This window comes from Trematomus bernacchii, unplaced genomic scaffold (assembly GCF_902827165.1).
Source record: "Trematomus bernacchii unplaced genomic scaffold, fTreBer1.1, whole genome shotgun sequence".
NCBI lineage: Eukaryota > Metazoa > Chordata > Actinopteri > Perciformes > Nototheniidae > Trematomus > Trematomus bernacchii.
In genome coordinates, this window is record NW_022988098.1 from 7829407 (window position 1) to 7973585 (window position 144179).

A 144179-nucleotide genomic window follows, 5' to 3' on the forward strand; every position below is an offset into this window, starting at 1 on the left:
AGGCGTTCGCCATAGACAAGCAGAGACTTCTTTTTGTAAACTTTTGAAAGACGTTCTTTTTGATGCCACACAAAGGGGGGGATGTGCATGTGACAGAGTCGTGTCTCCCAGTCCCGCTCCAGTTTCAGTAGTCACACCCGAGAGATGTGTGTGAGTCCCACTGATTCAGATCGTGATGCGTTTCATATCAACGGTGTAAACAGAAACCTTGTCTGTGTGAAAGACAAAATTCCCTTTGTAAGCACTATTTATTGTCTGCACAATACAGGTTTTCAATTTCTAACAAACTCTCCGTCTTGTGTGGTGAATATTTGTGGGATTATGGTGTTTTTTAAAACTTTTTAAAAGGGATGTACTGTTGAAACTGCCTTTATTGACAGCATCTTTCCCATTCAAAATGCTATTCAACTATTTGCCTATAGGGTCTCTTCACATATTAAAACATTTGGGAAACATCTTTAAAACTACAGTCCTTATATTATCCATACACTTTATTGCCTTTAAATAACCCGTCTGCTTTACAGCTCTCTACCTGAGGCTGGTGCTGTGTTCACATTAACACTAGAACCGCCAGAGGTCGCTGTATACCAATTTTTAACAACTGAGGGTGCTACATAACACACTTTCAGGAAAAGTCACGGACTGGGAGACTTGAATATTTTATTGAAAAAAAGTTACATGCAATCAAAAAACAGCTGCGGGTAAAATTGACCCGTTGGTGGTTCTAGTGTTAAAATCATGACGGGGGGAAAAAGTAATTTACCAAAAAACAACCCATCGGAAATTAGCAAAACTTATTTTGATGTGATCTTAAAGCCGTACAAAAATCAGCAACGCCTCAAACCAAGTGGGCTCTTGTTGAGGGGAAAAGGCACGTATTAAATATACAAAAGACAAATTGGTGATAATCGGCATGAGAAACCATGATTTAAACAAACAGTTTTAATAATCAGCCGCATATAGTGATCAATTTGACCTGGATAGATAAGATCTGTGAAGCGGTTTCCACTCTTTAATCAAAAGCACGATGATTTTCAGTGTTTGTGAGCATACATTTGGGAATCTGGAGAAACTACTGTACCAACCCACAAACTGTGAAATAAGATGACAGTTCTGGTTTCTTTTGGGACTGCAGGTCTGAAAACATGCAATTCAACAAGCCATTCAGATTTGGATCACTTTCCTACGTCACATATAGGCTTTTTAGAATATACCGCCCTCTATTGGAGTATCTCCCCCAAACGTCTTGAAAACTACGTTGTGTCTTATTTCTCTTGGCAGCCGATCAAAGCAAACTTGGATTTTTTGTAAGGAGTGGCTTGAAAAAATTACATTAAAACGAAGCATTTCAGACAGATGGGGAATACAGGTATATTCAGACATACAGTTTGAGACGAATAAAGTGTTTTTTCAACATTAAAGCTTGTGAAAATATTCTAGTAGGAACCTCATATACAAGTATGAACCAGAAAATCATTATAGTATGTCACCTTTAATATCATGGCAAAACAGAAACGTGTGATATTTAAAAAAAAAAAAATCATTATTAGGGTGATACTTGCCGACTACACATCATAAAAAGGTCATAATCCCTTCAGATTTATCCTATCATATGTCATACTTAAGCAAGCGGATGACACAGTTGTGATTATTACTTTGTTGCATGACATTAAGCAGCAATTAGGTTATTGACCTGCTGTGTATTTCTCTCTGACAAATGAGAACAGGCATCCTTTGTTGAGCATTAAGCAGGTTAGTTAGGTTAAATCAACTCATGAAAAGAGAGTCAACCTGACAGCATTTGTCCAATTTGCAATGAGATCTTAAAAGCTGCAGTGGAGGAAGAAAAAGGAAAGAAACAATAAATGGATCTGACTCACTGTTGTGTCACATCCACATCATTAAAAAGCCTATTTCAAAAGATAGAAACCTTTTACCTGATATTAAATATGGGAAAAAAAGGACTTACAACCCTGGCATGGTGACATCTCCATCAGGCACGTTCAGATGTTCAGATTTCTTTCCTGACATCAACATGTGAGTCACTGGCTCCATGGAGGAACAGATGGGGGCTCCAGTTAAAATGACACTTTGGTCCAGGACCGCTCGCTGTCAGGAGTAAAGAAGACGAGCAGCTACTGGTCCAGAGAAATGGCGGATAATAAACCTGTGGAGCAGCTTGGGAGAAACCAGGGAGACTCCTGAGGGTAATCCTGACTTCCGGGTGTCCCTTAGCTGGTGTGGGCCAACGGAAAACACACACACACACACACACACACACACACACACACACACACACACACACAACATATGTTGAGGATATTTTGCCAACTGTACGCGTGATGGTTTTCTGGTTCAAATTTAGCCTTAGCCAAATGTAGCCTTTGGATTATACATGGCGTCACATCATCAATCAACAACTTCAATTATGGGATATAGGAGCAATCCCATCGACCAATGGATTCTTGTTCTCTGTCCTTTAAGATGGACTTGAATTCCCTCATAGTGATACAAATATATAGTATAAAATCCTCCAAAAACAAAACCAGCTCCAGAAGAATGGGGTCAAGCCATGTTCATCATAGCAGAGAATACAGTTACTACAAAGTTCATGTTGAATGCAGGTCGTTCAGCCTTCTCTATGTGTGAGAAAAAGGTTTTGCTACCTTGAGCAAATTCGAACACACACGCACGATTAACATATGTTCAGGAGATTTTGCCAACTGTACGCGTGATGGTTTTCTGGTTCAAATGTAGCCTTTGGATTATACATGGCGTCACACTTTGGATCATTGGCTTTTTTTCCATATATTCCTGCACTGAAGTTTAAATAGGTTGCTTTCAACTAACCTAATACAGTTATGTAAAATCTGTTGACATAATACATTTCATTAAAGTCAATGCTTCAGTTTTTTTTTAGAAAATATTCTAGTAGGAACCTCATATACAAGTATGAACCAGAAAATCATTATAGTATGTCACCTTTAATATCATGGCAAAACAGAAACATGTGATATTAAAAAAAAAAATCATTATTAGGGTGATACTTGCCGACTACACATCATAAAAAGGTCATAATCCCTTCAGATTTATCCTATCATATGTCATACTTAAGCAAGCGGATGACACAGTTGTGATTATTACTTTGTTGCATGACATTAAGCAGCAATTAGGTTATTGACCTGCTGTGTATTTCTCTCTGACAAATGAGAACAGGCATCCTTTGTTGGGCATTAAGCAGGTTAGTTAGGTTAAATCAACTCATGAAAAGAAAGTCAACCTGACAGCATTTGTCCAATTTGCAATGAGATCTTAAAAGCTGCAGTGGAGGAAGAAAAAGGAAAGAAACAATCAATGGATCTGACTCACTGTTGTGTCACATCCACATCATTAAAAAGCCTATTTCAAAAGATAGAAACCTTTTACCTGATATTAAATATGGGAAAAAAAGGACTTACAACCCTGGCATGGTGACATCTCCATCAGGCACGTTCAGATGTTCAGATTTCTTTCCTGACATCAACATGTGAGTCACTGGCTCCATGGAGGAACAGATGGGGGCTCCAGTTAAAATGACGCTTTGGTCCAGGACCGCTCGCTGTCAGGAGTAAAGAAGACGAGCAGCTACTGGTCCAGAGAAATGGCGGATAATAAACCTGTGGAGCAGCTTGGGAGAAACCAGGGAGACTCCTGAGGGATATCCTGACTTCCGGGTGTCCCTTAGCTGGTGTGGGCCAACGGTAAACACACACACACACACACACACACACACACACACACACACACACACACACACACACACACACACACACACACACACACAACATATGTTGAGGATATTTTGCCAACTGTACGCGTGATGGTTTTCTGGTTCAAATTTAGCCTTAGCCAAATGTAGCCTTTGGATTATACATGGCGACACATCATCAATCAACGACTTCAATTATGGGATATAAGAGCAATCACATCGACCAATGGATTCTTGTTCTCTGTCCTTTAAGATGGACTTGAATTCCCTCATAGTGATACAAATATATAGTATAAAATCCTACTCCAAAAACAAAACCAGCTCCAGAAGAATGGGGTCAAGCCATGTTCATCATAGCAGAGAATACAGTTACTACAAAGTTCATGTTGAATGCAGGTCGTTCAGCCTTCTCTATGTGTGAGAAAAAGGTTTTGCTACCTTGAGCAAATTCGGACACACACGCACGATTAACATATGTTCAGGAGATTTTGCCAACTGTACGCGTGATGGTTTTCTGGTTCAAATGTAGCCTTTGGATTATACATGGCGTCACACTTTGGATCATTGGCTTTTTTTCCATATATTCCTGCACTGAAGTTTAAATAGGTTGCTTTCAACTAACCTAATACAGTTATGTAAAATCTGTTGACATAATACATTTCATTAAAGTCAATGCTTCAGTTTTTTTTTTAGAAAATATTCTAGTAGGAACCTCATATACAAGTATGAATGCTTTAACATTTTTCCAATTACTATATTTGTATTTCGGTAGTAGTAGTAAGTCATTTTATATATTTATATATATTCGATTGATTGTGATGGAAAAGGTTTCTGCAAGGTTTCACCAAATTAAATCTTAAGATGTTTTTAATGCCACATAAAAAGCTTTTATTATGTTTGTATGATGAAGGAAAAAAAACATCTCTTTTTTTTACAGCACTAATGCTAGTGTGCTACAATAACTTGTAATGCTATTATCAATTAAATTGATGTGACCTTGACCAAGAGTGATGTGACATGAAGGGAAATATCATTATGATATCACTCATGAACTTCAGGCAAACTGAACAAATATTACACGGTTATTTTATTCCACAACACATAGGCCACGATCGTGTTTTAAAAAAGGCCCTATTCTGCTTTTTGGGGTTTTCCATTTCCTGTAGTGTGTTCTATAGGTTTTAGTGCATGTAAATGGTCTGCAAAGGCTCAAATCCCTGTGTTCCCTCCACAGGGAGTTACTTCAGGAACATAGTAACATCACCATGTGACACTCGCGCTTCTATTGGACCATTGTACATATAGGCTAATCTCTAGGCAGTTGACCAATCACAACAGAGCCGGCCAGCTAACCAATCAGAGCAGACTGGGCTCTGGTTTCAGACAGAGGGTGAAAAGAGGTGCTGCAGCACAGGCTGTATGAGAAAAATAAAGAGCTTTTTGAACATTAAAGCAATGAGACATGTCCCAGGAGAGACACATAATACAAATATGATCCTGAGAATTAGCAGAATATGTCCTCTTTAAACATGTAGCTTGTGATCATAATAATGATGCATCATTTTTTATATTTCAATCCAGGCCAGTCCCCCGAGCAAACGGCAGCCTCAGCATCATGTGGGCTCTTAATATGGAGGCCTGTTATGTAACTACCGGCAAGTAGCTGGAGATGAAAGCCCCAAATAAAGGCAGAGCGCTGCAGGCATGAGAATGGGTGTGTGAGCCAACAACACACTGACATGACAGCCATCTCCGTTAGTGAGGAACATCCTAACAAACGAGATCTGTACCAGAGCGATGACACACAGTCAGCCCGGCACAAAGAGGGGATGTTTGTCCACTGTCACAGGTTCAGGACAAACAATGGACAAAGGACACGTCGACAGTTCTTGTTGTGGCTGTGACCAGGAAGAGAGTTACATGTAATGGGATTATGTCATTTAAAAAACGGTATTCCCTTACAGATACTGAAACAAAAGACGTTACCATATTATTGTTATGTTTCTGAAATTTGAAGCATATAGTGCAGGGATGTCAAACTCAATTTCATCTCGGGCCACATTAGCATTATGGTTGCACTCAAAGGGCCGGTTGTAACTATATAAAGTATATAATATATATATAAAATAATGTATTATATTACATTATTGCCTCTGAATTTGATTATTATTGGATAAGATAATAACTTAGTAATTAACTACGTCTGAAAGCAGAAGTCCAGTGCAAATAATTGCAAGTCTCTTCAGTGCGCATGCCACAAAACGAGATGCGTTGTGGGACATGTAGTTTATGGGCAACCTGCTTCTGTAAAGCGGCATTTAACCGTATAATAAACGTATTATATTCTTTGCAAGCTCTTGCGGGGCCACATCAAATGAAGTCACGGGCCAGATTTGGGCCTTGAGTTTGACACCCCTGATATAGTGTTTATTGCAGATTGTATTTCTTCTCTGTAAGCTGTACTGTTCTGTATGCTAATACTTTAAGTGTGAATCTATACTTCTGCTGCCTGAATCTGCTTTATGGTTTTCATATGAGCAAAGGATGTGGACTCCAATCATTGTGACTCAAGTCGAGTTACTGTAGGAACTTATATTTGAGCAGTACTGCCATCTGGTGCATCAAAATTGAACACTATACCATTACAATAAAGCCACATTATGTATCTTCTTTAGTTTCTGTCAATGTTACAAAATAAAAGCCAATAGAATTAAATAGCCATTATGCATAATTTAAATCTTACAACTCATTGGTCTGATAAGCATATAGCTTCATTTAGATACATACGTGTTTATTTCAAACATTTCAACAATGTTCAACCTCTGTGCTTGCCTTTTCACAGATTATTTTTAAGAGTCTCGTCATGCTCAGTAATGTTTTGGCTGTTCAGAAAGCTGCGATCATGTTTAAAGCATGCCATCCAGCTGCGGCATGCTACTGGAAGAATGTCCTCCCGTGAGCCAAACACTGCTGCCTGCCAAAAAGTCAAAAGGAATCTGGCCTCTCATGTCAGTGGAAACTTTTTTGGTGAAAGGTCAGAGCTGTCGGGGATCTGAGGGAGCGGGTCGCAGTGTAACAGAGGAGCAAACACTGTAATCCTCCAAAAACAAAACCAGCTCCAGAAGAATGGGGTCAAGCCATGTTCATCATAGCAGAGAATACAGTTACTACAAAGCTCATGTTTTTTCTATGTATGAAAAAATTGGTTTTGTCACCTGGAGAACATTTGCTATTCAGATACAACAATAGTAACACTGTCTATTATTAAATTGGGTCACCAGAAGCGCAGAGTGAGCAGATTCTCAAAGGTGGCAGAGATTTAATCTGAATAAAAGCCCAGAAGGAGAAAATAAATACTTTCATTTTTATAAAGGGGTTAGCTCGGCTCCGGCTGGAGATTTTCAAATGTAATCAGAAAGCCAGCGTTATAAACCAAAAGGGTGTTGCTTTTGAGCTACATTTTGGGAACTTGTGCAACATTGTGGTTCCCTTTCATAATGATGTTAGAATTTCTTTATTTTTCCTGTAAATGAATGGTTTAATAATTAAATCTTTGATGATTATAAAAGAGTTAATTTCTCTAAATATTACCCAGTCCCCAGTTTAGTGGTATTTTTTGCCTATAGTGGAAGTGCTAAATGCATGACTTGTTGGCACACCCCTATGGCTGAAGTACAAACATGTAGTGAAGCTGACAAGTTTTTATATTTCACTTTATGAACACCAATGTATTATATCAAACTTCAATAATCTATAAGATGCAGATTTGTAATTAAGAATAGCATTTACTTGATCGTAAAACCACTGTTAACTTTCTTGTAGATGCATTTAAAAAAAAAAAAAGTAAAATACCAAGCCTTAAGTAATTACTTTTAGAAGTATATTAAAATGTCACCTAATGACCCTCTGCAACTACTATTGTCAATTAAAGTTGATCATGGATAGAACATTGTACTAAATCCTTGGCTAAAGTAAACACAATACTTTATTACAAGTATTATGCAACAGGTCAGTGTATTATTATTATTATTATACAATATAAGATGTAAGCATAATTGAAGCTGTGTTATACATTAGGTTGTTACGCACTTACTGTAGTTACATTGTTGTTTAAACTGACGATACATGTTAATCTGAAATGTAATCACAGTTGTTCACTGATAATGTAGAGAAAGTACAATATATGCCTCTGAAATATAGTGAAATAAAAATACATTATAAAGTGGAAAAGTACTGAAAAGCTGTATTACATTTTCAAAATTACATTTCACCTCTGCTTGTTATAAGTAAAGGGAAACGTAGTTACTGTAAAGTTGTTTTGCTTGTTCGCTCCCCCATAGTATTTATGTGCAGGTGTAACAGCACCACCATGTGGATGTTCAGGTGAAATGCAGCATGCTGTCTTCACACTCCCTCGGCACAGTCACGTTGTAACTGTGGCAGGACAGTTTGTAATTATGTCCATTGTTATTGTCCCAATGATTACGTCCTTTAACACGGTAGCAGATGGCAAATTCTAACATGGCTCCTGGCTGCAAAATAAAGGGTGGGACAGGCAGACGAAATCTGAAGATATCGTTTTCTGGAGCTTTGTGTTTCTCATGGTTCCCGCTTGACACCCAGGATGCCGTTGTGTCTGTGTGTGTTCTCCAGTTGGTGAAAGAGTATTGCACTGTGACTTCCTTCTCATAAGCTAAATTAATTACTTGTATAGTGCCTGTTATCCCCTGCTCTGAACATGAAACCTGCTCCAGACACACACTCTGAGAGCAAAGACGGTTATAAAAGTCAGCGTGAGTCCTCATATCTTCAGGGAAACAAGGTTTGAAGTAAGGCAGAGAAAGCTCTAATGACTTCCCGAAAGCCAGCTCTGAGCTCATCAGTAGTCTGAACATGACATGTTGGGGTATCAGGGGCTCCTCTTGAACTTTGAAGACTTTAACATCCTCTAACTCAAGGCCCAAAGAGTCAACAAAGCGTACCTGCAAGCTTCGAAGTTCCTTTTTCCTTTCTGCAGAGGAAGGAAGAGACTGAGCTCGTCTCCTCATGATGGTCTTGGTTGGAGGATCACCTGCCGAGCTTTGCTTTAAATTGAGTTCCTTCACTGACGGAGGTCTTGGACCTGGAGGGCGAATCCGAACCGGGGCTTTGGGAGAAGGCTTGGGATCGTAAATGTCCCGAAGACGAATCGTGACATTTCTCTTGGCGCATATGTCGTTGGAGCCACTGGTGAATTGGGACTGGATCCTACTCTTATCACCAGAACTGGGCATTTTCATCAAATTGAACATCCCTTGAGCAAACAAAGAAGTCAATGTAAAACTATATCATACGCTTTTCAAACAGAACATGCAAAAATAATTCTACAATCACCAGTTTTCTAGACAAAACTGCAATAATTTGACACTAACAACAGTCAAACGTTTTAAAATATTAAACAATTTAATCATTTCTGCATGCAAAATGTGTCAAAATGCACCAAACCTGTTACCTCGTTCAGCAGAGACTTCTTGTGTTGTGTTGTGTTGTTCAGCCTGCCTCTTGCATTGACCTTGTTCACAGTCCGAAAGCCAAGTTGTTAAGAACCCAACTGCCAGCAGATGACGGACAGCTTGCCTCTGCCAGCAAATGCCAGCAACACTCCATAGGAAACCAAACACACAAACACGAGAGTAAACAAAAATGAAGCTATTGCAAACCACAGACAGCAGATAATGTAGTTAGAAGACTTAATAAACAACTGAACCTTGTCTACGAAGCCATCAGGGACTAAACTTGTTCTGAACAACAAACGGTGATCTATGGCAGCCCCTCTTTGAACTCAGCCTTTGACATATAACATGAGACCTTAACTGGGGCTAGGAGGTGTAGAGTGAATATTTATAGCTTGTGTCTCTGTTCTTCTTTATACTGTAGTTACCTTCACCCCAAACCAAGTGTCAGACTAGCTAATGTGCCAAGAAATAAAAACAACTACCTCTATAAAATGAGGATAGGTGTTTTAATATCATGTCACTGTATGGTAATGTTTAAGTGTTTTGCATGAAATTGTATCGTTGATATAATTGGAGATGTACCACTTTGTCTCATTGGCTTCTAGGAATGAAATACACATGTTTTAAATGGTGTATTTGAAAATGTTGATATTGACTAAGGACTCAAATGAAAGAGGTCACTTATTGTGAGATAGGCTACTGAGATGAAAATAATGCATCACATTTGACACAAATACTTTTTAATTTATCTAGTCCAAAATGTGGACTGTATGGCCAAAAATAATAAGGATATTGTGAAGAAAATAAGAAACCAATGCTATTAGTAATTTAATCATTGTGTGTTTTGTCTCTTTTCAGCAAATTAATCACACTCAAAATAGTGTATAGAGATGGCGAAAGAGACAATAACCAAATTGTACACGAGCATACAAAAAGAACAATTCAACTAATATACAGTAGGCAGGCAACCAGATGAAGTGAAAAACAAATAAATAACAGGCCTCAACATCTGCCATCAAAGATGGTATTTTACATCCACACGCATTCAATGTAATACTTTTTAAATATCACACAAATGTAACTCGCAACTCTACTAACTTTGTATTTCAAAATAACTTCTCATTGTGACATAGTATATCATAATTTAAATTAATGTTACTTTATATTTTGTCCACGAAAAAAAATTGTATTGCCCATCACCAAATCACAAAGTTAGCATCTGTTAGCTAGTGCAACATTTCATGTCATTTCCCTGGTGCATTGTTAAAGGTCGAAAAATAAACTGGATTACTGAGGTGGTAGAGGTGAGTAAGAATGGCTTTATACAACTTCACAACTACGCCCTCTATCTTCTGTTAAAATAATCATTTTAAAGCTATGTTTTGGCAGTACTAAAGAGCACCTATTAGCTAACGTTAGCACTAAGCTAGTTACAACAGAGCAAGTGTGTTTAGCTACTTGTCTTGCTTGTTAAGAGTTTCTAAGTAATCAGAGGTGATGAAGAAGAGTGGATAAGAATGACATTATACAACTTCACAACTACAACTTTTATCTTCTCCTGAAATAATCGTTTTTTAAAGCTAATGTTTTACTAATACCAAAGCATTCCTATTAGCTAACGTTAGCGCTAAGCTAATTAGCCCACAACTGTGCACGTGTGTTCAGTTACTACTTGTCATTGCTTTATTTGGTTGTTTAAGTGTATTACAAGTGGTGAAGGACTGCAAACTTAGGCTGTAGAAATTCCTCTTTTATTAAGCTTTCTATGTCAGTGTGTTTTTTTTTTTAATATAGTTTTTTGAACTGCTAATAACGACTTAAAAAGTGCATTTCGTTTAACAAGGATCTTTCACAACTTAAACATACTTTCTTCTATCTTTAAGAGTTTATTTTCTACTGTAGAAACAGCAACATGTAAACCCTGTGTCCTAAAAAAGAATGATGTTATGTACAACTCTATTCTCTATTTGGGTACGAGGGACACAAATGTTATCCCAGATTACAGTCACAGTTTTAAACAAGCAGTTATCGTTGTATATTGAAACAAGAAAACTAAATGGTTATGGAGATCATGGTTTGTCTTTCAAATAATACAGATGTCATGTTATGCAGGTTACATACGTACATATAAAATAAATTGGTGCTAAGTAGGCTATTGGTTTGCCCAGGTACCCAGATGTCCTGTGTTTGTTTGTCCCACCCATCAATGACCTCCTCCGTAGTTGAATTTCCTCTGAATAAGATTTGAAATCTACAGTATTTGTTTAGCAGATCAAAAACAAATCTTATCTGGGAGAAAATACATTTCCCTGAAAACCTGATTGACAATGTATTTTTGTCATATGGGAACGTAATTTAGGAGATTTATGGAAAGGTCCTTAGAAGAGGACCCTCTCCCCGAAGGTCTTGTTCTCAGGTAACTAAAACAACATTTCTGAGTTACAGGTAAGTACACAAATGAAAATACAGCCCAGTTATGAATATTACATTTCAACTCTTAATTCTGATTAACAAAGTTGTATACAGTAGCTCGTCGGAAATAAGTCCTGAATTCATATCAGTGATCAACAGAGATGATAGTATTTGTCTTTGACCCAGGAAACAGATAGACGAGGACAGGGCAGTGTGACAGAAAGAAAGACAAACAGTAATAGGCACTTCTAGTTGGCAGCAGTCTGCTTTGAACGACAACAGAAAGTTGGCATCAGAGCAGAAATGGATGTAAGCAGCTCTAGTTGTCCTGACAGGATGGAGGAGGAGAAGCTGCACAGTTCCTCCAGAGAGTCGACCAGGCTCATATGTCTCCAGGTGTTTCCTGTCTACCTGTTGGCTGGACTGGGCATGGTGATGGCCGGCCTGCTGCTGGACAGGGTGCAGGTCAGTGACACCAAAACTCGCTGAATACAGATCTGCAGGACTGATTCAATTATTTTATTCCGTTGTTAATCCTGGTTTATTGGCGAAATTTTAGGCAAGGCAAGTTTATTTATATAGCACCTTTCAACACAAGGCAATTCAAAGTGCTTTACAAAAATGAAAGACATTATAAAATGGCATTTAAAAACACTCATTTAAAAGCAAAGATAATAAAACATGAATAACACAAGTACATGAATAAAAGTTACAGTGCAGTGTAAAATATGAATATATCAATTAAAAGCAGCGGCAAAAAGAAAAGCCTTCAGCCTGGATTTAAAAGTAGTAAGAGTTGCAGCCGACCTGCAGGTTCCTGGGAGTTTGTTCCAGATATTTGGAGCATAATGAACTTCTCCATGTTTAGTTCTGACTCTGGAGACAGAAAGCAGACCAGAAGACCTGAGAGATCTGGATGGTTCATAATTTAGCAGTAGATACCTGGAAAAGTAACCATATCTTTCCATCGATGTATTCCTCTCTCCATGTGTCTCTGAGGTGAATAGATTGGGCTGGTGGAGGATTGGGTTTAAGGGTCACTTTGACCTAACAGGTTTTTAAAAGTGACCCTGCCCCATGGGAACAAACACATTTATAAGGTTTAGATACACATGAATTTACAGGTTAGTTTAGGCTTAGTATGCAACCACCACTATGTCTGTGTAGCCTACTGTGTTTATTTACAGCAGCAGCCAAAGAGTTGGTTCAGAATTACTTTGACAGAAGCTGTCGGGATAAATCTAAATAAAAGGTGACGTTATGTAAAAAAGGGGACATTATAGAGCAAGGCATTTAGAAATTATCTGATTTACTATTAATACAATAAGATGAAATAGTACTTTGCTGTAAATTGCTACAGGAATGAGTCCTACAACCGAAAAAGTCATATATTTTACACAATTTATTATTTTATTTAGATTAAGATTTCACTTTTTGTTTATTAGTATAAGTACTAAGACAACGAAATGTAGTTTACATTCAACCAGAAGTGCAAAACAGTAGTAAAGTGCATAGTGATGTTAAGTATAAGTTTAGTAAATATATACACACACAATTTATTATTTTATCATTACTTACTTCTTTAATATTGAAGACTGCATTATGCACTGATGAAAAATTAGGTTCACAATTAAACAAGTTAAATCCAATCTTTTTTTGTATATATCTAATTGACTTCTCACTGCTGCATTGAATCATCACTTATATTCAGGTGTGTTGACAAAAGCTCTAGCTACTGTAGTTGAGCCGAGGCCAATGCAGTCATGACATGAAAGGCCAGGAAAGGTTCGATAATAAAACAAAGTTATTAGCACTGCAGAGCCCACATTACTGCCTGCCTGTCATCACCTCTCAATCTGTTTCTTTAGCTGTTTTTTTTTTACTGCCAGTTCTCTTTAAAAGGTGACAGCAGGTGCTCTTAAAGAAGAGGAAAGAATCCTCTCAATTTATGTGTTCAAACACCATAAACCCCCATTTGCCCCTCAGTCTTTTAGCAGCTGTTGCTTCACAATTTAAATTACAGCCAGAGGGCAGGAGGGGGAGCTGCAGAGAGTGCAGCACTCTATCCAAGTCATGTCTCAAGGACACTTTTCAGCTGAGTCACTGTCCTTGTGTGTGTGTGTGTGTGTGTGTGTGTGTGTGTGTGTGTGTGTGTGTGTGTGTGTGTGTGTGTGTGTGTGTGTGTGTGTGTGTGTGTGTGTGTGTGTGTGTGTGTGTGTGTGTGTGTGTGTGTGTGTGTGTGTGTGTGTGTGTGTGTGTGTGTGTGTGTGTGTGTGTGTGTATAAGGACATGTTCCTACTATACATTCTGTACAGGTTTATGTGAACAAAGGGGTCAAAAACTAGAACAAAGTGTCAGTACTTCATGTGTATGTGTCTGCCTTTTATAAACCTTAATAAGAGTACAGGTGTTAAGGGGTATTGGTTTTCTTTGCAGATATTGGAATATGACAAAAACAGACAAATGACATAATGAACTCGGATGAAAGTAAGTGGTAGCGTGTGTCTTTCCTCCCTCCAATCCCAGAGGAAACACTGTGTCCTTTGCAGCAGCATCGCCACGTTTTAATGACAGGTACGACACCTGCTGCTGCTCAGTGCGTCACCCCCATTTAGTGGCGGACATTGAGAGGAGGAGCTTTCGAAGAGGAGGGAGAGTGAAACTGCAGTAAGCTCTGAAGTGATCTCACCAGGAGAAAAGAGGAAAAACTGAATCACCAGCATCATCCATCACAGAGCGCCGTCACGACTCATCTGGAAATCAGAGGGAACCGTCCATCATCACAGAGTCCCTTACCACAATCTTGGAAGGACATCCTCTGATCAAAATGAGGAACGAGCTTCAGAGCCCTCAACACCAAGAGCATTACCACAGTGGCGAGGAGAAAGAGAAGATGGCATGGAGAGAAAAGGAGGACAATGATTGGCAGCACAGCAGGGCTGAGAAGAAGCTTCTGGCCTTCTGGATGTCCTTATCCCACAGGACCTGGAAACTCCTCAGACCCCGAGAGAGAGCCGGCTTCCAGAGATCCACCTCGGCCGCCCGGCTGCTGAAGAGCGAGGCATGAAGAGGGGGATAAGTGTGTGTGTGTGTGTGTGTGTGTGTGTGTGTGTGTGTGTGTGTGGCTGTAGTGTGTGTGTGTGTCTGTATGTGTGTGTGGAGGTCTGTCAGTAGCAGAGTGTCAGAAGAGGCCTCACAAACCTGCTGTCAAGTGGACCCATGTGTGTGAGTGTCTTAATGTGTGTGTGTTTTATTTGAAGTGGATGAAAGCAGCTTCCTCTGATTAGTCCACCATTTCGAAAATCAGTGCTGGAGTGACATCTGAAGGGCAAAACAAGCCGGTTGTGTTTTCATATAAAACTTCTGCAAGGAAACATCGGCTGTGACTCAAAAAAAAAGAAGAAAAATCTACTTCTCCGTCTTGTCAGCGTTGCCACTTTCCAGGACCCCTAATTCTAGGCACAGAAAAGTTGTACTTCCTTACTATAGACTACAAAATAGGCAGTGATGGGGTAATGGGGTCCAGCCATGGTGGTGACCCATCTCTCTCTGGAGCTGCGTTTCCAGGGGAAGAAGCTGAGGGGCTTCAGGTGTAAACTGACCCGCTCTGCACACGGTTTACTGTCCGAGAGCTCATGGAGCATCGCAGCCCAGATCCTGCTGCCCTACCTGGTGTCCGGGCTGGGTATGGTGGCCGCCGGGATAGTCATGGATGGAGTGCAAGTAAGGAGAAAAAAGTGTGGCAAAGTGCATGAGAACTAACTGTACGGATTGTACTGGTATAAGGCATCGTTTTTTTTGTTTTTTGTGCTAAGGTTTGATATGATTTGAAACACCTACTATCTTATGATTTAATGTAATGACTTATACTGTATCTGTGCAGACACCTCTTACCTCGTGTAAACACCTCAGACAGATCAAATGATATAAGAGATATTAGGAAGTAGTTATTGAATCAATCAGAACTGCTTAAAACTGCTGCTTGGGAGTGTTAAGCCTTTTGGATCATGTGAACATTTATGATAGGGACTTTTTTAATATAATATAAAAAGTATGTGTCTCAAACCCCCTGTTTTTCCCTCGATAGCATTAATATTCAAGACTAAATAGGCAACAATTAAGAGTAAAACACTTGCCTTTTTATACATTTTGCATCACCTACTTCAAACCAGTAAAAAAGCTACTGAAAAATTCTGTGTTCATGTTTAATCACATTGCTACGGGTTTGAAAATGATTGACAAAATAGTTTGTCTTGGAAGGTTCATTGTGGTGTGTGTCACCAGCAAAACTGTATTGTACTAGAAACATTGATTCAGGTTTAAAGAATATATTAAAGAATATTTCTTCAGCTTAGTTTCACTGTGACGTATTTAAACAAGCTCATATGGAACAGGAAGTGCACTAAAAGTCCCCGGTGGTGTCTTTCAGCACTGGGAGGTGTTCAGGGAGATCTCCGAGGTGTTTATCTTGGTGCCGGCGCTGGTCGGGCTGAAGGGGAATCTGGAGATGACATTGGCATCCAGACTGTCAACAGCAGTGAGAGGAAAAACACTCACACACACGAACAGAACACACACCGGCACGCAGGAGGAGATGATAACAACGGTTTCAAATGCAAAACTAAACTATCATATTCAATACATGCACATTTCGTCATTTTGCATTTTAGTTTTGAAACAAAGAGAGTCCTTGTTGATTTAATGACATTGACTTCCCGTAAGATAATGTTGTTTTCTTACTTAATTTAATTGCCGGTTTTTATTCCAATCTTTTCAAATGTATTTGGTCGCTGTTCAAAACACTTGAATAACGTTGTGAATAAAAAAAAACGACTTGGTTATGTCGAGGCAACAAAGCAACTTGGCTATGTTTAGGAAAACATTGTGATTGGTTTGAAATGATTACGTTTGTTACGTCAATTAAGTTACGTATGTAAGTTAAATAGTCGATGTACAGTAGATAAGTCAACAGTTGACTTTCAGTTTCACATGAGATGTGGCATTTGACCCACCCCTTCTAATAGACAATTATTTGACAAGCGTCCTCCTATTAAATCTCTAATTCTGACAGCAGGCATTTGACCTCGGGGTTTGGTCAGCATAGTATATAGAGATAAGATGGCGCCTGTTTTCTACGGATCTCCATTGGCAGCGTTAAGAGATGACCCCCTTCTTACTTCTGAATATGCATAAAGCAAGATAGTAAACCTTCAGATAACGATGGGACTAAACATGCCATGAGTCAGAGGCCTTTGTCGAGCCTGCTTCTCTGCAAGAAACATAACTGGTTAAGTTTTGCTGATGGAACGTTGCATTACCGGCTTTCTCTTGGTAAAAAGAGCAGTTCAGGAGACTTCATAGTTTGTTCGAGCAGATGCTGTGTCACTAAATGCTAGAGAAAGAAGCAGGTAGTGCCTAAAACGAGACATATTTTGGATATGTCTCCATTAAGTCTAAGAAGGAACATTTCCTTTCTCTGTCTGTAACTTCCAATAAGTCTTCAGTGTCTTTACTCATTGTGCTTCCAATTCTTTGCTCCAATAATTTCATCTCACCTTCCTTATCTCACTCTTAATAATATGTCACCTGTCTTTCAGAGCGCTTACTGTCAGAGTCTAATATTGCTGGCTTTGAAATTTAACAAAAGGGAAAGGAAAATGAGTCACTGTCAAAATGACGTAGACATGTTACGCAAAATGTCCTTGAGAAGGGGCGTGCTATTTACAATAAACACCTTCCCAAAAGATTAAAAAAGTGATGTAACTTCCGCATCTATAGGTAATATTTCATCCTCAGCGAGAAACCCCCCGATCACATCCTCAGTGATAATTGCGATTTACACTCTCGACCAATCAGGGCATTTGTCAGGGTAATTGTGCTATGATGTTGAAGTAGTGAGAGTTAAATGTGCAAGGTGAACTTGTGATTACGTGAACATGTTTGTATCCGCAGGCGAACACAGGGCAGCTGGACGAGGCTGAGCAGCAGTGGAGGATGGTGCTCTGTAACCTGGCTCTCATTCAGGTGACACACACACACACACACGCACACGCACACGCACACGCACACGCACACACACACTCACACACACACACACTCTCCATCTCCATAATCACACACTACATCACTCTGCTGGCTTCTAGACAATTCAATTTAATTCAGGAAGGTTTGCCGGTGCGATAACATCGTCCTCGAACTTCACTTTGCCTCTCAGACAATTACACTCAGGATAAGAGATTGTTTTCCAAATGGAGATATCAAAGTTCAAAGGGGTTTATTGTCATATGCAGAGCTACAGTGTAGTTATGAAACATAAATATATAAGACATAAAACAAATAAAAAAACTATAAAAATAGTGCAAGAAGAAACAGAGTAGAAATAAAAAGAGAATGATGCAAGACTATTGTGCAGGTAATGCAGGAATGTAAATTGAAATGCTGTACTGCTATAGTTCAATCAGGAGAGACGGTTTTGATGTAAGAATACATATTTATTGCGCAGATGCACAAATGAATGCAATGGTAATTTTGGCGATTAGGCCCCGTTGTGCAGGAAGTATCATTCGGGAGGGTAGAACCGATCCGATGAAACCCCCCTGGGGTCTAGACACTGGTGGTGGTGAATGGATAGTTGGGTCGGTCTGAAGAGGAGGGGTTTAGCTTGACCCTGGATTCAGAGGGACAGGAGATGAAAAGGGGGTGGAGGAGGGTTGCGCCGATTCACCTGGAATGAGAGCTGTCAGAGGGGAGAGCAGATTTAAAAGGTTTGACGGAGCGCTATGATAGGCTCTTGGGAATAGAGCGAAGTGATTGGTTAAGCTGAAGAGTGACGCCCCCGGTCACTTATTGAGAGGAGAGAGAGTAATAACATGGGAATAGAAATACATGAATGAGTAGAGACGGTCTTCCTGGTTGAACTTGCGCTGAGCTTCATTTCAATCAGGAGAGACGGTTTTGATGTAATAATACATATTTATTGCGCAGATGCACAAATGAATGCAATGGTAATTTTTTGGCGATTAGGCCCTGTTGTGCAGGAAGTATCATTCGGGAGGGTAGAACCGATCCGATGAAACCCCCCAAAACGAAATAGTATTATGGAATGAAATGTACGGGTTTCTTACCATATGGGCTGGATGCAGAGATCTATGGGATATGATGAGAGTTATACAGGAGGAGAGAAGAAGAGTTTATTGAATAGCATATCATTAAGAGTGGAGTTACTCTAAAGGAACGGACCTTCAGCTTGTTAGAGCCGAACGATGACACATGAATTAGAGCCTGGCTCGACACCGAGCCAGGCCCTGGTCGAGGATAAAGCATGAAGGGACACATGAATGTATAAAATGGCTGAGATGCATGGAATGCACATGGGGTTTTAGCAGGGGAAGGAGACTCGGAATATATATCGGGCTTAGAGTGAGTGCATGGAATGCACATGGGGTCTTAGCAGGGGAAGGAGACTCGGAATATATATCGGGCTTAGCGTAAGTGCATGGAATGCACATGGGGTTTTAGCAGGGGAAGGAGACTCGGAATATATATTGGGCTTAGACTAAGTGCATGGAATGCACATGGGGTTTTAGCAGGGGAAGGAGACTCGGAATATATATTGGGCTTAGACTAAGTGCATGGAATGCACATGGGGTTTTAGCAGGGGAAGGAGACTCGGAATATATATTGGGCTTGGAGTGCATGGAATGCCATGGGGTTTTAGCAGGGGATGGTGAAATGAATATTAATCGGCTATGAGTGCATGAAATGCAAGGGAGTTAAACATGAGATGGGCTGGGGCGTAGGCCTACTATGATGCATGGATGATCTGGTCATATCCTGACTTGACACAAGCCCAGACCCTTCCGGTCGAATGCATGAATGACACATGGGTTTAGCATGAGAATGAGACAATGATGAGTATACAGAATTGAAATGCACATGGTTGTTAGCATGGGTAATGAGACATGGAATGTTATGCGTATTTATGTACAGACAGTGACATGATGAGTGATATGCCGATATGCTATAAAGACCACCACCAGTTATATGCATATTTACCCCGAGTTAAGGCTTGAGAGATTATTGGATTGCCAGCACGGAGCTGATGTCCGGGCGAGTGAAGGAGGTGTAGGCAGCGTAATGCACGTGAGCCGTTAGCTTGAGTACGGTGATGCATGGATATCGTATCCCGGCTTATAAACAAGCCTGAGACGCAGACCCTTCCTGGGTCAGATGCATGAAATGCGCATGAGCATGAACAGTGACTTTGAATGAAGTGCAAACGCACGGCGTGAATATGACATTGCACTTAGGTAATTAATTAAACATGACCTGTGAACTAGGTTTGAGAAAAAAATGCTAAGAGGCAACAGAGCATGATAAAACAGAAGCAGAAAATCATAGAGAGGACAATGAAAGTGGACACAAAATAACGAATGATGGGAAGCACTATGGTGATAGCTGATTGTTGGGATTTGAATATGATAATTGACACCACCACCAGTTATATGCAGATCTTACCAGAAGTAAGCTTGAGAGATCTTTGATAGCCGACGCTGAGCTTTTGAATAGGGAGGTGAGTAGCTGCACCTACCCTAGAAGGACTGCCCCGATGTTTGGGGAGAATTCAATTTTTATAATGCTTGCTTAAGTGATGATGGACAGTTTTTCGATATCATCTGAAATGAGAATGATGGAGGGAGAGCTAGTGGTAGAAACCAGACGAGGTATGATTATGAATGTATAAGGCAATAGGTGGAAAACTGTGCGTGCCGCTATGGCGGTTGATCTCGTGCCGGAAAGAGTCGCTAGTGAGTGGGCCCGGGACCTGCGACTCGCTCACCCTGCAGATAATCCCCCCAAAACAAAGGATGTGCCGTGCACATCCTAAAGAGTCGGGGAAATGCACGATCGTTGTAAGGACGGCGGACGCCACGTCCAGAAGATGGGAGATGATGGCGTGCCAATGATTATCCGCATGGCGATATACAGTTGCCCGGTGAGGGAGAGCAACTGCCGTTGGTGATGATTTGCTGTAATACAGCTTGACGTTATTGTGGATGCACGGCAGTTTTTCGGTTAAGAGAACGTTTCATTACTATGAAGCTCGGTGTGATACCTAGGACTCCGGGTGTGTGACTGAGCGTATAGTTCCTCTTTGATTTAGGAACGCCGTGCTCCTGAAGGAGTCTCTTCTTCTTTCTTCTTTCTCTCTTCTTTCCAGTTGAGCGGTGTTACGATGTTATGTAATGTTGTATTATTTGAACCTAGATGGCGTAAAGGGCAACGCATGAGGGGATCTCCCTGAGCAGTGGGTGATTTGGACTGAGAAGAGCAACTATTAATATTACTTACCCATGTAGCCGGTGCACGCGTTGTGTTTTTTTTTTTTTTTTTACTTTACTCCCATCTGAGGCTGAAGGAGTTCCACTGGGATGGATGAGTTGGAACGTTAAGAGCGACGTTAATATCTGCTTTGGAGGGCCAGCCTTGGCCTGCACGCTAATTATTTGATTGCATAATCATCCGTGCGTGGAAAGAGGAAGCATTGTACCGTTGTCATATCAGCTCCCAACCGTAGTCGAGGAAAAGGGGGGTGACTCTCTGCAAGCAGAGCAAAACATCTTTGGTTCAACAGGTGAGCTCTTCCGTTTAGAATGTAAGGTTATACTGCAGATTAATTAACTAAATGTTGATTTACCAGTTTATATTCCCTCAGTGATACGGTACTTATGTGCAAGTGGTTGATATAGTGCCTTAGACTTGAATTTATATATATATAAATATATATATATATATATATATATATATTTAAAGCATATGATTGTAATTTGATATGCAGCAATACTTTATTTTCAAAAGAAGGGGGATGTAACATCTTGGTGTGAATAGAAGATCTTTGACGTAGATGACGTAAATTGATGTTGCGAGTTCACACAAGTGAAATAACATGGACACGCTGATGAGCAGTAGGCAGAAGGGGGCGAGAGCCCGGAGCTGTGCAGTGAAACTGCTAGCCGCTAATGACGGCAACTTGTTGTCCGGTGCGAACTACTAGCCGGGAGGAGATGTAGCTGCTATCGGATGTAGGCCTAAGCCCTACGGGAGGGGCTGTGATGGTTGAAACCAGAGATGGGGTGAAGCTTCGCATGCGATGATTTGAGCGGCCCTGATGCCGGTGATGCCCGGAGACTGAAGGCCTGCGCCGTCAATTGTTTGCATGAAGTAAGCCAGAGATGCGGGGTGTTGATCGAGCTATTACCCGGGGGCGGCTGCTATGGTGAGCGTTGGAGCGAGCCGGGAAGATTTTCCATTAAGCCAGAGGAGCTTCCGTGGAGCCCGACTTCCTTGTCCTTTTTCCTCCCGCATCCGGGTTTGCGGGTAGCCAGCTGGAGCCGCTGACTCGAACTGGGGAACGCCACCTGTAGCTTGATCTGCGAGCCTGCGGAGCTGGTGAAGAGATAGGCCTGGAGCTGAAATAATGCCTTGCTGCTGTAGTTTGGAAAGGAGGAGATCTGCCTCTGCTGCAGGTGAGCGGCAGCTTGAGGAAGTTGCGTAGGGACTCAGGCAGTGTGTCGGGCCCGGATCAAGATCCTGCTGGAAGCTGGTCGTGGTCTGAGTACTCGGACGTCTTGAGAATCATAAACCATGAAGTACGAGGTTAGTTTGGCGATTGCTGTCTGTGTGTTGCGCCGATTCACCTGGAATGAGAGCTGTCAGAGGGGAGAGCAGATTTAAAAGGTTTGACGGAGCGCTATGATAGGCTCTTGGGAATAGAGCGAAGTGATTGGTTAAGCTGAAGAGTGACGCCCCCGGTCACTTATTGAGAGGAGAGAGAGTAATAACATGGGAATAGAAATACATGAATGAGTAGAGACGGTCTTCCTGGTTGAACTTGCGCTGAGCTTCATTTCAATCAGGAGAGACGGTTTTGATGTAATAATACATATTTATTGCGCAGATGCACAAATGAATGCAATGGTAATTTTTTGGCGATTAGGCCCTGTTGTGCAGGAAGTATCATTCGGGAGGGTAGAACCGATCCGATGAAACCCCCCAAAACGAAATAGTATTATGGAATGAAATGTACGGGTTTCTTACCATATGGGCTGGATGCAGAGATCTATGGGATATGATGAGAGTTATACAGGAGGAGAGAAGAAGAGTTTATTGAATAGCATATCATTAAGAGTGGAGTTACTCTAAAGGAACGGACCTTCAGCTTGTTAGAGCCGAACGATGACACATGAATTAGAGCCTGGCTCGACACCGAGCCAGGCCCTGGTCGAGGATAAAGCATGAAGGGACACATGAATGTATAAAATGGCTGAGATGCATGGAATGCACATGGGGTTTTAGCAGGGGAAGGAGACTCGGAATATATATCGGGCTTAGAGTGAGTGCATGGAATGCACATGGGGTCTTAGCAGGGGAAGGAGACTCGGAATATATATCGGGCTTAGCGTAAGTGCATGGAATGCACATGGGGTTTTAGCAGGGGAAGGAGACTCGGAATATATATTGGGCTTAGACTAAGTGCATGGAATGCACATGGCGTTTTAGCAGGGGAAGGAGACTCGGAATATATATCGGGCTTAGCGTAAGTGCATGGAATGCACATGGGGTTTTAGCAGGGGAAGGAGACTCGGAATATATATTGGGTTTAGACTAAGTGCATGGAATGCACATGGGGTTTTAGCAGGGGAAGGAGACTCGGAATATATATTGGGCTTGGAGTGCATGGAATGCCATGGGGTTTTAGCAGGGGATGGTGAAATGAATATTAATCGGCTATGAGTGCATGAAATGCAAGGGAGTTAAACATGAGATGGGCTGGGGCGTAGGCCTACTATGATGCATGGATGATCTGGTCATATCCTGACTTGACACAAGCCCAGACCCTTCCGGTCGAATGCATGAATGACACATGGGTTTAGCATGAGAATGAGACAATGATGAGTATACAGAATTGAAATGCACATGGTTGTTAGCATGGGTAATGAGACATGGAATGTTATGCGTATTTATGTACAGACAGTGACATGATGAGTGATATGCCGATATGCTATAAAAGACCACCACCAGTTATATGCATATTTACCCGAGTTAAGGCTTGAGAGATTATTGGATTGCCAGCACGGAGCTGATGTCCGGGCGAGTGAAGGAGGTGTAGGCAGCGTAATGCACGTGAGCCGTTAGCTTGAGTACGGTGATGCATGGATATCGTATCCCGGCTTATAAACAAGCCTGAGACGCAGACCCTTCCTGGGTCAGATGCATGAAATGCGCATGAGCATGAACAGTGACTTTGAATGAAGTGCAAACGCACGGCGTGAATATGACATTGCACTTAGGTAATTAATTAAACATGACCTGTGAACTAGGTTTGAGAAAAAAATGCTAAGAGGCAACAGAGCATGATAAAACAGAAGCAGAAAATCATAGAGAGGACAATGAAAGTGGACACAAAATAACGAATGATGGGAAGCACTATGGTGATAGCTGATTGTTGGGATTTGAATATGATAATTGACACCACCACCAGTTATATGCAGATCTTACCAGAAGTAAGCTTGAGAGATCTTTGATAGCCGACGCTGAGCTTTTGAATAGGGAGGTGAGTAGCTGCACCTACCCTAGAAGGACTGCCCCGATGTTTGGGGAGAATTCAATTTTTATAATGCTTGCTTAAGTGATGATGGACAGTTTTTCGATATCATCTGAAATGAGAATGATGGAGGGAGAGCTAGTGGTAGAAACCAGACGAGGTATGATTATGAATGTATAAGGCAATAGGTGGAAAACTGTGCGTGCCGCTATGGCGGTTGATCTCGTGCCGGAAAGAGTCGCTAGTGAGTGGGCCCGGGACCTGCGACTCGCTCACCCTGCAGATAATCCCCCCAAAACAAAGGATGTGCCGTGCACATCCTAAAGAGTCGGGGAAATGCACGATCGTTGTAAGGACGGCGGACGCCACGTCCAGAAGATGGGAGATGATGGCGTGCCAATGATTATCCGCATGGCGATATACAGTTGCCCGGTGAGGGAGAGCAACTGCCGTTGGTGATGATTTGCTGTAATACAGCTTGACGTTATTGTGGATGCACGGCAGTTTTTCGGTTAAGAGAACGTTTCATTACTATGAAGCTCGGTGTGATACCTAGGACTCCGGGTGTGTGACTGAGCGTATAGTTCCTCTTTGATTTAGGAACGCCGTGCTCCTGAAGGAGTCTCTTCTTCTTTCTTCTTTCTCTCTTCTTTCCAGTTGAGCGGTGTTACGATGTTATGTAATGTTGTATTATTTGAACCTAGATGGCGTAAAGGGCAACGCATGAGGGGATCTCCCTGAGCAGTGGGTGATTTGGACTGAGAAGAGCAACTATTAATATTACTTACCCATGTAGCCGGTGCACGCGTTGTGTTTTTTTTTTTTTTTTTTACTTTACTCCCATCTGAGGCTGAAGGAGTTCCACTGGGATGGATGAGTTGGAACGTTAAGAGCGACGTTAATATCTGCTTTGGAGGGCCAGCCTTGGCCTGCACGCTAATTATTTGATTGCATAATCATCCGTGCGTGGAAAGAGGAAGCATTGTACCGTTGTCATATCAGCTCCCAACCGTAGTCGAGGAAAAGGGGGTGACTCTCTGCAAGCAGAGCAAAACATCTTTGGTTCAACAGGTGAGCTCTTCCGTTTAGAATGTAAGGTTATACTGCAGATTAATTAACTAAATGTTGATTTACCAGTTTATATTCCCTCAGTGATACGGTACTTATGTGCAAGTGGTTGATATAGTGCCTTAGACTTGAATTTATATATATATAAATATATATATATATATATATATATATATTTAAAGCATATGATTGTAATTTGATATGCAGCAATACTTTATTTTCAAAAGAAGGGGGATGTAACATCTTGGTGTGAATAGAAGATCTTTGACGTAGATGACGTAAATTGATGTTGCGAGTTCACACAAGTGAAATAACATGGACACGCTGATGAGCAGTAGGCAGAAGGGGGCGAGAGCCCGGAGCTGTGCAGTGAAACTGCTAGCCGCTAATGACGGCAACTTGTTGTCCGGTGCGAACTACTAGCCGGGAGGAGATGTAGCTGCTATCGGATGTAGGCCTAAGCCCTACGGGAGGGGCTGTGATGGTTGAAACCAGAGATGGGGTGAAGCTTCGCATGCGATGATTTGAGCGGCCCTGATGCCGGTGATGCCCGGAGACTGAAGGCCTGCGCCGTCAATTGTTTGCATGAAGTAAGCCAGAGATGCGGGGTGTTGATCGAGCTATTACCCGGGGGCGGCTGCTATGGTGAGCGTTGGAGCGAGCCGGGAAGATTTTCCATTAAGCCAGAGGAGCTTCCGTGGAGCCCGACTTCCTTGTCCTTTTTCCTCCCGCATCCGGGTTTGCGGGTAGCCAGCTGGAGCCGCTGACTCGAACTGGGGAACGCCACCTGTAGCTTGATCTGCGAGCCTGCGGAGCTGGTGAAGAGATAGGCCTGGAGCTGAAATAATGCCTTGCTGCTGTAGTTTGGAAAGGAGGAGATCTGCCTCTGCTGCAGGTGAGCGGCAGCTTGAGGAAGTTGCGTAGGGACTCAGGCAGTGTGTCGGGCCCGGATCAAGATCCTGCTGGAAGCTGGTCGTGGTCTGAGTACTCGGACGTCTTGAGAATCATAAACCATGAAGTACGAGGTTAGTTTGGCGATTGCTGTCTGTGTGTTGCGCCGATTCACCTGGAATGAGAGCTGTCAGAGGGGAGAGCAGATTTAAAAGGTTTGACGGAGCGCTATGATAGGCTCTTGGGAATAGAGCGAAGTGATTGGTTAAGCTGAAGAGTGACGCCCCCGGTCACTTATTGAGAGGAGAGAGAGTAATAACATGGGAATAGAAATACATGAATGAGTAGAGACGGTCTTCCTGGTTGAACTTGCGCTGAGCTTCATTACTGCTAACTGCTTGTTGTATAATAGATAGGCCTAATTATAAAACGGACAAGTCAAATCAAGCAATCTGTTTGGTTCTTAGCCGTGATATACTGAGCGTATACCACGGGTATTAGTTACTTTTCACAACAAATCAGTATCCCTCCGCATCTGAGAAAAACTGTATACAGTTGGGCTTTGCTCTTCAAACTGGGACAAGAAAACAGCGAAGAAGTAACGGGGCAGAAACCCTCCTTTTTACGCAGCGGTCCAGACATAGACATCAGACGGCAAAAAATATTCAGTGTGCAGTTCCTTTGGCATTAGGGCAGGGATACTTTCCAAGAATTGACATAATGAATTGTGCTACTTTTAAAGCAAGCAACGATGTTTTCAAATCTGTAATCAAAAAGGTCCGCAAAAACGCTATCGACCAATCAGATTGTGTCAAGGAGTGAACTCTGAGGCATGAACTCAAATGCACGACTCAAACTCAGACTCAGGAGAGGTTCAAAATAAAGACTTTACTGGAATTTACACAGTAACAAAACAGGGAAAACAATAACTCTCTTTCGAAGAAAAACAATGACAATAACTTTGAAGCTTAGAGATACGTAACACGTCTGTGGAGTACGCTTGCTCAAAGTCCTGAATGAGGAAACGAACCGACAATGGACAGGAGGGAACTAGCAGAATATATACACAGGGTAAATGGGAACAGGTGGAAACAATCAGGGCGGGGAAAACAATCACAGACGCAGGAGACAGATAGGGGCGGGGAGCGTGGAGGTCTGAAATGAGAGGGAGAATTACTATTCACATAAACATAAAGCACAGGACAGAAGGACATGACAAAACTAACATAAAGAATAAACTTTTACAATAAGTTTCTTCGACATGACAGTACCCCCCCTTCTAGGGACGGCTCCTGACGGCCCAGGCTCCTCCGAGTTGAGGCGGTCAAAATCCTCAATGAGGCTCTTATCGATGATGAAACGGGAAGGAATCCATGACCGCTCCTCAGGGCCGTAACCCTTCCAGTCAACAAGGAGCTGTCGCCCTCTACCCCGTTTCCTTGCAGCCAAGAGTGTCTTGACTGTATAGACTGGACCTCCATCGATCATCCTGGGAGGTGGGGGGGGTTTGGCGGTGGGAACCATGGTGCTCTCCTTCAGGGGTTTCAATTTCCCCACATGGAAGGTGGGATGTACCTTCATGGACCTGGGAAGCCGTAGTCTCACTGAAACCGGGTTGATGACCTTGGTGATGGGAAAAGGACCCACAAACCGGGGAGCCAACTTGCGGGAGAGTAAGTGGAGGGGAAGGTCCCGCGTAGAAAGCCAGACTTTTTGGCCTGGCTGGTATACAGGAGCTGGTCGGCGTCTTCGGTCTGCTGCTCGTTTTACCAGCTTAGAATTTCTGCAGAGGATTTTTCTTGCCGCAGCCCACACGCGATGACAACGCCTGACCATAGCGTGGGCAGACGGAACCGTGACCTCTTTCTCCGTGGCTGAGAACAGTGGCGGCTGGTACCCATAAACACAATGAAACGGGGACAATCCCGTGGCAGATGTGGGAAGGATGTTGTGCGCATACTCCACCCAGGTGAGGTGCTCGCTCCAGGAGGATGGATTCTGGGACACCAGGCAGCGCAAGCAAGTCTCCAGTTCCTGATTCAGGCGCTCTGTCTGGCCGTTTGACTCCGGGTGGTATCCAGACGAGAGACTGACCGTGGCACCGATGAGTCTGCAGAACTCCTTCCAGAAACGAGACACAAACTGGGGCCCCCGATCGGAGACAATATCCTTAGGGAAACCATGCAGACGAAAAACATTATGCATCATGACCTCAGCCATTTCCTTAGCTGAGGGCAATTTGGGCAGAGCAATGAAATGTGTCATTTTGGAAAAACGATCCACTACCGTGAGAACTGTGGTGTTACCTCTAGAGAGGGGCAGGCCTGTGACGAAGTCCATAGAAATCTCTGACCAGGGTCTGTTGGGAATAGGAAGTGGTTGTAACAAACCCATCCGCGCCCTGGAAGAGGTCTTATTGCGAGCGCAGACAGGGCACGCCTCCACATACTCCTTCACCTCCTTCTCCATGGATGTCCACCAGAAACGTTGTTTAGCAATGAACATGGTTCTCTTGACTCCGGGGTGACAGGTGAGTAGCGACGTGTGAGCCCAGTGGATCACCTGTGGTCGCTCGGCTTCCTGAACGAATAGCCGGTTAGGCGGGCAACCCCTGGGTGCAGGAGCTCCCCCGTTGGCTCGTATCACCTCCTTCTCCACTTGCCAAGTCAGTGCTCCTACCACACGGTTTAACGGAATGATGGGTTCCGGCTCCTTGACTGAAGGCACAGGGTCAAACAGACGGGACAGAGCGTCAGGCTTGACATTCTGAGACCCCGGCCTGTAAGAGAGAACAAAGTCAAACCGGTTAAAAAACAAAGTCCACCTGGCCTGGCGGGAGTTCAGTCTTTTGGCCTTCTTTATATATTCCAGATTTTTGTGATCAGTCCAGACCACAAAAGGATGCTCGGCTCCCTCCAACCAATGCCTCCACTCTTCCAACGCTAGCTTCACAGCCAGCAACTCACGGTTTCCCACATCGTAATTCCTCTCTGCCGGGGAGAGCTTCCTGGACAGGAAAGCGCAGGGGTGAAGCTTATTGTCCTTCTGTTGGCGCTGGGAGAGTACCGCTCCCACCCCCTCGTTGGAGGCATCCACTTCCACCACAAACTGGCGAGTGGGATCCGGCAGAGTAAGTATGGGAGCAGAGGTGAACATCTTCTTGAGTCGAGAAAAAGCCTCCTCAGCCTGAGGAGACCACACAAAAGGCACCTGGGGGGACATGAGGACATGAAGAGGGGCTGCAATAGAACTGAAGCTCCGCACAAAACGCCTGTAAAAATTAGCAAAGCCTAAAAACTGTTGCACTTTCTTACGAGAGTCAGGGGTGGGCCAGCAGGCTACTGCGCTAACCTTCGCTGGGTCCATCCTAACCTGACCTGGGGAAATGATAAAGCCCAAAAAAGTGACTGTCTTGACATGAAACTCGCACTTTTCGGCTTTAACAAACAACATATTTAGGAGCAGTTTCTGTAGAACCTGGCGGACATGTTGTTTGTGGGTGTCACGGTCAGGGGAGTAGATCAGAATGTCATCCAGATAGACAAAAACGAACCGGTTCAGAAACTCCCTCAACACATCGTTGATCATAGCCTGGAAAACTGCAGGAGCGTTTGACAGTCCAAACGGCATGACAAGGTATTCATAGTGGCCTGAAGGAGTGTTAAACCCCGTCTTCCATTCATCGCCCTCCCTGATCCTGACCAAATGGTAAGCGTTACGCAGGTCTAACTTGGTGAAAACCTTGGCATCCTGAAGCTGCTCGAAAGCGGACGAGATGAGAGGAAGGGGGTACCGGTTTTTAACCGTAATGTCATTGAGAGGTGAGTAGTCAATACAAGGCCTAAGAGACCCATCCTTTTTGCCAACAAAAAAAAAACCTGCACCTGCTGGGGATGAGGAAGGACGAATAAGCCCTGTTTTGAGAGAGGCATCAATGTAATCCTTCATGGCCTCTTTCTCCGGTCCTGAAATTGCATAAAGTCGACCCTTAGGAATGGGAGACCCAGCAATCAAGTCAATAGCACAGTCATAGGGGCGGTGAGGAGGAAGAGCCAGAGCCTTGGACTTACTAAAAACTTCACTCAGATCGTGATAACAGGAAGGGACTGAAAGTACATCAGGAAGATATATTTTAGAGATAGTATCCTGTCTAACACTCCCAGTGTTACATCTCCTGTCAATCTCTGCAACCGGTCTTAAACAGTGATCCACGCAAGTCTGTCCCCACCCCTCCACCCTCCCAGAGTGCCAATCTATGTGAGGGTTATGAAGTTTCAACCAGGGAAACCCCAATATGAGAGGATGTTGGGCTGAGTTGAATAAGTGAAATGACATTGTCTCGTGATGGTTATCATTACATCTTATTTCTAAAGGCTCTGTTTGGTGAGTCACTTTGAACAACAGCCGTCCATCAAGAGCACTTGCTTCAAGAGGCTGGGGTAGAGGTTTAGTTTTTATGTTCATTTTATTTACTAAACCCCAATCCATTAGACTTTCGTCTGCCCCTGAGTCAATAAGAGCACCATGAGTAAAAACATTGTCTCTGATTTTTACCTGGATGCGAGTCAGGGTGCGAGGAGGAAAATCAGAGGAAGAGATTCGGCTCACCAACGTCCTCCTCTTTATTGATGAGCCTTCTCTTTTTACCGGACAAGCAGCTTGTGGATGTCCGCGCTGACCGCAGTAGAAGCACAGACCCTCCTTTAACCGACGCTGACGTTCTGCCATAGACAGTTTAGCACGGCCCAACTGCATTGGCTCCTCCACGGAGCCAGGGGGCGCTGATGTCTGGAACGCAGGTGGTGAGGGGTGACGGGGCCTCCAAGAAGAAGTGGAATCCGGCGGCGAGCGTCTCCTCTGGAGAGACGGACCAACCGCATCCTTGAATTTATTCCTTCTCCTCTCTGCCAAACGATTGTCTATTCTTATTGCCATGGATATGACGGAGTCCAAGTCAGCGGGCAGATCCAGAGGCGCCAGCTGGTCTTGTAGAGGATCCGAGAGACCGCTGACGAATGCGTCAAACAATGCAGCGGAGTTCCAGCCGCTGTCGGCTGCAATAGTCCGGAACTCGATAGCGTAGTCAGCCACACTACGCTGATTTTGCCGCAGCTTAATCAGAGCCCGAGCTGCTTCTCTGCCCGGAGTGGTTTGATCAAAAGTTTTTCTCATCGTGTCTATGAAGTCGTCCAGAGACCCGCAGATGGGAGAGCCTCGGGACCACTCTGCCGTAGCCCACGCTGCTGCTCGACCGGAGAGATGGGAGATCATGAAAGCCACTTTGGAGTCATCCGTGGGAAAAGCAGCCGGTTGGTGTCGATAGTGTAACTCACACTGTACGATGAACGACCGGCAGCCTTCCGAACTCCCGGAATACCTCTCGGGTGGAGCCAGACGCATGGAAGGAATATGCGACTCCGTAGCCGGGTTGGGGTCGGATCTGGTCGCCGCTGGAACCGGAGGAGAAGCAGCCTGCAGGTGAGTGAGCACACACTGAACCTCAGCTGCCAGCAGATTCACCTGAGTAGTCACCGATGATTGTAATTCCGCCTGACTGTTGGTTAGGTGCTGCACTCCGTGCTGTATGCCGGCCATCTGGTCCTCTTGTTGCCCAAGACGTTGGCCCTGAGAACGGATGGCGTTCTTTAGTTGGTCTGAGTCGGCTGAGTTCATTTTAAAGGTCGGTTCGTACTGTCAAGGAGTGAACTCTGAGGCATGAACTCAAATGCACGACTCAAACTCAGACTCAGGAGAGGTTCAAAATAAAGACTTTACTGGAATTTACACAGTAACAAAACAGGGAAAACAATAACTCTCTTTCGAGGAAAAACAATGACAATAACTTTGAAGCTTAGAGATACGTAACACGTCTGTGGAGTACGCTTGCTCAAAGTCCTGAATGAGGAAACGAACCGACAATGGACAGGAGGGAACTAGCAGAATATATACACAGGGTAAATGGGAACAGGTGGAAACAATCAGGGCGGGGAAAACAATCACAGACGCAGGAGACAGATAGGGGCGGGGAGCGTGGAGGTCTGAAATGAGAGGGAGAATTACTATTCACATAAACATAAAGCACAGGGCAGAAGGACATGACAAAACTAACATAAAGAATAAACTTTTACAATAAGTTTCTTCGACATGACAGATTGCTTGATTTGACTTGTCCGTTTTATAAATATATTTACATTTCTTCGGTTACGAAACAAACTTACAAAGCATAAGATCGATGGAAACATTTAAGATTAATTTCGACCTCCGGGGGGGTCTTACTATGGAGGAGTGGATTGAGGAGTGCCTATCTCCAGAAAGAAAAGCACCTAAACGACGACATGCAGAGCTACGTGAAGAGCAGGTAGACCAACTGGAAAAGTATCACCATTCAAAAGCTTTCTGATGCGGGTCTTGAAACAAAGCAGAGAAATTATGACCGTTAGTGGCCACAGGTGCGAAAGCTCTCTCCAGAGCTACTGGAAGCCGAATCTCGGGGACCGGAGAAAGTGGAGCAACATTCTCGCCACGCCAAGCAACAGCCTAGAACAACCTCAACCTATACAAGTAACCACGTAAGCCATTCTACTGATGCTGGACAGTTTTTCAGTGGGTGCACAATAAATGGCAACATACAAATCAATGTAAATAAATAGCCAAATAATGGATCAACGCTCTCTGTCTAATATGTTCGCTAGCTGTTAGTGTTGTTGCATAGCAACCACCTCGCACTATGTTTTGTGCAGATTCAGAAGCGTGCAGAAGGCAACGGAGGGACTATTTTATTTTGAACATCATTATTTACTAATAAAAACTATTTAAATTAGAGTGTGTATTTTTCTTTCCTATTGCCACACTTGGTAACCGTTTTATAAAAACAATAGCTCAAAGATTAAGATTAAGCTCAGTTTAAATATATGAGATGCAAACAGATATGTAACTGGAAGGGAATTTTTTTGTATCCTAATTACGTAATCCCGTTACATGTAATCTGTTACTCCCCAAGCCTGCATATAACAATATATAAACTGTATGCTATGGATCAATGAGTGGTAATGCAGGAGTTACTGTATAGCATGTACTGTATATATACAAGTAAATAGAATAAGATAAGCTAAAAATGGAATGTAAATTGAATGCTGTACAGTGTAATAAAATACTGCTTGTTGTAATAATAGATAATATGTCGAGGTGCAAACAGATATGTAACTGTAAGGGAATACAGTTTTTTTTTTACGTAATCCCGTTACATCTAATCCGTTACTCCAAACATCTGCATATAACGAAAAATAAACTGTATGCTATGGATCAATGAACGGTCTGTCCTTCTTCCCCAGGTGCAGGCCACAGTGGTGGGCTTCCTGGCGGCCATTGCTGCCGTGTGTCTGGGGGCTTTGACCCGGGGGGGGGTGGACATGACTCAGGCTGCCATCCTCTGTGCCAGCAGCGTCACCACGGCTTTCATTGCTGCGCTGACTCTAGGTCAGAGAAAAGGCATCACTGCTGCAGAGGAATGAACAACACAGAGAGAAACTGAGACAGAGATGCACTTCCTCCTAAAGTGTGAAACATTCAATGAAATAAGGAACATTTACTTTAACAAGTTGAACTCTGTAATCCCAGAGGTTAATGACCTCTCAAGATTAAAAATACTCCTGGGAGAAGGAGACAAGGCACATCTTCCTGCCCCATATGTAGACACATGCCACAACCTGAGGGACAGTGAATGACACACACACACACACACACACACACACACACACACACACACACACACACACAGACATAGCCACACAATCACACACCCAGACACACACACACACACACACACACACACACAGACATACCCACACAATTACACACCCACACACACACACACACACACACACGCACCCAGACACATGCACACACAGACACATACACACACATACACGCACCCACACACAGACACAGACACACACACACACAATCATGCACACACAGACACACACACACACACACTCACAGACATACTCACAGACATACACACACACACACACACACACACACACACACACACACACACACACACAGACACATACACACACAATCACGCACCCACCCACACACACACAGAAACACACACACAAACACACACACACACACACACACACACACACACAGACACAAGTGTAACTATATTACTGTAGATATATCATTAATATGTAACAATTTGAAATGTATGTTAATGTTGTTTGTATATCATATTATTGTGTAATTATTTTGTATTTCGATGCTTTGGCAACATTGTTTCTTTTAACTTTCATGCCAATAAAGAATGTTTGAATTTTGAGAAAAGGTGGGGATTCAGAGCTGTTTGTTAAAGAGTCTCCGTGTTGTGTTTCGTCAGGTTTGGTGATGGTGGCGGTGATTCTTGGATCCAGGAAGATGGGCATCAACCCGGATAACGTGGCCACGCCCATCGCTGCGTCGCTGGGAGACCTGATCACTCTGTCTCTGCTCTCTGGGGTCAGCAGCCTCTTCTTCTGCTACAGAGGTCAGAGGTCACCCGTTACTGAGAATATCATGAAGCTCTTTGTCAGACCTGACATCAGACAACATGCTTTATAGTTGCCTGAAACACTTTCATTGGACTCCTTTACTTCCAGAACATATTGACGTCACTATTTAACAGTTGCATACATACGTGATGGGCTCTGGTTTCAGACAGAGGGTGAAAAGAGGTGCTGCAGCACAGGCAGTATGAGAAAAATAAAGAGCTTTTTGAACATTAAAGCCTGGAGACATGTCACAGTAGAGACACTACATACTGATATGAACCTGAACATCAGCAGGAGAGGACTCTTTAAAGTAGAGACACTACATACTGATATACACCTGAACATCAGCAGGAGAGGACTCTTTAAAATAGAGACACTACATACTGATATACACCTGAACATCAGCAAGAGAGGACTCTTTAAAGTAGAGACACTACATACTGATATACACCTGAACATCAGCAGGAGAGGACTCTTTAAAGTAGAGACACTACATACTGATATACACCTGAACATCAGCAGGAGAGGACTCTTTAAAGTAGAGACACTACATACTGATATACACCTGAACATCAGCAAGAGAGGACTCTTTAAAGTAGAGACACTACATACTGATATACACCTGAACATCAGCAGGAGAGGACTCTTTAAAGTAGAGACACTACATACTGATATACACCTGAACATCAGCAGGAGAGGACTCTTTAAAGTAGAGACACTACATACTGATATACACCTGAACATCAGCAGGAGAGGACTCTTTAAAGTAGAGACACTACATACTGATATACACCTGAACATCAGCAGGAGAGGACTCTTTAAAGTAGAGACACTACATACTGATATACACCTGAACATCAGCAAGAGAGGACTCTTTAAAGTAGAGACACTACATACTGATATACACCTGAACATCAGCAGGAGAGGACTCTTTAAAGTAGAGACACTACATACTGATATACACCTGAACATCAGCAGGAGAGGACTCTTTAAAGTAGAGACACTACATACTGATATACACCTGCACATCAGCAGGAGAGGACTCTTTAAAGTAGAGACACTACATACTGATATACACCTGAACATCAGCAGGAGAGGACTCTTTAAAGTAGAGACACTACATACTGATATACACCTGCACATCAGCAGGAGAGGACTCTTTAAAGTAGACACACTACATACTGATATACACCTGAACATCAGCAGGAGAGGACTCTTTAAAGTAGACACACTACATACTGATATACACCTGAACATCAGCAGGAGAGGACTCTTTAAAGTAGAGACACTACATACTGATATACACCTGAACATCAGCAGGAGAGGACTCTTTAAAGTAGAGACACTACATACTGATATACACCTGAACATCAGCAGGAGAGGACTCTTTAAAGTAGAGACACTACATACTGATATACACCTGAATATCAGCAGGAGAGGACTCTTTAAAGTAGAGACACTACATACTGATATACACCTGAACATCAGCAGGAGAGGACTCTTTAAAGTAGAGACACTACATACTGATATACACCTGAACATCAGCAGGAGAGGACTCTTTAAAGTAGAGACACTACATACTGATATACACCTGAACATCAGCAGGAGAGGACTCTTTAAAGTAGAGATACTACATACTGATATACACCTGAACATCAGCAGGAGAGGACTCTTTAAAGTAGAGACACTACATACTGATATACACCTGAACATCAGCAGGAGAGGACTCTTTAAAGTAGAGACACTGCATACTGATATACACCTGAACATCAGCAGGAGAGGACTCTTTAAAGTAGAGACACTACATACTGATATACACCTGAACATCAGCAGAAAAATAAAGCAGAGAGACAAAAGCTACAAAAAGGAATTCAGAAACAGTAAAGTGGTGATTAGAGAGTATTTGGGCCAGAGGAGGGCAGCATATTCAAACTTCGATTCAATCAAACGTCTGCAACATTCAGCATCAGTTAAGACTTCCATCATTTCTGTCATGGTCACAATCTCTCATGTCTTGTTCCACTCTCAAAAAACTGACATTTCTCTTCCAGCGAGTGTATTTAGAGAAACTTAAAGATGTCCTCTGCTGTGTTTCTCTGCAGACGTGTGGTTCCTGCCTCCTGCAGTTTGTCTCTTCTTCCTGCTTCTCATCCCGCTCTGGGTCATTATCGCCCGTCGCTCTCCACCAATCAGTGAAGTCCTGAAGTCCGGCTGGCAGCCAGTCATCATGGCCATGTCTATCAGCAGGTGAGCCCACCTGTGCTACTCAGAGGTGGGAAGTAGTGGAGTACAAATACTTCGTTAATGTACTTAAGTACATTTTTCTGGTATCAGTACTTTACTCCACTACTTATTTTTCTGAAGACTTTTGACTTTTCTTACATGTTGAACCCAAATACCTGTACTTTCTACTTCTTACACGTTGAACACAAATACCTGTACTTTCTACTTCTTACATGTTGAACACAAATACCTGTACTTTCTACTTCTTACATGTTGAACACAAATACCTGTACTTTCTACTTCTTACATGTTGAACACAAATACCTGTACTTTCTACTTCTTACATGTTGAACACAAATACCTGTACTTTCTACTTCTTACATGTTGAACACAAATACCTGTACTTTCTACTTCTCACATGTTGAACACAAATACCTGTACTTTCTACTTCTTACATTTTGAACACAAATACCTGTACTTTCTACTTCTTACATGTTGAACACAAACACCTGTACTTTCTACTTCTTACATGTTGAACCCAAATACCTGTACTTTCTACTTCTTACATTTTCCAAACAGGCTGGTTCCTTTAGTTTGAATGTGTGTTTGGTGGCGTGATCATTATTATTTAGAGTCATTGCGTGCCTATTGATTTGAACACGATCCGTGTATCCATCATTTCCTGGTCTTCTCTAAAGAAGAGGGACCAATGAAAACGTTGTCATGTTGCCGTTGTTCAGCATGGAAACATTCATTAGCTAACAATGACATTATTGTTCTATTAATATAAAGGGAGGTCAGGTACTCTTTAAAACAGCTGGTAGTTATGGGTACTTTTTACTGAAGTACATTTCAAAGCCCTCTTTACTTTCACTTGAGTAAAGAAGTTTAGTCAGTACTTCTACTTTTACCAGAGTATTTTTAAACACGAGTATCTGTACTTCTACTTCAGCAAAGGATGTGTGTACATTGCTACTTCCTCAACTAGAGCTGACACAATATCTTTATATTTATATACCACATGATTATTGTGGCCTCTTTCATTTTAAATGTTGAATCACGTTTGGGAATGTTGCTATTTTAGATCCAGAAGTACAGTATGTTGTCTTCTTCCAGTATTGGTGGTCTGATTCTGGATAAGACGGTGAGCAATCCAAACTTTGAAGGGATGGCCGTGTTCACTCCCGTCATCAACGGTGAGTATAGGATGACCACCACTAAAGATTTAACATTAACCCCTCTATGTATAAGCGTAATAAGTATAATACAAATACTTCATAAATGATCAAAAATATGAAAAAAGTTAAGAATGACAAAAGAGTCAGAATAAAGTTGGTCTAAAATATAATGAAGGATCAAAAATAATAACACATTTATCATGAAAAAGTTCATAGTATAGTATGTTACAAATATTAAAAAGTCATATGTCAATGTCAAAAAAACAATAAAAAAAAACATTGGTTTATTATTTTTTTTAATATCAAGAAAAGAGTAATAGTAAAGAATGTACAAAAAAAGTCATATTATAGCATGTTAAAAAAAGTCATATTATAGCATGTTAAAAAAAGTCATAGTAAGTTGACTAAATTCAAAGTATAATATGTTGAAAATATCCTGAAAAAGTCATAGTATAGTTTACAACGTGATTATTTTTTTAAGGTAATAGTAGACAGTGTTCTTAAAAAGTCTTACATTTGACAATCAGAATTGAAGGCCTTAAAAATCTTAAATATGATACAAAAAAAATAAGAAAGCTCTTAAATATGATTTAGAAGGTCTTAAAAATGATGGGATTTGAAAGGTTCTTCTGTGTTGCGATCACGTCTAAATGTATTTTGGGGGAAATGTCCGGGCTGCAAAGTAACCAGTACGGTAATAGCCTTTCAGTTCCCCCCAACAATTTGTATTGAAATAAATCAACATGGAACCAGAAATCACGAACTTTGTTTCCCCCGGCCCCTTATCAGAGAACACCCAGCTAGTAACCTAGCAACCAAGCTTCAGCTAGCAGCAGTCAGAAACTCAGGTATCTTCGAATCTACTTACAAATAAATATGGGGAAGTGTAAGTTAAACCGTATTTGGTTGGAAAACATCAAATGTAGTGCTTGGTTGATATATACAGTCTATGGTTGAAACCAGTGGAGGGGAACATGTTTGAAGCCCGCTGCACCTTTTGCAAAAAAAAATACGCTAAATACCGTAGTTAAACACCAATCACACAACAGCAACGATGAAAGATTGTAGCCAAGGCAGCAGAGCTCTGAATAGCTCTTGTCACCTTCTCTCACACACACACACACACACACACACACACACACACACACACACACACACACACACACACACACACACACACACATTTTTACATTACATGTCACTTGTTAGACGCTTTTATCCAAAGTGACTTACATACTCAATACTCTGGGCAATCCCCACAGGAGCCATTTGGGGTGAAGTATCTCAGGGACACAACGACATGCTGACTGCAGTGGGACTCAAACTTGCTATCCACTGATTCGAAGATCAGCGCACTAACCCACTGCGCCACACGCCTCCCTACAGTGAATATACTGAATACACACACACACACACACACACACACACACACACACACACACACACACATACACACACACACACACACACACACACACACACACACACACACACACACACACACACACACACACACACACACACACACACACACACACATTTTGTCTAACACGCTAACACAGTTCTGTGTACTGTTATGCTGTTATGTTCAGTCATTGTTCTTATGTTGAACGTGAATACATTTACTTTGTAAGTAATTATGGGAGGTATTTCTTCTTTCATAGCAATTTTCCTTCATACTTTATTGCCGTGAAATAGGTCTTAAATTCTATTCAAAGTGGTCTTAAAAAGGTCTTAAAAAGGTCTTACATTTGAGTTGGTGAAACCTGCAGGAACCCTGAGTATAGTATGTCAAAACATTGTCACAGTAGTTGCTGATATATAAACACTAACACATGTCCCAGTATCTGCTTAAAACTGCACTATTGCTATTTATATTGCTAAGTTAGTGATTAAATAAATGTTTTTTTCCATCTTGGCAGTCTTTCCTTTGAAACTTTAACATGATACATTTACTTGGATCCTATTTTAAATGGCGGACTTTTTTATTTGTAATTCACATTGCTTTCACTCAGCTTAGTATATTAATACTTTTTCCACCACTGATTAAAAACTACATTGCATTTAAGCAGGATTGCATTAAGTGTTCAGTTGAAGGATCCTAATTTAAGAGACCTCAGGGGTGATGAAATTAGGACGATAACTTTGATTAATTAGGGTCTAAAGTAAATATTGTTTAAGATATAATCCTCTTAGCTGAAGCGGAAACAATTTAAGTAATTCTTCCACACGTTTAAAGCAAAGTGACATGTTTTCCTGCTCGATCCCACAGCGCTGGGATTTGGGGTTTTGGTGTTTCAACAGAACTTATCTTTGAAGACATTCATAATTAGCTTCGTTATTATCACTAATGTCAACTGATGTAATGTGGAAACTGCTGGAGCATGCGGACGCCGAGCAGCTAATCCCATTATAATTATTTAAAAGGGCCTCCAAATTTGGGGTTATTATTAAATCATGAGGTATTTAAGGACCCTCAGAGAGGCGTGGAGGAACAGATGAACCACAAAGCAGCATACTAAGCAGAGAGGAATTACAATGGAGGGCTTTACATGAACCACAGGCCTGATCAGAATGCCAACTATGCGTTAGCTCCCGTTAGCGTAGCATCTCTGCCAGCCTCAGTGCTACCAAAGACTCCTGCATTTTTCGACGCCCCCCCGTACAGGAAGTGAATTTGCATTACAATATAGAGCTCTCTCCTCTCCTTTGGGACCGGAAACCAGAGCTGGAAGAGGTATTCAAATCCTTTCCTTAAATACAAAAGACTCAAATCTAAATCCGAATAATGAATGCTTTATTCATGTTCAACAGCGAAGGGATAGTGCAGATACAAGAGAGGCAAACGCATGTGTAATTAAATCAAATAGAGAACAACCACTGTAAAAAATAAGTACAAGCACATTAAAAGTAAGTGAGCTTGCAGGAGGCAGTTCTAGAAACAATAAATAGTAATAGTACCAGTAAAAGTCCTGAATTAAACATTTTACTTCAACAAATTGTACTTAAATCATCAAAATGTTAAGTACTCATTATGTAGAAAGCCTTTTTTTGTAGTGTTTTAATATTATAGTATGTTTTAGTTGCCCTTTTCATCACTAAAGAATACCTGTTGCATTTACATGTAAGATAAGATAAGAGGTACTTTATTGATCCCAGATTGGGAAATGTTTGCGTTGCAGCAGCATAAAAAACAACAAAACAAAACAAGGCATTGCACATAAGTAGAAAGTAAAGAGTAGAAATAAACACTACTAGAATATAAACATCTCAAAATAGAATTTAAAGTGCACCTATCATGCTATTTTTAGGCAAGATATATCAGATATATAAAAATATATAAAAAACATGTTTATGAAGTGTTTTGCTCAAAATACCAAACAGATCACCCATTCTAGCCATGCCTCATATCCCTCTATTTCACTTCCTGTTTCAAAAGTGCTGATTTGGGGTATAAAGCTTTGAAAAATAAAAAAAAGGAAAATTGATTAAAAAGAAAAAGGAGGGGGCTGAGCTCATGCGGGACCCGGCAGCTACTGTCTAAACTAAATACTGCCGTGATGAAACGCCATATCATGGATTATCAAGGGTTATTTCTGAAACAGTATGGAGCTCAAAGGCTTTCTCTCTTGCCGGTTATACCACAAGGTGAGTTCCTTTTTATTTCCTGCTTCTTCACACACATGCTCTCCAGTACAGGTTAGCTCTGAGTGTTAGCGATGCTAATGTAAACACCGACCATATTACGTCCAAAACAGTCGGGCATTGTTTCTGATAGCAACTTTCTGATAGGGCCGTGGGTCCACATTTCAGATATTACGTCATATCGGACGCAAATCTGGATCAGCTCCGTTGTTCCCCCGTTTTTAGAGATTTGGGTACGGAGGAAAAGAGAGAGGGTTTTATTTTCTGACGCTGCGTGAGTTCCCTGACACACCGGGGACACATAGTTATGTATAAAAGACATCACAAAGTGCATTTTGCATGATAGGTCCCCTTTAAGCAGCATTACAAAGTAGAAATTGCAGAAGACCTTGAAGATAAAAATAAATCTATAAACTTTGACAATAAAACACTATTGAAGGGCTTTAGACACAATATAAAGCAGGATATTATGTACATTAAGAGTGTAGGGAATGGAATATTACATTAAATGTAAATGTAAAATGTACAGTGTGTAAGTGTTGTAGTTCATTAATGTTGAGGAAATGTTACATACTTTACCTTGTAGATTATAGTATGGCGTCCTATTATGTGAGCGTATCATATTGTGATTTATGTCAAAGTTAACGAGCAAAGGGGCTACAGCAAGCAGCAAAATGTAGTACAAAGCACTATATTTCCCTCTTAATGATGTGGTGTAAAAGTGTACAATATTTGTCTTATGAATACTAGATAACTTAAAACTAAAGAAAATACTAAAGAAAAGTACTTCAAATGTCTTCTTTAAAAGGCCTACAATACTTGAGTAAATAACTCCTCAGCCAGAAACACTCCCGATGTTAACTGAAAATGATCCATGTGCTTCGAAGCTCTGCAAACCAAGACATTTTGTTCTGCTGCTTTAATGAAATCAGCCTGAGGGGAGAGCAGTGATTCAAAGAATATGACACAACATCCACACTGCCTTTCCCAAGCATTCAGATTTAAAAAACAATATTTAAAAAGTGAATCATTTCTGCACGAGTGTTAAATCAAATGTCCTACAGTGACTACTCAGCCTTTCATATGGCAAATATTAAAACCCTCCTCTAAAAGCACTTTTTTTTTATTAAATCAAAAGGATTATATTTCTATCTTGGACACCAAAGCGTCTCCTCTGTCCACACTGCCAATCCAATCTTGAAATGAACTAGAATTTGTTATGGTTGTATTCTTAGTTTGTCTCCTATCATGCAAAATGCACTTTTTGATGTCTTTTAGACATAAATATGTGTCCCCGCCCCGGTGTGTCAGGGAACTCACAAAGTGTCAGAAAACAAAACCCTCTCTCTTTTGTTTTAAATGCCTTGTGATGTGCTGCAACCCATTTTCCCCTCGGGGACAAATAAACGAATACTACCCACATCTCTAAAAACGGGTGAACAACGGAGCTGATCCAGATTTGCGTCCGATATGATGTAATATCTGAAATGTGGACCTATCAGAAACGTCGCTATCAGAAACAATGCACGGCGTGTTTTGGACGTAATATGTTCTTTGTTTACATTAGCAAGCATCGCTAACACTCAGAGCTAATCTGTACTGGAGAGAGCATGTGTAAAAAAGCAGGAAATAAAGAAAGGAACTCACCTTTTGGTAAACCTGAGAGAGAAAAAGCATTTGAGCTCCAGACTGTTTCAGAAATAATCCTTGATGTGGTTTGGAACATGATGGTGTTTAATCACGGCAGCATTTAGCTGTATCTCGTGGAATTCTGATCAGGCATTAGCTCCCCCCCTCTTCTCAAGCTAAGGACCCAAAATCAGCAGTTCTCTAACAGCTGAAATAGAGGGATATGAGGGATGTCTAAAATGCATGATCTGTTTGGTATTTTGAGCAAAACACATCATAGACATGTTTTTATTAGGGCTGTCAAGTTAACGCGTTAATAACGCGTTAACGCAAACAAAATTAACGCCACTAATTATTTTAACGCGATTAACGCATGTGTATCTTTTGTCCTCGGCCGCCGTAGTTTCAGAGCGCATCGAGTTTAAAATACCATCGACAAGCTGATGCTGACAGCCCCGCTCCTGCTGCCCGCTTGTGGCAGACCACACTTCCACGCTCACCGGCAGGCCCGGACTGGCCATCGGGAGGACCGGGAGGGAGTGTGTATGTGTGGCGCGACTCGCGCGAGCGAGGCACACCTTACGTGTTGTTGTTGTTAGTATCTGGTGCTAGCTAGCTGCGCTAACGGATATAAGGAACTGTTTCAATGACATTTCGCCGACAACTGCGCCGAGCACTTGACTTTATGCAGGTAGCCAGACAGTGGGACATTGTACGAAAAGTCAGCGCACTCAGCACGGATAGTACGCGCTACATGCCTTGAGCGGCACATAGCTCCAACGATCCATCACAGTGTACACACACACACACACACACACACACATACACACACACACACACACACACACACACACACACACACACACACACACACACATACACACACACACACACACACACACACACACACACACACACACACACACACACACACACACACACACACACACACACACACACACAGTATTATTGTATGAGAGAGGTTCCAGGTTGACTTGAGGCGAATATTTGTAATGTTCAGAGGTTGTTGTGTTTAATATTCATGAGAATATTTGTCATTGTTCAAATGATAATAAACAAACATATAAAGCATATTTGTCCACTCATATGTTGATAAGAGTATTAAAAACTTGAAAAATATCCCTCTAAGGTACATTTAGAACAGATAAAAAATGTGCGATTAATCGCGATTAACTATGGACAATCATGCGATTAATCGCGATTAAATATTTTAATCGACTGACAGCCCTAGTTTTTATATATTATTATCATATCTGACCCATAATATATGCTTAAAAATAGCATAATAGGAGACCTTTAAAAAAAAATTATTTAGCCTTTATTTATACAGGTTTAAAATCTCATTGAGACACAAGGTCTCATTTCCAAGAGAGACCTGTCAAAATAAATAAAAAGTATTATATTTCTATCCTGGATAAAAAAGCGTCTCACACTGCCAATCCAATCTTGAAATGAACTAGAATGTTGTATTGTTGTGTTCCTAGTGTTATTAAATGTGTGTTTCGTTATTGATCGGTGCCACATTTGTCCATTAAAACAGGCGTAGGGGGAAATCTTGTTGCCATTCAAGCCAGCAGGATGTCCACGTACCTTCACTGCTGGACTGTTCCTGGATCTGTTCCCGTTACGATGAGTGGAAACTGTCCCGGACCCTTTGCTACCCTCTGCTCCTCAGGTCAGATATATACAGTATATACAGAAGAAATACAGGTGTCCTTCATCAGGAGTTATGAATACAAAAGCAGAGATGGCAAAAGTACACACATCCTTTACTCAAGTAGAAGTACAGATACTCGTGTTTAAAAACACTCTGGTAAAAGTAGAAGTACAGACTAAACTTCTTTACTCAAGTGAAAGTAAAGAGGGCTTTGAAATGTACTTCAGTAAAAAGTACCCATAACTAGCAGCTGTTTTAAAGAGTACCTGACCTCCCTTTATATTAATAGAACAATAATGTTATTGTTAGCTAATGAATGTTTCCATGCTGAACAACGGCAACATGACAACGTTTTCATTGGTCCCTCTTCTTTAGAGAAGACCAGGAAATGATGGATACACGGATCGTGTTCAAATCAATAGGCACGCAATGACTCTAAATAATAATGATCACGCCACCAAACACACATTCAGACTAAAGGAACCAGCCTGTTTGGAAAATGTGAGAAGTAGAAAGTACAGGTATTTGTGTTCTAAATGTAAGAAGTAGAAAGTACAGGTATTTGGGTTCAACATGTAAGAAGTAGAAAGAACAGGTATTTGTGTTCAAAATGTAAGAAGTAGAAAGAACAGGTATTTGTGTTCAACATGTAAGAAGTAGAAAGTACAGGTATTTGTGTTCAAAATGTAAAAAGTAGAAAGTACAGGTATTTGTGTTCAAAATGTAAAAAGTAGAAAGTACAGGTATTTGTGTTCAACATGTAAGAAGTAGAAAGTACAGGTATTTGTGTTCAAAATGTAAGAAGTAAAAGTAAAAAGTCGTCAGAAAAATAAGTAGTGGAGTAAAGTACTGATACCAGAAAGATATACTTAAGTACAGTAACGAAGTATTTGTACTGCACTACTTCCCACCTCTGTACAAAAGGAATAAGCGAGTCAAACATGTAAGAGTATTATTAAAGTCACATCAATCAAATCACAACATGTAAAAGACAAGAACCTTTCCAGTAGCTAATTTTCATTGAAAGCAAGTTACAACACGTTTTATATATATGTGATAATGTAGGTATTTTTAGATATTTGAACTTTTAATCCTCGGTATTGTGAGAAACAGCATTTCTGTCTGTTTCTCACGCCCAGAAAATTGACAATAAAGTTGACTTTGACTTGACTTAGACTGTCTGTAGCTCTCCTGGACATTTTAAGTGTGTTTTATTTAATTATTTCCAGCATTTTTAAGCAAACTAGCTCCAAAAAAACCAACTGTATGCTACTTGCCCGGCACAAGATGTCAGACAGATAACGTTAGCATGCTAGCTGGGGCATAATAACAAGGGCATTTAGCATCTTAAGAGCCAGATACAGTATTTCACACACATGAACATGAACAAATGCCAATTTAAAAACAAATAGAGCATGTGAACTAAAGAAATAGCCTGTAATACAGAAGGCAGATTTTGTTCATTTCCCCCGAGGCAGGCTAGCTGTTACCCAGTCTTGCTAAGCTAAGCTAAGCAGCTGCTAGCTACACACAGACCTTAGATTAGAAGCATTTATTGACATTATACAAGTACAACGAGAAGATTAAAGCTACTCCTTCTAAGGTGCCATCAAAACAAGTAAATAATTATCTGTAAAAAAGTGAGGAAGTGTGTCTTTCAAGTTATTAAAGTTACAAACGTAGAAGAATGAAAGTGAGTTTATAGGAAGCAATCATCTGACCATAGTTTATTCAGTTGAAAATGAACACATCACAATTCAGCTACACATAATTTCCTTAAACAGATACAAGCACAAGCCAAAAACTGTTCTAAGAAACCCAAGAACATATTTTATGAAACAGAAACTGGACACACTAGCTCACACATCTTGTTTCTTCTCTTTCTATGTTTTATCTAGATGTGAACTCCAAATCGGCGAGAGTCCTGGTTCTCTTCGTGGTCCCGGGTCACCTGCTCTTCCTGTTCACCATCCACCTGCTGCAGGGGGGCCACATCGCCATGACGACCACCTTCATCATCTGCTACCTGTGTGCAGCGCTGCTTCAGGTCAGAGAGAAACAGAGAGAGGATACTCCTAATAGACATAATGAAGAAATAAGCACCCTTTATATATTACTGTTTTACAATCAGATGTAATCTAACTCTAAATCTGAATGTATTTTTTTAAAGATATATAAAGAGATTCTTTATCTACTCTTGAAATTATTATTATTTGATAATTATCTGGGTTTTAATTTAGTTTTTAATGTATTAGTATAATATTTATTTAGTGTGTCTCTTTTTCCGCAGCAATTTATGTTTTTTCCTTTACTTATAATTAAAAAAAAACTTTTTGTTTTTGGATTTGACACAAGCTTAAAGGCATGTTGTATTTATACTGCGTAAAAAAAGTAGTTTGTAACGCACATGTATAGACAAAATATGGCAAATTAAAATGTACCTTAAAGGTCACCTATCATGCTATTTTTAGGCAATAGCATAGGTCTCAGATATATACAAATATATAAAAAACATGTCTATGAAGTGTTTTGCTAAAAATACCAAACAGATCCCCCATTCTAGCTATACCTCATATCCCTCTATTTCACTTCCTGTTTCAAAAGTGCTGATAGCAACGTTTCTCATAGGGCCGTGGGTGTAAAGCCAGCCTACATTTCAGATATTACGTCATATCGGACAAAAATCTGGATCAGCTCTGTTGTAGCCCCGTTTTTAGAGATTTGGGTACGGAGGAAAAAAGAGAGGGTTTTATTTTCTGACGCTGCGTGAGTTCCCTGACGCACCGGGGACACATCTTTATGTAGAAAAGACATCAAAAAGTGCATTTTGCATGATAGGTCCCCTTTGAATGCTTTCACACCAATCTCTGATATTTGAAACATATCTAGCCATTCTCTTATCCAAATATACTGCATAAAGGACAAGGATATATACAAGGAATTTGCTTTGGTATCTGGTGGTGCGAACATAAACAATCTAAAAACACAAGTTGCAAAGTAGAAAAAAAAAGAAAAATATATGGGGCGAAGCCTGCGAGCTAGTTCAGGCAGTCAACTCGAGCACCAATGATACATTAACACGTGGCGCGCCTCGTCCCTCTTACAACCAACCAAACACATTCTCCTAAACATGCCGCTCTATTGAAGCTGCCAGGTCTTCCTGCCTCTGCCTCGCTATGCTGCTGCTGCCACTGCTGTGTTCACTTGCTATTGCTGCGTTCATGTTGCTGCTGCTGTGTTTCATGTTGCTGCTGCTCGCCTGCCCCACCACCACCCCAGCTTCCGCCCCAGCTTCCGCCCCAGCTTCCGCCCCAGCTTCCGCCCCAGCTTCCGCCCCAGCTTCCGCCCCAGCTTCCGCCCCAGCTTCCGCCCCAGCTTCCACCCAGCTTCCACCCCAGCTTCCACCCCAGCTTCCACCCCAGCTTCCACCCCAGCTTCCACCCCAGCTTCCACCCCAGCTTCCACCCCAGCTTCCACCTGTAGGCTCGGGGGATAGTTATCTAATCATCACTCAATGTTCTTTGTAAATCTGTGGAGTGATGAGGCCCGAGCCTAGACGCCAAACTCAAACTATCTGCTGCTATAATAAACATATTAAAGAAACACGTGAGTTGTCTGACTGAAATAAGGATAATACAAAATAAGTACCTTTAAGAAACAATTTAGCATTGAAAAAGGATGCTACACCAAATGTAAATGTAACTATACAAATAACCTTAAAAGCTAAAAAACAAAACACTTAGGATAATGAGTATATACGGCAAACTACAGTGTATTATATTTTAAAGTGGAGGACTGTGCAAAAATGTGCAAAAAGCAGGTGGATGGATACAAAGTCACTGTCAGTGGGGGTCCCGGACAGTGTTGCTAACTTGGCGACTTTCCAGTTATTTCCCACTGTGTTTTTCCCCACTGTTTGTCTCTCCTATGGCGTCCATTACAACTACATGCAAATGGCTAAATATGCAAATTAGACGATGGCGTCATTTAGCGACTTCTAGCGACTTTTAGGACAGCCAATAGCTACTTTCCTTACCATGGAGTTGGCAACACTGGTCCCGGGCCTTGTTGATGAGGCCATTGGGGATTCATAAAGTTAAGGGAGGCTGTGGCGCAGTGGACTAGTGCGTTGGTATTCGGATCAGGGGAGCACAGGTTCGATCCCCACTGCAGTCAGCATGTCGTTGTGTCCCTGGACAAGACACTTCACCCCAAATTGCTCCTGTTGGGATTGCCCCCAGTATTGAGTATGTAAGTAGCTTTGGATAAAAGCGTCTAACAAGTATAATGTAATGTAACCTTTCATATCTTCCAGGTGGTGATTCTGCTGAACGTGGCCGGCCTGATGGTGCGCTGGCTCTGGAGAAGAGGTCTGGATCCGGATAACTTCTCCATCCCGTACCTCACGGCTCTGGGAGACCTGCTGGGGACGGGCTTCCTGGCTCTGAGCTTCAGACTCATCCAGATGTTCAATTCTTCTGGGACTTGAGTTTGAAACAGACTCCATGAGGGCATTGTTCTCTAAATGCAAGTGGGTTGAACACACTTGTAATAAAGTCATTAGGTTTAAGAAGGATGGTGCTGATTAAAAAACAAAGGAAATTAGTATGCTGTTATATTTGTGCCTCAAAACTGGGCATCCAAATTAGATTTTCTTTCCTGAAAAAGGATAGGATTTTATTTATTTATAGCATTTTGCACGGATAAACTACGATTATTTTGCTCAGAATATGCCTTTGTGCTCTGGATTGAGGCACTGTGTAACTGTGTAGTGGAAAAGTGGCTGAAAACAAGACAGAATATGGTGATGAAAGTGTGGACTTTTGATTTCTATATTTGCTAAATCACAGTGCAGTAGTTGTACTCTGAACCAATCGATACCCTCCAGCTTTGCTCAGTAGAAACAACAAGTTGGATTACTGTAGAACAGCTGTTACCTGTTGACACATCTGTAAACCTATTGTCAGTCCTTATGGTTCAGGTGTTTTGTAGTGAGGTTGTATGAGGTACTAATCCATAGTCAGTGTCTAACAGACAGTAGAGGTGGTCAGCAACGTCAAATATGGAGAAGCAGACAGGAGTTACGGCACATAAATGTATCATTGCCACCTAAAAAACTATATTATTTGAAATGTATGATTTATTTTTAATATCTTCACCTCTTTACCGACAGGGAACTGAACTGGTTTTCTTAAAAAGACCCTTAGACAGAGGGTGAAAAGAGGTGTACAGGCAGTATGAGAAAAATAAAGAGCTTTTTAAACATTAAAGCATGGCGACATGAGACACTACATACACATATGAACCTAACCATGTGCTTAATAGGGCCCTTTTGAAGTGATATTGATCATTTTAGGTAGCTGAATTAGGTATTTGTTATGCTCCCTAGAATCTGTCCTCCTGTAAATGTTTAATGTACTGCGTCTTTATACTGTAGCATTTTGTAACCACCACTCAAAGCGCTTTACAAAACACACTTTCACCCACTGATGCAGAGACGACCAGACAAGGTGCCACAGTAGCAATAAACACACACACACACACTTTCACCCACTGATGCAGAGACGACCAGACAAGGTGCCACAGTAGCAATAAACACACACACACACACACACACACACACACACACACACACACACAGATGGCAGAGACGACCAGACAAGGTGCCACATGCTCATCAGTAGCAATAAACACACACACACACACACACTCACACACACTGATGACACGCCACCTGGAGCTCTTCGGGGTTCAGTTTCCCTCCTGTCTGCCTCTCCAAACTGCTGCATGCCAACACTGACTATAGATAAGCACCCAATACAGCCTCAAAATATCAGAAATATCCCTTTAAGGCAATAATTATATGTAACTGTGTGTAAATGTATCGTAACACAAATCAGATGCTGCACCGTCATGATGAATGTTTATTTTTTGTAGCCTAGGTTTGTGCCTTTTAAGCCGTAATAAGCCTTTATTGACTAGTATTTGTATGTTTTGTGCAGCACAGTTGCACTGAATATAGTCTGTTGTTCTATTTTTGTCAAATGATTTAGTATTCACTTTTAGAGAAATGCTCGTCTTTACTGACCTGAAAATGGCATCCAAAAATGGTAATAGTCCTATTTTCACAGTGACATCAAGCGTGACTGTGGACTTTGCTTTTACATTTGTAAAAAGGGAAATCTAGGCATAATGTGTCGTTGAAATAAAAAACTGAATGCTGTACTCTGAAGGATATCTGTGTAGTGTGTCGAGTATATGGGATGCTGTCTTTTAAAACTTAAACAGCTAAATTCAAACCAATAAACAAACGTTTTCTTTTGCTGAAATGCATTTATTTGAAAATTGTGAGAGAAACGATATATCTATTTTGGTTTGTCCGACTCGTGGAGTCAGCAATAACACAATAAATAAAAACAATTATTGTTACAGAACATGTTTTTTCTACAACACACAACAACAAAAAAGTCACAGTTGAGTAGAAATGCCTTTTTTTCTGCTGGGGTTTAAAATAAGGCCCGCGCTCAGAGGCACGCATGTTTGGAGACATTCACTGTCTGAATGAAATGTATTTATTAAGAGACTGCAGATTAACATGTGTCGTGCAAATTACACTTCTGAAAAAACAGCAGATATGAAACTGAGATTAAATTAAATGGGTTTTTCACACTTTTAGGCAGTGAACGATGGATCACTGTGTACAGTAAAATATGATTTGCCTTCTTTACAAGAGAACGAAAGTCTTGGTGAAGTTCTTCAGTCTGTAAAAAGGAATTTACTTTGGATCTCCAACAGTCTTTGCAGTGTCCGTAACAAGGCCTTCACACAGAGAGAGAAACCTCTTCAGAAACAACAACTTCTCTTTACAGGAGTCCATTCTCTACCTCATCTGAACTTGAGGTAAGCTGGTATTGAGTAGTTGAAGAGCAGGAAGTCCATGCGGTACAGGTTGTACAGCTTCTTCTGGTAGAACGGGCTGATGTTGTTGAAGAACTGCGCCGCCATGTCTCCCGTGGTCCTGGTGCTTTTGGACGAGGAGGGGAAACTGACCTGGTTTTCTACCCCTGCCAGCTGTAAGACGTATTGGGAGTCCTGCTCCAGCGTCTCGTATTTACCCACCACATCGTAGTGGATGAGGCAGGGGTGACACAGCGAGTGCACCCTCTCCCAGTGCTCGTTGAAGGGCTCTTCTCGTAGGGTTGCCGGATCCACGAGGTAGTAAACAAACTCCTCGAAGGACACGTCGTTGCCTCGTTCCATAGCTTCCGGTTGAGGGTCTGAACGATGCCGACGCACTATCTTTGTGCCGTATCGTTTATGAAAAGCGGTGTTGTAGCTCCGCGTGAATTTGTTCCGGTACGCGGACACCAGGCGCTCAAATGGCTCTCGTACGAACACAAATTTCAGATAGGAGCGCAAGCGTTGGTTGATCTGCGAGGTGGAATACTCCGAAAGAGTACGGAGGTTTCCGGAGACGTGGGCCTCGTTGGCGGGGATTGACAGAGGGTCTCTCAGGGAGCCGGAGACCCCCGTGAGGACCATGAGGACACGCTTCCAGTTGGTGCAGGCCACTTTGGGCACGTAGCAGTACAGCAGGCCGTGCTGGTCGTCCACGATGACGTGCTTCAGGTCCTCGGGGATCAGGACCCTGCGTTTACGAGTGTAAGAGTGACAGGCTTCTTCTAAAACCTCCCGACGACCCTGATGGATCGCCTGCACCCCCGACTCCACCTGTAGGGAGAAGGAGAAGAAGGAGAATTAAACAGGAGGAACTATTTATCTGCAGGAAAACCTAAAGCTATCACAAGTAGCATGTACTGCTGTGGACAGGGGCAACATGTTTTATAGCCGCCCTAAAAAATCCCTATCAGTTTAAATGTAGGCTATGATATATTTACAAACAATTATCTTTGAAGTCACCAGACTCCTTTGATAAAAGCAGCCATTTTAACTCGCAAAACATAGAAGGTGCTGTTCTACCGCTGCCTCAATAGGTTAGTTTGTTTGTGGTATTGTGTGACTACAGTGATTTAGAGGGTTGATACACAAACAAACTTTCCTTTAGACCACAAACCCCTGTGTTCTGCAAAGTGTTGGGGAAATATCTTCCTAGGCCCATACCTTTGACCCAGTTTATCAGTTTGCCCTCACTGAGCACAGGCCTGCAACCTCGGGCTGCTCTCAGTATTCCTGCCTGTTGGCGTCAGCTGATAGAGGTGTTATAATGCTTTATCTTGTTATGCACAATGTTGATTATTCTCTCAGAACTAACTAAATACATGGGTCTGGGGTAAAGATCTGCAGCACAAGCTCCAAATAAACCATCAGTGTTTGCCATCAAAGTTCCAGCTCTCCTCGTGTCTCTCTGAGTCTCCATTGCTTCAGAAGTTTCCATCACACAAAGTACAAATATTGTGTCTGCTGGCTTTAAAGCAATTAGAAAAACATTAAAGCATGGAGACATGTCCCAGTAGAGACACTAAATACAAATATGAACCGGAAATTAGCGTAATGTCCTCTTTAAAATCTCTGAGAAAGTATCTTTACAGATCTCTCTCCTCTGGAGGTCTGAATCATGGTCCATCCCCATCATACTGCTTTAATTAAACTCATGAGTCAGCCCGTTCAGCTTGGCCTCCTCGTGGCACAAACGTCTTATTAACTTCTCTCATTTGCTCAGCCCGGCTCACCACTGAGGCCCTGGTTTGACTCGCTGCCGGACACGATGTGTGGCTCTGTGTTTCCTGGCAGACTTCGCAGCATCAAGGAAACTCCGGACCGGCCAAAGACTGCAGAGCCAACACTGACGCTTCTCTCAGCCGCTCTGTATGTTTACAACTCTCTTTAATCCGGCCACTTTAAATCCCTTCATGTGAGCAATATGTGTGATTCAGGAGGTTTTCTGAGGGTATTAAAATAGGCACCAGGATGCACCACAAGACAAACATGCCTTTCAAAGAGAAGTCTTTCTAAAGAGTGTTGAGCAGATATGCACACGTGTCAAATAATCAAAATGCTGCACTCATATTTAGGCCGAGAATCAGAAGGCAACGAAATCCAAATGTTTTAAAAGATATTCAATGCAAACGAAGCAGGTAGAGTGTTGTATACATGACTTTAATTATTTTAAAATATCTTAAATTACAGTTTTATGTTTTGATGTGGCCACAAGTTGGAAGTTTTAATGCATTAGTTCCACATATGATGCAATATGCAATCCTGGCCTAATTTGAAAGTCAAGGGTTGTTTGCTTTTTGGTACTTTTTGGAGTTATCTCTCGTTACAGGACTGTTTAAAACTGTACTTATTCTTATTTTTTGTATGATTTTTATAGGGAAAGAGGGTCTTGTAGGGACAAAAGGGATTTTCAAACTCAACAAGATAACTCTCGGCTCTGAAGCTACATTGATGGGTATTTTTTGGAACCATTATATTTGGATTTTAAAGAAACAATAATCAAAAATATTGATAAGTATAAAGGTTAAATATAACATCTTTGATGGTCCAACTGAATGTATTTTCTCAACTGAAGGTGTTATAGCCTGCAGGCCTGTATCCTCCATTTCCATCACTTAGCATTACATTTAATGAACTGTTGCACGTCAAAGAATACGGACGAGGATTAGGGCGACATGAGATTTATGTTCTGAAAAAAAGTGAATACAAGATTGAAATGTGTACATACAGTATGTCTCTTTTCTCATGCAGGTGGCCTTTCTTTCTACGCTAGAGGATTAGGATCACATGAGATTTTATTTCTGAGATAAGCGTCAGATTTACGAGAAATAAATCTGAAATCTGAGAAGAAATAATTCTGATTTTAACCTTGAAAATCTGTCTTTTTCTCTCAATTCTGAAACTTAAATTTAAAAGTCTGACTCTAATCTCAGAAATAAAATAAATACAAATCGCTAAGATCTCAAATAAATGTTCACACATGACCCTGATCCTCTTCCATAGAAAAAGGCCAGATGCATGAGAGAAGAGAATCTGTGGGTGTTTCTCAATCGCGAGTAAAGCTGCTTCAGAGCCACTGTTTCAAGCATACTACGTCATCGAGTGCCACCGAAGTACTGTTCCAATCTCCAGCATACTTGGAAATCTACCGAGCCCGGCGTACTCCGTTTGGAGAAATATCGAGGCTGCACATGTGTAGACTCTGCGGTCTTAAAATCCCCACAATGCTTTGCGCACGGACCAATTTCCAAAATGTGTGGCGGAAAATGTAAGGCGGGGCCTCTCATATGACGCACACCTGCACACTTGCTCGCCTGTTCCACTCTTTGTTTTCCGAATGCCAGGAACGATTCTTACCTCGCTTCTGAAGCAAGACGCTCGGCAGACATGTGCTACCAAGCAAGCGTACTCGCGATTGAGAAACACCCCGAATCTTCACATCTCACTCTCACATTACTGCACTTTACTTCCCCTCTCCTCCTGACAGCTCAGCGTCTCACTACTGTTGAGGAAGCGCTTGTGGAAAGACACCAAAGAAATATCACAAGCCATTAAAAACAAATGATGTGAGCTGGAGCTGGTTTGTTTTCTGGCATTTCCACGTTCCTTCTCCTCATAGGGAGATTTAACTGGAACCATCTGTGAGAGTCTTTCAGCTCTACAGAGTCACAGGAACAGGGAATATAATGAGCCAAACCCAGGGGCGTTTATGAGAGAAAAATCCCCTTTAATTATAAAAAGATAAACTGTATTACACTCAACCACAACAATTGTTTTGTGCAAAGGATCTAATAAAAGAGGCATGTTGATTTATCTCTATTTAATTTGTTTTATTTGTTACATAACAGCTATCCAAAGCGACTTACAATAAGTATCACAGCAGCCAGTGAGGCAGAGACTCTATGGTTACTGTCACAGTGAGACACGCGGATACAAGGGAGTTTCTCTGCCTGAAACGCCTCCATTGGACTCCTTTGTTGACTTCTGTAACATGACGAAACCACTAGGTAACAATCGCGTTGCTATTAGCTAGCGCTCCAACACATTGTACGTGACCAGAAGTGCGTCACCATTACGTCTAATTAAATGTATTGTATTTGTTGGAAAAATCCTCAAAAATGTGATATAATGATTGTGTCATCGTGATCAATTATGGGTTTATAGTGATCACAGCTGACTGGAAAAGAATAAGACATAGTAAAAGGTGAATCATGTTTAGAGAGGGCAGATCAACACCAGATGACTCTTTGCAGACCGATACGTCAGTTTGTCACATTTTGGACCAACACATGTGGCTGTGTGCAACACTGAAACTGTGTCAAAAAAATAAATAATACTTTATTGGATACAGTAATGTCTGCAAAGCCTAAAGTCACAACAGTTTGCCTCCATTGGACTCCTTTGTTTACTTCAGGAACATCGTGACATCACTATGTAACACTCACTTCTATTGGCTAGCGCTCTAACACATTGTACCTGATAGGCTACTGTAAGGGGCGGGACATCTCTAAGCGGTTGACCAATCACAACAGAGCCGGCCAGCTAACCAATCAGAGCAGACTGGGCTCTGGTTTCAGACAGAGGGTGAAAAGAGGTGCTGCAGCACAGGCAGTATGAGAAAAATAAAGAGCTTTTTGAACATTAAAGCATGGAGACATGTCCCAGGAGAGACACTACATACTGATATACACCTGAACATCAGCAGGAGAGGACTCTTTAAAGTAGAGACACTACATACTGATATACACCTGAACATCAGCAGGAGAGGACTCTTTAAAGTAGAGACACTACATACTGATATACACCTGAACATCAGCAGGAGAGGACTCTTTAAAGTAGAGACACTACATACTGATATACACCTGAACATCAGTAGGAGAGGACTCTTTAAAGTAGAGACACTACATACTGATATACACCTGAACATCAGCAGGAGAGGACTCTTTAAAGTAAGAGACACTACATACTGATATACACCTGAACATCAGCAGGAGAGGACTCTTTAAGTAGAGACACTACATACTGATATACACCTGAACATCAGCAGGAGAGGACTCTTTAAAGTAGAGACACTACATACTGATATACACCTGAACATCATCAGGAGAGGACTCTTAAAGTAGAGACACTACATACTGATATACACCTGAACATCAGCAGGAGAGGACTCTTTAAAGTAGAGACACTACATACTGATATACACCTGAACATCAGCAGGAGAGGACTCTTTAAAGTAGAGACACTACATACTGTATACACCTGAACATCAGCAGGAGAGGACTCTTTAAAAGTAGAGACACTACATACTGATATACACCTGAACATCAGCAGGAGAGGACTCTTTAAAGTAGAGACACTACATACTGATATACACCTGAATATCAGCAGGAGAGACTCTTTAAAGTAGAGACACTACATACTGATATACACCTGAACATCAGCAGGAGAGGACTCTTTAAAGTAGAGACACTACATACTGATATACACCTGAACATCAGCAGGAGAGGACTCTTTAAAGTAGAGACACTACATACTGATATACACCTGAACATCAGCAGGAGAGGACTCTTTAAAGTAGAGACACTACATACTGATATACACCTGAACATCAGCAGGAGAGGACTCTTTAAAGTAGAGACACTACATACTGATATACACCTGAACATCAGCAGGAGAGGACTCTTTAAAGTAGAGACACTACATACTGATATACACCTGAACATCAGCAGGAGAGGACTCTTTAAAGTAGAGACACTACATACTGATATACACCTGAACATCAGCAGGAGAGGACTCTTTAAAGTAGAGACACTACATACTGATATACACCTGAACATCAGCAGGAGAGGACTCTTTAAAGTAGAGACACTACATACTGATATACACCTGAACATCAGCAGGAGAGGACTCTTTAAAGTAGAGACACTACATACTGATATACACCTGAACATCAGCAGGAGAGGACTCTTTAAAGTAGAGACACTACATACTGATATACACCTGAACATCAGCAGGAGAGGACTCTTTAAAGTAGAGACACTACATACTGATATACACCTGAACATCAGCAGGAGAGGACTCTTTAAAGTAGAGACACTACATACTGATATACACCTGAACATCAGCAGGAGAGGACTCTTTAAAGTAGAGACACTACATACTGATATACACCTGAACATCAGCAGGAGAGGACTCTTTAAAGTAGAGACACTACATGCTGATATACACCTGAACATCAGCAGGAGAGTACTCTTTAAAGTAGAGACACTACATACTGATATACACCTGAACATCAGCAGGAGAGGACTCTTTAAAGTAGAGACACTACATACTGATATACACCTGAACATCAGCAGGAGAGGACTCTTTAAAGTAGAGACACTACATACTGATATACACCTGAACATCAGCAGGAGAGGACTCTTTAAAGTAGAGACACTACATACTGATATGAACCTGAACATTTGCATAATATGTCCTCTTTAAATATAGTACATAAATATAAAGACAGGCAGATGTTACTACCCTGGTGCTGATATTTTAGACACATAAATACACTTATTTTACACAATATGCAGAATATTGTCACTGCTTTAACATGCCTTGAGACAGCCCTATCCTACAGGTAACTGAAGCGGTTATATATGCTCAATGTGGCCAGACTCTCTCTATAAAAACAGACATGTTACCTTGCACAAAACTAAATATCCTATAGTTTGCATTCATTAAAGTCACTCAATAACACATACTTAGTAACTGATCAAGGAGGCAGTAGAAAAGCAAGCCCTGTTTTCTGTTCACAATTCACAATGGAGTCTGGTTGCTTTGTAAGAGCATATACGGTTTGAGTTCAAGATGAGGATGGACTGTATAAAGGCAGAGAGAACATTCTTAATATAGTGTAAACTAGAGCTAATATTGATTGTTTTAGGAGGGCCTTTGTTTTAGGCTGCTGCCCCCCACCCACAGTACATCAGAACATCAGCAGGAGAGGACTCTTTAAAGTAGAGACACTACATACTGACATGAACCTGAAAATGAGCAGAATATGTCCTCTTTAAATTCTCTAAGAAAGTATCTTAACTTAAGGTTAAATTCAGGGTGGAGGAATGTGTGGCAGCAGAGGAAATTAAGGCTTTATGATTGATTAGGAGCTCCAAACAAGCCTCACACTTATCACCCTAATTTTTTTTGATTTCAGTGTTAAATGACATTCACTGGCATCAACGTCTCATAACATGGAGGAGATTTAGGGCTACTAATTAGGGCTGCACTAATATTCAAATGTAATCAGAAGTGCAATATTTAAATAGCAAGATGCGTAGTTAGTCTTTTTTTAGTTTTAGTCTTCCCTTCCCTGTAGTGTGTTATATAGGTTTTAATGCATGTAAATGGTCCTGCATGTCACAATAGAGGCACTAACGGTACGTCCACATGGCAGCGTTGCGTGCTTCAACGGAGACGCTTCCCATTCACTTTGAATGGGGTGACGTCAAACTTTGCCGAACTGCATTGTGGTTCCGTCGCGTCGCTTTGCCTCCGTTGCTCGCTTCGAAAGTTGAGAAAAGTTCAACTTTTCAAGCGTCGACGGAAGCGCCAGCCAATCAAATCATATGCCAGTACAAGCGCTAGCCAATCAAACCGCGTGCTTGTGTGTCCGGGGCGGGAGATTAATGTGATTGGTTGTTGGTCGCACGCCAGACACGCCCACCGGCAAGCTTCAGCAGGAGAGGACTCTTTAAAGTAGAGACACTACATACTGACATGAACCTGAAAATGAGCAGAATATGTCCTCTTTAAATTCTCTAAGAAAGTATCTTAACTTAAGGTTAAATTCAGGGTGGAGGAATGTGTGGCAGCAGAGGAAATTAAGGCTTTATGATTGATTAGGAGCTCCAAACAAGCCTCACACTTATCACCTAATTTTTTTGATTTCAGTGTTAAATGACATTCACTGGCATCAACGTCTCATAACATGGAGGAGATTTAGGGCTACTAATTAGGGCTGCACTAATATTCAAATGTAATCAGAAGTGCAATATTTAAATAGCAAGATGCGTAGTTAGTCTTTTTTTAGTTTTAGTCTTCCCTTCCCTGTAGTGTGTTATATAGGTTTTAATGCATGTAAATGGTCCTGCATGTCACAATAGAGGCACTAACGGTACGTCCACATGGCAGCGTTGCGTGCTTCAACGGAGACGCTTCCCATTCACTTTGAATGGGGTGACGTCAACTTTGCCGAACTGCATTGTGGTTCCGTCGCGTCGCTTTTGCCTCCGTTGCTCGCTTCGAAGTTGAGAAAAGTTCAACTTTTCAAGCGTCGACGGAAGCGCCAGCCAATCAAATCATATGCCAGTACAAGCGCTAGCCAATCAAACCGCGTGCTTGTGTGTCCGGGGCGGGAGATTAATGTGATTGGTTGTTGGTCGCACGCCAGACACGCCCACCGGCAAGCTTCAACGCGACGCTGCCGTGTGGACGTACCGTAAATGCAAAAATGAACCTGAAAATGAGCAGAATATGTCCTGTTTAAGTCTAGACTGACACAGAGGTCCAGTAGTAAATTACATCTGTATTTTACTCAATACTTTCCCTTCCTGTCTAACTGTTAATGGTCTCCTTGTGCTGTAAAAGAAGAGCACTTAGACCAATAAAAACCAGACTGCTTTGAACATTTTATGCCTCTGCCTCTCCAACAAAATGTGTTTCCTCTCTCCCAGACACACCAACAGTTTACTATTCAGCAATCTTACAACACACTATTCCCCACCCTAACATTGTATACTATAGAACAGTATCAAATCAGAATGTCCTTACCACATATAATCAATACTATGTCAACATAGATGTGTGTGCCTTGAACAGCAGATTTTAATAAGACCGCTTTTCCCAGCAAACAAGAATAAAGGCGCCAATTTAATTCATCACAAATGCTGTGATATCGCCTCTATACTATCTGGAATATATACATGAAACAATGCTTTTATAATTATATCGTTTTCCTGCTCTCATCAAATGCACCTCCTATATTACTGAGCTTATAGTCTTACAAACCAGTAAATCCTGCACAATAAATGTCACTGCAGTAATCCAAAAGAGATGGCTGACCTTTTTTTTCGTCTGTGGGATAAAGCAACTTCAAAGAGATCCCAAATATCACAACTGTCCAGATGAACCACTTATCAGCTCATAGAAAGGAGATATAGTGCTCAAGGTTTAACAGAGATTGTATACATGGGCTGTGTATGTCTTTATATGGGCTGGTGGGTATCGGATAGATTTCATTTGATTTATTGCTGAAAGGGGAAAGTCGTGCATGTATTCTTCTTACATATAAACTCCTGACTTCTGTCGGAGGGTCATTGGGATCCTAGCCATGGATTTTTTGTTTGAACAAGCTGTATTGTGTGCCTTTTTTGTCTCAATGATTTAAAAGGTATGCCTTAAAAACGGTTGTTTACCTTCCTGATGAGTTGAGATGTGTCAGTAGTTGTAAGACATTACTATAAATACTAAAAAGAAACCAAATGTGTCACAAATGCTATTATATGCATCTATGTTGAATGTTGTTTTACTGATTGTATTGACCTGTCATTTGAAGTGACATTTTTTTTTAGGATGACTTTCAACATCTGTCCAGGGACTGCAGATGAAAAATAGCCTGTTGGCTAACTCTGGCACATTTACAGAAATGTTAATCAATGTGCACTGTCCCTGTCAAATAAATCAATCAATAAAAAAATGTATAACATTTATTTATGTATAATTAAAAGGGTTTTCTCTCACACACACACACACTTATTTGATAATGAATCAAAGTGCGAGTCTTCAGCTGTCTCTCTCAAAATATACTTTTGTCTATAAAAAGTTGTGTCGTCTAACTACTTGCCCTTTAATCATCTGGAAAAAACTTAAAGAACTGATTTTTGAAATGCATCTATGGGAAGAAACCTGTTTTGGTTGCCAATCCATACAGAACATACAACAATAGAGACACTATTCCACTGTGCATGGAACACAGGGATTTTGGCCTTTGCAGACCGTTTACATGCACTAAAACATATATTACAAACTACAGAAAAAGGAAAATCCCTAAAAGCATAATAGGGCCTCTTTTAGTGTTGCAACAGTTCCAAATGTGTGTCACTCACTGATAGGGGTAGTTTTGATGAGGAGTATTTGGCAGGCGAGTGTTGCTCATGTTGTTTATTAGTCATGCACCCAGTGTGTGTAAAGGCCTTATGGCTTAATAAAAGTGATGCTGCAGACTGTGGTGAGAGAGGACTCACCTGGTCTCCATCGTAAAGCGTCTGCAGAGGACTCCTCCTCGACTTGTGACCGCTGCTTCTTTCACTGAGGGGCTCCGAGCCTGAGGAGACAAAACACATCATGAAACCTGACTGAAGGATCTTTCATAGCAAACAGAGTTAAAGGTCCCCTATTATAGTGTTTTTCATGAATATATTATAGGTCTCATATATATACAAATCATCTCTCTGAAGTGTTTGGCTCCAAATACCAAACAGATCCCATAATCCCCTCTGTTTCAGCCCTGTTTCAAAAGTGCTGATTCTTTGTCTGTTACTTTAGATGAAAATAAGGAGCCCCTCCCCACGCCCCTCTGAGAGATATCTGGTTAAAAAGAACACAATGGTGCTCTAGGAGGAGATTCAGGTGATAAGGGGGGGGGGGGGGGGGGGGGGGGTTACCTTGGTTGGTGATTGGCTAATGGTTACACAAGCCAAACAATTTTTTATGACATCATAAAGTGGCTCAAATCTGATCAGCTCATTTTCAGATAGGTTTTTATATACTGAAGGCCGACTGCAACTGCAGCTCCAGATGTTGGGAGGTGTCTTTAAAGAGACTGTTCACAAGACAGTACAAGAGGTTGCATCAGGTCTGTCAGAACTTCATCCTCAGACAAGATCAGTTTTTGGAGAAGCAGAGAAGCTAATGAAACTCTGCATGTGCCTTCCTATATCAGTTGCATCTTCGGAGAGAAGTTTCTCCACACTCAGACGCCTTAAGACCTGGCTGAGGAGCAGCATGTCCCAGAAAAGACTTACACACCTTACACTCATGCATGTGCACGGAGACATCGTTGAACAAATGGATATACAGGACATGATGAAAAGTTTCCTCAGTATGAATCCCGAGCGCAAGAACACCTTCGGAGTATTAGCATAAGGTAAGACATTTTTGTCATGCACGAACGCCATGTACCGTGCCTAGGCCTACTATTGCTATTTTTAGTATTAAGATAGATCTGATGCTGTTGTTTTTCCTGTGTCAGTGGTTGTTTTGCAATATGTCAGTTTTGCAATATGTCAGTTTTGCAATATGTCAGTTTTGCAATATGTCAGTTTGCAATAGGTCAGTGGTCGATGCGTTTATTATTTTGTGGCATTGTGTTTGCCCGTGCTTGGGAGGGAGTTACAGTTTGTGTATCCAATCATCCTGTGTCTGTAGTCGCTATTTTATCATTAAAGTTTGGCTTCGGAGGAAGTACCCAGCCACTGTTGTTGCTCATAATCATTAAGTATCTTTTTTAAACTAAAAAGAAAAGAAAAAAGAACATACAACCACATTTTCAGCATAAACAATTTAGGTATTTTTTCTTACGTGTTAAGAGTAGGATTGTGTGTGTGCGTGCGTGTGTGTGTCTGTGTTACCTTTTCCACACTGTTGTGTGAGCAGGCCAGTCATGTGTGCCAAGCAGCTTATGAGCTGTAAACCCACTGACACACTCATGGTGCAGAAAGCCTATGAGACATGTACAGTACTGACCGTTTAGTCATGACCAAACTATGGAGGAATAAATGATTTCATAAGAATACAAAGCAAAGTAAAAGGTCTCTCTGAGTTATGTGCCATTTCAAAGTTATGGCAATTGCTTTCTATCCATTACGGTGGACAACTTGGTCTGTATCATGAGACAACAAAAACAAGCTTCAAATCATTGATTCTAAAAGTTAGAATGACATAGTAACTTTAACAAGGCTAGTTGGTGCTGCTATAGCCTGCAAGCTAACTGCTAATATACTGTATTAATCAGTCAGGTAACACTAGTCAGTCAAATAAGCTTCTTCTTCTGATTCTCCTTCCTTTCCTGCTTTTTAACCACTATTTTATTCAATAAAAAGTTATTGAAAAGGGAAAATAAATCTCTCTAAGCTAGCATGCTTGCTAGCAGTCAGTTAGCTAACAGAGAGCTAATACTTCTTGGTCACTCACAAAACACTATAGTTTACACATTGTATTCAAAATACCTTTTATTGGTAGGCCTACTATTTACATCTGTCTCACAACTGTCTGCAAACCATTGGTTGAGGAGTAGTTTTTACTTTAACAGAGGATTAAATAACTGACACACAACTTACACATTATGATAGCTTTCTGTATTTTGAACTCTCTGGCTCTCCTTCAAAGTAAAAGTAAAATAACGGTGTAACGGACCATTGATCTGGATAGATGTATAGATTCAATGATAAACGATCCATAAGAATGAATGTAAGGCTAAAACTTAAATGAATATCGTCATCTTTAATATGCACCTTTCTTTGGAAATCCCCATTCTGTGTCACCGTTTTCGTCCGAGTGCAAATCCTCCCTAAACATTTAATCATTGCTATCAGCCAGGAAGATAATGGAAAAAAGTCAAGAAAAAACACAATGAGGACATTGTGAAATCAATCAGCAGTGTGGACATCATTTGGTTTTGCAAGAATATATGAGTCAACAGACAAGGGTCTGTTGACTACCACTTGAAACATTAAAACCAGACTATTAGTAATACTTTGGTCCTTCTCTTTACTTATTGGAGGACCTGCACTGGGGGCACTCCACCTAACAGACACGGGGAGAGGGGAGAGACGGGGGTGAGAGGTGGAGGTAAAAACAAAAGGGGGTTAAAGAGAGAGGGAGAGGGACCCTGAATCTAATCCTCTTGACTTAAAGCCATCGGGTTTCGCCCATGTCTCGATGCTTGCCTCTAGACCTGATGTGGTCACTCAACCCTATCGAGCTGCAGGGCATTGTGGTCCGTCCGTCTCTGCCACACTCACCCCCCTCCACCCTCAGGCACTTTTGTGCTCCTGGCTTCCCACCTCCTCCCCCTTTCTCCTTTTCTCATCCGCACCACCAAAACAGAATTTCTTTGAATGCTTAATGTTCCCCCCCTTTGGCTTCCTTTTTGCAAGCGCCCTCTCACTTGTTTGTCCATCGATTTTTCATCCCACACGCCAAATGAAACAATCCCTCCTCAAGATAAACTGCACAGGAAGCAAACCTCAACTGAATGATATTGAAAGAATCAATATAATAACGGACCGGGATTTACACCAATACTGTCAAGATGGCTTGCTTTTTGTCAACGGCATAAACTCAAGATAAGATAAGATAAGATGTACTTTATTGATCCCAATTTGGGACATTTTTGCTTCGCAGCAGCATAAAAAAACAAGGAATTGTACATTTGAGACATTTAAAGACTAGAAGAAAACAATTAAAGATGTAAACATCGCAAATATAAATAAAATAGCATTAAAAAAGTAGAAAGTACTTGAGACTTCACCAAAGTTGAACTCAATGCAAGTATTAAGTACGTCCTCTACAAGCAAATATTCTATTCCCTGTGATTCAATTCATTGCAAGTGCTTTTTCAACCTTTAACTGCTGGTGTGTCCAGGCCTTATTGTTAATGACTCACAGTGCAAATGATGCCTTATTACACGAATGGACAGAGGAAAGTTTTGTCCTTCAGCTACTAAAGTAATGGGATCATTCTGCTACAGTACACTGATTTATTGTCCAGTTTTCTAAACACATTACAACTTCCTTATGGAAACAACTGGTGATTTAGGAACACGTTTAAAAACATGACCACTCCCAAAGCCCTCTTTCATACCTGGATTAAATAAAAGACCAGTCAGCAGAGTCTGAAATTATTTTGGATGTGACAAATATCTGGAGTTGAGATGGCACAGTGACTGAGCTCAAAGAGAGCATTGTGTGTCGTCGCTAATGTGGCATTACTCAGCAAGCGATGACGATCATAATCCACATTTTAAATGAAAGGTCCCCTATTACACTGTTTTTCATCAATATATTATAGGTCTCAGATATATACAAAACATGTCTCTGAAGTGTTTTGGCTCCAAACACCAAACAGATCATTGCAGCATCCCATAATCCCCTCTGTTTCAGCCCTGTTTCAAAAGTGCTGATTCTCTGTCTGTTACTTTAGATGAAAATAAGGAGCCCCTCCCCACGCCCCTCTGAGAGATATCTGGTTCAAAAGAACACAATAGTGCTCTAGGAGGAGATTCAGGTGATAAGGTGTGGGGGGGGGGGTTACCTTGGTTGGTGATTGGCTAATGGTTACACAAGCCAAAACATCGTTATGACATCATAAAGGGGCCAAAATCTGATCAGCTCATTTTCAGACAGGTTTTTATATAAATGGATCAGGACAAAAAGAGAGAGAATCTTTTTTCCTGAAACTTTCAGAATCTCTTTACACAGAGGGGACACATGTTGATGTAGAAAGGACATGAACAAGTGGATTTTGCATAATAGGTGACCTTTAAGTATTTCACACCTTGGATATCAGGTGAAGCAGAGAATTAAATATTGTGCATAGAAGAAGTTGGATAAAAAAGGGAAGAAATGTCTCCAAAAGCTATGGACTCGAGCCATGTGCTATTCTAACCAAACACTGTGTCAGCTGTTAGCTCAAATTCCTCCTCTGAGCAGATTCACCAACCCCACCTAAGGCCTATTCAAAGGAAGGAGGAGTCCTGTTGGTTTAACCCTGTCTAGACCCAGATCTCCCGGCAGCTTTCCCCCTGGTTCGCACAGAAACCAGGGCTTCGGAAATGCAAAATATAGAAAGGCCGATGTGTTCCTCGTGTCCGGGCCATAAACAGGGCTCTGTGTTTAGGTTCCACTGGGAAAACAGGGACCCCCTCCCCCTATTTGGCCTCTGCTGCCAACGAGAAACTCTACTGAGAGACACTGTACAAGGGAAAGCCTGATCCTTTCAGGCCACAAATGTGTGTGTAGAGGGTGTTCGTGTGCAGAGGCCTGTGGGTGGTGTAGTGTCAGTTCATGGGAAGAATAAAAAATGTGTGCAGATGTGATTTATGAGTCTTTCTAATCTCATTCAGAGACAAAGGAAATGTTATTTTGCTAATTTAGGTATCCTGTTGCACATCCATGCACACCTGCACTCAATTTGAAAGTTGTGCAAAATGTCTTCCCGCAAACTAATAGGTTGATGTTCAAAAAACAACAACATATGCACATGTTTGATAAGCAGATGTTGCAACCTCTGTTCTTTCTGGATCCTCTCCAATGTTTAAATCATTAACTGGAGAGTTGACTGTCTGCCACACTCTGCTCAATAATCTGTTAAGTGCCTATCATGGGCTATGAATACCTGCCAGTTATTGGAAAAGAATCCCACTGAAAACAACGAATCAAGAGTATTTTGACAAAGTGATGCTACGGGCTACATGCTAATGTCAACATGCTAAAATGCTCACAATGAAGACATTAAAATGCCAATGTTTAACATGTTGGCCTTGCTGTTAAAGCTGCATTCAAACTGTCAGCCGAATGGGAAGATCACGAAAACTCAGCTGATGTTGATGTTTCCTTGATGTCAAACGTTTTATGTTGGAATTACTGACCAAATAATTTTCCGAGAGATTTCCCCATCGTTGTTTTTGCTGCTCTTTATATTCCTCCTCCCAAAACAATTAGCTACGGGAATCTATTACCGTTTTGTGCAGTTTCTTTAGTCATGTTTTTCTTAGGGATCATAATTGGACTCTATCAACTGCATTTCACAACACAGGGTTGCACATCAACTGTAAATGATCATCTGGAGGCAACATGAAAACACTTTGGTAATCGGAAGCGTTTTATAGGTTTTTTTCAAGTGGGAGATATTGTGGCTCCAACTCTGTAAATTACAACAAGAGGATGAAATAAACGGTGGTTTCTTGAGAAGCCACAGCTGCTGTATGATGTAAACTGTGAAGAGAAAGAGAACATCATAGGCTGATGGGAATGGCTTTGGTTTGGATTTGGTCTAAAACCAAGGTATTGGCAAATTGTGTGTTAATGGATGGGATAACTGAATACTTTAACCCAATGGTGGTGCTAGGAAGAGTCAGAGGATCACCAAAGTCTTTAGGATTCATCCTAGACATACGATGTGATATTTATCCAGACATATATACCAACAGACTGCTGTTAGTGTGACTAACCACACAGTCAGCAGCCCAAAGACTTGCGTAAAAAACAGACTTGAGCAACACCAACATGGAAAGGATAAACCTGAAAATCAAATCACGTCAGGATTTTGGCTCGGAAAACAGATGGTCTCCAAGAAAGGAAAAAAAACTCCAGGCTATTTGCTGAATCATACGCTCTTGCAGCTCTGTGTCATGAATACAGGATGATGGGACGGCGTTGTTTGACAGTCTAAAGAATGGTATTTGACCACTAAAAAGGGGCAATTTGTGTTAGAACACAATTTGCCAATACCTTGGTTTTAGACCAAATCCAAACCAAAGCCATTCCCATCAGCCTCTGATGTTCTCTGTCTTTTCACAGTTTACGACAAACAGCAGCTGTGGCTTCTCAAGAAACCACAGTTTATAACTGAATACTTTGACCCAATGGTGGTGCTGGGAAGAGTCAGAGGAACCACCAAAGTCTTTAGGATTCATCCTAGACATACCATATTATATTTATCTAGATATATTTTACCCTGGATCATAAGGTGCTTTCACACCGGAGTACTTTACCCAGGAATAGTTCCGATAGTTCTTGGGATTTTGCTTTCACACTAAAAAGATCTGGAACTAGAACCTAGTTCATGTGAACCTTTTCAGTCCCTGCTAGAGAGGTGGTACTTTCCTGGGGAGGAAACAGTTCCAATTTCTGATTGGCTGGGCGAATTGCAAACCAGGCCCCGTAAAACTCCGGGTGGCGATTTACTGCTACCCGAAGTCCCGGAGTCGGGTGGCAGTATACGCCGTGAAGTTGTTTGCGGCCTGCCAGTAAACCCAAAGCAGAAGAAGAAGAAGTGACGTCAGCGGCTTCATTTGCGTAATCTTCCCTCAGGGACTTATTCCGGTGTGAACGCGATTTACTAGGACAGTTCCGGGACTAAAGAGTTTGGCGGGACTAAGTACTGGGAACTAAGTACGGCAAAGTACTTGGTTTGAAAGCGGCTATAGTGATGCACGAACAGACTGCTTTTACATTACATTACATGTTACTTGTTAGACGCTTTTATCCAAAGCGACTTACATACTCAATACTGTGGGCAATCCCCACAGGAGCAATTTGGGGTGAAGTGTCTTGCCCAGTGACACAACGACATGCTGACTGCAGTGGGGTTTGAACCTGTGCTACCCTGATCCGAACACCAACGCACTAGTCCACTGCGCCACACGCCTTTTTTAGTGTGACTAACCACACAGTCAGCAGCCCAAAGACGTGCGTAAAACTGACTTCTGTAGAGTTGAGCAACACCAACATGGAAAAGACAAACCTACAAATCAATTTTGGCTCCAAAAGCAGATGGCCTCCAAGAAGGGAAAAAACAAACTCTAGGGTATTTGCTGAATCATACACTCTTTCAGCTCAGTGTCATGAATATGCAGCTGGCTGGAGGCGAACAGTCTGAAACAGCAGGGCAACCTGGTCTGTCAGGCGATAAAACAAGATGGCAGAGGGTCTGACAGCAGAGAAGAGACTGAACTGATTGCATCTGGCAGCTCAAGGGTATGAAAATAGGGTCACAATGTTCCTTTGTGGATGTTGTGCTCTGTTTGTCATTAGACAATTGCGAAATCCACACATTTTCATGGGACATTGGGGACAGAGACGGATGCCATTTCTAAAATATGTCCAAAAAAGCCCTGGAGCATATTTGATTTTTGCATAGCAGGTGTTCCAAAGTATCTGAAATGCTGAACAGTACTTTTTAAGAATCTTTTAGGGCATCAAGTCAAGCCCAGACAAGGAAGGTATGAAGTCAGGGTACATCTCAAGTACAGGGGTATTGACAGTAGCCCCAAGGACCAAAAGATAAGTATTTTCTGCTTGTCTAGCAATAATTTGTAAACCTGATCACATCTGTATCTGTACATGTTACTGGCTACATGAAGATCAGTGTTCCTGGGTTGTATTTTCTAAGAGAGGATCCTGACATCGCAGTAAAACACAACACATTCCAGAGCATGCTGTCTTTTTCCTCTTCTGTCCGTGTGTCTGTGTAAACTTTACAGAGAAACCGCAGCTTCCCTTGTAGTAAAGAGACACCCGACATTAAAAGAAATACTCATCTCAATGACTCATGTCTTCTGGAACAGAGTCAAAAATGCTTGTAACTCTCAAAGAAGGACAAAGATGTGTCAGATCTCGTAATAACTCTATAAACTCAAGATGCGTTGTGTTAAATCAAGATAATGAATGATACACGTTGATCAGTGTTGGAAAAAAGTGGAATGATGTCACACCAAAAGGCTTATCTAGCACATATTTTAGAACCCACTGGTTAAAATGGTCAGTTATTGCATAAAGGGAGGCATCTCATGATCTGTAAAAGCCCTATTTCTATCCATTGTGTTTATCAAAATGCCAAATGCATGACATTTATAGAAAACCCACTCTGCATACATGTAATTATCCCACATTTAAATAAGCGCTGTGGACCCTGCATGCAAAAAGAGTCCAATGTTTAAATCAGGACATTTTGACACTGACCTGACCAGGTTTCTCTGACCTAGCAGTGCATTCCTTTGTGTTGTGGCTGCTCTCTTGCAGCTTTATATAGTGGTTGAGCTAACAAAATGACCTTTAGCCCACATGGAGCACGAAAAAGTGGGGGTGAAGGTGTTCTAAATGTAAATAGGACAGACAGGCTGCATATCTGAAACCAATTTAAAGTGATTTAAAGCTGACAGGGCGGCTTTTAATGCCTGCAACATGAGATGCATTCCATTTAACAAGCTACTCAACCTCCTCTAAGATGCATAATAATCACCTTCAGATGTTGCGCTGTTGAGGCTGTAGCGCTGATACATCGGCTTTTGTCCATGCATGAGTTAACCCACAACCACATATCCTGTAGCTCTTTGGAGTTTGATTGTGCCTGTACACATGTCTAGAATTAACCAACATCTCCAAAATGCAATTAGACACAAAATCTGGGCAGTATATCAGGATAGGAAATAAATTAAGAAACCACTAGAAGTTGTTGCCACTTTTGTTGATGTTAGTATTAAGGATAACCTTGTCTCTTGTTATGGTTGTTTTGTGCAAAATCAGAGGTTCCCATTCTGACGTATGTTGTGTATTGATATACTTTGTAACCCTCCAATTACCTCCAATCACAAATGAAGTACGTATTAAAGTTTGTGAATGATGCCACTCACAGCACAGCCAGCTGTCTTGTTATATTCCTTGGTTAAAAGGTTAAATATGTCTGTATTAGGGCCCAGATATATCCCAGCGTTCACATTGAATTTAACTAAAGTGAACTTGAGGATTTGCTCCATCGACCGACTGCTAATCGTCTTGACAGTGCTGACCTTTGAGAGAAGTGAGAAACCAGGGTGCGGTTCATTACTCTAATACATGCTTCCTCACAGCTTCTCTCCTCCAGTGACCCGGAAAAATCGGTTTCCCCTTCACCGTCACGGAGGATCCTACAAATCCCTCGAATGCACTTCGAGGAGCGATGAGAGAAAAGAGGTCTCAAGAGGAGACTAAAGAGGATTGACACACAGACTTGGAATATGCTGCTTCACAAAAGAAGTGGCACAGTTGGCAGTATCACAGGTTTCCTTGAATTAACTCTTGACTTAAACTAGCACTTCTCTAGGCATCTTAGGGGTTGAAGGACTGACAAATAACATAATTACACACCTGACCTATATTTTGATCTTCTGTCCAACTGGTGAACAATGGCATGTCTACAACAACGTAACTTGAAATGAACGGCAGCTAGGGCTGTGCGATTATGGCAAAAATCATAATCACGATTATTTTGGTCAATAATTGATATCACGATTATTAATACGATTATTCATTGACTTCCATTTATTGAACTTTAAAACAAATAAAAATTATAATTTGAACAGTATCTTTTTAACTGTTGATTACCCTGAATGTATAATTCAACTGAAAAACCAATACAAAAATAAATGAAATATTTACATTTAAATAAATAATGTAAAATTAATAAATACCAATAAACAAGATCAACAAATATTTTGGAGCGCACTTCAACAAGCTACTAAACATATATAAATGTGATAAATAAAAAATAAATTAGACCAAAATTAATTAGATCAAATATGTTGCAATGCACGGTCACAACCTAGCAAAAGCTAAATAATTGTTTTTTTCGATTATGTTGTTTTCGTAATTGTGTCAGGCCAAAATCGTAATTGCGATTAAAATACGATTAATTGCACAGCCCTAACGGCAGCACTGATCAAGGTTTTCTGTAACTGTCGAAGTCTGTTCCTATTTTATTTTCCATTAACAAGTCCTTAAACACTTCCAGAGGCTTTACTGTGTTCCCTTTAGTGTTTACTTCCTGTCTGTCTTCTTCTGCTGTTCCCTTTAGTGTTTACTTCCTGTCTGTCTTCTTCTGCTGTTCCCTTTAGTGTTTACTTCCTGTCTGTCTTCTTCTCTTGATTTCTCTGACGTCCAACGCTCCGTCTTTTTAACCTCTTTCCTTCTCTCCCTTGATCATCCTTAGCAACGGTCATTTTCTGACTAGCAGTGATTTGTTATCGAGTATTAACAACCTCTGAAATGTCCAAATTGACCAATCAGAATCGAGTATTCAACTACACCGTGTAATAAGCCACGATAACAGTGGGCACGCAAACACCCTTCAAAGGAAAGTTCTGGTGTGTTATGGACGTTTTACAACAAAGCACATGTGTCACTAATAAAGTTAACAATAAAGTGTCCGATTGAAAGAAGCAGTATGTGGGATTTAGTGCCATCTAGTGGTGAAATTGCATATTGCAACCAACTAAATGACTCCCTGCTATCCCCTCCCTTTTCAAAAGGGTAGAAAAGGCCCTAGGCTGAGTCATGTTGAGCAAACACCCTGAAAACTGGCACACCTCAATACAATGCAGGCTTTATTAATGCCATTACATTATATGTGTGTATTCTTTTTGGTATTACATGCAAATCTGTCTGCTGTGACAAAGCCCTTTTCTTTTGAGCAACAATAAACAGCCATAACAACAGAAGGGCAAAGATTTCAATAAAGTGTAATGTAACAAAGTTAAACTGCGATCTAAGACAAAGTGATATTCCAAACTAAAGAAAGGACTATTTAAAACAGAGGAGGACAATTGTGGGAGGCACATGATATCAGCTACTGTAAAATGTAACATCACCACAGAAAAACTACCGCAAACAACAGACAGATTAACAACCATCCGAGGCATTCAAGGTTTTAATTCAACTCAAATGCCACAAACATTTTTTTTCTTCAGTAGTGTTTCGTGGCAAATCTTTACGGGCGGATGGAATCTGTCTCCAAAGAGGCTGGTCTTTCATGGGATCCTAATAACTCTGCATGCCCCACGTCTCACATCACACACATCCAGAACTGACTGACCCCTCTCTTAAAAAACCTCCTCACAGTATGGGCTATATACGCTTTTTTGGCCCATGATATAGCTTGGCATGTGTGAATGAGGCCATTGTATGTGGCAGAGAGGGACCTGGAAACAGATCTCAGAGAGGGCCAACTACGCTACCAGCTGCAGCCTTTCTCCTCCACGTAGCAGAGGAAACACTCCACTCATCATCACTAATCAAATTGTTCCCACACCAAGATATGTGGCTCTCTGGGAAACACTGACCAAGCTGGGAGAGTGTAGAACATGAACTGTACCGAAGAAACACAAATACCTTTGGGGTGTTTTGCTCAAAATACTTTCTCCATGCAAACACATTTGCATCGGGTTTGCCTCACAGCACTGAGATGAATGGATTTCATTATTATGACCCGTTGGCATAACTTGACTCGAGCCTGCTGCACAGTGTCAAGATTCAATAATGTATTAGCATTTCAATTAAACATTGATTGGACTGGTGTGTGCTCCCTGTAGACACATCAAAATAAACTCAATATCCACCCCACACAAATCATACATTTCTTTTGTCCAAAATGTGTTTTTAATGAATGAAATCTATGTAGAAAAAGACATATTTTACTCTTGAAGAAAGTTAAAACACCCCATGGGATTTTAGTATTTAGATATCCTGTATTTTCTTGAAATATTTTCATAATTGTAGTTTGCTTGAATGTGTCTAGTATTGCTATATGGATATGTTTCTACATCCTCAAATAAAAACAGTTAAATGTATTGTTTTCTTTCTGTATATATTATTGAGTAGATGGGGAAAAACTCAACTTATTGTCTGAGGGGTTTGTAATAAACTGCATTCACTACAATATCTGACTAATTGCTATTCTGTCCTCACTTACTGTTAAGGCATTGCATTTGTATTGTCTTTGTTTTAGAATAAAATGAAGATCCACATATTTTGGTCTCAGATTAAAGAGGAGTTCATGGTGCTCACCTGGCTTCAGGCTGCTGTTAAAGAAGAGGATGACCATAATGAAACATCCCAGACACAAGGCGAAACCCATCCGAGTGACTTTGGGTTTCCTCATGCTGAGTCCCTGCAGGGTTCATGCGAAAGAGAAGCGGTTTTAATGTTTTTTCTCCTGGGTCTACTTTATCACAGATAATAGGAGCATGGATCCGGCTCTCTGCCCTCTGCAGCTGCTCATCCTCCGGTACATCCTGGGGGGTCCAGAGCTGCAGAAACACGGTCCTCCGGTGCTCGGTCTCTCGGTTACCGGGACTTCAGCTCCCTGTGTGCCCGGGGAGAGGAACTGGAACAGGCTGCATTTCTGTCAGAGGAGTCCGAGCAGGGCCCTCTGTTTGTGTAAGGGGGGGTGGACTTTGTAACCCTTTACTACCCAAACATGGGCAGCGCCTCAGCCAGCTGGAGCCGACACCTTTTATAAAGAGAAAGTTCCGGTTTGGACCTTTCAAAATAACCTTTTTTAATGATATTGTTTTATATGTTATCTGCCCATTTTCAAACTTTATTCAACCCTAACTAACCCTAATCTGAACATTTTAGACCTCTGGTTCCAACAATGTAATTTCAACAAAAAATGGTCAATAGCCTACATAAAAAAGTGCACGTCAGTATAATGGATATTATATATATATATATATATCTATATTCCGTATATTTACATGTATATATATTATTTGTTAACCCCTTCCTCCCCAAACACAAGCAACTACTCAACACATTGCAGCTCGAGCCTATAAAAAGAGAGTTCCGGTTTGGCCTTTCAAAATAAAACTTCCAGCAACCCTTATCAACCCTAATCTGAACATTTCAAATCTCGGGTTCCAACAATGCAATTTAAAAAAGTAAAAAAATAAAAAAAGTAATGCAATTTGATCTAAAATTAGTCAATACATAAAATAGTGGAAGTCAGAATAATGACTACTATATATATGTATATACTGTATTAATTTGTTAACCCCTTTCTCCCCAAACACAAGCAGCTCCACATTGCTGAACACATTGCAGTTCTAGCCTTTAGAAAGAGAGTTCCGGTTTGGCCTTTCAAAATAAAACTCCTTTCAGGTGGCAGAAAGCTCCACTCAGCCTTAGTAAGTAAGGGGAACATATATATGATCATATGTGGCAACAGAACGACCAAACAATTATAAAGAAGCAGTTGTTGAGAAAGAAAATGCTCAAGCCCTTACACAAATACATTAAAGGGCCCTATTCTGCTGATGTTCAGGTTCATGTTAGTATTTAGTGTCTCTACTTTAAAGAGTCCTCTCCAGCTGATGTTCAGGTGTATGTCAGTATGTAGTGTCTCTACTTTAAAGAGTCCTCTCCAGCTGATGTTCAGGTGTATATCAGTATAGTGTCTCTACTTTAAAGAGTCCTCTCCTGCTGATGTTCAGGTGTATATCAGTATGTAGTGTCTCTACTTTAAAGAGTCCTCTCCTGCTGATGTTCAGGTGTATATCAGTATGTAGTGTCTCTACTTTAAAGAGTCCTCTCCTGCTGATGTTCAGGTGTATATCAGTATGTAGTGTCTCTACTTTAAGGAGTCCTCTCCTGCTGATGTTCAGGTGTATATCAGTATGTAGTGTCTCCAGTGGCGTTTTTATATGTACAAAAGTGGTGGGGCACAAAAAACGTAGATGTCTATATATAAGCTTCTGCAGTGACGTGCAGTGAGGTTCATGGCTGGTGAGGCACTGGCACTGACTCTTCAGGTTTACAAATATTATATTTTGACCTAAACCAAAATATAATATTATTTTCAAAAGCTTTTTTTGTCTGATGCTTCGATTAATTTTAAACAGACAGTTCAACAAAAGGATACCCAAAAAATGTAATTTTATCATTTAAATATTGAATTGTTCTCTCTTAGTAAGATCCCATTTTCAATCAAATTGCGGTCTTACCTTGACTTGAAGATGAAGTCCATTTGCCTATCCTTCTGGACAAAAATGTCTATAACTTTTTTGTAAAAGTCCTCCTTATGTTCTTGTAGTTTCAAAAGTCTATCATAAATCTAATCCATAGATTTATGATAAAAAAATTATAAAAGTAGGGTAGACATGTGGATGTTATCCGGCTGATCAAAACGTGCATTTATCTAACAGGTACGTTTCCCACAGATCTTATTTCCAGCTATTTTCTAAAATCCTCTGGAGAAATCTCATTGCTTTTTTGTCAAGGGAAGCCATGCGCAGCTTACTTCCTGGTTTTAGGACGCGTCACTGCAGCTCTCTCGTCTCCTCTTCACACACCACACTTTTCGCGGCACACGTACTTACAGCCAATCAGCTCTGAATGATTTGAGATGACGTATGGTGGGGATGGTAGCTCCATGCCCCTCTGGTCATTATTTTTTTGCCACACACATTTCATTACAAAATACTCTGAGCATGCGCAGTGTAGTTTTTACAGTCACCGTTGACTTCACAGCGAGAGGGAGGGGCATAATCAGGTTTTGTCCCACATGGCTCTAAACAGCTCAATAGGCACACACTGTGACTGTAGACACACTAATTAGAAGAACACAGACTAAAACAGCAATGTACAGACGAATCAGATGATTAAACATGATCTTAAAATATATTTTATATATTTTTTTTTTTTTTTTTTTGCATTTTTGTAATCATTATTTGTAATACTTTCTGCTGACACTAGGTGGGGCTGTGCCCCACCTGCCCCTAATGACCAGTCGCCACTGAGTGTCTCTACTTTAAAGAGTTCTCTCCTGCTGATGTTCAGGTGTATATCAGTATGTAGTGTCTCTACTTTAAAGAGTCCTCTCCTGCTGATGTTCAGGTGTATATCAGTATGTAGTGTCTCTACTTTAAAGAGTCCTCTCCTGCTGATGTTCAGGTGTATATCAGTATGTAGTGTCTCTACTGTGACATGTCTCCATGCCTTCATTTTCAAAAAGGTCTTTATTTTTCTCATACTGCCTGTGCTGCAGCACCTCTTTTCACCCTCTGTCTGAAACCAGAGCCCAGTCTGCTCTGATTGGTTAGCTGGCCGGCTCTGTTGTGATTGGTCAACAGCTTAGAGATGTCCCGCCCCTTAGCCTTTCACGTACAATGTGTTAGAGCGCTAGCCAATAGAAGCGCAAGTGTTACGTAGTGATATCCAGTGGCGTTTTTATATGTACAAAAGAACTTAGATGTCTATATATAAGCTTCTGCAGTGACGTGCAGTGAGGTTCATGGCTGGTGAGGCACTGGCACTGACTCTTCAGGTTTACAAATATTATATTTTGACCTAAACCAAAATATAATATTATTTTCAAAAGCTTTTTTTGTCTGATGCTTCGATTAATTTTAAACAGACAGTTCAACAAAAGGATACCCAAAAAATGTAATTTTATCATTTAAATATTGAATTGTTCTCTCTTAGTAAGATCCCATTTTCAATAAAAGTGCGGTCTTACCTTGACTTGAAGATGAAGTCCATTTGCCTATCCTTCTGGACAAAAATTTCTATAACTTTTTTGTAAAAGTCCTCCTTATCTTCTTGTAGTTTCAAAAGTCTATCATAAATCTAATCGATAGATTTATGATAAAAAAATTATAAAAGTAGGGTAGACATGTGGATATTATCCGGCTGAACAAAACGTGCATTTATCTAACAGGTACGTTTCCCACAGATCTTATTTCGAGCTATTTTCTAAAATCCTACAGTATGTAGAAACCTCATTGCTTTTTTGCAGCTTACTTCCTGGTTTTAGGACGCGTCACTGCAGCTCTCTCGTCTCCTCTTCACACAGCACACTTTTCGCGGTACACGTACTTACAGCCAATCAGCTCTGAATGATGTGAGATGACGTATGGTGGGGATGGCAGCTCAGTGCCCCTTTGGTCTTTTTTTTTTTGCCACACACATTACATTGAAAAATACTCTGAGCATGCGCAGTGTAGTTTTTACAGTCACCGTTCACTTTGACAGTGAGTGGGTGGGGCATGGTCAGGTTTTGTCCCACATGGGTCAAAACGGCACTGTAGACACTAATTAGAAGAACACAGACTAAAACAGCAATGTACAGACGAATCAGATGATTAAACATGACCTTAAAATATATTTTATATATTTTTGTATTTCTTTTTTTGCATCTCTTTGCATTTTTTGTAATCATTATGTGTAATACTTTCTGCTGACAGTAGGTGGGGCTGTGCCCCACTTGCCCCTAATGACCAGTCGCCACTGGTGATATCACTATGTTACTGAAGTAAACAAAGGAGTCAAATGGAGGTAAACCTTTATGACTTTGCAGACCATATTCATACACGATATAACACACCACAGGAAAAGGAAAATCCCCTAAAGCAGGGGTTTTCAAAGTGTGGGAAGGTGAGCCTCCCCTCAGAGAATATAAGAACAGCCGCGCCCCCCCTCCCAATTATTATTGCTATTATTATTATTATTATTATTGTTGTTGCTATAATGCAGGGGTATTATTATCCAGTGGAATGCCCTTACCTACTGGCCTAGTTAAATCAAAGTGGTTACTTATTTTTGTCTGGGCAGTGTAGTTTTACACACCATCTTATTTGACTTTCTCAGGGCAGAGCCCCACAAAGAAAAAAATATATGTACACACGTAAGGTCATCATCTTAACAGTTTTTAATGCTCGAGTCATCCGTGAGCAGAGCATCAAGTTGGCATGCCTATTACAGCTGAATGCGGCGATTACCATCTTGTTCAGCAAAACGCCTCACAAACGTATTAACATCCAAAGCTTTAGTGCGTTTTGATTCAATGCTGAGCACAGCCAAACTTGACAGTCTCTTCTCTGTCATTGTAGACCGCAAATACCTCATTCCTTCCGTGTACTTGGGTCCGAATGCTTCTCGTTTTCTGCCGCCCGTTCAAATGAAATCGCCGCCAATCACATTTCCTCGCTCGCGCCAGGGTTACAAGGCTCGCGTCTTGTGCTGCATTCACTTGCACTCGGACATCAGGGATTTTCTCTGATAAATGTCCGATGAGCCACAACTTTTATTTCAAAACAAAGCTGCCAACTGGGGTGGCCAGACGCTGTCTCCTCTCTCACTTTAGGTAACTTCACTAAAAATCGATCCATGTTGCCGCTCGCATAAAGTTAGCTGAAGTTAACGAGCTAGATTTCATTGTTTCTCTTTATTTTTTTCTCACGCTGCGCCTCCCCTGAAGCTCTCTGGCGCCCCCCAGGGGAGGCGCGCCTCACACTTTGAAAACCGCTGCCCTAAAGCATAATAGGACACCTTTAAAAGCAATGTCATGCTTTTATTTTGAAACCAAATGCACCGACATCCTGTTGAGTCTCTGGTTGTTTTGACACAGTTTCAGTGTTGCACACAGCCACATGTGTTGGTCCAAAATGTGACAAACTGATGTATCGGTCTGCAAAGAGTCATCTGGTGTTGATCTGCCCTCTCTAAACATTATTCACCTTTTACTATGTCTTATTCTTTTCCAGTCAGCTGTGAAATGTAATCACCATAACGTTTAAACCCATAATTGATCACCATGACACAAGCATTATATCACATTTTTGATGATTTTTCCAACAAATACAAGCATAAATATAATTAGACGTAATGGTGACGCACTTCTGGTGCAATTTATAACCAAGTAGCAATTTATTAGCCAAGATATCTGCATTAATTTCTCGGGTTTTGGGCTGAATATAAGCTTGTCAGCCAAGGATTATACAGGAATTTCTAGTCATTCAATCTTACCAGTTTTAAAATGGAGACTTGAGAGGATAAGTCTGTTGGAAAACATTTTATCCAACCCTAATCCAATTTGATCCACTTTGGAAATTTGGCTCCTACATCGAGCATCACTAAGTTAAATGAAAAATTGTTTAAAGACAGGCTTAGGTAGTAAAAAAAAAGGTGACTGTAACCCCTTACAGTCATATTAAAAAGATCAGATTACCGTTACATTTCACGGTTACAGTGTTAGTAAAAACTTAAAAGAGCATATAGTGTTTGTTGTAAAAGGATCAGATGTTCTCTCTTCTCTGTAAACTGTTCTGTTCTCTAGGATAATACTTTAAGTGTGAATCTATACTTTTACTGCCTGAATGTGCTTTATGCTTTCCACTTTCTTTACTTCATTTGTTCTGTTTTTAATTCAGCAGGTGACCAATAACACATGACTGTGTTGTAGCTCCACTGCATCCATCATTAGAGCAGGTATGACCTCCTGCAGAGCTGTTTTTGACCTCTGACCTTTCTCACATTCCTCACGTCCGTCCTCTCGGTCATCATGGATCAGATCCGGGGGGGAAAGTCAGGACGGGTTAGGATCCACGAGACTGATGAGTGTTTACTGTGGAGGAGGAATGATGTGGTTCAGGAGTCAGCTGACACTCCCAGAGGTGGGAAGTAGTGGAGTCCAAATACTTCGTTACTGTACTTAAGTACATTTTTCTGGTATCAGTACTTTACTCGACTCTTTACTTTGACTTCTTACATTTTGAACACAAATACCTGTACTTTCTACTTCTTACATTTTCCAAACAGGCTGGTTCCTTTAGTTTGAATGTGTGTTTGGTGACGTGATCATTATTATTTAGAGTCATTGCGTGCCTATTGATTTGAACACGATCCGTGTATCCATCATTTCCTGGTCTTCTCTAAAGAAGAGGGACCAATGAAAACGTTGTCATGTTGCCGTTGTTCAGCATGGAAACATTCATTAGCTAACAATGACATTATTGTTCTATTAATATAAAGGGAGGTCAGGTACTCTTTAAAACAGCTGCTAGTTATGGGTACTTTTTACTGAAGTACATTTCAAAGCCCTCTTTACTTTTACTTGAGTAAAGAAGTTTAGTCAGTACTTCTACTTTTACCAGAGTATTTTTAAACACGAGTATCTGTACTTCTACTTGAGTAAAGTATGTGTGTACTTTTGCCATCTCTGCCTTTGACCAATCAGAGAAGAGAGGTCAAGCAGAATCAATACTTGGTTAAAGGTGATAGATGTATGAGAAAAGTGAGAACTGATAATTACTGACTTACTCTCACTAACTCTCCGTTCAGAGACAGAAAACAACTACAATATGATAGAACACGACCACAAAGGAACACATATTCACTACAAAGACACACAATATGATTTGAATGAGACTAAAAATGACCTGAAAAGGATGTATAAGAAACCACAAAAAGAAGCAAAATGTGTAGAGAGAGCAAAACAACCACCAACAGAAACAAAACAACTATAGTGAGACATTAAGCAACTTCAAAAAGACACAAAACAACCATAAAAAACACAAAAACACTAGAATGAGACATAAAATCACTACAATAAGACACACAATGACATAAAACCATGACAAAAGGATGCATAACTAACCACAAAAATACACAGACTGTATGAACACTTTTGAGCAAATAAATACAGGATCAAATACATATCTGGGTGTATTATGTAAGACAACAGAACAATGTGACCTTAGGAAAGAAGAAGCCAAGATATTTAGGATAAATAATGTATTTTATTTATAGGAAAACCTGCCTTTCATCAAGCATATTCAGGCAGTATTCTATACACCAACACTGAAACACATGAGCACATAATACAGTTAAAAAAATCAGAAATGAAATCTGAGCTGACAGAAAATTATTTTAGTTTAACACACACAGTTAAGCTCACACACACTATTTTATGAACATATAGGTTCCTGCTGAATTAAAAACAGAACAAATGAAGCAAAGGAAGTGAAAACCATGAAGCAGATTCAGGCAGTAGAAGTACAGATTCACTCTTAAAGTATTATCCTACAGAACAGTACAGCTCACAGAGAAGAGATAACATCTGATGCTTTACAACAAACACTATATGCTCTCTCTCACACACACACACACACACACACACACACACACACACACACACACACACACACACACACACACACACACACACACACACACACACACACACACACACACACACACACACACACACAATACGGTGCTGCCCTCTGCAGGTCAGAGACTGTCAGCATCATCAGAATGTGCAGATTATTCAGATCAGACCAAAGCATGTGAGTCAGATTACCGGCAGCAGGAGATTATTTACATCTGTCACAAGTTAAATATTAGTCAGATATATTTTTCAGTTTTTAAGGAACCCAGTGTACACTCTTGAATTGCATGAATCGAAAACAAGGATCCAAGGATAGCTTTTAAAGAAGAGAGTTTTGTTCTCAATAACATTGGATAAAGTACTCAACATCGTGTGGATCACACCTTGAACTTCTCAATAGTCGTGTCAATGGAATAAGGGAATATTTTACCACCAAAATGATCATTTGCACCGATCACTTACCCTGTATTACTTTGAAATTGTGAAGAAAACCTTTTTTCTACCAAAAACTTGATAATTTAAAGTTAAGTGTATCTTAGCTTTTATGTAAACGTGGACCCCATTTCCTAAAATTCATCATTAATTTACGTTTCAAAGGTTTTTATTGACCCTGCTTTACAAAACTGATAACCTCAAGCTTTCCAGCAAAAATATTTTAGTTGGTTTTACTTCCTGTGTTTTATAAGGTTTTTAAAGGTCCCTAACTAGCTATGACAGCTTTGAGTTGCAGCTTTTTGAACTGAACCCGGCCTCGCCTATACTCTGCGCAGTCGTGTATCGTCCGCCAAAGTGTAATAAGGATTTCATAAATGACTTTTCTGACTTTCTGTCCGGGATCATGGTGAAATATGATCGTGTTTTGATCTCCGGAGACTTCAATGTCCATGTGTGTTGCGAGTCCAAACCTCTGGTTAGGGACTTTTTAAATTTCCTTCATTCCTTTGGTCTCGTTCAGTCCGTGGCTGGCCCAACACACGAAAAAGGACACACTTTGGACTTAGTATTATCGTTTGGACTGTCTGTATCTGTGGATGAAATATGTGCAGCAACGCGTATCTCAGACCATTTACCGGTTCTGTTTACAACCTACATCCCTTCCGCAGGAGTCGAATCACGTGCCCCGGCGCGTCGTCTGCGTTCGATTAACCCCTTGACTGCCTTACAGTTCTCTGATGTTTTTAATGCTTCTCCGATCTGTAAATTAGATGTGAACTGTGTTTTTAGTGCTGATGAGCTTATCTCCATGTTTGACTCGACATGCACACTAATACTGGATTCTGTTGCTCCTTTTACGCTTAGACGCACCAAAGTTCTATCAGAGCCGTGGCTCAATGACTGTACTCGTGCTCTCAGACGCGCTTGCAGGCGTGCAGAGAGAAAATGGAAAAAGGATAAACTCCATATCTCCTTAGAAATCCTTCGTGCTTGCCTTTCTGACAACCAGACGGCAGTCAAAGCAGCCAAAACAGAGCACATTTCTCTGTTAATCTCCAAAAACAGCCATAAACCTCAGGTTCTTTTTAATGTCCTCAACTCGATCATTAATCCCTGTGATGTTTCTTCTATTGTGCCATCGACTACTCTCTGTGATAAGTTTCTTACATTTTTTATTGAAAAGGTATCTGCTCTTAGGCTAGCCCACACTAGTGCTACCCCAGATCCTGCTCCTTTTCTGTGCCCTCTCTTCTCTCTCGGATGTAGTCAAGCACCTGCGGCCGACAAACTGCACCTCAGACAGCATTCCCTCTCGCCTTCTCAGAGATGTTTTTGATTCAGTTGGAGCAAGTATTTTATTACTTATAAATACCTCTCTTACCTCAGGATGTGTCCCAGCTGCCTTCAAACATGCCGTGGTTAAGCCACTCCTTAAAAAGAAAAATCTCGACCCCTCCATTCTCGCAAATTTTAGGCCCATCTCCCAGCTACCTTTTTTATCTAAAGCCCTGGAGCGAGTAGTCTACGCCCAGCTGCAGTCTTTTTTAACCATCCATGGAATCCATGAAAAGTTTCAGTCTGGCTTCAAACCCATGCACAGCACTGAAACAGCCCTTTTAAGAGTTTTTAATGATCTGCTCCTAGCCGCCGACTCAGGTAGCCCAGCTGTCCTGGTGCTGTTAGACCTGACAGCTGCCTTTGACACTGTGGACTATAGCATCCTGCTGTCACGGCTTGAACAGTCCGCTGGCATCACAGGCTCTGCCCTTGCATGGTTCAGGTCCTACCTGACAGACCGTAGCTTCTCGGTACAGCTAGGTGCCTTCTCCTCTGCCAAAGCCCCTCTTACCTGTGGGGTTCCCCAAGGCTCGATTCTGGGCCCCATCCTTTTTCTACTGTACATACTGCCCCTAGGTTCAATTCTCACAAAACATAACATTCCCTTCCACTGCTACGCCGACGATGTACAGATCTATCTGCCTCTCAAAGCAAATGTCAAACACTCACTACAGCAGTTGATGGACTGCTTAGCAGAGATAAAATCCTGGCTGAGCAAAAACTTTCTCAACCTCAACGAGAGCAAGACTGAGGTCATCTTTTTTGGACCACAACCTCCAGCCTCTCCGGTTGATATTCTGGGCTCTATAAGAAAAAACATCCTCCCCTCGGTCATGAACCTTGGAGTGACCTTCACTAGCACTTTTAAATTCGACAAGCAGGTCAGCACCGTAGTAAAATCCTGCTTTTTTAAAATAAGACTATTGGCCAAAACCAAGTCGTATTTATCTTTTAATGACTTAGAAAGGGTTATCAACGCCTTTGTTACCTCGAGACTGGACTATTGTAACGCTCTGTATGTGGGTATGGACCAGGCCTCAATTAAACGCCTACAGCTAGTCCAAAACGCTGCTGCACGTTTGCTGACTGGCCACAAAAAGCGTGACCACATCACCCCTATTCTGGCTTCCAGTTCGGTTCAGAATTGATTTTAAAATCCTTTTATTTGTTTTTAAAGCACTAAATGGGCTGGCTCCGGCCTATATAACTGAACTGCTCCAGCGCTACACCCCAGCCAGAGCTTTAAGGTCTGCTGACCAGCTGCTGCTGGTAGTGCCCAAGACCAGGCTAAAAACCCGAGGCCACCGAGCCTTCGCAGCAGCTGGCCCGAGGCTCTGGAACACTCTGCCCCTCCATGTGAGGTCGGCCCAGACCCTAGGGGTTTTTAAATCTAAACTAAAAACACACTTCTTCTCTCTGGCTTTCTAGTTAGAGCGGAGCACGACTCCTGACTTTTCCGTGTGTTTTATTTTTATTTTGTTTTTAAGATATATCTGTTGTAATTTATTGTCGTTTATTGTGTTTTGTAGTAATGTGTTTTTATTACACACACACACGCACACACACACACACACACACACACACACACACACACACACACACACACACACACACACACACACACACACACACACACACACACACACCACACACACACACCACACACACACACACACACACACACACATACACACACACAATACGGTGCTGCCCTCTGCAGGTCAGAGACTGTCAGCATCATCAGAATGTGCAGATTATTCAGATCAGACCAAAGCATGTGAGTCAGATTACCGGCAGCAGGAGATTATTTACATCTGTCACAAGTTAAATATTAGTCAGATATATTTTTCCATTTTTGAAGGAACCCAGTGTACACTCTTGAATTGCATGAATTGAAAACAAGGATCCAAGGATAGCTTTTAAAGAAGAGAGTTTTGTTCTCAATTACATTGGATAAAGTACTCTAGATCGTGTGGATCACACCTTGAACTTCTCAATAGTCGTGTCAATGGAATAAGGGAATATTTTACCACCAAAATGATCATTTGCTCCGATCACTTACCCTGTATTACTTTGAAATTGTGAAGAAAACCTTTTTTCTACCAAAAACTTGATAATTTAAAGTTAAGTGTATCTTAGCTTTTATGTAAACGTGGACCCCATTTCCTAAAATTCATCATTAATTTACGTTTCAAAGGTTTTTATTGACCCTGCTTTACAAAACTGATAACCTCAAGCTTTCCAGCAAAAATATTTTAGTTGGTTTTACTTCCTGTGTTTTATAAGGTTTTTAAAGGTCCCATGACATGGCCATTTCTACTGATCATAATTCCATTGTTGAGGTCTACTAGAATAGATTTACATTGTTCAATGTTCCAAACTCACATTGGTTTCTCATGCAGCATCTCTGTAAAGTATGTGTATTCACTCTCTGTCCTAAACGCCTTGTTGGAGCTCCTGCCCCCCCCCTCCCTGTGAGCCCACTGTGCTCTGATTGGTCAGCTCGCCCACTCTGTTCTGATGAGTCCACCACCGTTACAGTGGAACATCAGTGTTTATGCGTTACAATGGCGTTTGTTAGCAACCAGAAAATGACACCAGTAATGACAAACAGATGAGAATGCTGCGTGGGGTCTGGGTGCTGTGTTGGCGGGACGTTGGGCGGCTCGCTGCTGCGAGGAGCGGACAGTGTGAGCTGGGTTCATTTCCTGCTTGCTGCGTGGGGTCAGCGAGACAGCGAGACATTGCGAATGACGCGGGAAGAGGCGGTGCTGAGGGGCCTGCAGCCCCCCCATCTGTGAGGCTCCACTAGCACCCGCACCCCCCCCCCCAAGCGTGGCGCACCTACAGTGTAAGCGCGCCACAGTTAAGAAAAACCCAGGAAGAAAAAGAGAAATGTCCAACGAGGCGTTCTGGGGCAGCATAGACAGGTCTTTTCTGTGTTAGAGTTTTACTCTCTACAGGGTGTACTTTGAGGGTTTTTGACTCTGCAGACCGTTTACATGCAGAAAAACCTTCATAACACACAAGGGGACGGGTAATAACCGGAAAAGCATGACATGGGACCTTTAATAAGAAATAAATATCAGTCTACATAAGGATGGCACTAGATGGAGGTGTTGTCAATGCACTGAGCCACCTCTGGCCAGAATACCAGGTTATATCAGAATTACATTTATTCATTTTTACTGTAAAAGAGACATACTTTGAGAACATTCTAAATCATGTTATGGGTTATCGAACCACATTTACATGGCTCTCCCCTCAAACAGTGACATTGCTTTACAATTACACACACATATCCATAGTTACAAATGGTTGTCATTATTTGTTTAAAGTTGAGTAAATGTTCTTACAAATGGAGTGTAAAATAGAACAGGATCCAGCATGGAAGTATATTAAAACATTTAAAGGACGGGCTCTGAGGGCTCTCCCCTCAAAACAGTGACAGTGCTATATATCTGTCAGAGTCAGACCCAGTGCGAGTCTGGACTACAGCTGCCATTCATTCGTCAGGGTGAATGAGATGGGCTATCAGCAGGTTGGAAACAGCTAATCCTTTCACCTTGTTTTTTTTTTGCTTGCTACCTCTTGGTTTGTCATGCAGAGTTGCGAGTGTTCGGAGCCACACGTGGGCCTGGTGTGGTGCGTACATGTTTTCTCACATTCACACAAGACAATAACAATTCTTTTTAAGTGGTGGTTTCTCAAAGGGCTACCACATAAATGACACATCAGCATCGGTTTCCAAGAAGTAACACAGTAAATGTTTTAAGGTTTTTTACATTCTTTTATTTTGCATTGGTGAGTTATTTTCTGCACAACCTGTCACTTAGTAATGCTGACTGACACCATGTGGCTGAGGACAAGATCAAATTGTATCAGATCTGTAACTTATTTAAAAGTTTACAAAAGATGTGGCTAATTTGTTTTTCTGATTAGCTTAAAGTGTAGCATATTTTAGGAGCTACGTTAAGGTTTGTGTAACAAATAATTATATCAATATCTTCTGTATTGTCAGGAAAAGCTGCATAAACCACTAAGGAAACTAACACTTTTCTAAGTAATGGTGTACATTTGCTCACTGAAGCTAAATTTAGTGCAATGGGGAAATTTGAAGAAAGCCATACTTGCAATACAAATTAAAAAGATGACTTTGTTACTTCTAATCTTTAGAAATGCAATTTAAACAGCAAGCACAACACATATTGTATTTATTGTAACAAAAAAATGCTGGACTAAAAACGGATTATATCAACATCATTCTTAATAGCCTCAAACTGAATTAATCTACAATTAAAAAAATTACGTGTCATGCTATATATGTGGAGGCAGGTGATAGACCATGGAGGTGTGAAGAAAGCTGTGGGAACAACTCCTTTATGAACATTTCCTGTGCTTACCTATTATTAGACACACTAAAATATAGTCCAGAGTCTCTTTTTTTTAAATGACAAAAATAAATGTAATCTTATCATTAACCCCTTTTAACCACTCTCCTTGTTAAGGAATTTAAAGATCTAAACTTCAGAAATTACATGAATTTATTGAAAAAGTGCACATTTTTGGTAACATATGTTTTCATATGTTCTTATGTTTCATAATTCCCCGATCACACTAAAGAAAAACATAAGTTAGGCATGATTTATATACAGTACCAGTCAAAAGTTTGGACACACCTTATCATTCAATGGTTTTTGTTTATTTTTATTTTGTTCTGAATACTGAAGAAATCAAAACTATGAAAGAACACATATGGAATTATCTATTAAACAAAAAGGTGTTAAAAAAATCCAGAATATGATTTTTATTTTAGATTCTTCAAAGTAGTCCCCCTTTGCCTTGATGACAGCTTTGCACACTCTTGGCTTCAGTCAGATTCACGAGGTCATCACCTGGAATGGTTTTCAATTTACAGATTTAGTGAAATGTTATATTTAAAATCATGCTTAAGATAGTAGAAATATTTATCCTAAGGATACTTGAGGAAGCAGTGATCTGTGGTTTATGCTTTTAATATCTGTGTTGATTAATCCTCTATATGCACCTGAACAGGTTAGGGAACAAATTATCATTAACAGTGCATTTTGCATTAACTTAATAGTTAATGGACATACAATACAGCAACAGGGATATTGCACAAGTGTAAGCATGTGCTAAGGTGGCAGTGTTACCATTATTCACTGATTTAGGTTCACTCAATAAAATATGTAATGGTGGGTGTGGCATCACAAAGCAATAACATCCACCACTTAGATAAAAAATGTTTTAAAGATTGTAACAAAGTACCCGTTTATCATTGTATGTTCAATGTTTTTATTCATTTTCCTCTCTTTTCCCATTTTAGATACGTTTTAACTTCACTCTACGAGAAGCCAACATCCCATTGAGCATGGTTGAAGATTCGGTTGATGACATGTATCTTGGCTGCAATGACAAAATGATGACAGACGTGGAGGACAAATTCCTTCCAGAAGAAACATCTGTGAAGAATTTTGGAAAACACTGCAGGGCGCAACAATCTTGTGCAGCAACGAAATTTGACAAGAGAGAGGATAAGGCTCTAACCATAGATCACATTAGGGCAATCTGTGTTTACACAGCTAACGGTGTGTACAGGGACTTTAATACTGCAGTCCGGAGAGAAGGGAGTTCCTATCCCGATCCCTCCTCATTCAAATACCGCTCTTTACATTACCTGCTGACATCTGCCATACAGATCTTGAATAACAACGACTACTGTCACTCTACTTTCAGACGAACCAACGATTTATTTACTGGCAAAGTCAACCAAATAATTCGGTTTGGCTCCTTTACCTCAACATCTTTCAAACCAGGCTTGAAGAACTTCGGTACTAAGACCTGCTTCAAAATTAAGACCTGTTTAGGCGCATCTCTGAAAAAATATCCATACTTTGATCACGAGGAAGAGGTTCTCATCCCTCCCTAGAGACATTCAAGATAACTAAGATAATCAGAGGTCGGAACAAATGTCCACGTCTGGAGGATTGTGAAGTTGTCTTTGTCTTGGAGAGTGCAGGGGTCATGAGCTCTCTGAACTGCAATGCTGTGGACACGCTCGTAGCCACAGAGTCAACATTGGGGGGGACCCAGTGTTGTAGTCAAGTCACCAATTCACGAGTCCAAGTCACTCTCGAGTCACCACTCTTCGAGTCCGAGTCCAAGTCCGAGTCACCAAGGGAGAGTCGTAGTCGAGTCCGAGTCCAAGTCCGAGTCACCCAAGGAGTGTCCGAGTCGAGTCCGAGTCATCATTACCTGTGTTCGAGTCCGAGTCCAAGTCCGAGTCACCCAAGGAGTGTCCGAGTCGAGTCCGAGTCATCATTACCTGTGTTCGAGTCCGAGTCCAAGTCCGAGTCACCTAAGAAGAGTCCAAGTCAAGTCCGAGTCACAAGTCTTCATGTATTCATCTGGATATATGTGTTGAAATGTAGCTACTCCTCTACATTACTTTTATCCTGTCATGTTATACTGATCTGTCTATTGAACTGCTGTGAAGCCAGTTTGGCTACAATTCTTGTAATAGGTGCTATACAAATATAAAGCTTATTACTAATATTAATATTAATATTATTATTATTATTATTGTAAATGACCTATAATATGTCTAACTATATTTAAAATGAGTTACCTTTCAGAAGAACATCACATCCTAATGTTTATTGATATATTTAGAGGGAGGGGATGGGAAGGAAGGTTTCAAAATTCAGATTAGAATCATTTCTACCATTTCTTTCATTCATGGTGGTTTCAGTAATCCCATGGTAATTGAGGACATACGTAATCTAAATGACTAATGTACTCTTTATGACTTTCAGAAAGGACAGGAGACCGACAGGTGACTATCAATGATTGTCAACTGACAGCACAATGAGTCAAAGGACTAGCAGCCGCAGCATGATGATGATGATGTTAAATGTGTTGTTTTAGGAACATCCATTGTAACTAAATGGAATTCAATAAACATTGAATAGCATGTCGTGCAGTTTGTCTGTGCCTTTTCCTCCGTGTTGTCCTGGCATATAGTCGCCCCCATGGTTTGCTGTGCTGCCTGGGGATGCTCCAAGCGCTCAGAGAAAGGAGTATGAATGTAAAGTTTCCCCACTGACACAGAGAGGAGGAAAGAATGGCTGGCTCAAGTCAGCAGGAGCAATTTAACTATCACAAAAGACAACAACAGCAACAAAATATGTGAGGTAATTTTTCACAAAACGAAGACCACACCATTGGGAAGCTTAATGTCTGTTTAATAGAAATAAGGAACAGGGAGAGGCTTGCAAAACTCTGGGAGTTGAGACTCAGGGTGAGGGTCTTGTTAGAGCCAGTATTTTGATTTTATAAGAAAGACCACCTAATTGTGACGTCTGTCGTCAACGCACTATAAAGGACTACAATTCCCACGGCGCCTGTGCTAAAGCCACAGTGATGGGCAACCTGTTGAGAGACGCCGTTGAGGAACAGTTTTTTAACCGTACGCGTACACGTACATACAAATCGTACAAGTACTCTTTAAGTTATGAAGTTATAAGCATTATCAAGAAAGAAAGAATACCTAAGTTGTTTGTTATTTTATTTGAGTTTTGCCTATTTCGTTTGAATATTGTAAAGGCCTATTTTCTTTGTTGCATGTGCAAAAGTTTGTTATTTTATTTTGAGCAAACACATCGCAACATCATTTAACCATCGGAGGCAAGCAACACTTCAAACTGTGAGTAATTTAAAGGAAAGAAACAAGTTAGAACTGTCTGTTTAAGGCGTCTAGTGGCTTGATGGAAAGACAAGGAAGGAAGCCACGACAGACAGCTATCCTGATGATCCAGAGGTGAAGAAGGAACAATTCAATGTGAACCCAACCATTGCAACTGACCTAAATGGCACAAGCAAGCTAGTGCATCACTACTATGATTGGAGGAAACTGAAAAGAGCAGTTGCATGGTTCCTTCAAGTAAAACATCTCTTGCTGCTTTTAAGTAAGAAGAGGAAGGAAGTACTTACTTCTACTCAAGCACAAGAACCAAATCGAATAAAGCTGATTGAGAAGGAGATGAGAGTGTTTAAAGACTCTATCAGAGGTCTCACACTCTCTAAGGATAACTTGGATAAGGCTGAAGCAGCAGTGTTGTGTTTCTGTCAAAAACAGTCTTTTCCAGAGGAAGTGGAAACTTTGAAAAGGGGAAAACCTATCAAAGGACGTAGTACACTGTATAAATTGGATCCAGTGTACGAGAATTAACTGGTAAAGGTTGGAGGAAGGCTAAATAAAATGGCAATGCCTGAGGAAGCAAAGCACCCAACCATTCTTGGAAAACACCACCATGTCTCGAAAACCATACTTCGAGATATTCATCAACAAGTTGGTCACAGTGGAAGGAATCATATGTTATCCAGGTTAAGACAAAAATACTGGATACCATGTGCCAATGCATTAGCCAGACAAATAATATCTGAATGTACTGTGTGCAGACGCATGCATGGAAATAAAGGAGAACAGAAAATGTCAGATCTGCCAAAAGACAGAATTACACCAGACCTACCACCATTCACATATGTTGGAGTGGATTACTTTGGCCCACTGGAAGTGAAAAGAGGACGAAGCATTGTGAAACGATATGGAGTTATCTTTACCTGTCTAACAACCAGAGCGGTGCACTTGGAAGTAGCTCATTCGTTAGATACAGATTCATGCATTAATGCCTGCAGACGTTTCATCAGCAGAAGAGGACAAGTATTGGAGATGAGGTCAGACAATGGGACTAATTGTGTTGCCACTGAAAGAGAGCTGAAGGAATCTATAAAAGAGTGGAATCTGAGCAAAATAGAACAAGCCCTCCAGCAAAAGGATGTGAAATGGACCTTCAATCCTCCTTACGGAGCACATCATGGCGGAGTATGGGAAAGACTAATCCGGCTTGTAAAGAAAATTCTGCTATCCATCACAAAACAACAAACGCTTGATGACGAAAGCCTTTCAACAGTTCTGTGTGAAGTTGAAGGAATTCTTAACAGCCGACCAATAACTACAGTGTCAAATGATCCAAATGACTTGGAACCTCTCACACCAAACCATTTGCTGCAGCTCAAGGTCAAACCTTCGTTGCCCCCAGGCTTATTCCATCAGCAAGATACATACTCAAGACGCCACTGGCGACAAGTGCAGTACATAGCAAATTTGTTTTGGACCAGATGGATCAAAGAATACCTACCACTTTTGCAAGAAAGACAGCAATGGAATCGCATTAAAAGGAACTTCATACCTGGAGACATCGTAATAATTATGGATTCAAATGCACCTCGTGGATCCTGGTTAATGGCAAGAGTTATGGAGACGCGTCCTGGATTCTCTTAATGGATTATTAAACTAAGACGTGGGCACAGCTTGGTCACATTAACAGCGTCCTGCATTCATTCAAAAATAAAGATCTGAATTCTGTTTGGAAATGGTAATTGAAGAAATGGGAAACATCAAACAGGAGATGAGTAAGAGCTTAATGAGCTACAATTATCACCAAACACCATTTACATAATGAAGGAGGAACAGGGAGATCTTTAACGGCATGCATCACACATTACGTGTTCATTCAGCTCACTATCTGCATAAACACTCAACATGACAAATACAGACATGGTAATTCAATTAATTTAAGTTATTTTGAGCTGCACAGTTTTATGGACTCACCAATTATTCTACACCGCCACACAGTTTTCCCGTATGCTTAAGATGTGTGAATGTGGGCGTAAGTGTGGAAATGTGTGACCTGCCCATCACGAAGGGAAGGTATATATGAAGTTGACCGTGAGTCCTGAACACATGCTTTGACCTGAGGACTTCACCTAGTGCACAACATCTTCCCATGCTTAAGGCTGGTGAGTTTAACTTTTAAATCATATTTTGATCATAACATTTTTCTGAAATACCTTTTTGCATTTGCCATGCCACTGTCCTAACGTATCTGTGTTACTGGTACACACGACGATGCAGCTCATTGTTTGTGACTTGCTTTGAGTATCTGATTCAACAGATTTCCTGACTGTAGCGATGGAGAGCAACATGTGGATCTTTGCACTGGGTCTACTCCTTTGCTAGATGATGCCTTTTGACTCGGTGAGTAGAGCATGTGGAAGTGGGTGTTTTAAAGATCAAGTTCATATATGTATAAAACATCTCACCAGTGAAACTAGAAAAGTGTGTTCTTTGGAAGCCTGGGAAAAACTTGATTTATACTTTTTCTATCTTTTTGAATAATCCTTTTTATGCGATGTGGTTGGGACAAATGGTCATTATCAGAATTTAATGAATTTGTTGCATGAGTATAATTGGTCTCCTTTTTTTAAATGTATTCTTAAGGAACTACTATGAGTGTGTACAGGTGCTATAGTGGCAGTGTTACTAGGATACCATAATTTACTAAGTGATGCATTTTAGTTTACTCTCAAGCTTACTCTCAAGCCTCAAGCCTGCTCCCAATCGTAACTCATTTGACAACTTTCACCATCTAAATAAGGTTCTAAAAGAGACACTGTTATACAGTACAGTTTTAACAGTGCTGGTTTAATTATGTTTGTTTTCATCTTTCTCTTTGTTTTGTTTTAGGTCTCAATAGAGGCCGAAGTGGCCGAAGAGGGGATCCCATTGAGCATGGTTGAAGATTCGGTTGATGACATGTATTTTGGCTGCAATGACAAAATGATGACAGAAGTGAAGGACAGATTCCTTCCAGAAGAAAAAGATGTGAACAATTTTGGAAAACACTGGAGTGCGGGAGAATCTTGTGCAAAATCGAAATTTGATCAGAGAGAGGATAAGGCTCTAACCAGAGATCACATTAGGGCAATCTGTGTTTACACAGCTAACGATGTGTACGGGGACTTTAATACTGCAGTCCGGACAGAAGGGAGTTCCTATCCCGATCCCTCCTCATTCAAATACCGCTCTTTACATTACCTGCTGACATCTGCCATACAGATCTTGAATAACAACGACTACTGTCACTCTACTTTCAGACGAACCAACGTTTTATTTACTGGCAAAGTCAACCAAATAATTCGGTTTGGCTCCTTTACTTCAACATCTTTCAGATCAGACTTGAAGGTCTACGGTACTAAGACCTGCTTCAAAATTAAGACCTGTTTAGGCACATCTCTGAAAAAATATTCAGCCATTCCTACAGAGGACGAGGTTCTCATCCCTCCCTATGAGACATTCAAGATAACTGAGATAGGTCAAAGGGTCGAAGGTCTGGAGGATTGTGAAGTTGTCTTTGTCTTGGAGAGTGCAGGGGTCATGAGCTCTCTGAACTGCAATGCTGTGCGTTTGAAATGAAGCTGTATTGCTCCAACAAATGGAAAATACCATGTCCATCTTTAAACCTTCGATAGCTTGTCATAAATGAATTAGTTACACGGTGTTAAAAATGGCTTCATTTTCTCTACGCTGATTAATTTTAATGCTCAGACTTTGATCAATCATTGTGGACTTGTTTAATCAAATGCTCTAGCAACGTGGTATATTTTCTGTGTCCAATTACAAAGAGACGTTTTAGATCTGTGTTGTTGTAATTGTTCAAAAGAAAATAACTGCTTCTGCTTAATACTAGTCATTAAACTGCTAAATGCAATAATGTGGCTTGTCTGTTCTTATTTTTCAAATGTTTACTCTAACATTTACAAATAAATTCAAATAAATGGTACATTTCCTGCATATACAACAAGACTTGTATACGTCTATGAATGTCATGTATGGCAGAGTTATGGACAATATGTATAATAGCACACAGTTTAAATTGTACACTTGTTTAGAAACCACTGTGCACTTTCAATGTAAAAGCTCCAGGATCCTAAATGTGGTTTGAGAGGATTAATAAAATGTATACTCTTACAATGTATGACTCTTAAGATTCTCACATTCACTTCTATTATTACACATCTTTCAACCTTACATGACCTTGGAGGAAAATAAAATTGCATCAACAATCACAGCATAATGTCACTAAGTTAAAAATAAATGGATTATCAAATGATGTGTCCTGTACCGTAGCTTCATCAGTACAGTATGATAACATACTAGTTTGTTACATGTTGCTCTTGTTAATGTAATTGTCATTTAAATATATGAATACATACCATGAATATTTGGGAGTGTTTGGTCCTGTAGCTATGTGACAAGCTTAGCAAGTATGGTTTCTTGAAACATTAAATTTTTTTACATTACATGTCACTTGTTAGACGCTTTTATCCAAAGCGACTTACATACTCAATACTGTGGACAATCCCCACAGGAGCAATTTGGGCTGAAGTGTCTCAGGGACACAACGACATGCTGACTGCAGTGGGGTTCGAACCTGTGACCCCCTGATCTGAAAACCAACGCACTAACCCACTGCGCCACACACCTCCCCTGGAATAAAAAAAATAAATTAACATCTCCTGATTTTAAGTTATTGAACAATGTTTCCATAATGTGTCAGCATAATTATGCATCCTTCACTTGTTCACAGGGGCGGACTGGGACTAAAAATCAGCCCGGGAAACTCGACCAGCCGACCGGCCCAACTCGGTACCGCTAGTCAATTGTCAACGGCGGGGGGGCTAGTGAATTGTCCGACCGGCCCACTTCGGTACCGGCCCACCGGGAAAACTCCCGGTATTCCCAATGGCCAGTCCGCCCCTGCTTGTTCATCATAACTGTCGCTGCCCTTGTAGCCCCCCACGTAGCCACTCTCGTCTGGGACGTCCTCGCGCCCGACCTTTCCTTTTCCTTTTCCTTTGCCTGAGTCGTCAAACCGCTCCTTGTGAGCTCCGGTGTACTTTGTGGTGTCGGTCAGTCTGGCCACTGCTGCTGCCTTTGCCACTTTCTAAAAACAATAGAAGAGTTAACAAAGTGGTCATATCAATCAGACACAACACATGCGCATTCAATTCAATCCCAGCTTTTCTATTCATTTATTTATTTTATTCATTTATTTAACAGGGACAGTGCACATTAATCAACATTTCTGTAAATGAGCCAGAGTTATCCAAGAGGCTATCGTTCACCTCTAGTCCCATGACAGGTTTTCTAAGTCACCCTAAAGACACATTTCAAATTTCAATATTTATAAAGTGTCAAAATAACCAAATGATATTGTTATATTGCTTTGGCACCATCCAGTGGTTTAACCAATAATGACTCTAGCAGAAAACAATGCACATGACTGTTTTTGCCATGGCACAGATCTGGTCATTAAAACTAAAAGATATGCAAACTTCATAAATCTCACTCAAACAAAGATTAAAGTCCTTCTAGTTTATTGCCTGAAACTTACTTAATTTGTTGGTTGATTATTTTAGTGGGGGTTGTGTCGAGAAAGCAAAGTAGGCAGTTGCATTGTTGAATGTTGAAAGGTGAGGTGTGTGGAGGTTAGATCTGATTAAATACTCACAGTGACTCCGATGTTGGCAGGGTCCTTGCCAACTATAGAGCTGCTGAAGAGACTTCTCTTTGCTCTTCCCTTTAAAACGTTTGGGAGCCAATATATGTCAGGTTCTGGTTGAACTGCTCAAATGTGATTACGCAAGCTGACTTTGCCCTGAGGAAACACAAATGGTGCCAAATGTTTTCTAAAGAAAAGTAATGAAATTATACCAATCATGTATTGTGCCTATTATTAAAACGCCATGAGGCTAGCAAAGGAAGGGGGCTACAGTAGCTATAGATACTCAATTGCATAGAGCAGGGGTGTCAAACTCAAATACACAGTGGGCCAAAATAAAAAAGGGGTACTAGTCGAGGGCAGGGCTGGTTCAATGTTTATTGCAGAACTTATTGAAATGAACTTATTGCACATATTAAACCTGGAACTAACAAAGCTTAAATTATTGCCTATAAAAACAACATTAAACATTAAATAATCAGTTGCATTCATTTCTTATACAGGCCAACAACAGCTTCAAAAAAACTATTTCCCTTAAAGAAAAAAACAAACATGCCCTGTTGTCTCAAGAGAAAAAGTGCAGAAGGAAACATCCATGTAAACTCAGTGTGCTGCTCTGTGATGCTAGTTCAAGCCAGATACTTGGCATCTCATCTTGGGAGCAAGTTCATCAATGTTTGGGCTCAGGCTCTGAGCTGAGAAAACCCTCAGGATTGAGTGAAGGTGTGCGTGCAATATACCGGCGGGCCAGATCTAATAGTAAGTAGTGAAATGTTTTTATTTAACATTGCATGGATTCCAATGAAATGTAGTATAAACATGGTGTCCAGAGGATGAATTGACTTTGATGATACCCTACCATCCAGCATCCTGGGGTCATCAGGTACACATTTGTATTTGCTCCATAGTTTGGTTTATGACCAAAACTACCAACTCTCTTAGCATGCTGACATTAGTATAGATGCATTTGTTTCAATACAGAAATAATAAATAATATTTATAATAATAAATTAGTGACTGCATATTTTTGTGCAGTCGATGTTGGCGTATGCTCATCTTGGCTGTTTTAGCTGTGAACAGTTGATCAGGACTGAAACCTTATTTGTTTTTGCTGAAAACGATATCAACATCTGTTGTGGTGACGTTCTTGCCGTCGATGATTTTGCAGTCCTTACAGAGATTAACAACGTTTTTGCCGTTCATCTCCTTCCCTGTGGCCTTACTGTCTCCATGGACTGCAAACCTCTGGAAGGCGGTCTCCACCTCTGCTACTGACACTGTGCCCTCAGCCATACTGACAAATACACATACAAAATACATAATCAAAGTGATAATGTTCACATATCAGTATAAAAAGCTAATGAAAAAGATGAGAAAACGCCCTAACATAGCTGATGTTCACTTCCTATCCTTGTCAGGACATTTTGTAAAATTAAAGAACATAAATTCATGATGACTGAATTAGCTGATTGGTAGTCAGCTTGCCAAGAAATGGCTCCCATTAAGGTCAGTCAAAGGCCCCGGCCCCACGGGAACGCATACGGCAAAACGCATTGGATTAACGCAAACGCAATCGCCAAAAAGCTTCCGTCCACATGCAATATACACCGGATAGTGTCTTCCCACACGAGACAGCTCCGTTTAGATCCAACCGCTGGAAAAGCTGCAGTACATATGCCGAGCCTGTACGTGGAGCTGTAACTTCCTCCACAAAAGCAGCAACTTCCTCCACAAAAGCAGCGAAGAAGAATGGTTGTCATGGCTGCACTTCTGTTTATTCTCCGCGGTGGGGGCCGAGGGAACCGGGCAGAGTTTTTCGCCGGTCAACGTGTGTTAAAGTTTAAATCTTCCGGACAAAATTATAAAAGTGTCAAAGGTCTTCTTTGTTATTTATTGAGCTTTAAAACAAATGAATAACGACTCTATATAATAATATAATAATAAAATACACGGAGCCTGTCTCTTTTTCCTCTCTTCTGACAGCGTCAGTGTCTGTCTCATGCAGCAGCTGATCCAGTAATGATGACCCGACAGTAAAAATAAACATATTTATAACTAGTTTAGGTAGTTTGAGAGGTAATTAAAATAGCTAAGGGTGATGATCTGACTTGAAGTGTGTGTTTTGCTCCCGCTGCATCACAGCGGGAGGAGCTGCGTGTCTCCGTCCTGTCAGATTAGACTTCACTCGCGTTTATGTCCATATCGAGATAAAGATAAATAATCTGAATTCAGTGTGCAGTGTACTTTTGCGGGGGTGAGCAGCAGAGGTGGGGAGAGGCGGGGCTATTGCGTCGTCATTATCAGAAAATGACCGTATAGAGGCTACCACACGGAGCCGTTGGACCCCCCAGAGCGCTCCGTTCCCAGATCTATCCACCTTTGGACCCGTTGTCGTTTCTATCGTTTCGTTACGGCGTCGTGTGGCAAAAAGGGCTATACGCAAGAGAAATATGCGGATACAACCCGTTTTCGTTCCCGTGGGGCCGGGGCCTAAGGCTGGTGCCCCACGGGAACGAAAACGGGTTGTATTGCCACACGAGGCCGTAACTAAAGAATAGAAACGGACCCCGCAAACGACAACGGGTCCAAAGGTGGATAGATCTGGGACGGAGCGCTCTGGGGGGTCCAACGGCTCCGTGTGATCGCCTCTATACGATCATTTTGTGATAATGATGACGCAATAGCCCTGCCTCCCCCCACCTCTGCTGCTCACCCCCCGCAAAAGTACACTGCACACTGAATTCAGATTATTTATCTTTATCTCGATATGGACATAAACGCGAGTGAAGTCTAATCTGACAGGACGGAGACACGCAGCTCCTCCCGCTGTGATGCAGCGGGAGCAAAACACACACTTCAAGTCAGATCATCACCCTTAGCTATTTTAATTACCTCTCAAACTACCTAAACTAGTTATAAATATGTTTATTTTTACTGTTGGGTTTACTTACTGGATCAGCTGCTGCATGAGACAGACACTGACGCTGTCAGAAGAGAGGAAAAAGAGACAGGCTCCGTGTATTTTATTATTATATTATTATATAGAATCGTTATTCATTTGTTTTAAAGCTCAATAAATAACAAAGAAGACCTTTGACACTTTTATAATTTTGTCCGGAAGATTTAAACTTTAACACACGTTGACCGGCGAAAAAACTCTGCCCGGTTCCCTCGGCCCCCACCGCGGAGAATAAACAGAAGCGCAACCTTGACAACCATTCTTCTTCGCTGCTTTTGTGGAGGAAGTTGCTGCTTTTGTGGAGGAAGTTACAGCGCCACGTACAGGCTCGGCATATGTACTGCAGCTTTTCCAGCGGTTGGATCTAAACGGAGCTGTGTGTGAGACAGACACTATCCGGTGTATATTGCGTGTGGACGGAAGCTTTTTGGCGATTGCGTTTGCGTTAATCATATGCGTTTTGCCGTATGCGTTCCTGTGGGGCCGGGGCCTGAGTGAACGTTTCTCTCTCACTCTCTCTCACACACACACACACACACACACACACACACACACACACACACACACACACACACACACACACACACACACACACACACACACACACACACACACACACACATAATAAACGCAGAGACACTTTCACATCCCCTACAAGAACAACAACTGCCATTGGAAGCTGGGACAAAGTTGTGTACACCAGATTAATCAAAAGGATCTTAAAAAACGTTTTCTTCAAGCTGTGTGGTTTCCTCTGCCCCTCCCCTGGTTCAGGGCATATCAACACTCTGAGAACTGAGAAGCAGCAGAAAGTCATCAACAGCAAGACGAACAGATACAAAGCTGCTCTCATCTGTGTAACTTGCTGCAGTTAAATACCATCATACTATGTGCAATATGTGCTATATGTGCAATATATACATTACATTATATACATAAGCCATTAATAACTGTGTAATATATACCTGGCTGCTAAACCCTAAGAACTGTTACAGGATTTGTATTTTGGAAAGTATTTTTTTCTTTTACTTTTATTTTTTATATTATATATTTTTTATATTATATCATAACTTAGTACTTTTTCTTAACATAGGTAACATTAAGCTGTCTGTGGCTCTTTCCTGCTGTAACGATGCAAATTTCCCCTCTGTGGGACTAATAAAGGTATTCTGATTCTGATTCTGATTCTGATCAAGAAACCCCTTTTATGTAAATTGGTATCCTGACACTGGACAACATAATCACTATCAGCCGAGACACACAGCAACATGCCACCTTGTACCTCAGAGCTTTACAACTGAGAAATGTCACTGAGTGGAGTCGACGGTTGCAAGGTATTACTTCAGACAGATGGAGCTCTGCACAAGAGGACGTGTATTCAGGAATATTACATTCAAGAACGTAAATAGGTCTGAAATGAGACTTAGTGATAGTTGGTGGATGAGAGAATGCAATACGGCCGAGAGACACTAAAAAAAATCTCAACCAAAATCTAATTTGAACTTCATCTTTCACAGTGTTTACAAGGTGAACATAAATCCATATTCTCTAAGCTAACATGATTTGCAAGAGAAATTATCTGAAGAAACAACGCTGCTTTACATGTTGGTAACAGACACGAAAGCACGTCCATGGCCCATTATGCAAACTTGCAGGTGTTGGAGGCAGTCAATAGGAAAACTACTAAATACATGTTGGTGACCGCTATAATAAATACATTAAGTGCAATAATAACAGTGTATATCATGACAGTTGATCTAAAACTCTAGTTTACATTTATTTCTATGGCAGCAATGCAAATAAAATAAAATTATATAATGAGATTAAAGTCACATTTTCATTATGCATGGATGTTGTAGTATCATTGTCTATTATATTGTATTTTATTGTCTCTCTTCTGTATGTGCTAAATTATCAAATTGTATACAAACATGCCGAATGTTAAATGTTAAAGCAGCGGTATGCTTCTGTTTGTTTGCTTGAGCTTCATGTGATCCATGCATTTCGTCCTTTTTTTAAAATACACAAAGCTGATATAGTGAATACTTTTTTCATGACATTGTGTGACATAGTACACGTTTTTGTGGCATACAGTGCAATTATAATTTATTTAATTTTTTATGACATCATTTTTATTTTACTTTTTTTAAATCTTATATGAATTTTTAAAGCATATTAAACTATAGATATTTACTGCACACTAGAGTTCTTATTAACATCTTTTCATTACAAAAATGAAATTTTTGTTCCAATATTGTCAGTCTCCTGAGATAAACAGAAATGTTCTGTATGACATTTCATGTAGTGAATCCGGTGTTTTCGTAATATTATAATTGGTTGTCACATGATTACGCTTTAGTGTCACAGACAGATACAGAGCCTACTAAAGAAAAATCCATCCTTTTCATGTTTCCTTCCCCATAGTGTGTATGTATGTGTCAATCACCTTTGCTGTCGTATCATACATTTCAAGACAATGTTTACTTTGCACAGATTTAATTATACATGCAAAGCTGATGCAGTGATAAGGCATTTAAATACAAACAGTCATGTGATTTACTTTAAACACAAGCCATGTCATATGGAGAGAAAAAGACCACTGCACTTTATTTCAAAACTAAGTACAAGGCATACTCTGATACCAAATCATTACAATAACAAAACAAATGGCTACTATGTCTTTTTCATGAGACACAAGTATTAGCATAGCTAGTTTTTGTGCTATTCAGAATTTGCCCACTATTTCATTTTAAATACCGCGTCAAAAAAACTCTCAAAACTTCTAATGTAAGGCCTCTCAGTAAAGAATAAAGAAGATCTGGAAGCTTACTTGTGTTTCATTATTCTGTTCAGAATACCACAGACAAAATAAATCAAAGGTATGCTGAATGACAGGAACAGCTGTGAATATTAAGTTGATGAGTACGAGCACTTTCTCTGCAACCATACAGTAGGAGAAATATTCTATGGCCATTAAAGGTGGTCCCAGGAATCCTCAAAGTAGCTCTGTAAAAACCAAGTGGAACTCAGACACTTTCATCCTGTCTGTCCAGAAGACAGGAGATGATACCGTCAGCCACAGAACCCGGCCAACTATAGACATTTACTGCACACTATATTATGATTCTTTTGTGTGACATATTTAGCTATAACTTGTCTATGATTGTAATGGCATACTATATTATGGTTTCAATCCATTTCAAATCAGCCTGGAAACATGTCGAGCCCTATTTTGATAAATGATTTGGTTGCTGCATAACATTTCCATGTGTTCATCCTGCTTACTGATTGTTGTTTCGGGTTGTATTTCATTATTCAAACACCAACCAAGGTCTGGAGCTGTGCCTCATTGCAGATCTGCTCTTCACTGCTGCTCGACCAGACTACTGCTCTCTGCTCAATACCAGGTTTGAATCAAGAATTGTGTAGCTCTGTATTTAAGGTGTTTGTTTCTTAAGTTATGTACAGTAAGCTGTTTCGGTGCCAATTGTTGAGAAAGGTTAGTTGTTGACAAAGGGCTATAGGCAAACATTACATTTCAGTTTATAATGTATTTTCTTTTTCTTCCTACAGACATAAAATGAACACGACAACCAGCAACCACGACACGACAACCAGCCCAAACTTTGGGATACTACAAGTAGCTGCAACTGCCTTTAACATCATCGTGGGTCTACCTTTGAATGTGTATGTCCTGTGGCTGATAATGGCGGGGACCAGAGAGACTTTGGCTTCAGACTTCTTTTCTCTCAACGTGGCCATATCTCAGATTTTTATTGCTTTATCATCCATGTGGTTTTTTGTTTTTGTAAAGTTAAATGTATTCTGGCCTGTAAAAGCCTATATGTTTTCACGTGGCCTTCTCTATACAGCCCAACCTCTCTTCTTATGTTGCATCTGTGTTGAGTTCTATGCAGGGGTCGTCCACCCCGTGTTGTTTCTCCGGTTTAAACCCCTGAGGTACAGGGTGGGCTGTTGTTGTGTCATCTGGCTTATTACCTTGGTTTACTGCTTCTACTTTTTGTACACCTTTATAAATAATGTATATCTTTTTGCAGTTTTCATCCAGGATTTTCTTATCTACTCAATAATCATTTTCTGCTGCTGCTCAGTTCTCAGGGCCCTGAAGCGGCCCGGGCCAGGAGAAAAAATCACAGAGAAGAAGAAGAGCAATAGGATGAAGAGAAGGGCCTTTACAATTATTTTGTTCATCATGATTTCCTTAGGCATCAATTTCCTTTTTTACATGGTTGTAATTCCAATGCAATTTAGCTTGAATATTGGGGACTTTCACGATGCTCTAACAATATGCACCTTTTTGGGTTTAATGACTGGGTTTATACAACCTCTCCTCTACCTCCACAGGGCTGGACAACTTCTTTGTTGCAGGGCACTCTAATGATCACTTTTAATGTCTACTGTGTAAAAACATGTCCGATCAATATTGTAAACGGAAGTCTGCTGCGGGTGTTTCTCAATGTCGAGGACACTTCCTTGGTAGGACATGTCTTCCGAGTCACTTCCTTCAGAAGCTAGGCAAGAATCCTTCCTGCCTGGCATTCGGAAAACGAAGAGTGGAACAGGCGAGCAAGTGTGCAGGTGTGCGTCATATGAGAGGCCCCGCCTTACATTTTCCGCCACAGGCCGTTTCTCAATCGCGAGGATATTGGCTTCCAAGCCAATATTTCAAGGATGCTACGTCATCAAGTGGCGCAGCAGGACCGTTCCAATGTCCAGCATACTTGGAATTCCACCGAGGCCGCATCCTTGGTTTGGGGGAAATGTTGAGGCTGCACATGGGTAGACTTCACGTCCTTAAAATCCCCACAATGCTTTGCGCACGGACCAATTTCCCCAAATCTGTGGCGGAAAATGTAAGGCGGGGCCTCTCATATGACGCACACCTGCACACTTGTTAGCCTGTTCCATTCTTCTTCGTTTTCCGAAGCCGTGGCTTGGAAGCATACTTGCTTCGTTTCTGAAGGAAGTGACTTGGAAGTACGCGACTACCAAGCTAGCATCCTCGAGATTGAGAAACGGCCACAGATTTGGGGAAATTGGTCCGTGCGCAAAGCATTGTGGGGATTTTAAGACCGCGGAGGATACACATGTGCAGCGCAGCCTCGACATTTCTCGCTACGAAGGACGCCGGGCTCGGTAGGATTCCAAGGATCCTGGACATTGGAACAGTCCTTCGGCGGGACTCGATAACGTACAGTAGCATCCTTGAAATAGTGGCTCTGGAGCATCCTTCTTTGACATTGAGAAACACCCTGCGTGTACTTTGATTGTTCTTGAGTCTTGTGGTGGCATCTTTTTTTCAGTCACGTGATTTTTCATTATTGTGACAGAAGATAAATAGTATAGATTACTTATTTTTAAATGTTTTAAATAAAGTGTATGTTTCACCTATATTGGGAATGAATGAAAGTGATTTATAATAAGGTCACCAAAGTCCCAACTGTGTGTGAAAGAAAAAGAATCCTAAAATTAGATAACCATAAGTCAGTTGGTTAGAAAGACTTTCTACAATCTTTTTAAAATGTATTTTCTTTTATGCAATGGACTTCATGTACACTAAACTTTTACAAGCGTGTAGTGGTTAAATAGACATATATAATGGTTGTACTGTATAATAGTTTCCAAATAAAATAACTGCCATTGCACATCGTTTGTACAAATGATTTCCTGTCATGTGTGGTGTTTTCTACTGTAGATCAAAAGATTCAAATTGTTTTCAGTTGACTTTATAAAAATGTTTTAAATGTCCAGTAACGTTACCTAAAAGCAATGCACTCTGAGCAGTTCATGTAAATAAACTATCAATGTTTCGTAAAACACTTATCATTAGTAATGTCGCCAGTAGGGATGGGACGTCAAACAATGATGCGCTATATTTACTGTGTGTATCGTATATGTAGGGGAGACCAGGGACAGTTGCAACACTTTTTGGGGTTTTCCCCAATAAGTAAAAAACCATTTACAATAGGATAGCCATTTTTGCTATATTATACATTATCAATATGTCAGCTACTGAAACAATGTAGTTAAGATGTTTTTATGAGTACAGGTTGAAAATGTATTTATAAAAAAAAAACTCAACTGTTACAACTGTCCTTGTGTACAGGGACAGTTGTAGCACATGCCAGGCACGGTTGTAACATGTTAATAACGGTTACCTTTTTTCACACTACATGACAACAAATAGGAAAGCTGTCAAATTCTAAGGCAACAAGATTTGAATGGGGTTTCACACATCCTCCAACAAACAATGAACAATGAACAGGATAACAGATAACACACACAGCATCATCCTCTGTGAAGGATTAAACTGTTCTCTGAGAGGTGCTTCTACCTTAATTATGTAGACCTACCTCCTTTGAGCTGAGACCATAGTATAAATCAGCTGCCTCCATCAGATAGTCTCTCAAAAGCATCTCCTGCTCTGTTGAGAACACCTTCTTTGGTGTCCAGTAGCCTACTCTTGGGGGTGTTTGTGATCCCTGACTCTCCAACCTCAGCCTCTTTGTATGGAACCGGTACAGGGTGACATGGCATATATCCAGGGACTTTGCCACTTCCCTGAATGATTTGCCCTTCTCAACTTCATTTGAGGCCCTCTGCAGCAGAGCAAGTGGCAATCCCCTGTCTGTCTTCCTCTTTCTGACATTTGGCATACTGTAAACACACCAAGGGCGCCGGAAGCGGAGGGGCCAGGGGGCCATTGGCCCCCCCACTTTTCGCCTCTCACTCGCCACTCTGCTGTTCCACAGCGCCGCTTTCCCTCCCTCCGCTGAAATTATGAATGTAAGGCATATAGTAATCATATATAACACGGCAGGGTCCGTTACAGTTTGTTTTTATCTGATTTCAAATAAACAAAGTCTTGGCTTTCAGAATATTAAACTTGTTTCGGCAAATTCAGATGATAAATACAACTTTGAAGCTTGTAACGGCATAATTACAAGCGGAGAACGGAGTAACTTTGTCACAGCAGGCATAACAACAGCCAGTGTTTCTAGTGAGTGTTTTCCCCGGGAAACAAACACAATACACACAAACGCAAAAATACACAAACACACACGTATATACACACACACTCGCGAGCTTCCCCCAGACCAGTAATCCAAACGAAAATATCTTCCCTCCGTACTATTTTGATCATTTGCTCCGCTAATAATCAATCAGATCGATGGATTCCAGAGAAGAGGAAACTTTAAAGGCCTTTTTCTCAAAATGATGACTCGGTGACAGTCATTATATAATGTGACATATTTCGCTTAATATTTGGAGTACAACAACAATCCTGATATCATTAGAAAGCTAGGAATCTCCTCTTTCCAACAGTGTATACAACTCAAAATGTGTCTTCGGGTCAATGCGACTGATTTCAATGGAGCAGGTTTGCATTAGGTAAAATAAAGCAGGCAGACAACAGGCAGAATATGTACATTTTAACCCAATCAAATAGGACATTGTCACACCATTCAAATGTATCCATGTAAATTACAACCAATAAAAAAGCTTAGATTTGTTTATTTGTTACGTTGTTCTGTGTGTGTCAGCCGTTAACCTAGATAGAAATAATATATACACTTGCAAACATGTCAGAAGAACCAGCGCAGAAGAAAACTAAATACAGTCAATCTAAACTTAAAGTGGACCTATCATGCTATATTTGAATAATATAGTATAGGACCATACCTATATAAGGCATATTTATACTTTTTTTTTTTCAAAATACCAAACAGATCATGCATTTTAGCCATGCCTCATTTTGCTCAATTTGACATTTTTTAGCTCTGTTTGTGTAAGGGCAGATAAGGGCAGAACAGCACCATCTACTGGCCTGGCATATGTACTACAGCGTCTCCAGCGCTTTCGAAAGGCAATGGCCGTGGCTGTCTCCTCCTGATTGGTGGAGTTGGCCCAATAGCCGTAGTGCCACCGTCCTGACGTCAGGACAGCGTTCAAATCTGGATCAGTTTTTATCAGATCCGTTGCAGCCCCTTTTTTAGAGATTTGGGTATGTAGGAAAATAGAGAGGGTTGTGTTTTCTGACACTTGGTGAGTTCCCTGGAACACCGGGTGTCACAGTCTGCTTTCTCACTCACCTATTTTCTGCATTAACATTCCTTAGTCACCTGGTAGCCACACCCTGTCTCTCTCTCTCACTCTGTTACACCCATCAGCTCCATTAGTATATAGGCCCACTTCACTTTCACCTCAGTGCCAGATCGTACTTTGCAGCATGCCAGTCTTTCCCGCATTACCTTCCAGATTGCTCTCCCGGTTTCGACCCTGCCTGTCCCTGACCAGCCTGCCTCGCCTGTTTCCTGACCCTGCCTGTACCCGGACTATTCTGCCTTGCCTGCTCCCTGACCCGGTCTGTACCTGCGACTCCCGTCTTGCCTTCTCCTGGAACCCTCGCCTGTCCCCGACCAGCCCTTTGCCTACTATCTGCCTTTTCGTCTCCTACCAGCTTATTGCCTTAAATAAAGCTGGTTACCGACTATCCCTGGTTTCCCGTGTGTTGCATTTTGGTCCTCAGCTCGTTTGTGACACCGGGGACACATATTCATGTATAAAAGACGTACAAAAGTGCATTTTGCATGATAGGTCCCCTTTCAATTTAACAACTGGAAGGTCACATCCCTGACATCCACATCAACGGAGCCTGGACCCTCATCAATCATAGAAACAGCGAAGCCAGATGAACCCAAAAGCAGCAGCTCTGCGGCCGCAGAGACTGTCAAAACCGCCGCCACCGCCGTCGTTGAACCGAAACAGGCTGGTTCCGACTGCATGGAGGTTTGTTGTCGGGACATTGAGACGGGTAAAGCTGTACAGCTAACTGTTGAAAAAAAGGAGACCGCTAGATTATTTGGACAAAGAGAAAGGTACTTCAACGCAGAATGGTACAAAAACAGAGAGTGGTTAATTCTTTGCAAAGCCACTAATTCTGTGAAATATGCAGATTTGCCATAGTGAATATAAAATTGTCCCCATGTATCCGGCCAATGGCGGGAGAGTTTTGAAAGAGACAAAACACTGTTCCATACATTTAAAAACACTTAAACAATTAAACAATGTTTACCCCAGGATTCAGGCACCTTCCCTGGCTTGTAAAGTGCAGTTATGCCCCCTCGAGGTATTGCACTATTTACAAAATGTATACCCAGGATTGAGGCACCTTCCCTGGCTTGTAAAGTGCAGTTATGCGCCCTGGAGGTATTGCATTATTTACAAAATGTATACCCAGGATTGAAGCACCTTCCCTGGCTTGTAAAGTGCAGTTATGCGCCATGGAGGTATTCTGCTATTTACAAAATGTAGCACTCTGTTTATTTCACACCTCCAGGGCGGAGACCGGGAAAATCACCTCTCTTTGCCCGCTCACAGACCCCCAAAGTACGGACTAATGACTTCCATCATGGCCCCCTAACAGTAGGACTCTGTTTATTTCACACCTCCAGGGCGGAGACCGGGAAAATCACCTCTCTCTGCCCGCTCACAGACCCCCAAAGTACGGACTAATGACTTCCAGCATGGCCCCCTAACAGTGGGACTCTGTTTATTTCACAGCTCCAAGAGAGACCAGGGGAAAATCACCTCTCTTTGCCCGCTGACAGAGCCCCGAAGGACGGACTAGAGACCTCCAGCAGCAGTCCCTAACAGTGGGACTCTGTTTATTTCACACCTCCAGGGCGGAGACCGGGAAAATCACCTCTCTCTGCCCGCTCACAGAGCCCCGAAGTACGGACTAATGACTTCCAGCTTGGCCCCCTAACAGTGGGACTCTATTTATTTCACAGCTCCAGGAGAGACCAGGGGAAAATCACCTCTCTTTGCCCGCTCACAGACCCCCAAAGTACGGACTAATGACTTACAGCATGGCCCCCTAACAGTGGGACTCTGTTTATTTCACAGCTCCAGGAGAGACCAGGGGAAAATCACCTCTCTTTGCCCGCTCACAGAGCCCCGAAGGACGGACTCATGACCACCAGCATGTCCCCATAACAGTGGCACCTCCATAACCTTGCACACCGTGAGTCCCCGGGCCCCTGCAGTTAAGCACTCCCCCCACAGACTAAACACAGGTATTCACACCCACCAGAACCTTGTGCCCCTGGTGACCCTACAAGGGGGGTGGTTTTTATGGTGCTTCTATGTCCGCCCATCAGCATCCATATTCGTCCTTCTTCACGGCACCACCCCCCCTTCTGTGGAGGGTATTCTCGTGCCCCTGGTGACCCTAAAGGGGGTGGATTTTGTGGTGCTTTTATGTCCGCCCATCAGCATCCAAATTCGGCCTTCTTATTGGCACCACCACCCCCCTTCTGGGCTGGAGGTTCAAACACTTTAACTTTTTTTCACCCTCCTCTGGCTTACACCTCCTCCGCCAACACTTGAGCGCTCATCACAGCGTTCAGCACCAAGGAGAGTGCCTCCCCGGTGCTGATGGAAAGTGGCACTTTATCTGCCCCTGGGAACCATCAAGGTTATTGTTTTTTTTTTTTTTTTTTTTATTTAAACAAAAACCACAGTACACACAGCCTAAAACATCAACTATTTACACGTTGCAGTAACAAAAACCACAGTACACACAGACTAAAACATAAACTATTTACACGTACTACTGTTGCTATAACAGTACTACTACATTTCTTAACCTACGTTGTGTAGCACCAGGCTGGGGGGTCTTGAGGCACAAAATAAGGCCCACTGAGAGTGCTTGGTGAGCGGATACATTCTTCCATGATTTGCAACAGCCGTTTTTTTTCTGAGTGCACCCAAAAACTGGGTTTCCGATTTCGTGCAGACGGTAGTCTGAAAAATATGGATGAATCTTTTTGACAGAGAAGGGGAAAAATCGGCCCGAAGCGCCAAACACCTGGCCCCTTCTCCCGTTGGCACTCTGTCATTTTTTTGACAATTTTTCAAAACTTCATTTTTGATTATTTTAAGATATAATTAACCGTTTTCTTCACTTTTTTTTGCTTTCCACGGGTGGGGGCGCCTAGCAGGCCGCCTATGAGCCCCCAAATTCAGCCTGGATCATCCAGGATTTGTGGGCTAAGCTCCATAAACTGACTAAATCACCCAGAGAGGTCACCTTTCTAGCCCAAAAATATATAATACAAATACATTCAAATAGTAAAAGGTGCACGTGTGCTCTGCATTACCCGGAATTTGATTTTCATAGCCCCATGATAGTGATTAAAAATCATTTTCGTGGGAAAAAGTGTTAAAACGCCTGATTAAATTATATGCAGGACCCCAGTGAGCTCCAGACTATGTGCATTGTGTTGGGGAACCATATAAATGATAGAATAAATGCATTTAAATGCAAAAAATTATGATTTAAAATCATTTTAGGGGGACAATTGTGGAGAGGAGCCTGAAAATGACTCTGCAGCACCCCGGATAACTACCAGTTCATCTGGTTTAAATGTGGTGGTGATAGTGGCATTAACTAGTACCCAGTACTGGGAGAGAACCAGGCTACAGCACATGTCTTTTCAACCCAGGAAAGAGTGCTCAAAACGTGGGTAAAGGTGTGTTAAACAGTGGGGTAACATGTTTCAAATTACAGCAGAATGATGCTTGTTGGCAGGCTGACTCAGTTCACTTGTCTCACACACACCCAGGGGGGGGGGGGGGGGGGGGCGAAAGAGGACACATTGACCCAGCAGTAAGTGCTCAAAACGTGGGTAAAGGTGTGTTAAACAGTGGGGTAACATGTTTCAAATGACAGCACACTGCTGCTTGTTGGCAGGCTGACTCAGTTCACTTGTCTCACACACACCCAGGGGGGGGCGAAAGAGGACACATTGACCCAGCAGTAAGTGCTCAAAACGTGGGTAAAGGTGTGTTAAACAGTGGGGTAACATGTTTCAAATGACAGCATGGTGCTGCTTGTTGGCAGGCTGACTCACTTAACTTGTCTCACACACACCCAGGGGGGGGGCGAAAGAGGACACATTGACCCAGCAGTAAGTGCTCAAAATGTGGGTAAAGGTGTGTCGAACAGTGGGGTAACATATTTCAAATGACAGCAGAATGATGCTTGTTGGCAGGCTGACTCAGTTCACTTGTCTCACACACACCCAGGGGGGGAAAGATAACACTTGTACCAAGGAATAAGTGTTTGAAAGGCGGGGAAAAGTTGTTTGAAATAGTATAATACCTCCAGGGCGCATAACTGCACTTTACAAGCCAGAAATAATGTTTAAATGGTCGGGGAAAGTATTTTTAAATGTCTGGAAGAGAGTTTTAGCCAGTCATTTTGCACGATATCATTTAACATTGACGCTCTCCTGAAAATGCACAGAATATGTGCATTTTCAGGAGAGCGTCAATGTTAAATGATATCTTGCAAAATGACTGACTAAAACCCCGGGAATAAGTGTTTGAAAGGCGGGGAAAAGTTGTTTAAAATAGTCTGATACCTCCAGGGCGCATCACCAAAAATGTACAAGCCAGGGAAGGTGCCTCAATCCTGGGTATACATTTTGTAAATAGTATAATACCTCCAGGGCGCATAACTGCACTTTACAAGCCAGAAATAATGTTTAAATGGTCGGGGAAAGTATTTTTAAATGTCTGGAAGAGAATTTTAGCCAGTCATTTTGCCCGATATCGTTTAACATTGACGCTCTCCTGAAAATGCACAGAATATGTGCATTTTCAGGAGAGCGTCAATGTTAAATGATATCGTGCAAAATGACTGACTAAAACCCCGGAATAAGTGTTTGAAAGGCGGGGAAAAGTTGTTTAAAATAGTCTGATACCTCCAGGGTGCATCACCAAAAATGTATAAGCCAGGGAAGGTGCCTGAATCCCGGATACTTTAGGTCTGTCACTTAGGGTGACCGCACCACTCCGACGCTCCCGAGAGTGGACGTCCATTGTTTGTAAGGCACCTAAGACAGATGAGGGAATGCTCTGGTTTTTGGACAAAATTAACATGGGATCACTCCCGTCACCGGACGTACTTCGTCTCACTGGAATATTAACGGCCATAGTGAATATAAAATCGTCCCCATGTATCCGGCCAATGGCGGGAGAGTTTTGAAAGAGACAAAACACTGTTCCATACATTTAAAAACACTTAAACAATTAAACAATGTTTACCCCAGGATTCAGGCACCTTCCCTGGCTTGTAAAGTGCAGTTATGCGCCCTGGAGGTATTGCACTATTTACAAAATGTATACCCAGGATTGAGGCACCTTCCCTGGCTTGTAAAGTGCAGTTATGCGCTCTGGAGGTATTGCAATATTTACAAAAAGGATACCCAGGATTGAAGCACCTTCCCTGGCTTGTAAAGTGCAGTTATGCGCCATGGAGGTATTCTGCTATTTACAAAATGTAGCACTCTGTTTATTTCACACCTCCAGGGCGGAGACCGGGAAAATCACCTCTCTCTGCCCGCTCACAGAGCCCCGAAGGACGGACTAGAGACCTCCAGCAGCAGTCCCTAACAATGGGACTCTGGTTATTTCACAGCTCCAGGGCGGAGACCGGGGAAAATCACCTCTCTCTGCCCGCTCACAGAGCCCCGAAGGACGGACTAGAGACCTCCAGCAGCAGTCCCTAACAGTGGGACTCTGGTTATTTCACAGCTCCAGGGCGGAGACCGGGAAAATCACCTCTCTCTGCCCGCTCACAGACCTTCAGCACCCCGGAGAGCTCCATTGTGAAATATTGGTACTAATCCATAACTTTTGATAACAAGCTCTGTTCGGTTCAGGCTTTTTCTCTACCCCCCCCATTTACACGTACCCCGCATCCAACGGTACCATTGCCGAATCTCTAGGACCTCGGGGAGCGGAGTTACGGCAGAGGGTCAGATTCTGAAAATACGATTTGAGAACAGGGCTCTGATCAGGGCTAAAGTAACATTATAAACTGGTGAATCTGTTTAAATGCAGGCAGCAGACTCACTGCTTTTAGCAGGGTCTCAGAGAGCCAGAGAGCCAGGGTACAGCACATCGCTGTCTTACCCATAAAACAGGGCTCTGATCAGGGCTAAAGTAATGTTATAAACTGGTGAATCTGTTTAAATGCAGGAGACCTCCAGCAGAAGTCCCTAACAGTGGGACTCTGGTTATTTCACACCTCCAGGGCGGAGACCGGGAAAATCACCTCTCTCTGCCCGCTCACAGAGCCCCCAAGGACGGACTAGAGACCTCCAGCAGCACACCCTAACAGTGGGACTCTACACCTCCAGGAGAGACCAGGGGGAAATCACCTCTCTCTGCCCGCTCACAGAGCCCCCAAGGACGGACTAGAGACCTCCAGCAGCACTCCCTAACAGTGGGACTCTACACCTCCAGGAGAGACCAGGGGGAAATCATCTCTCTCTGCCCGCTCACAGAGCCCCCAAGGACGGACTCGAGACCTCCAGCATGTCCCCATAACAGTGGCACCTCCATAACCTTGCACACCGTGAGTCCCCGGGCCCCCACAGTTAAGCACTCCCCCACGGACTAAACACAGGTATTCACACCCACCAGAACCTCGTGCCCCTGGTGACCCTACAAGGGGGGTGGTTTTTATGGTGCTTCTATGTCCGCCCATCAGCATCCATATTCGTCCTTCTTCACGGCACCACCCCCCCTTCTGTGGAGGGTATTCTCGTGCCCCTGGTGACCCTAAAGGGGGTGGATATTGTGGTGCTTCTATGTCCGCCCATCAGCATCCATATTCGTCCTTCTTCACGGCACCACCCCCCCTTCTGTGGAGGGTATTCTCGTGCCCCTGGTGACCCTAAAGGGGGTGGATTTTGTGGTGCTTTTATGTCGGCCCATCAGCATCCAAATTCGGCCTTCTTATTGGCACAACCACCCCCCTTCTGGGCTGGAGGTTCAAACACTTTAACTTTTTTTCACCCTCCTCTGGCTTACACCTCCTCCGCCAACACTTGAGCGCTCATCACAGGGTTCAGCACCAAGGAGAGTGCCTCCCCGGTGCTGATGGAAAGTGGCACTTTATCTGCCCCTGGGAACCATCAAGGTTATTGTTTTTTTTTTATTTATTTTTTTATTTTAACAAAAACCACAGTACACACAGCCTAAAACATCAACTATTTACACGTTGCAGGAACAAAAACCACAGTACACACAGCCTAAAACATCAACTATTTACACGTAGCAGTACTGCTGCTATAACAGTACTACTAAATCTTTTACACTACGTTTTAAAGTGCAGTTATGCGCCCTGGAGGTGTTGCACTATTAACAAAATGTATGCCCAGGATTCAGGCACCTTCCCTGGCTTGTAAAGTGCAGTTATGCGCCCTGGAGGTATTGCACTATTTACAAAATGTATACACAGGATTATAATAATAATTATATACACGGTATACATATTCACAATGTTTAGCGGGATTCAGGGGACCAAATTAGGCGTCTAATTCGTACGGTGCACCAGGGCAAACAGGTTGAGTCCACGGCCCCTGCCCCATCATCAGGAGTGTCAACGAGCCCCGGTCCCGGCTCACCCAGTCTGATATGACCCACATAATGAGAGAGGTGAAAGCCAACATGAAACACTTGAATAAGGCAGTCACTCTACACCAGTTTAAGGTGAAGAGGAACAAACTGGATCGTCTGCCGAGTCAGGCGGAGCTTCTGGCCGCCATGGCGGCCGCTGAGAAGCGCATCCCAGAGCTCCTCGACCTGATGGCCGGCACGCCGACCTCAACCACCCAGAAGCTTCTCTATGGCTATCTCACCCTCCATTGGAGCCTCCTGTATGGCCACCGTACGGGCGTGTACGCAAACATGAAAAACAGTGAGGTCTTAGAGGCAGCCATAAGGGGAACTGCTGAGGGCTACATCATCCATGTGCAGGATCACAAGACGGCCAAGACATATGGCGAAGCACAGCTGGCGCTTACAGTAGAGGAATTTCGCTGGGTCATGCGATGGATGTCGATTAAAGAGGCATTGCTGGGTCCTCAGAATGAATTCTTCCTTTTCACAAGGGGGAATCGGGCCTCCAAGAACCTGAACGCTCACTTGAAGAGGGCATGGGCTGATGCTGGGCTAGAAACAGCCATCACCTTCACAATCCTGCGCACTGCCCTGGCTGACAATATCAAGCATCACCAAGATCCAGAAAGCCGGTCGATTCTCGCCAGGTTTATGTGTCACGACGTAACCACGGCGGACCGGTTCTACGCGAATGCGCCAGGAATAAAGGAGGCATTGAGAATCCGCTCCATGTTCAGGGCGTCATCAGATGCGGCAGCAGCTGCATCATCATCAGAAGGATGTCTACCGCTGTCAGATGGGGAGACCTCCGAAGAGGGCTGCTATAACAGTACTGCTTCTTCTTCTTCACCTGATGGGTCATTGGAGCGGCAGCAGCAGCGGAAGCGGAAGTGGGAGGGAAAGAGGCCAATGAAGTCGGGACCGGGGCTGGTTGACACTCCTGATGATGGGGCAGGGGCCGTGGACTCAACCTGTTTGCCCTGGTGCACCGTACGAATTAGACGCCTAATTTGGTCCCCAGAACCCCGCTAAACATTGTGAATATGTATACCGTGTATATAAATATTATTATTATTATAGTCCCACTGTTAGGGACTGGTGCTGGAGGTCTCTAGTCCGTCCTTCGGGGCTCTGTGAGCGGGCAAAGAGAGGTGATTTTCCCGGACTCTCTCCTGGAGGTGTGAAATAAACAGAGTCCCACTGTTAGGGGGCCATGCTGGAAGTCATTAGTCCATACTTTGGGGGTCTGTGAGCAGGCAAAGAGAGGTGATTTTCCCCTCGTCTCTCTTAACTGCGGGGGCCCGGGGACTCACGGTGTGCAACGTTATGGAGGTGCCACTGTTATGGGGACATGCTGGTGGTCATGAGTCCGTCCTTCGGGGCTCTGTGAGCGGGCAAAGAGAGGTGATTTTCCCCCTGGTCTCTCCTGGAGGTGTGAAATACACAGAGTCCCACTGTTAGGGACTGCTGCTGGAGGTCTCTAGTCCGTCCTTCGGGGCTCTGTGAGCGGGCAAAGAGAGGTGATTTTCCCCTGGTCTCTCCTGGAGGTGTGACATACACAGAGTCCCACTGTTAGGGACTGCTGCTGGAGGTCTCTAGTCCGTCCTTCGGGGCTCTGTGAGCGGGCAAAGAGAGGTGATTTTCCCCTGGTCTCTCCTGGAGGTGTGACATACACAGAGTCCCACTGTTAGGGACTGCTGCTGGAGGTCTCCAGTCCGTCCTTCGGGGCTCTGTGAGCGGGCAAAGAGAGGTGATTTTCCCCTGGTCTCTCCTGGAGGTGTGAAATAAACAGAGTCCCACTGTTAGGGACTGTTGCTGGAGGGCATTAGTCCGTCCTTTGGGGGTCTGTGAGCGGGCAAAGAGAGGTGATTTTCCCCTTGTCTCTCCTGGAAGGTGTGAAATAAACAGAGTCCCACTGTTAGGGACTGTTGCTGGAGGTCATTAGTCCGTCCTTTGGGGGTCTGTGAGCGGGCAAAGAGAGGTGATTTTCCCCTTGTCTCTCCTGGAGGTGTGAAATAAACAGAGTCCCACTGTTAGGGACTGTTGCTGGAGGTCATTAGTCCGTCCTTTGGGGGTCTGTGAGCGGGCAAAGAGAGGTGATTTTCCCCTTGTCTCTCCTGGAAGGTGTGAAATAAACAGAGTCCCACTGTTAGGGACTGGTGCTGGAGGTCATTAGTCCGTCCTTTGGGGGTCTGTGAGCGGGCAAAGAGAGGTGATTTTCCCCTTGTCTCTCCTGGAGGTGTGAAATAAACAGAGTCCCACTGTTAGGGACTGGTGCTGGAGGTCATTAGTCCGTCCTTTGGGGGTCTGTGAGCGGGCAAAGAGAGGTGATTTTCCCCTTGTCTCTCCTGGAAGTGTGAAATAAACAGAGTCCCACTGTTAGGGACTGGTGCTGGAGGTCATCTAGTCCGTCCTTTGGGGGTCTGTGAGCGGGCAAAGAGAGGTGATTTTCCCCTTGTCTCTCCTGGAAGGTGTGAAATAAACAGAGTCCCACTGTTAGGGACTGGTGCTGGAGGTCATTAGTCCGTCCTTTGGGGGTCTGTGAGCGGGCAAAGAGAGGTGATTTTCCCCTTGTCTCTCCTGGAGGTGTGAAATAAACAGAGTCCCACTGTTAGGGACTGGTGCTGGAGGTCATTAGTCCGTCCTTTGGGGGTCTGTGAGCGGGCAAAGAGAGGTGATTTTCCCCTTGTCTCTCCTGGAGGTGTGAAATAAAAAGAGTCCCACTGTTAGGGACTGGTGCTGGAGGTCTCTAGTCCGTCCTTTCGGGGCTCTGTGAGCGGGCAAAGAGAGGTGATTTTCCCCTGGTCTCTCCTGGAGGTGTGAAATAAACAGAGTCCCACTGTTAGGGACTGGTGCTGGAGGTCTCTAGTCCGTCCTTCGGGGCTCTGTGAGCGGGCAAAGAGAGGTGATTTTCCCCTGGTCTCTCCTGGAGGTGTGAAATAAACAGAGTCCCACTGTTAGGGGAACATGCTGGAGGTAATTAGTCCGTCCTTCGGGGCTCTGTGAGCGGGCAAAGAGAGGTGATTTTCCCCTGGTCTCTCCTGGAGGTGTGAAATAAACAGAGTCCCACTGTTAGGGACTGGTGCTGGAGGTCTCTAGTCCGTCCTTCGGGGCTCTGTGAGCGGGCAAAGAGAGGTGATTTTCCCCTCGTCTCTCCTGGAGGTGTGAAATAAACAGAGTCCCACTGTTAGGGACTGGTGCTGGAGGTCTCTAGTCCGTCCTTGGGGGCTCTGTGAGCGGGCAAAGAGAGGTGATTTTCCCCTTGTCTCTCCTGGAGGTGTGAAATAAACAGAGTCCCACTGTTAGGGACTGGTGCTGGAGGTCTCTAGTCCGTCCTTTCGGGGCTCTGTGAGCGGGCAAAGAGAGGTGATTTTCCCCTGGTCTCTCCCGGAGGTGTGAAATAAACAGAGTCCCACTGTTAGGGACTGGTGCTGGAGGTCATTAGTCCGTCCTTTGGGGGCTCTGTGAGCGGGCAAAGAGAGGTGATTTTCCCCTTGTCTCTCCTGGAAGGTGTGAAATAAACAGAGTCCCACTGTTAGGGACTGGTGCTGGAGGTCATCTAGTCCGTCCTTTGGGGGCTCTGTGAGCGGGCAAAGAGAGGTGATTTTCCCCTTGTCTCTCCTGGAGGTGTGAAATAAACAGAGTCCCACTGTTAGGGACTGGTGCTGGAGGTCATCTAGTCCGTCCTTCGGGGCTCTGTGAGCGGGCAAAGAGAGGTGATTTTCCCCTTGTCTCTCCTGGAAGGTGTGAAATAAACAGAGTCCCACTGTTAGGGACTGGTGCTGGAGGTCATCTAGTCCGTCCTTTGGGGGTCTGTGAGCGGGCAAAGAGAGGTGATTTTCCCCTTGTCTCTCCTGGAGGTGTGAAATAAACAGAGTCCCACTGTTAGGGACTGGTGCTGGAGGTCATTAGTCCGTCCTTTGGGGGTCTGTGAGCGGGCAAAGAGAGGTGATTTTCCCCTTGTCTCTCCTGGAGGTGTGAAATAAACAGAGTCCCACTGTTAGGGACTGGTGCTGGAGGTCATTAGTCCGTCCTTTGGGGGTCTGTGAGCGGGCAAAGAGAGGTGATTTTCCCCTTGTCTCTCCTGGAGGTGTGAAATAAACAGAGTCCCACTGTTAGGGACTGGTGCTGGAGGTCATCTAGTCCGTCCTTTGGGGGTCTGTGAGCGGGCAAAGAGAGGTGATTTTCCCCTTGTCTCTCCTGGAGGTGTGAAATAAACAGAGTCCCACTGTCAGGGACTGGTGCTGGAGGTCATTAGTCCGTCCTTTGGGGGTCTGTGAGCGGGCAAAGAGAGGTGATTTTCCCCTTGTCTCTCCTGGAAGTGTGAAATAAACAGAGTCCCACTGTTAGGGACTGGTGCTGGAGGTCATTAGTCCGTCCTTTGGGGGTCTGTGAGCGGGCAAAGAGAGGTGATTTTCCCCTTGTCTCTCCTGGAGGTGTGAAATAAACAGAGTCCCACTGTCAGGGACTGGTGCTGGAGGTCATTAGTCCGTCCTTTGGGGGTCTGTGAGCGGGCAAAGAGAGGTGATTTTCCCCTTGTCTCTCCTGGAAGTGTGAAATAAACAGAGTCCCACTGTTAGGGACTGGTGCTGGAGGTCATTAGTCCGTCCTTTGGGGGTCTGTGAGCGGGCAAAGAGAGGTGATTTTCCCCTTGTCTCTCCTGGAAGTGTGAAATAAACAGAGTCCCACTGTTAGGGACTGGTGCTGGAGGTCATTAGTCCGTCCTTTGGGGGTCTGTGAGCGGGCAAAGAGAGGTGATTTTCCCCTTGTCTCTCCTGGAAGTGTGAAATAAACAGAGTCCCACTGTTAGGGACTGGTGCTGGAGGTCATTAGTCCGTCCTTTGGGGGTCTGTGAGCGGGCAAAGAGAGGTGATTTTCCCCTTGTCTCTCCTGGAAGTGTGAAATAAACAGAGTCCCACTGTTAGGGACTGGTGCTGGAGGTCATTAGTCCGTCCTTTGGGGGTCTGTGAGCGGGCAAAGAGAGGTGATTTTCCCCTTGTCTCTCCTGGAAGTGTGAAATAAACAGAGTCCCACTGTTAGGGACTGGTGCTGGAGGTCATTAGTCCGTCCTTTGGGGGTCTGTGAGCGGGCAAAGAGAGGTGATTTTCCCCTTGTCTCTCCTGGAAGTGTGAAATAAACAGAGTCCCACTGTTAGGGACTGGTGCTGGAGGTCATTAGTCTGTCCTTTGGGGGTCTGTGAGCGGGCAAAGAGAGGTGATTTTCCCCTTGTCTCTCCTGGAGGTGTGAAATAAACAGAGTCCCACTGTTAGGGACTGTTGCTGGAGGTCATTAGTCCGTCCTTTGGGGGTCTGTGAGCGGGCAAAGAGAGGTGATTTTCCCCTTGTCTCTCCTGGAGGTGTGAAATAAACAGAGTCCCACTGTTAGGGACTGTTGCTGGAGGTCATTAGTCCGTCCTTTGGGGGTCTGTGAGCGGGCAAAGAGAGGTGATTTTCCCCTTGTCTCTCCTGGAAGGTGTGAAATAAACAGAGTCCCACTGTTAGGGACTGGTGCTGGAGGTCATTAGTCCGTCCTTTGGGGGTCTGTGAGCGGGCAAAGAGAGGTGATTTTCCCCTTGTCTCTCCTGGAAGTGTGAAATAAACAGAGTCCCACTGTTAGGGACTGGTGCTGGAGGTCATTAGTCCGTCCTTTGGGGGTCTGTGAGCGGGCAAAGAGAGGTGATTTTCCCCTTGTCTCTCCTGGAAGTGTGAAATAAACAGAGTCCCACTGTTAGGGACTGGTGCTGGAGGTCATTAGTCCGTCCTTTGGGGGTCTGTGAGCGGGCAAAGAGAGGTGATTTTCCCCTTGTCTCTCCTGGAAGTGTGAAATAAACAGAGTCCCACTGTTAGGGACTGGTGCTGGAGGTCATTAGTCCGTCCTTTGGGGGTCTGTGAGCGGGCAAAGAGAGGTGATTTTCCCCTTGTCTCTCCTGGAAGTGTGAAATAAACAGAGTCCCACTGTTAGGGACTGGTGCTGGAGGTCATTAGTCCGTCCTTTGGGGGTCTGTGAGCGGGCAAAGAGAGGTGATTTTCCCCTTGTCTCTCCTGGAAGGTGTGAAATAAACAGAGTCCCACTGTTAGGGACTGGTGCTGGAGGTCATTAGTCCGTCCTTTGGGGGTCTGTGAGCGGGCAAAGAGAGGTGATTTTCCCCTTGTCTCTCCTGGAAGGTGTGAAATAAACAGAGTCCCACTGTTAGGGACTGGTGCTGGAGGTCATTAGTCCGTCCTTTGGGGGTCTGTGAGCGGGCAAAGAGAGGTGATTTTCCCCTTGTCTCTCCTGGAAGTGTGAAATAAACAGAGTCCCACTGTTAGGGACTGGTGCTGGAGGTCATTAGTCCGTCCTTTGGGGGTCTGTGAGCGGGCAAAGAGAGGTGATTTTCCCCTTGTCTCTCCTGGAGGTGTGAAATAAACAGAGTCCCACTGTTAGGGACTGTTGCTGGAGGTCATTAGTCCGTCCTTTGGGGGTCTGTGAGCGGGCAAAGAGAGGTGATTTTCCCCTTGTCTCTCCTGGAAGTGTGAAATAAACAGAGTCCCACTGTTAGGGACTGGTGCTGGAGGTCATTAGTCCGTCCTTTGGGGGTCTGTGAGCGGGCAAAGAGAGGTGATTTTCCCCTTGTCTCTCCTGGAGGTGTGAAATAAACAGAGTCCCACTGTTAGGGACTGGTGCTGGAGGTCATTAGTCCGTCCTTTGGGGGTCTGTGAGCGGGCAAAGAGAGGTGATTTTCCCCTTGTCTCTCCTGGAGGTGTGAAATAAACAGAGTCCCACTGTTAGGGACTGGTGCTGGAGGTCATTAGTCCGTCCTTTGGGGGTCTGTGAGCGGGCAAAGAGAGGTGATTTTCCCCTTGTCTCTCCTGGAAGTGTGAAATAAACAGAGTCCCACTGTTAGGGACTGGTGCTGGAGGTCATTAGTCCGTCCTTTGGGGGTCTGTGAGCGGGCAAAGAGAGGTGATTTTCCCCTTGTCTCTCCTGGAAGTGTGAAATAAACAGAGTCCCACTGTTCGGGACTGGTGCTGGAGGTCATTAGTCCGTCCTTTGGGGGTCTGTGAGCGGGCAAAGAGAGGTGATTTTCCCCTCGTCTCTCCTGGAGGTGTGAAATAAACAGAGTCCCACTGTTAGGGACTGGTGCTGGAGGTCATTAGTCCGTCCTTTGGGGGTCTGTGAGTGGGCAAAGAGAGGTGATTTTCCCCTTGTCTCTCCTGGAAGTGTGAAATAAACAGAGTCCCACTGTTAGGGACTGGTGCTGGAGGTCATTAGTCCGTCCTTTGGGGGTCTGTGAGCGGGCAAAGAGAGGTGATTTTCCCCTTGTCTCTCCTGGAAGGTGTGAAATAAACAGAGTCCCACTGTTAGGGACTGGTGCTGGAGGTCATTAGTCCGTCCTTTGGGGGTCTGTGAGCGGGCAAAGAGAGGTGATTTTCCCCTTGTCTCTCCTGGAAGTGTGAAATAAACAGAGTCCCACTGTTAGGGACTGGTGCTGGAGGTCATTAGTCCGTCCTTTGGGGGTCTGTGAGCGGGCAAAGAGAGGTGATTTTCCCCTTGTCTCTCCTGGAAGGTGTGAAATAAACAGAGTCCCACTGTTAGGGACTGGTGCTGGAGGTCATTAGTCCGTCCTTTGGGGGTCTGTGAGCGGGCAAAGAGAGGTGATTTTCCCCTTGTCTCTCCTGGAAGGTGTGAAATAAACAGAGTCCCACTGTTAGGGACTGGTGCTGGAGGTCATCTAGTCCGTCCTTTGGGGGTCTGTGAGCGGGCAAAGAGAGGTGATTTTCCCCTTGTCTCTCCTGGAGGTGTGAAATAAACAGAGTCCCACTGTTAGGGACTGGTGCTGGAGGTCTCTAGGCCGTCCTTTGGGGGTCTGTGAGCGGGCAAAGAGAGGTGATTTTCCCCTTGTCTCTCCTGGAGGTGTGAAATAAACAGAGTCCCACTGTTAGGGACTGGTGCTGGAGGTCATCTAGTCCGTCCTTTGGGGGCTCTGTGAGCGGGCAAAGAGAGGTGATTTTCCCCTTGTCTCTCCTGGAGGTGTGAAATAAACAGAGTCCCACTGTTAGGGACTGGTGCTGGAGGTCATCTAGTCCGTCCTTTGGGGGTCTGTGAGCGGGCAAAGAGAGGTGATTTTCCCCTTGTCTCTCCTGGAGGTGTGAAATAAACAGAGTCCCACTGTTAGGGACTGGTGCTGGAGGTCTCTAGTCCGTCCTTTGGGGGTCTGTGAGCGGGCAAAGAGAGGTGATTTTCCCCTCGTCTCTCCTGGAGGTGTGAAATAAACAGAGTCCCACTGTTAGGGACTGGTGCTGGAGGTCATTAGTCCGTCCTTTGGGGGTCTGTGAGCGGGCAAAGAGAGGTGATTTTCCCCTTGTCTCTCCTGGAAGTGTGAAATAAACAGAGTCCCACTGTTAGGGACTGGTGCTGGAGGTCATTAGTCCGTCCTTTGGGGGTCTGTGAGCGGGCAAAGATAGGTAATTTTCCCATTGTCTCTCCTGGAAGTGTGAAATAAACAGAGTCCCACTGTTAGGGACTGGTGCTGGAGGTCATTAGTCCGTCCTTTGGGGGTCTGTGAGCGGGCAAAGAGAGGTGATTTTCCCCTTGTCTCTCCTGGAAGTGTGAAATAAACAGAGTCCCACTGTTAGGGACTGGTGCTGGAGGTCATTAGTCCGTCCTTTGGGGGTCTGTGAGCGGGCAAAGAGAGGTGATTTTCCCCTTGTCTCTCCTGGAAGTGTGAAATAAACAGAGTCCCACTGTTAGGAACTGGTGCTGGAGGTCATTAGTCCGTCCTTTGGGGGTCTGTGAGCGGGCAAAGAGAGGTGATTTTCCCCTTGTCTCTCCTGGAAGTGTGAAATAAACAGAGTCCCACTGTTAGGGACTGGTGCTGGAGGTCATTAGTCCGTCCTTTGGGGGTCTGTGAGCGGGCAAAGAGAGGTGATTTTCCCCTTGTCTCTCCTGGAAGGTGTGAAATAAACAGAGTCCCACTGTTAGGGACTGGTGCTGGAGGTCATTAGTCCGTCCTTTGGGGGTCTGTGAGCGGGCAAAGAGAGGTGATTTTCCCCTTGTCTCTCCTGGAAGGTGTGAAATAAACAGAGTCCCACTGTTAGGGACTGGTGCTGGAGGTCATTAGTCCGTCCTTTGGGGTCTGTGAGCGGGCAAAGAGAGGTGATTTTCCCCTTGTCTCTCCTGGAAGGTGTGAAATAAACAGAGTCCCACTGTTAGGGACTGGTGCTGGAGGTCATTAGTCCGTCCTTTGGGGGTCTGTGAGCGGGCAAAGAGAGGTGATTTTCCCCTTGTCTCTCCTGGAAGGTGTGAAATAAACAGAGTCCCACTGTTAGGGACTGGTGCTGGAGGTCATCTAGTCCGTCCTTTGGGGGTCTGTGAGCGGGCAAAGAGAGGTGATTTTCCCCTTGTCTCTCCTGGAGGTGTGAAATAAACAGAGTCCCACTGTTAGGGACTGGTGCTGGAGGTCATTAGTCCGTCCTTTGGGGGTCTGTGAGCGGGCAAAGAGAGGTGATTTTCCCCTTGTCTCTCCTGGAGGTGTGAAATAAACAGAGTCCCACTGTTAGGGACTGGTGCTGGAGGTCATCTAGTCCGTCCTTTGGGGGTCTGTGAGCGGGCAAAGAGAGGTGATTTTCCCCTTGTCTCTCCTGGAAGTGTGAAATAAACAGAGTCCCACTGTTAGGGACTGGTGCTGGAGGTCATCTAGTCCGTCCTTTGGGGGTCTGTGAGCGGGCAAAGAGAGGTGATTTTCCCCTTGTCTCTCCTGGAAGGTGTGAAATAAACAGAGTCCCACTGTTAGGGACTGGTGCTGGAGGTCATTAGTCCGTCCTTTGGGGGTCTGTGAGCGGGCAAAGAGAGGTGATTTTCCCCTTGTCTCTCCTGGAGGTGTGAAATAAACAGAGTCCCACTGTTAGGGACTGGTGCTGGAGGTCATCTAGTCCGTCCTTTCGGGGGTCTGTGAGCGGGCAAAGAGAGGTGATTTTCCCCTTGTCTCTCCTGGAAGGTGTGAAATAAACAGAGTCCCACTGTTAGGGACTGGTGCTGGAGGTCATCTAGTCCGTCCTTTGGGGGTCTGTGAGCGGGCAAAGAGAGGTGATTTTCCCCTTGTCTCTCCTGGAGGTGTGAAATAAACAGAGTCCCACTGTTAGGGACTGGTGCTGGAGGTCATCTAGTCCGTCCTTTGGGGGCTCTGTGAGCGGGCAAAGAGAGGTGATTTTCCCCTTGTCTCTCCTGGAGGTGTGAAATAAACAGAGTCCCACTGTTAGGGACTGGTGCTGGAGGTCTCTAGGCCGTCCTTTGGGGGTCTGTGAGCGGGCAAAGAGAGGTGATTTTCCCCTTGTCTCTCCTGGAAGTGTGAAATAAACAGAGTCCCACTGTTAGGGACTGGTGCTGGAGGTCATTAGTCCGTCCTTTGGGGGTCTGTGAGTGGGCAAAGAGAGGTGATTTTCCCCTTGTCTCTCCTGGAAGTGTGAAATAAACAGAGTCCCACTGTTAGGGACTGGTGCTGGAGGTCATTAGTCCGTCCTTTGGGGGTCTGTGAGCGGGCAAAGAGAGGTGATTTTCCCCTTGTCTCTCCTGGAAGTGTGAAATAAACAGAGTCCCACTGTTAGGGACTGGTGCTGGAGGTCATTAGTCCGTCCTTTGGGGGTCTGTGAGCGGGCAAAGAGAGGTGATTTTCCCCTTGTCTCTCCTGGAGGTGTGAAATAAACAGAGTCCCACTGTTAGGGACTGGTGCTGGAGGTCATTAGTCCGTCCTTTGGGGGTCTGTGAGCGGGCAAAGAGAGGTGATTTTCCCCTTGTCTCTCCTGGAAGGTGTGAAATAAACAGAGTCCCACTGTTAGGGACTGGTGCTGGAGGTCTCTAGTCCGTCCTTTGGGGGTCTGTGAGCGGGCAAAGAGAGGTGATTTTCCCCTTGTCTCTCCTGGAGGTGTGAAATAAACAGAGTCCCACTGTTAGGGACTGGTGCTGGAGGTCATTAGTCCGTCCTTTGGGGGTCTGTGAGCGGGCAAAGAGAGGTGATTTTCCCCTTGTCTCTCCTGGAAGTGTGAAATAAACAGAGTCCCACTGTTAGGGACTGGTGCTGGAGGTCTCTAGTCCGTCCTTTGGGGGTCTGTGAGCGGGCAAAGAGAGGTGATTTTCCCCTTGTCTCTCCTGGAGGTGTGAAATAAACAGAGTCCCACTGTTAGGGACTGGTGCTGGAGGTCATCTAGTCCGTCCTTTGGGGGTCTGTGAGCGGGCAAAGAGAGGTGATTTTCCCCTTGTCTCTCCTGGAAGGTGTGAAATAAACAGAGTCCCACTGTTAGGGACTGGTGCTGGAGGTCTCTAGTCCGTCCTTTGGGGGTCTGTGAGCGGGCAAAGAGAGGTGATTTTCCCCTTGTCTCTCCTGGAGGTGTGAAATAAACAGAGTCCCACTGTTAGGGACTGGTGCTGGAGGTCTCTAGGCCGTCCTTTGGGGGTCTGTGAGCGGGCAAAGAGAGGTGATTTTCCCCTTGTCTCTCCTGGAAGTGTGAAATAAACAGAGTCCCACTGTTAGGGACTGGTGCTGGAGGTCATCTAGTCCGTCCTTTGGGGGTCTGTGAGCGGGCAAAGAGAGGTGATTTTCCCCTTGTCTCTCCTGGAGGTGTGAAATAAACAGAGTCCCACTGTTAGGGACTGGTGCTGGAGGTCATCTAGTCCGTCCTTTGGGGGTCTGTGAGCGGGCAAAGAGAGGTGATTTTCCCCTTGTCTCTCCTGGAGGTGTGAAATAAACAGAGTCCCACTGTTAGGGACTGGTGCTGGAGGTCATCTAGTCCGTCCTTCGGGGGTCTGTGAGCGGGCAAAGAGAGGTGATTTTCCCCTTGTCTCTCCTGGAAGGTGTGAAATAAACAGAGTCCCACTGTTAGGGACTGGTGCTGGAGGTCATCTAGTCCGTCCTTTGGGGGTCTGTGAGCGGGCAAAGAGAGGTGATTTTCCCCTTGTCTCTCCTGGAGGTGTGAAATAAACAGAGTCCCACTGTTAGGGACTGGTGCTGGAGGTCATTAGTCCGTCCTTTGGGGGTCTGTGAGCGGGCAAAGAGAGGTGATTTTCCCCTTGTCTCTCCTGGAAGTGTGAAATAAACAGAGTCCCACTGTTAGGGACTGGTGCTGGAGGTCATCTAGTCCGTCCTTTGGGGTCTGTGAGCGGGCAAAGAGAGGTGATTTTCCCCTTGTCTCTCCTGGAAGGTGTGAAATAAACAGAGTCCCACTGTTAGGGACTGGTGCTGGAGGTCATTAGTCCGTCCTTTGGGGGTCTGTGAGCGGGCAAAGAGAGGTGATTTTCCCCTTGTCTCTCCTGGAGGTGTGAAATAAACAGAGTCCCACTGTTAGGGACTGGTGCTGGAGGTCATCTAGTCCGTCCTTTGGGGGTCTGTGAGCGGGCAAAGAGAGGTGATTTTCCCCTTGTCTCTCCTGGAGGTGTGAAATAAACAGAGTCCCACTGTTAGGGACTGGTGCTGGAGGTCATCTAGTCCGTCCTTTGGGGGTCTGTGAGCGGGCAAAGAGAGGTGATTTTCCCCTTGTCTCTCCTGGAAGGTGTGAAATAAACAGAGTCCCACTGTTAGGGACTGGTGCTGGAGGTCATCTAGTCCGTCCTTTGGGGGTCTGTGAGCGGGCAAAGAGAGGTGATTTTCCCCTTGTCTCTCCTGGAAGGTGTGAAATAAACAGAGTCCCACTGTTAGGGACTGGTGCTGGAGGTCATTAGTCCGTCCTTTGGGGGTCTGTGAGCGGGCAAAGAGAGGTGATTTTCCCCTTGTCTCTCCTGGAAGTGTGAAATAAACAGAGTCCCACTGTTAGGGACTGGTGCTGGAGGTCATTAGTCCGTCCTTTGGGGGTCTGTGAGCGGGCAAAGAGAGGTGATTTTCCCCTTGTCTCTCCTGGAAGGTGTGAAATAAACAGAGTCCCACTGTTAGGGACTGGTGCTGGAGGTCATCTAGTCCGTCCTTTGGGGGTCTGTGAGCGGGCAAAGAGAGGTGATTTTCCCCTTGTCTCTCCTGGAAGTGTGAAATAAACAGAGTCCCACTGTTAGGGACTGGTGCTGGAGGTCATCTAGTCCGTCCTTTGGGGGTCTGTGAGCGGGCAAAGAGAGGTGATTTTCCCCTTGTCTCTCCTGGAAGGTGTGAAATAAACAGAGTCCCACTGTTAGGGACTGGTGCTGGAGGTCATTAGTCCGTCCTTTGGGGGTCTGTGAGCGGGCAAAGAGAGGTGATTTTCCCCTTGTCTCTCCTGGAAGGTGTGAAATAAACAGAGTCCCACTGTTAGGGACTGGTGCTGGAGGTCATCTAGTCCGTCCTTTGGGGGTCTGTGAGCGGGCAAAGAGAGGTGATTTTCCCCTTGTCTCTCCTGGAGGTGTGAAATAAACAGAGTCCCACTGTTAGGGACTGGTGCTGGAGGTCATCTAGTCCGTCCTTCGGGGGCTCTGTGAGCGGGCAAAGAGAGGTGATTTTCCCCTTGTCTCTCCTGGAGGTGTGAAATAAACAGAGTCCCACTGTTAGGGACTGGTGCTGGAGGTCTCTAGTCCGTCCTTCGGGGGCTCTGTGAGCGGGCAAAGAGAGGTGATTTTCCCCTTGTCTCTCCTGGAGGTGTGAAATAAACAGAGTCCCACTGTTAGGGACTGGTGCTGGAGGTCATCTAGTCCGTCCTTCGGGGCTCTGTGAGCGGGCAAAGAGAGGTGATTTTCCCCTCGTCTCTCCTGGAGGTGTGAAATAAACAGAGTCCCACTGTTAGGGACTGGTGCTGGAGGTCTCTAGTCCGTCCTTCGGGGGCTCTGTGAGCGGGCAAATAGAGGTGATTTTCCCCTTGTCTCTCCTGGAGGTGTGAAATAAACAGAGTCCCACTGTTAGGGACTGGTGCTGGAGGTCATCTAGTCCGTCCTTCGGGGGCTCTGTGAGCGGGCAAAGAGAGGTGATTTTCCCCTTGTCTCTCCTGGAGGTGTGAAATAAACAGAGTCCCACTGTTAGGGACTGGTGCTGGAGGTCTCTAGTCCGTCCTTCGGGGCTCTGTGAGCGGGCAAAGAGAGGTGATTTTCCCCTGGTCTCTCCTGGAGGTGTGAAATAAACAGAGTCCCACTGTTAGGGACTGGTGCTGGAGGTCTCTAGTCCGTCCTTCGGGGCTCTGTGAGCGGGCAAAGAGAGGTGATTTTCCCCTGTCTCTCCTGGAGGGGTGAAATAAACAGAGTCCCACTGTTAGGGACTGGTGCTGGAGGTCTCTAGTCCGTCCTTCGGGGCTCTGTGAGCGGGCAAAGAGAGGTGATTTTCCCCTTGTCTCTCCTGGAGGTGTGAAATAAACAGAGTCCCACTGTTAGGGACTGGTGCTGGAGGTCTCTAGTCCGTCCTTCGGGGCTCTGTGAGCGGGCAAAGAGAGGTGATTTTCCCCTCGTCTCTCCTGGAAGGTGTGAAATAAACAGAGTCCCACTGTTAGGGACTGGTGCTGGAGGTCATTAGTCCGTCCTTTGGGGGTCTGTGAGCGGGCAAAGAGAGGTGATTTTCCCCTTGTCTCTCCTGGAAGTGTGAAATAAACAGAGTCCCACTGTTAGGGACTGGTGCTGGAGGTCATTAGTCCGTCCTTTGGGGGTCTGTGAGCGGGCAAAGAGAGGTGATTTTCCCCTTGTCTCTCCTGGAAGTGTGAAATAAACAGAGTCCCACTGTTAGGGACTGGTGCTGGAGGTCATTAGTCCGTCCTTTGGGGGTCTGTGAGCGGGCAAAGAGAGGTGATTTTCCCCTTGTCTCTCCTGGAAGTGTGAAATAAACAGAGTCCCACTGTTAGGGACTGGTGCTGGAGGTCATCTAGTCCGTCCTTTGGGGGTCTGTGAGCGGGCAAAGAGAGGTGATTTTCCCCTTGTCTCTCCTGGAAGGTGTGAAATAAACAGAGTCCCACTGTTAGGGACTGGTGCTGGAGGTCATTAGTCCGTCCTTTGGGGGTCTGTGAGCGGGCAAAGAGAGGTGATTTTCCCCTTGTCTCTCCTGGAAGTGTGAAATAAACAGAGTCCCACTGTTAGGGACTGGTGCTGGAGGTCATTAGTCCGTCCTTTGGGGGTCTGTGAGCGGGCAAAGAGAGGTGATTTTCCCCTCGTCTCTCCTGGAGGTGTGAAATAAACAGAGTCCCACTGTTAGGGACTGGTGCTGGAGGTCATTAGTCCGTCCTTTGGGGGTCTGTGAGTGGGCAAAGAGAGGTGATTTTCCCCTTGTCTCTCCTGGAGGTGTGAAATAAACAGAGTCCCACTGTTAGGGACTGGTGCTGGAGGTCATTAGTCCGTCCTTTGGGGGTCTGTGAGCGGGCAAAGAGAGGTGATTTTCCCCTTGTCTCTCCTGGAAGTGTGAAATAAACAGAGTCCCACTGTTCGGGACTGGTGCTGGAGGGCATTAGTCCGTCCTTTGGGGGTCTGTGAGCGGGCAAAGAGAGGTGATTTTCCCCTTGTCTCTCCTGGAGGTGTGAAATAAACAGAGTCCCACTGTTAGGGACTGGTGCTGGAGGTCATCTAGTCCGTCCTTTGGGGGTCTGTGAGCGGGCAAAGAGAGGTGATTTTCCCCTTGTCTCTCCTGGAGGTGTGAAATAAACAGAGTCCCACTGTTAGGGACTGGTGCTGGAGGTCATCTAGTCCGTCCTTTGGGGGTCTGTGAGCGGGCAAAGAGAGGTGATTTTCCCCTTGTCTCTCCTGGAAGGTGTGAAATAAACAGAGTCCCACTGTTAGGGACTGGTGCTGGAGGTCATTAGTCCGTCCTTTGGGGGTCTGTGAGTGGGCAAAGAGAGGTGATTTTCCCCTTGTCTCTCCTGGAAGTGTGAAATAAACAGAGTCCCACTGTTCGGGACTGGTGCTGGAGGTCATTAGTCCGTCCTTTGGGGGTCTGTGAGCGGGCAAAGAGAGGTGATTTTCCCCTTGTCTCTCCTGGAGGTGTGAAATAAACAGAGTCCCACTGTTAGGGACTGGTGCTGGAGGTCATTAGTCCGTCCTTTGGGGGTCTGTGAGCGGGCAAAGAGAGGTGATTTTCCCCTTGTCTCTCCTGGAAGTGTGAAATAAACAGAGTCCCACTGTTAGGGACTGGTGCTGGAGGTCATTAGTCCGTCCTTTGGGGGTCTGTGAGCGGGCAAAGAGAGGTGATTTTCCCCTTGTCTCTCCTGGAAGTGTGAAATAAACAGAGTCCCACTGTTAGGGACTGTTGCTGGAGGTCATTAGTCCGTCCTTTGGGGGTCTGTGAGCGGGCAAAGAGAGGTGATTTTCCCCTTGTCTCTCCTGGAAGTGTGAAATAAACAGAGTCCCACTGTTAGGGACTGGTGCTGGAGGTCATTAGTCCGTCCTTTGGGGGTCTGTGAGCGGGCAAAGAGAGGTGATTTTCCCCTTGTCTCTCCTGGAAGGTGTGAAATAAACAGAGTCCCACTGTTAGGGACTGGTGCTGGAGGTCATTAGTCCGTCCTTTGGGGGTCTGTGAGCGGGCAAAGAGAGGTGATTTTCCCCTTGTCTCTCCTGGAAGTGTGAAATAAACAGAGTCCCACTGTTAGGGACTGGTGCTGGAGGTCATTAGTCCGTCCTTTGGGGGTCTGTGAGCGGGCAAAGAGAGGTGATTTTCCCCTTGTCTCTCCTGGAAGTGTGAAATAAACAGAGTCCCACTGTTAGGGACTGGTGCTGGAGGTCATTAGTCCGTCCTTTGGGGGTCTGTGAGCGGGCAAAGAGAGGTGATTTTCCCCTTGTCTCTCCTGGAGGTGTGAAATAAACAGAGTCCCACTGTCAGGGACTGTTGCTGGAGGTCATTAGTCCGTCCTTTGGGGGTCTGTGAGCGCGCAAAGAGAGGTGATTTTCCCCTTGTCTCTCCTGGAAGTGTGAAATAAACAGAGTCCCACTGTTAGGGACTGGTGCTGGAGGTCATTAGTCCGTCCTTTGGGGTCTGTGAGCGGGCAAAGAGAGGTGATTTTCCCCTTGTCTCTCCTGGAAGGTGTGAAATAAACAGAGTCCCACTGTTAGGGACTGGTGCTGGAGGTCTCTAGTCCGTCCTTCGGGGCTCTGTGAGCGGGCAAATAGAGGTGATTTTCCCGGTCTCTCTCCTGTAGGTGTGAAATAAACAGAGTCCCACTGTTAGGGACTGGTGCTGGAGGTCTCTAGTCCGTCCTTCGGGGCTCTGTGAGCGGGCAAAGAGAGGTGATTTTCCCGGTCTCCGCCCTGGAGGTGTGAAATAAACAGAGTCCCACTGTTAGGGACTGGTGCTGGAGGTCTCTAGTCCGTCCTGTTAGGGACTGGTGCTGGAGGTCTCTAGTCCGTCCCTTTCGGGGCTCTGTGATCGGGCAAAGAGAGGTGATTTTCCCCTTGTCTCTCCTGGAGTGTGAACTAAACAAGCGTCCACTGTTAGGGACTGGTGCTGGAGGTCCTTAGTCCGTCCTTCGGGGTGGGTCTGTGAGCGGGCAAAGAGAGGTGATTTTCCCCTCGTCTCTCCTGGAGGTGTGAAATAAACAGAGTCCCACTGTTAGGGACTGGTGCTGGAGGTCATTAGTCCGTCCTTTGGGGGTCTGTGAGCGGGCAAAGAGAGGTGATTTTCCCCTTGTCTCTCCTGGAAGTGTGAAATAAACAGAGTCCCACTGTTAGGGACTGGTGCTGGAGGTCATTAGTCCGTCCTTTGGGGGTCTGTGAGCGGGCAAAGAGAGGTGATTTTCCCCTTGTCTCTCCTGGAAGGTGTGAAAATAAACAGAGTCCCACTGTTAGGGACTGGTGCTGGAGGTCATTAGTCCGTCCTTTGGGGGTCTGTGAGCGGGCAAAGAGAGGTGATTTTCCCCTTGTCTCTCCTGGAAGTGTGAAATAAACAGAGTCCCACTGTTAGGGACTGGTGCTGGAGGTCATCTAGTCCGTCCTTTGGGGGTCTGTGAGCGGGCAAAGAGAGGTGATTTTCCCCTTGTCTCTCCTGGAGGTGTGAAATAAACAGAGTCCCACTGTTAGGGACTGGTGCTGGAGGTCATCTAGTCCGTCCTTTGGGGGTCTGTGAGCGGGCAAAGAGAGGTGATTTTCCCCTTGTCTCTCCTGGAGGTGTGAAATAAACAGAGTCCCACTGTTAGGGACTGGTGCTGGAGGTCATTAGTCCGTCCTTTGGGGGTCTGTGAGCGGGCAAAGAGAGGGGATTTTCCCCTTGTCTCTCCTGGAGGTGTGAAATAAACAGAGTCCCACTGTTAGGGACTGGTGCTGGAGGTCATCTAGTCCGTCCTTTGGGGGTCTGTGAGCGGGCAAAGAGAGGTGATTTTCCCCTTGTCTCTCCTGGAAGTGTGAAATAAACAGAGTCCCACTGTTAGGGACTGGTGCTGGAGGTCTCTAGGCCGTCCTTTGGGGGTCTGTGAGCGGGCAAAGAGAGGTGATTTTCCCCTGGTCTCTCCTGGAGGTGTGAAATAAACAGAGTCCCACTGTTAGGGACTGCTGCTGGAGGTAATTAGTCCGTCCTTCGGGGCTCTGTGAGCGGGCAAAGAGAGGTGATTTTCCCCTGGTCTCTCCTGGAGGTGTGACATACACAGAGTCCCACTGTTAGGGACTGCTGCTGGAGGTCTCTAGTCCGTCCTTTCGGGGCTCTGTGAGCGGGCAAAGAGAGGTGATTTTCCCCTTGTCTCTCCTGGAGGTGTGAAATAAACAGAGTCCCACTGTTAGGGACTGGTGCTGGAGGTCATCTAGTCCGTCCTTCGGGGGCTCTGTGAGCGGGCAAAGAGAGGTGATTTTCCCCTTGTCTCTCCTGGAGGTGTGAAATAAACAGAGTCCCACTGTTAGGGACTGGTGCTGGAGGTCTCTAGTCCGTCCTTCGGGGCTCTGTGAGCGGGCAAAGAGAGGTGATTTTCCCCTCGTCTCTCCTGGAGGTGTGAAATAAACAGAGTCCCACTGTTAGGGACTGGTGCTGGAGGTCTCTAGTCCGTCCTTCGGGGCTCTGTGAGCGGGCAAAGAGAGGTGATTTTCCCCTGTCTCTCCTGGAGGTGTGAAATAAACAGAGTCCCACTGTTAGGGACTGGTGCTGGAGGTCTCTAGTCCGTCCTTCGGGGCTCTGTGAGCGGGCAAAGAGAGGTGATTTTCCCCTTGTCTCTCCTGGAGGTGTGAAATAAACAGAGTCCCACTGTTAGGGACTGGTGCTGGAGGTCTCTAGTCCGTCCTTCGGGGCTCTGTGAGCGGGCAAAGAGAGGTGATTTTCCCCTGTCCCTCCTGGAGGTGTGAAATAAACAGAGTCCCCCTGTTAGGGACTGGTGCTGGAGGTAATTAGTCCGTCCTTCGGGGCTCTGTGAGCGGGCAAAGAGAGGTGATTTTCCCCTTGTCTCTCCTGGAGGTGTGAAATAAACAGAGTCCCACTGTTAGGGGAACATGCTGGAGGTAATTAGTCCGTCCTTCGGGGCTCTGTGAGCGGGCAAAGAGAGGTGATTTTCCCCTGGTCTCTCCTGGAGGTGTGAAATACACAGAGTCCCACTGTTAGGGACTGCTGCTGGAGGTCTCTAGTCCGTCCTTCGGGGCTCTGTGAGCGGGCAAAGAGAGGTGATTTTCCCCTGGTCTCTCCTGGAGGTGTGAAATAAACATAGTCCCACTGTTAGGGACTGGTGCTGGAGGTCTCTAGTCCGTCCTTCGGGGCTCTGTGAGCGGGCAAAGAGAGGTGATTTTCCCCTGGTCTCTCCTGGAGGTGTGAAATAAACAGAGTCCCACTGTTAGGGACTGGTGCTGGAGGTCTCTAGTCCGTCCTTCGGGGCTCTGTGAGCGGGCAAAGAGAGGTGATTTTCCCCTGGTCTCTCCTGGAGGTGTGAAATAAACAGAGTCCCACTGTTAGGGACTGCTGCTGGAGGTCTCTAGTCCGTCCTTCGGGGCTCTGTGAGCGGGCAAAGAGAGGTGATTTTCCCCGGTCTCCGCCCTGGAGGTGTGAAATAAACATAGTCCCACTGTTAGGGGAACATGCTGGAGGTAATTAGTCCGTCCTTCGGGGCTCTGTGAGCGGGCAAAGAGAGGTGATTTTCCCGGTCTCCGCCCTGGAGGTGTGAAATAAACAGAGTGCTACATTTTGTAAATAGCAGAATACCTCCATGGCGCATAACTGCACTTTACAAGCCAGGGAAGGTGCCTCAATCCTGGGTATACATTTTGTAAATAGTGCAATACCTCCAGGGCGCATAACTGCACTTTACAAGCCAGGGAAGGTGCCTGAATCCTGGGGTAAACATTGTTTAATTGTTTAAGTGTTTTTAAATGTATGGAACAGTGTTTTGTCTCTTTCAAAACTCTCCCGCCATTGGCCGGATACATGGGGACGATTTTATATTCACTATGGCCGTTAATATTCCAGTGAGACGAAGTACGTCCGGTGACAGGAGTGATCCCATGTTAATTTTGTCCAAAAACCAGAGCATTCCCTCATCCGATGGTTGGTGCAACGGAGAAGGGGAAAAAGTCCCTGGGCTTCATTTCCACTTCTCTGGCAAAAAGATTCGTCCATACTTTTCAGACTACCGTCCGCACGAAATCGGAAACCCAGTTTTTGGGTGCACTCAGAAAAAAAACAGCTGTTGGAAATCATGGAAGAATGTATCCGCTCACCAAGCACTCTGAGTGGGCCTAATTTTGTGCCTCAAGACCCCCCAGCCTGGTTCTCCGAATACTTTAAGTTCGACATGGAGGAATGTAGGTCACTTGGCAGGTGACTCTACCCGATTTTGAGGCACTATTTTGGGATACAATTTTCTCATTTTCACCCCTTTGGCCGGTTCTCCCAAATAGTTTAAGTTCGACATTTTGAGACATGGAGGAATGTAGGTCACTTGGCAGGTGACTCTACCCGATTTTGAGGTACTATTTTGGGATACAATTTTCTCATTTTCACCCCTGTGGCCGGTTCTCCCAAATAGTTTAAGTTCGACATTTTGAGACATGGAGGAATGTCAGGGCACTTGGCAGGTGACCCTACCCGATTTTGAAGCACTATTTTGGGGCCTAATTTTTACATTTTCACCCCTTTTCCCGGTTCTCACAAAAGTTGAGTTGGATGATTTTGCCCATGGAGGATTGTCAGGGGAGTCCGCGGGGGACTCCTGCGGGGTCATGAGGCACTATTTTGGGGTACAATTTTTCCATTTTGACCCCTTTTCCCGGTTCTCACAAAAGTTGAGTTGGATGATTTTGCCCATGGAGGAAAGCCATGGGAGTCGACAGGGGACTCCTACTGGGTCATGAGGCACTATTTCCGGGTACTTTTTTTTCATTTTCACCCAAATTTCCCTGGATGAAATATTTTTTTTGTTTTTTTTGTTTTTAGCCCAGTTTTGGCCACAGCGTTGCCTGGAGGATAGGACCGAGATATGACAGACTCTCTGGCCGCCTCACAAGTCACTATTGTCGGACACTTTCTTTGCTTTACCCCGGTTCTATCACTCTTTCCTCCTTTGACCATACAACCCGTTTCCTGCTGGGGTGGTGCCTGGTTCCGGGGTACCCCAAACCCTCTCATGGTCGGGGCACCATGTATTGATGCATCGGACCCAATGTTGCCATCATAGCCCCGCGTTGGTGCGGAGGTTGGACCATCTGACCCGGTGGTAACCCAATACCACCCTTGGTCCATGCACCATGAATTGATGCATCGGACCCAGTGTCGCAACCACCGATCACGCTAACGCATATAAACGGAGAACTATAACATCATTTTGATCAAATTCATTGTGTGTGTTTCAGTAAGCATGTCATCTGAATGCCCGGTGTGCAGACTCTTCTATCTGGCATTGAACAAACACCTTAAGCACAAGCATGCAGTGCGGAACTTGGAGGAGAGGGGAATCCTCCTGAAAATAGCCAGTGGAAGGATAAATGTTCGGACCAAACCCTGTCCCATCGCTGGGTGTTCGTACGCTGGGAAGAGACTGGACCGTCATGTAAAACATGACCACCCTGAGTTGTCCCGACATGAGGCACAGCAGGTCATGGCAAGGCTGAAGCATAGTGTGGCACTGCAGTTGCTCCATGACCTCCGTGAGACTAACCCCATCATTGGAATGGCTATATCATTGGATATAGACAATGAGGAGGAATACCCCGGGCACCCTCCACCCTTCTCCCCACATACCGAGTGTGACAACGAGGACTGCAGGCAGGTGATGCTGGAAAATGTGGCATTGAGGGCTCAGAAGGATGCCCTCAATGATGAGGTGAAGACCCTGCGCTCCAGGCTGAAAAAGGAGCTAAAACCCAGGAAGCAGAGTGCTGCTGTGCTTGAGGAAGAGGACGAATGTATACGATTTAAGGGCCTGGCAATCCCAAGTACCTCCGGCATAAACACAGTAGCCTCAGGCAGCAATACCCCTGTGAAGAGCCCGGTGAAGACTGTCATGCAGTCCCCAGTAACCTCCGGTAGCGAGACCCCTGTGAAGAGCCCGGTGAAGACTGTCATGCTTGCAGTAGCCTCCGGTGGGAAGAGACCGGTAAAGAACCCTGTGAAGAGCCCAGTGAAGACTGTCATGCTTGCAGTAGCCTCCGGTGGAAAGAGACCGGTAAAGAACCCTGTGAAGAGCCCAGTGAAGACTGTCATGCTTGCAGTAGCCTCCGGTGGAAAGAGACCGGTAAAGAACCCTGTGAAGAGCCCAGTGAAGACTGTCATGCTTGCAGTAGCCTCCGGTGGAAAGAGACCGGTAAAGAACCCTGTGAAGAGCCCAGTGAAGACTGTCATGCTTGCAGTAGCCTCCGGTGGAAAGAGACCGGTAAAGAACCCTGTGAAGAGCCCAGTGAAGACTGTCATGCTTTCAGTAGCCTCCGGTGGGAAGAGTACGGTCAAGAACCCTGTGAAGAGCCCAGTGAAGACTGTCATATTACCAGTTTCCTCAGGTAGCGAGACCCCTGTGAAGAGCCCGGTGAAGACTGTCATATTACCAGTTTCCTCCGGTAGCGAGACCCCTGTGAAGAGCCCGGTGAAGACTGTCATGTTTGCAGTAGCCTCCGGTAGCAAGACCCCTGTGAAGAGCCCGGTGGAAACTGTCATGTTTGCAGTAGCCTCCGGTAGCGAGACCCCTGTGAAGAGCCCGGTGGAAACTGTCATGTTTGCAGTAGACTCCGGTAGCGAGACCCCTGTGAAGAGCCCGGTGGAAACGGTCATGTTTGCAGTAGCCTCCGGTAGCGAGATCCCTGTGAAGAGCCCGGTGGAAACTGTCATGTTTGCAGTAGCCTCCGGTAGCGAGACCCCTGTGAAGAGCCCGGTGGAAACTGTCATGTTTGCAGTAGCCTCCGGTAGCGAGACCCCTGTGAAGAGCCCGGTGGAAACTGTCATGTTTGCAGTAGCCTCCGGTAGCGAGACCCCTGTATGCCGGAAGACCCGTGCCTCTAAGCTGGCTAAGGACTTGCCCTCTCCCTCAAATTACTGGTCCACTGGGTATGGACGGGGGAATACCATGCGTGAAATCACGTTGCCTAGAAGCATGGAGGCGTACCTTCAGACATACTTGGATCATTGTTTGGGTGTCGCTCCGACAGTAAAACAGAAAGACAATGTTGTGTCGAAGATCAGCCGGATAAAGAACTTCATAGTATACATGGCCCATGGTGTTAACCGCCTGTCAGACTGGCTGTTCCTAAGAAACATGAAGATGATCCGTGGCCGGGCCGGGCAGTCACAACATCAGAGTTCTTCCTGAAGAATGTGCACCAGTTCATGGGGTACATGTCTGAGTCAAAGCCCCGGGGGTGCAGGCTCACCCAGTCTGATATGACCCACATAATGAGAGAGGTGAAAGCCAACATGAAACACTTGAATAAGACAGTCACTCTACATCAGTTTAAGGTGAAGAGGAACAAACTGGATCGTCTGCCGAGCCAGGCGGAGCTTCTCGCCGCCATGGCGGCCGCTGAGAAGCGCATCCCGGAGCTCCTCGACCTGATGGCCGGCACGCCGACCTCAACCACCCAGAAGCTTCTCTATGGCTATCTCACCCTCCTGTATGGCCACCGTACGGGCGTGTACGCAAACATGAAAAACAGTGAGGTCTTAGAGACAGCCATAAGGGGAACTGCTGAGGGCTACATCATCCATGTGCAGGATCACAAGACGGCCAAGACATATGGCGAAGCACAGCTGGCGCTTACAGTAGAGGAGTTTAGCTGGGTCATGCGGTGGATGGGGATTAAAGAGGCATTGCTGGGTCCTCAGAATGAATTCTTCCTTTTCACAAGGGGGAATCGGGCCTCCAAGAACCTGAACGCTCACTTGAAGAGGGCATGGGCTGATGCTGGGCTAGAAACAGCCGTCACCTTCACAATCCTGCGCACTGTCCCTGGCTGACAATATCAAGCATCACCAAGATCCAGAAAGCCGGTCGATTCTCGCCAGGTTTATGTGTCACGACGTAACCACGGCGGACCGGTTCTACGCGAATGCGCCAGGAATAAAGGAGGCATTGGGAATCCGCTCCATGTTCAGGGCGTCATCAGATGCGGCAGCAGCTGCATCATCATCAGAAGGATGTCTACCGCTGTCAGATGGGGAGACCTCCGAAGAGGGCTGCTATAACAGTACTGCTTCTTCGTCTTCACCTGATGGGTCATTGGAGCGGCAGCAGCAGCGGAAGCGGAAGCGGGAGGGAAAGAGGCCAATGAAGTCGGGACCGGGGCTGGTTGACACTCCTGATGATGGGGCAGGGGCCGTGGACTCAACCTGTTTGCCCTGGTGCACCGTACGAATTAGACGCCTAATTTGGTCCCCTGAATCCCGCTAAACATTGTGAATATGTATACCGTGTATATAATTATTATTATAATCCTGTGTATACATTTTGTAAATAGTGCAATACCTCCAGGGCGCATAACTGCACTTTACAAGCCAGGGAAGGTGCCTGAATCCTGGGCATACATTTTGTTAATAGTGCAACACCTCCAGGGCGCATAACTGCACTTTAAAACGTAGGGTAAAACATTTAGTAGTACTGTTATAGCAGCAGTACTGCTATGTGTAAATAGTTGATGTTTTAGGCTGTGTGTACTGTGATTTTTGTTCCTGCAACGTGTAAATAGTTGATGTTTTAGGCTGTGTGTACTGTGGTTTTTGTTAAAATAAAAAAAAAAAAAAAAACAAAACAATAACCTTGATGGTTCCCAGGGGCAGATAAAGTGCCACTTTCCATCAGCACCGGGGAGGCACTCTCCTTGGTGCTGAACCCTGTGATGAGCGCTCAAGTGTTGGCGGAGGAGGTGTAAGCCAGAGGAGGGTGAAAAAAAGTTAAAGTGTTTGAACCTCCAGCCCAGAAGGGGGGTGGTGGTGCCAATAAGAAGGCCGAATTTGGATGCTGATGGGCGGACATAAAAGCACCACAAAATCCACCCCCTTTAGGGTCAGCAGGGGCACGAGAATACCCTCCACAGAAGGGGGTGTGGTGCCGTGAAGAAGGACGAATATGGATGCTGATGGGCGGACATAGAAGCACCACAAAATCCACCCCCTTTAGGGTCACCAGGGGCACGAGAATACCCTCCACAGAAGGGGGGGTGGTGCAGTGAAGAAGGACGAATATGGATGCTGATGGGCGGACATAGAAGCACCATAAAAACCACCCCCCTTGTAGGGTCACCAGGGGCACGAGGTTCTGGTGGGTGTGAATACCTGTGTTTAGTCCCTGGGGGAGTGCTTAACTGTGGGGGCCCGGGGACTCACGGTGTGCAAGGTTATGGAGGTGCCACTGTTATGGGGACATGCTGGAGGTCTCGAGTCCGTCCTTGGGGGCTCTGTGAGCGGGCAGAGAGAGGTGATTTTCCCCTGGTCTCTCCTGGAGGTGTAGAGTCCCACTGTTAGGGAGTGCTGCTGGAGGTCTCTAGTCCGTCCTTGGGGGCTCTGTGAGCGGGCAGAGAGAGGTGATTTCCCCCTGGTCTCTCCTGGAGGTGTAGAGTCCCACTGTTAGGGAGTGCTGCTGGAGGTCTCTAGTCCGTCCTTGGGGGCTCTGTGAGCGGGCAGAGAGAGGTGATTTCCCCCTGGTCTCTCCTGGAGGTGTAGAGTCCCACTGTTAGGGAGTGCTGCTGGAGGTCTCTAGTCCGTCCTTGGGGGCTCTGTGAGCGGGCAGAGAGAGGTGATTTCCCCCTGGTCTCTCCTGGAGGTGTAGAGTCCCACTGTTAGGGAGTGCTGCTGGAGGTCTCTAGTCCGTCCTTGGGGGCTCTGTGAGCGGGCAGAGAGAGGTGATTTCCCCCTGGTCTCTCCTGGAGGTGTAGAGTCCCACTGTTAGGGAGTGCTGCTGGAGGTCTCTAGTCCGTCCTTGGGGGCTCTGTGAGCGGGCAAAGATAGGTGGATTTCCCCCTGGTCTCTCCTGGAGGTGTGAAATAAACTGAGTCCCACTGTTAGGGACTGCTGCTGGAGGTCTCTAGTCCGTCCTTCGGGGCTCTGTGAGCGGGCAAAGAGAGGTACATTTCCCGGTCTCCGCCCTGGAGGTGTGAAATAACCAGAGTCCCACTGTTAGGGACTGCTGCTGGAGGTCTCCTGCATTTAAACAGATTCACCAGTTTATAACATTACTTTAGCCCTGATCAGAGCCCTGTTTTATGGCTAAGACAGCGATGTGCTGTACCCTGGCTCTCTGGCTCTCTGAGACCCTGCTAAAAGCAGTGAGTCTGCTGCCTGCATTTAAACAGATTCACCAGTTTATAACATTACTTTAGCCCTGATCAGAGCCCTGTTTTATGGGTAAGACAGCGATGTGCTGTACCCTGGCTCTCTGGCTCTCTGAGACCCTGCTAAAAGCAGTGAGTCTGCTGCCTGCATTTAAACAGATTCACCAGTTTATAACATTACTTTAGCCCTGATCAGAGCCCTGTTTTATGGGTAAGACAGCGATGTGCTGTACCCTGGCTCTCTGGCTCTCTGAGACCCTGCTAAAAGCAGTGAGTCTGCTGCCTGCATTTAAACAGATTCACCAGTTTATAATGTTACTTTAGCCCTGATCAGAGCCCTGTTCTCAAATCGTATTTTCAGAATCTGACCCTCTGCCGTAACTCCGCTCCCCGAGGTCCTAGAGATTCGGCAATGGTATCGTTGGATGCGGGGTACGTGTAAATGGGGGGGGGGTAGAGAAAAAGCCTGAACCGAACAGAGCTTGTTATCAAAAGTTATGGATTAGTAGCAATATTTCACAATGGAGCTCTCCGGGGTGCTGAAGGTCATTAGTCCGTCCTTCGGGGCTCTGTGAGCGGGCAGAGAGAGGTGATTTTCCCGGTCTCCGCCCTGGAGCTGTGAAATAACCAGAGTCCCACTGTTAGGGACTGCTGCTGGAGGTCTCTAGTCCGTCCTTCGGGGCTCTGTGAGCGGGCAGAGAGAGGTGATTTCCCCCTGGTCTCTCCTGGAGGTGTGAAATAACCAGAGTCCCACTGTTAGGGACTGCTGCTGGAGGTCTCTAGTCCGTTCTTCGGGGCTCTGTGTGCGGGCAGAGAGAGGTGATTTTCCCGGTCTCCGCCCTGGAGGTGTGAAATAAACAGAGTGCTACATTTTGTAAATAGCAGAATACCTCCATGGCGCATAACTGCACTTTACAAGCCAGGGAAGGTGCTTCAATCCTGGGTATCCTTTTTGTAAATAGTGCAATACCTCCAGAGCGCATAACTGCACTTTACAAGCCAGGGAAGGTGCCTCAATCCTGGGTATACATTTTGTAAATAGTGCAATACCTCCAGGGCGCATAACTGCACTTTACAAGCCAGGGAAGGTGCCTGAATCCTGGGGTAAACATTGTTTAATTGTTTAAGTGTTTTTAAATGTATGGAACAGTGTTTTGTCTCTTTCAAAACTCTCCCGCCATTGGCCGGATACATGGGGACGATTTTATATTCACTATGGCCGTTAATATTCCAGTGAGACGAAGTACGTCCGGTGACGGGAGTGATCCCATGTTAATTTTGTCCAAAAACCAGAGCATTCCCTCATCCACAGTATTGAGTATGTAAGTCGCTTTGGATAAAAGCGTCTAACAAGTAACATGTAAATACAACAACATACGTCCCGAGCAGC

The 144179-nt window shown here is 43.6% G+C and overlaps 5 protein-coding genes and 2 pseudogenes across 6 annotated transcripts in view; 4 read left to right on the forward strand and 3 right to left on the reverse strand.

Annotated features, from left to right (window-relative positions):
- phactr3b (phosphatase and actin regulator 3b) overlaps positions 1–444 on the forward strand; it is a 69448-nt gene extending 69004 nt beyond the window's left edge. For both annotated transcript variants that reach the window (XM_034121616.1, XM_034121617.1), the window contains exon 13: positions 1–444. This exon is cut by the window's left edge and continues 229 nt beyond it. The gene's annotated coding sequence lies outside the window, so the exon portion shown is untranslated.
- A 6928-nt stretch (positions 445–7372) lies between these two features.
- On the reverse strand, positions 7373–9395 carry ppp1r3db (protein phosphatase 1, regulatory subunit 3Db). Its single transcript, XM_034121926.1, has 2 exons — positions 9240–9395; positions 7373–9041 (listed from the first exon to the last, which is right to left on the reverse strand). Exon 2 carries the CDS (start codon positions 9037–9039, stop codon positions 8128–8130), a length of 912 nt encoding a protein of 303 aa, XP_033977817.1. The 5' UTR covers positions 9040–9041; positions 9240–9395; the 3' UTR covers positions 7373–8127.
- Positions 9396–15183: 5788 nt separating this feature from the next.
- On the forward strand, positions 15184–51427 carry LOC117475590 (solute carrier family 41 member 3-like). Its single transcript, XM_034121884.1, has 10 exons — positions 15184–15378; positions 16085–16192; positions 17608–17679; positions 33550–33694; positions 34602–34748; positions 36855–36999; positions 38092–38171; positions 44989–45123; positions 47004–47152; positions 49421–51427. Exons 1-10 carry the CDS (start codon positions 15184–15186, stop codon positions 49592–49594), a joined length of 1350 nt encoding a protein of 449 aa, XP_033977775.1. The 3' UTR covers positions 49595–51427.
- Positions 49707–75058, reverse strand: LOC117475591 (carbohydrate sulfotransferase 11-like). The gene is made up of 3 exons (XM_034121885.1): positions 74710–75058; positions 62352–62431; positions 49707–52836 (listed from the first exon to the last, which is right to left on the reverse strand). The coding sequence occupies exons 1-3, from the start codon at positions 74801–74803 to the stop codon at positions 51991–51993; spliced, it is 1020 nt and encodes a 339-aa protein (XP_033977776.1). The 5' UTR covers positions 74804–75058; the 3' UTR covers positions 49707–51990.
- Positions 75059–87114: 12056 nt separating this feature from the next.
- On the forward strand, positions 87115–94136 carry LOC117475349 (annotated as a pseudogene).
- A 282-nt stretch (positions 94137–94418) lies between these two features.
- LOC117475350 (erythroblast NAD(P)(+)--arginine ADP-ribosyltransferase-like) lies at positions 94419–95702 on the forward strand. The gene is given in 2 exon segments (XM_034121496.1): positions 94419–94484; positions 94974–95702. Coding segments are annotated over 2 exon segments (795 nt in total).
- A 1243-nt stretch (positions 95703–96945) lies between these two features.
- LOC117475351 lies at positions 96946–99084 on the reverse strand (annotated as a pseudogene).
- Between the last annotated feature and the right edge of the window lie 45095 nt (positions 99085–144179).

Bases quoted from the DNA above. Each gene is read 5' to 3' on its own strand.
- LOC117475591 (XM_034121885.1), bottom strand. From the start codon at position 74,803: ATGAGGAAACCCAAAGTCACTCGGATGGGTTTCGCCTTGTGTCTGGGA. The intron at 62,432-74,709 runs GTGAGCACCATG...TTGTCTCCTCAG, and splicing joins TAACAGCAGCCTGAAGCCAG to GCTCGGAGCCCCTCAGTGAA. The intron at 52,837-62,351 runs GTGAGTCCTCTC...TTCTCCCTACAG, and splicing joins CGCTTTACGATGGAGACCAG to GTGGAGTCGGGGGTGCAGGC.
- ppp1r3db (XM_034121926.1), bottom strand. From the start codon at position 9,039: ATGTTCAATTTGATGAAAATGCCCAGTTCTGGTGATAAGAGTAGGATC.
- LOC117475590 (XM_034121884.1), top strand. From the start codon at position 15,184: ATGGTGGTGACCCATCTCTCTCTGGAGCTGCGTTTCCAGGGGAAGAAG. The intron at 16,193-17,607 runs GTGAGAGGAAAA...TTGTATCCGCAG, and splicing joins CATCCAGACTGTCAACAGCA to GCGAACACAGGGCAGCTGGA. The intron at 37,000-38,091 runs GTGAGCCCACCT...GTCTTCTTCCAG, and splicing joins ATGGCCATGTCTATCAGCAG to TATTGGTGGTCTGATTCTGG.